General features: G+C 30.4%; 10 protein-coding genes, 2 long non-coding RNA genes and 1 pseudogene across 20 annotated transcripts; 5 read left to right on the forward strand and 8 right to left on the reverse strand.

Moving 5' to 3' along the window:
• Nucleotides 1-3,045: 3,045 nt before the first annotated feature.
• On the reverse strand, nt 3,046-6,117 carry LOC107621135 (denosine deaminases acting on tRNA). Its single transcript, XM_016323176.3, has 10 exons — nt 5,904-6,117; nt 5,675-5,795; nt 5,013-5,200; nt 4,837-4,917; nt 4,548-4,661; nt 4,134-4,303; nt 3,975-4,051; nt 3,767-3,886; nt 3,612-3,699; nt 3,046-3,289 (listed from the first exon to the last, which is right to left on the reverse strand). The coding sequence occupies exons 1-10, from the start codon at nt 6,100-6,102 to the stop codon at nt 3,173-3,175; spliced, it is 1,275 nt and encodes a 424-aa protein (XP_016178662.2). The 5' UTR covers nt 6,103-6,117; the 3' UTR covers nt 3,046-3,172.
• Nucleotides 6,118-7,896: 1,779 nt separating this feature from the next.
• Nucleotides 7,897-11,245, forward strand: LOC107621165 (remorin 1.4). The gene is made up of 5 exons (XM_016323205.3): nt 7,897-8,450; nt 9,792-9,833; nt 10,400-10,487; nt 10,571-10,652; nt 10,883-11,245. The coding sequence occupies exons 1-5, from the start codon at nt 8,279-8,281 to the stop codon at nt 11,075-11,077; spliced, it is 579 nt and encodes a 192-aa protein (XP_016178691.1). The 5' UTR covers nt 7,897-8,278; the 3' UTR covers nt 11,078-11,245.
• A 2,876-nt stretch (nt 11,246-14,121) lies between these two features.
• LOC107621146 (DEAD-box ATP-dependent RNA helicase 8) lies at nt 14,122-19,758 on the reverse strand. Its single transcript, XM_088504495.1, has 10 exons — nt 18,910-19,758; nt 17,779-17,839; nt 16,971-17,205; nt 16,447-16,685; nt 15,994-16,245; nt 15,724-15,904; nt 15,263-15,351; nt 15,103-15,176; nt 14,895-15,020; nt 14,122-14,543 (listed from the first exon to the last, which is right to left on the reverse strand). The coding sequence occupies exons 1-9, from the start codon at nt 19,245-19,247 to the stop codon at nt 14,942-14,944; spliced, it is 1,548 nt and encodes a 515-aa protein (XP_088360621.1). The 5' UTR covers nt 19,248-19,758; the 3' UTR covers nt 14,122-14,543; nt 14,895-14,941.
• A 4,750-nt stretch (nt 19,759-24,508) lies between these two features.
• Nucleotides 24,509-25,896, reverse strand: LOC107628095 (small ribosomal subunit protein mS33). Its single transcript, XM_016330903.3, has 2 exons — nt 25,594-25,896; nt 24,509-24,763 (listed from the first exon to the last, which is right to left on the reverse strand). Exons 1-2 carry the CDS (start codon nt 25,818-25,820, stop codon nt 24,673-24,675), a joined length of 318 nt encoding a protein of 105 aa, XP_016186389.1. The 5' UTR covers nt 25,821-25,896; the 3' UTR covers nt 24,509-24,672.
• Nucleotides 25,897-28,974: 3,078 nt separating this feature from the next.
• Nucleotides 28,975-37,516, forward strand: LOC107621186 (uncharacterized). Of its 2 annotated transcripts, none has more exons than XM_016323222.3 (5): nt 28,975-29,231; nt 35,501-36,039; nt 36,273-36,465; nt 36,566-36,630; nt 36,715-37,516. In XM_016323222.3, exons 1-5 carry the CDS (start codon nt 29,091-29,093, stop codon nt 37,280-37,282), a joined length of 1,506 nt encoding a protein of 501 aa, XP_016178708.1. In that variant the 5' UTR covers nt 28,975-29,090; the 3' UTR covers nt 37,283-37,516. The 2 variants fall into 2 exon arrangements, with proteins under 2 accessions (XP_016178708.1, XP_016178714.1); XM_016323228.3 differs by lacking the exon at nt 28,975-29,231 and adding an exon at nt 33,539-33,806.
• A 4,427-nt stretch (nt 37,517-41,943) lies between these two features.
• LOC107621201 (multiple C2 domain and transmembrane region protein 5) lies at nt 41,944-46,762 on the forward strand. The gene is made up of 2 exons (XM_016323239.3): nt 41,944-42,225; nt 43,492-46,762. The coding sequence occupies exon 2, from the start codon at nt 43,536-43,538 to the stop codon at nt 46,551-46,553; it is 3,018 nt and encodes a 1,005-aa protein (XP_016178725.1). The 5' UTR covers nt 41,944-42,225; nt 43,492-43,535; the 3' UTR covers nt 46,554-46,762.
• Nucleotides 46,763-54,963: 8,201 nt separating this feature from the next.
• Nucleotides 54,964-56,028, reverse strand: LOC148572776 (uncharacterized). The gene is made up of 2 exons (XR_015904731.1): nt 55,804-56,028; nt 54,964-55,258 (listed from the first exon to the last, which is right to left on the reverse strand). It is a non-coding gene; the product is annotated as an uncharacterized LOC148572776 (long non-coding RNA).
• Nucleotides 56,029-66,252: 10,224 nt separating this feature from the next.
• LOC107628096 (uncharacterized) lies at nt 66,253-70,286 on the forward strand. Of its 3 annotated transcripts, none has more exons than XR_002356516.2 (4): nt 66,253-66,863; nt 66,960-67,196; nt 67,306-67,393; nt 67,945-70,286. It is a non-coding gene; the product is annotated as an uncharacterized LOC107628096 (long non-coding RNA). The 3 variants fall into 3 exon arrangements; XR_001617595.3 differs by having other exon boundaries at nt 66,978-67,196; XR_001617596.3 differs by lacking the exon at nt 66,960-67,196.
• Nucleotides 70,287-71,109: 823 nt separating this feature from the next.
• Nucleotides 71,110-71,688, reverse strand: LOC148572777 (kiwellin-1 pseudogene; annotated as a pseudogene).
• A 1,071-nt stretch (nt 71,689-72,759) lies between these two features.
• Nucleotides 72,760-77,909, reverse strand: LOC107621213 (AT-hook motif nuclear-localized protein 11). Of its 3 annotated transcripts, none has more exons than XM_088505146.1 (6): nt 77,252-77,909; nt 75,893-76,391; nt 74,712-74,779; nt 74,060-74,191; nt 73,490-73,651; nt 72,760-73,333 (listed from the first exon to the last, which is right to left on the reverse strand). In XM_088505146.1, exons 2-6 carry the CDS (start codon nt 76,314-76,316, stop codon nt 73,109-73,111), a joined length of 1,011 nt encoding a protein of 336 aa, XP_088361272.1. In that variant the 5' UTR covers nt 76,317-76,391; nt 77,252-77,909; the 3' UTR covers nt 72,760-73,108. The 3 variants fall into 3 exon arrangements, with proteins under 3 accessions (XP_088361272.1, XP_088361273.1, XP_088361274.1); XM_088505147.1 differs by having other exon boundaries at nt 75,893-76,395; nt 77,261-77,645; XM_088505148.1 differs by having other exon boundaries at nt 75,893-76,455; nt 77,261-77,438.
• A 9,179-nt stretch (nt 77,910-87,088) lies between these two features.
• On the reverse strand, nt 87,089-88,249 carry LOC107621238 (uncharacterized). The gene is made up of 3 exons (XM_016323275.3): nt 88,062-88,249; nt 87,886-87,947; nt 87,089-87,450 (listed from the first exon to the last, which is right to left on the reverse strand). The coding sequence occupies exons 1-3, from the start codon at nt 88,117-88,119 to the stop codon at nt 87,331-87,333; spliced, it is 240 nt and encodes a 79-aa protein (XP_016178761.1). The 5' UTR covers nt 88,120-88,249; the 3' UTR covers nt 87,089-87,330.
• A 4,364-nt stretch (nt 88,250-92,613) lies between these two features.
• On the reverse strand, nt 92,614-98,594 carry LOC107621229 (uncharacterized). Of its 4 annotated transcripts, none has more exons than XM_088504499.1 (5): nt 97,998-98,594; nt 97,706-97,876; nt 97,479-97,610; nt 97,183-97,365; nt 92,614-93,078 (listed from the first exon to the last, which is right to left on the reverse strand). In XM_088504499.1, exons 2-5 carry the CDS (start codon nt 97,862-97,864, stop codon nt 93,070-93,072), a joined length of 483 nt encoding a protein of 160 aa, XP_088360625.1. In that variant the 5' UTR covers nt 97,865-97,876; nt 97,998-98,594; the 3' UTR covers nt 92,614-93,069. The 4 variants fall into 4 exon arrangements, with proteins under 4 accessions (XP_088360625.1, XP_088360622.1, XP_088360624.1 ...); XM_088504496.1 differs by lacking the exon at nt 92,614-93,078 and adding an exon at nt 96,484-96,712; XM_088504498.1 differs by lacking the exon at nt 92,614-93,078 and adding an exon at nt 96,484-96,716.
• On the forward strand, nt 92,779-93,388 carry LOC107621221 (uncharacterized). Its single transcript, XM_016323258.3, has 2 exons — nt 92,779-93,059; nt 93,156-93,388. The coding sequence occupies exons 1-2, from the start codon at nt 92,779-92,781 to the stop codon at nt 93,220-93,222; spliced, it is 348 nt and encodes a 115-aa protein (XP_016178744.1). The 3' UTR covers nt 93,223-93,388.
• Nucleotides 98,595-101,178: the final 2,584 nt, after the last annotated feature.

The following is a 101,178-nucleotide window of genomic DNA, read 5'->3' on the forward strand; positions in this document are numbered from 1 at the left end:
AGTATGCGGATCAGATCCGATCCGATAACCTTAAGGATCGGATCCATATCCGTAATTTTCGAATCGAATTTAGATAAATACAGCGAATATGCGAATCCGATTCAATCAATACCCGTGTAATATAAGGGGAAAAAAACTCTTATTTCGTCTCATTTTATTATTTTAGGTGATGAGTTATAAATTATAATATCTATCTGTAAACATAAAAATGATTCAATTATACATGTATGTGAACATTATTGTTGCCCGCGAATAATGTAGGTGTTGGTCACAATAAAAGTAGTATCTAAATCTGAATAAAAGTTTGCTTGCAATTTCAGACATTAGAATCTTGGAATTTTAACCTAACTATATATAAACACATACATTCTAACATTATGTGTAGATTTCTTGATAAAACAAGTTATTTGGATTGTGGACATATTGTTTAATTTGTTGCCTATTCTCAAGAAGGCAAAGTTATTAAAGACAAAAAAACTAGCTAGGGTGGTGTGAAAAGTAAACGATAGCTGCTACCACTACCTATGATCTTGATTATACACGAAGGGAGGCGAGGGACCAAATTAGATATATAATAAGCAATTCCAGTATAGTTTCTTGCAAACAAGTCAATTACTTCGATTTTGAACCAACTTTTTTAGGCAAAAAATTAAATTAATCACATTGTAATATTGTATATATAATATAATAATACCTAATTGTTAGGTTAAGATTCACTAATTCAGCTCTTCTTATTAGTTTCTCAATTGTTCCTCTATTTTTACTTCATTGAGTTTTTCAGTTCATCATGCTTGAAATTTCCCTTTTGTAATTTCCGTTAATTTTCAGCCATCAAAAGGATTCAAAATAAGAAAAATGTTGAAAAATATGATCTCGTTTTTTTATGTAATGTTTTGGAATTCATTTTATTAGTCATACAGTGTCAAGGTAAAAACATTATTCTCATGTAAGAATATGTGGGACTGTGGGGCATGATATAAAATTTACCTTAACAATAGTAGAATTTAAATAGCGATTGATATATCAGTGACCAATATTATTATTATTAAGTATATAACTACTAAAGGTGTCAAATGAAAGTGCTTTATTAACAAATGGAAGATATTAATATCTTTAACGCAACTAGCTGCTTTTCCTATAATTATTAGTTGGTATGAAATTAATATTTCGAATGAATGAATATCATGTAACTTTATATATCTCAGTCTCACCTACACTACACTTTTTCTCCTTTTATATTTCTATTGTTCTTAATTGCTAAATTGTACAACATTAATTGCTTTCTGAATAGTATTACTAGACTAGGGGAGTGGTTTATTGAAAAAAAAAAATAAAAGATAAAACCAGGCAAGGGTGGTGGTTTTGGTTTTGTTTTGTTGAGGAGTGGTTAAATTGTTTTTTGCTCGACTTTCATATGTAGTGATTTATTGATCAAGTGATGAATGATAAATTTTTAAATGAAATTTAGATTTGTGACAAATTAATTCTTAACCTGTTTAGTTGGGAGATATAATAGAAAATAAAAAATATATATTTCTTATTTATAAATATATTGTCACTCCAATTTAATTATTGCATATTTAACCATCTCTACAATAATGATTACCCCTATTGTTATTATTATTTTCCCATGACTTATTATTGCTACCCTATTACCCTTTTCAAAAAGAAATGAGCCCCATTTTTACTAAATTTTATAAATAACTAACAAATTAATGAGTATTAATAATATTGTTGGTACAAAAAATAGATTTTTCGATTGCTAATAATTTTGACTATAGAAGCAGTATTTTGATTACAGGAACAGAAATGGGCAAGATGAAGTCGAAAAAAAATGGTACAAAAAGCGTTAAAATCGAAATGTAGTTATTGTCTTAATCATCAATGCTTGCTACTCGACTTTCAAGTTGAGCGGAGAACTTGAGAACGAAATTTGAGAAGCAAGCTAAACAAGCATAGGACTTGAAGACTAAGGAAGACGTGAGTGTCAAAACTTAGGGATCAAGATTCTTTATAGTCAAGATAAGGTCATGACTGAAGAAAAAGAGGAAATAAGATAGTGGATAATATGCTTCATGACTTATTCATTTCCATGGCCTATAAATAGTAGAAACTTATAAGAGTTTCGGACTTCAATCAAGAACACTAAATCATCAAGTAAACTCATAAAGAACATAGAGTACAAGTACATCGAAGTCAACTTTTAAACTTTGCTTTCTTTTTGTTTATCTTTAGATTTTGTTACTATTCTACTTTGGTTAATATTTTTACACTTTCATAATCTTTTCTATTTAAATATTTGTTCCTTTGTTATTTATCGTAAGTTTATTACTAACAATTTCGACATAAATCGCTTTGACGTTGTAATTAAGTAATTTCCGGGTCAGACTCACTCTTTTTTAGATGAGTGATATCTGTTTTCCGATTTTTGAGATCATGATACAAACTCGTTTTGACACCATTTGTCGAAATCGACCAAAAAAACGAGTGAAACAAATATATATTTAAAAAAATATATTATTAAATTTTTCTTTCATTAATCTATGTCATACTAATATATCATTGATTACATAATCTAGTTATATATAAGTAGTGATCCAAAAAATAAACAAAATAATATAACAAATGAGGGAATTAAGGACTTACAAAAGTATCAGTGACTAAAATGAGGAAGGAAAAAAAAAACGTAAGTGTGTGGTAAGTGATCGACGGTAATTAATAAGAGTGCATACTGCATAACAAAAATGATTAGAGGAGACAGGAGCTTGAGAGAAATACGAAATATCCATGGAAGTAATCATTCATGATTTTTTTTTTTTTTCTTGGGTTATTAGTAGCGTATTTATCAAGGTTTTAAGTTGGGAATAAATCTAAGTCTAGTTCTCAATATTGTATATTGTATTAAATGTATTATAGTCTTTGCCAGCGGGAGTGTGAGTCAAGGGATCAAGAGACTAATTGGTTAAAAGATAACAATTTAGAATGAAGAGTCAATTATTTGAATTCTCAGGCACGATACGAAGAATGAAGCATTGGAACTGAGTCAGTCAAAGAAAAAGAATTCTCATATTATATTACCAAAAATAACAAAGATGCATTATCTAGCTTGCAACTCATGGCATATTTTCCTTCCAAAAGAAGGCAACCAATTATAGACTTTACATGAATCAAATCACTTATTTGGAAAAATGGAAAATGCCTCACAATCCGAGGGTTTCAAGAACCAATTGCTAAAAGCTGGTTTCCCTTTGAAATTTTTTGAGGCTGAGCAATATTCTTCAGCTCCCTCCTGCAAAGTAATTTATGATTGAATCATGTTAAGATATGGCATGTCATGAACAATCTTCTCCATCAGTGGCAAAGTCACCATCGATTAGACCCCCAATAGTGTCATTGGGTTTAAAGAAAGGAAACAAATTAAAGACAAAAACTTCAAAATTTAGAAGCAAATAGAGATAAAACTACTTACAAAACATAGCCTCAAGTAATTTATAGGCTAATTTATGAAAAGAAAGGACATAGGAAACATGTCTATTGTCTTTGTCCCTTTAGTCTCAAGACAGAAACCAAACACTACCATAGGGTTAAGACGTGAAGAACATGAAGAATACCTTGAGATTGCCATAAGTAACCTCATTAGCTGGAGAATTCCCAAAGCGTTTCTGGCTCAATGACAAGAAAGCCTCTAACAGTCTCTTTCTGTAAATGTCAAATCGTAGTCAGCACTTGACAAGCAAACTATCTAAAATGGCACATGACGGCTTACTTGCATAACAATGACTCAGTTGAAGGGTAGAGTGCTCCTTTTGCGGAGGTGCCTTGCTTTCTTCCAGTAGTTCCAAGGATGACTTCATGCAAGCCATACTTATTCCAGCATATAGAATATCTGCAAATTTAACTGTTCAGATAGATGCAAATATCGAGCCACAAAATTACACGAACAAAAGAACTTTGCTGAAATTTGATGCAAGTACCCGCATGTTAGAGTCTCTGCAGCGCTATCGGATTGTTGAAATTCCTTTGGTGGTAGTGGGGCAGCATGAAATAGCGGCTAGTAAATTGGAAAGCACGTTACAATCAGCAACGTACAACTCAACTTTCGATTTTACCACACTATAATATTTGACACTTACCTGGTTCACTCGAAATGGGGCTATTAGCTTATTTGACAAAGATAATATTCGATCTAACAAAGTGCTTTTCAAGTTATCTTCAATGTTGAAATTCTCTGGACTGTTAAGTGGTAGACCAACCGTAATTGAAGACACATAAACAGGTTGAAGAAAGTAGGAAAGCAAAGCTCCTGGAAAAGGAAACAATATTACCACACTTGAATTTTGCAAAGGAATAAGGTAATCAATCACTGTTCTATCAACATTAGCCAAATTATTCAAATGAACATTTTTCTGATCAGCATATAGCTTTGTTTCATGTTTGTAAACATGACTTTTTATGTTGCACTAGTGGCTACTATACCTAAATCCTCATATTTGTGTTCCAGAAAGATTCACAAACAGGCAAATAGTCCTGGTTTAAGCATGTCTAACCTTGAACACCGACAGTGTTCCAACGAGCTATCTTGTCGGAGCAACTAACTGATAGAGTAGTATCACCACGACCCGGCTTCCTTTGGACTGTCCCCTTTTGTTTTAACCCATTATCTGGAATTGAATGCAAAAGCAGTTCTTTAGACACAAATATCGCCCGTGTAAATATTCTAGTTCTTTATCATTCAAGAAATCGCATTAAGGTGAACACAATATCCATCATATTTTATAAGAATTATATTCACAGAAAACTTGCTAAAGAGATGTTAACATGGATATATTTATTTACCTAGAGGTGAAGATGAATCACTTTCGCCTGAGGGCACAATCTCCAAAGGCGAGTCAACCGAACTCAACGAAGAAGCTCCACCTAAACACAACCAACCCAACATGGTAAGTGGTAACAAATAAGGGAAGGATTTTGATGATTAGATATAGACAAGATAAAGTGAGAACTAAGTTTACATGGTAGCTGTGATATGTACATATGTAATTTCCAACCCCTCTTCATGTTATATTTTCTTTCACTAACGCACTCAGAATCCAGCTCAAACTGTAAGTTGCCATCATCGACTTTGAACCATTTGCATTCATTGCTAGGCATATGCTTACTACAACTTTCAGTAAGATGCTGAATCTGTGTATAGAAGAACCTGGTGTGAATAGAAACGAATGAAATAATATCTCCTCACATAACAACACATACAAAATTGAAAACTTACTATTCCACAATACATCTTAGAAATCATTTGAAATATCACCTACACAATCTAAGATCTTTCAAAACTACACATGAAAAAGCATAGAGAACAATTTCTACATTCAAATTGATACATTTGGAGGACATAGAACATGTTCAAACTAAAACAAGAATGGCGTTCAATCTGCATAAGTTTATGAATTTAATTTCTATACAGTAGCAGCATGATGTTTTAAACCGAGATAAGATAACGTGTTGCCAAATCAATGAAAGTAAATACTTTTCACACTCATTTCTTGAATACTCATCCAAAAACAAGAATTTGATTGGATTACACTGCTAATATATCAGAATTGAACTAGTTTATAGCATAGTAATGACACAAAATGCAGAAAGCTCAAGAAAATCATAGTAAAAGAAAAGAAACCTCATCAAAGCTCTTCGAGCTATAACTTCAGCATGGGAATCATGAACAACATCACCACAGGAACGTAAACGAGAGCGTCCAATACACTTTGTTCCTGTCCCCAATGCAACAACTTCCAAATCTGCAAATACTTAAACAATGAACAATAAGTGAACTCTTTCAGCTGAAATTTGAATTCTAGGTATAAATGTTCCAAAGAGGAGAAACAAAAGAAAGAGGAAGAAGAAACCATTGGTAGGAGAAGAGAGAAGAAAAGCGGCTAAAACGGTGACTTCACGGCCTTGAGGTTTTCCCTTTTTGGGAAGAGAATTATACAAACTAAGAACCTTTTCGCATACCCTTTCACCAAAACATTTTTCGTGTGAAGAAGACGTAGACATGGTTGAGGTTGAAGTTGAAGTTGAAACCGACGAGCTTGAGGAAGCCATTGATTCTGCACACTCACTCTGATAGAGATGACACAAACTGGGCTTTAGACTAGGCCCAACATGGGCCCAAATTCAAAATATCTCTATACTTTGGAAATGAGGCCTTTTTGTCCAAACCCTTTTTATAGGTCTGTTAAAAACCTTCTCCAAAAAAAAGTTAAAAAAAAAATTATAAAACATACATAACATATAAAATAAGTTAAAAAAAACATATAAAACATGAAATTTACTCTGTTTTTTATCTCTAAACAATCTCAATATGTATAAGAATAAATACTAATTACCACCATCCACTTTATTATTCTAATCTCATGAACTAAAAAGAGTGAATGAAACCATTTCCATAATTACATTCAATAAAAACTTTAGACATGCCATTAAGAGAGTGTATGTTTCTTAAATCTTAATAGATAAGTAAATGATTTTAAGAAGGAAAAAAATGTATATATACTAACTAAACACAACTAAGCATCTCACAATCAAAAAATTTCCAACGTGGTTTTGTTGTACCCCCAACCCCACTTATTTTTTTTGAAAGATCAAAACATTATTAATGTGATTTGTATGAGAAAAACTGAAGCAACTTGCTGTAGGGGAATAATGCCAGGAATGCCCCGCAACAAAAATAATAAAAGTTACAAATAAGAAATGACAATGTAGTAGAGATTAGAGGACTTAACATGGTTGCTCCAGCCTAAAAGATTGTTGGTAATACCTTTTCCAAATGAATGAGGTGTATACAGTTGGCACATTAATATTTCTTTTTTCTTCTAATACCACTATAGTTTGGTGCCAATAAAAGTTACAAGTGTATGAGAATCATCCACCTTTAGCCTGTATAAAAAAGCTACTCATCACAAATCAGAATTGGCCATTTTCCTTTCTCATTATGGATGCGTATAAACCAAGTTTAAACATGGACATTTTTCCTTTATATTTTTATGAACTCTAATTCAAGTCATGTGAAGTAAGAAGGATGAGAAAAGTGTAGGATACTGTTAGTCAAGTGAGAAGTAGTATAGGTTCCTAAAAGAAAAAGTTTAAAAAATCAGCAACTTTATTAAATTTTGGCCAGCATGTAATCAGTAAAAGAAAAGTGAGTAATTCCACATTATTAAATAAAATCTCACATCATCAAAAATATCATTGATGGTTCTTTCATGCTTACAAATCACAAAAATTGCCGATCATACCATTCTTCGTTGCTGAAATAATCAAAGACAAGTGAATCACACATTTGTAGAACACACGGCGGAGAGAGGGGAAAGTGCCTACACGAAATGTACATACACAAACGCCACCGTCCTATAATTACATCTTTAATTTTCCACTTCAATGTATTCATTTCTTTTCTTGGTAGAAAGATTAAGATTATGAAGAAGCAAACCAATGATATGACTACTAGCTAGTCAGTTGTTGACTTTTTGTCCACCCCTACAATCATGGTCCCATATGTAGCATACAAACAACAACAAAACGCAAAGCGCCGTCGTTTTAGTGTGTCAGAAATAATAATAAGCCTCCATGCATCATGCATATGCTTTTGCTGTCACACATTTGCATCCTCATCTCAATACTCACACGTGGCACATTCCCGCTACTATTACCTGTAATACCTGTCGGCACTCCACCTTCACCGTCGATCTTAATCAACGGCTCCAATTTTCCTCCACGCCTACAACACGCTCTGCTCCCAAAGATTCCACGTTACTATGCAATCTTTTTCCTTTGAAAACTACTTCCCGAATATTTCCATTTTCGATTTAAAAAATCTCAGTGAAATTAACAAAATCTATACCATGTATTTTTCCAATCAGAAAATATTTAAATCCAAAACAAATAACAATAAACTACCAGGTAACGGAAATAAGTGTATAATTTTTTACCCTAATGTTTATAAGGAACTACTATTTGGCAAAACAATTAACAAAGAAATAAGTAAGCAAATTTTCATGTGAGAAATTCATTAAGAATTGATATATCCACTTTTTTTCTTCTTTATTTATTTTTTAATTTTTCACATATATCTAGATGTATCTTGTTATGTCTCTACTTTAAATTGAAACCAACCCGACCTTATAGCTTGTAACAGAGTTCAAGAGGCAGAGACATTGTCTAACAGAACCTTAGCTACAAACCTTGTTTTCTTTCTTCTCTTTTAAACTCTCTCGAAGCTATGGCAGAACAACCAACCAAGGTGGAGACACCTCCTGCTCCGCTGGTAACTGACCCTCCTCTGGCCGAGGCACCGCCGCAGCTCCAAGATGCTGCTGAGAAGAAACCGCTGGCTCCGCCTCCGGCAGCCGCTGCAGAAGGGACCAAGGCTCTAGTTGTTGTTGAGAATGAGAGTGAGTTTTCTGTTTCTTCCAATTCTCAAACTTTTTGTTGCACAGAATTATGGGTTGGCTTCAAAATTTCAACTTTTTATTACTCGAAGCTTATAGGTCGCTTGCTATGTTATACGCATATCATATTAATTTAGTGCGTTGAGAAAGATTGAAACTTAGTTTGGGCATTCAAACTATGATATTTGTCCTTGCTTTTCCTTTGATTTCTGTTTTCCTTCTCTGATTTATCAAAGATTTCTGGTTTTTCATCAAAATTGCAGCTTGAATAGATTGGATTTTTGTCTGATATTGGTTGATATGGTTTCAGAATGATATTGGAGCCGACTCACTCTTCTCTGCTGGATTGAACTACTTTCTTCCTCTTGCAGCACATTAGGAACATTCATAACTACTCAATTCTTTTTTGTTTTTATACAATCCTTAAAATTTTAAATCAAATAAGTAGCTGTAATTTTTAAATATTCTCAATGACTATTAAGGAAGTATAAAGATTTATCTATCTAGCTAAGTGTAGTATTTTAGGTGTCAATTAAGCTGTGTATTGGACTAGACCCATAACATATATGAATTTTAATTACATCATTTCTTGCTCTATGCATCAATCATTAACATCTCCCCTGTGCCAACAAAAGAGAAACCACTGAGGTCCTCCTTGTTATCATAAAATAATAATTTTGTTTCCCATGTGCTGAGAAAGTTGTTTGTCCACACTAGCAAATAATTGAATTCTTTTTCTTTTTCCTTTTTTTTTTGGGTATAAAATTATGGGTTTGCTATAGGAAAGTTTAATTGTAATGAATACTTTTCAATGGTAAATTGGTATGTCCTATTGATTTTTTCCCCACTTTTTAATTATTCAAAAGAGGTAGTTGTGCCTCTTAATTATTGCATATATAACACGCAACCCAATTAGAATCCAATAACTGGATAAAGCATGCATTCTTAACATGCCTAAGTGGATTCCATATTTTTATTTTCTATTGTTAATATGGAAACAATGATTTCTTGCTAATTTAAGAATTTTTATCTGCATCTTCTATTTGGTATATGTATTGTTGCCTTGGCTATGATCACTCTAGCCTAAGTTCTAATTGACAATTAATTACTAAACTTCCATGAACCCAACTTCAATAAACACTTTTATCAAACACTTCTAGCCTACTAGATGCTGCTGTAGTTCCTAATTCTATATTACATACTTATATTTAGAGTCAAGTAATTGATCAAGTGCATGAGCTCTTCTAATTGGTTGGATTTAATCTAATAATATATATAAATACTTCTCCATTTGATGTAGTTAGAAAACCTTGACATCGTTATTTTTTGTCTTTCGGTCGACAGAAGCAGTGGAGCCAATTAAAAAGAAAACATCCCTTGATAGAGGTTAGTGTTGGCTTAATTCAACTTCACATTGTTCTTAACGAGTTAATATTTTATCACTATTGAAAGAGTGATGCTACTTATTAGATTTTTAATGCTCGAACAGGAGTGCCTTCAGAAGGAGGTATTGTGGTTTCGACTGAAATAAACTTACTAACATTTGATCTTTAATTGCGATTTTTTCACAACCACTTGAATGCATCAACTTGAGAGCGAACCTCTCCAGGTTCTCAGTGCCAAATAGTTTCTAGTCACATTGCGGATATATATATACAGAGATAGAGGGACAGAAAATATTGGAAACTTGTGTTCTAGGACACACTGTTTTGTACCTGTCTCCAACTATAAACATATTTTTTTTGTGTTTTTCTATCTCTGTAATTGTGCCTTGTCCCAAGTATCAAGTACAACCTTAGTGAGGTGAAATAAATATCTGCTTATTTTACCTAATGTTAGAAACCTCTCTTCAAATAATCATTCTTGTTGATGATAGCAATCATTTTTTTTTAATGAATTTGATGTATCTTCCAAGGGAAGTGATTTGTGTACGTGTATGCTATGTTCAACAGATATTGCTCTTGCAGAAGTGGAAAAGGAGAAAAAGTTGTCTTATGTGAAGGCATGGGAAGAAAGTGAAAAATCTAAAGCAGAGAATAAGTAAGACTTAAAAACTTAAAATACTATACTAAATACGTGCCATGTTAGTATTGTTAAGGTTTTATTATTGATTTGGTCCACAGAGCTCAGAAGCAGTTATCTGCTGTTGGTGCTTGGGAAAATAGCAAGAAAGCAGCTCTTGAAGCTAAGCTGAGAAAAATTGAGGTAATGACATTGACATCACCTTTCCATGTTGCCCTAACACACAAAGAAAACAAACCTTTTCTTATGGGTTAAACAACAATGCAATCTAGAGTTAAAGTATGGATAACCATAATATTCTTTTGTTAGTGTCACATGTAAAAAACATGACACTATGATTATTGCCATTACATGATACTAATAATTATTAAAGCACCCTTTTGAGTAACTCGTTTTTGTGTGTGAGAGAGCAGGAACAGTTGGAGAAAAAGAAAGCAGAATATGGCGAACAAATGAAGAACAAGATAGCATTGATTCACAAGCAAGCTGAGGAGAAGAGAGCAATGGTTGAAGCAAAGCGTGGTGAGGAATTTCTCAAGGCTGAGGAAACCGCCGCTAAATATCGTGCAACTGGGACCACTCCAAAGAAGCTCCTCGGATGCTTTTGAAATGTCAAAGTTCTTTTTTTGGTGGGGTCTGAATTTCATAGCGATAATTGTCAAATTTTTGTATTGTTTGTGTTTAAAAGGTTATGTTTACTATGTGTGTATGAAATTAATACCTAAAAAAAATGTTTATTATAAATATTACTTAGCTTGCTTTTTTAATTTTTATTAGATTAAAGTGTGGTATGCTGTTTGTTTATTTATTCTTTTGTTCACAACACTGTCACACACTAATAATTGAGTAATCGAGTTTCTCTCTCTCTCAATTATTAAAGTGTGGTCATTGTCCGAAAATGTTAATGGTGTATACTTATTTTGCAAAATTAATGATGAACAGAGAATTGTATATTATGTTTGATTAGATCATGCTTTGTGTAAACCCAGAGAGAAACAGAGAATAGTTGAAATGTAAAGGGTAAAAAGCACTTATAACATTACATTACAAACCCTTTGATATATTCAGCTTCATTAGTCTCATCTCTCATGCAATGAATCATGCTGCTTCATTTTTAGACAGTAAAAGCAGGGGGTTATTCACTTATTTGAAATATGATTAAAAAATAATTAAACATACATAACTTTAAAAGTGAAGTTATCAAACCAACAACGTTGTTGTTGCTATATGTGTGAAACAAAATCACATCAACTTGTGCTATAAAGAGAGAAAAAGTGATTGTACATGCATGTTTTATAGCAAGGAATGTTACAAGAAAAGCTGCCAACTTTGGAAGATCACGCCAACTTCCGTGGCCACCATTTTTGTTGATATAATTGACAAGAATCTCTCTCTCTCTCTCTCTCTCTCTCTCTCTAACACCAAGCACACAACAATAACAAACAGTAGTAAAGATCATTAAACAATCAAAAACAAATGTAGTACGAAAAAGTGAACTTTGTGGACAGTTCTTGCTCTGATTATTTGTACCACTAGAAAGAAACACAAAAGGAGAAACTTGAAGCCTCAAGAGATTCAAAAAGTGATGAATATATGTCTAGCATACATGGTGAAGGACTTTAAGCACAAATATATAGAAACAAAGATAAGAGGGGGAAAAAAAGGTTATATATATTATATCCATTGCAGTTTACGGGCACAGCACCAATTATGGCCGGCCACAATAAGCCATTTCTTCAACCCTTACCTTTCTACTGCATGCACCTCATCCACTTCACCCCGAATATGCGGATCGAATTTGATCCATGATTCCATGAACACCCCCTACCTACTTTTCTCCTCCTCTTAGTTAAGTTCGCAAGTTCTTTCTATAACAAACGATATTTGTATAACTTTTTGTATACATACAAATTTTTATTTTAATAAATAGTAAAATCCTTATCATTAATATGCAAATATAAGAACTCTTTTTCTTGACTTTTTGTTTTTTTTGACGAATTTAACTATTTTGTAATAAGTTTTAACACAATGTACAAATAGTATGGCTGCGCCGTTGTGTATAATACTTATTACCTTTTGAACAGAATATGAAAATAGTATTCATATAAACCATTGAATTGTAGAATGCTACTTGGAGAGTAAGTTCTAGTTTAATTTTATTTTAGGTCTCACAAAATGACATATAAGTATTTGTGAAATCATATATTATAAAAATTGATTTAAGACTCAATATAAAATTTATCATTCTAATGTTTAATCTCATTTTAATTTTAATTTTAAATTATTTTTAATTATTTCAAATAATTTTAATTAAATATTTTATCGTATTTAGAATGAAGAGTCATCTTTGAAAATTTGATCTTTGGTTTTTAGAGGACAGCTTATGATCAGATTATATATAGAGATTATGCTGTCCTTTATTTTAAGCACAGTACGTGCGTTTTGTGAAACTCACAAGGGACAAGCTATTATTCATAAACTAACAGAAGCTAATGGTATATAATCACGCCTCCAGTATGTATTCTTAGTTTCTTACAAAATAGGAGAGATATATGGAAAACAAATATGTATTTCCCTCTCTATATCTATCTATTTCAACTACTTTTTTTTTTTTTTGAACCTTTATTTCAACTACTTATAAACTCAGATAACTGCCATCAGTAACCATTTCAATCCATTTCATTTGACCTAAAAAAAAAAAAAAAAGCAAAACTGATTCTTTCTCCATAGTTAATGCCATCGCTTTTCACAAATGGCAACTGGAAGAAGAATCATTAACAGTTAATTGCCAGCTTGTGGATGCTAGAATCATAAATATGCTGGAAATTCAGAAATCCTATGGTATAGACAGTTGATGGGGTATGAAAATTGAACAAATGTATTATTATCGAAGAGTTGAATTTTTTGAAGATACTAGTTTTTTCTCCCAACTCCTAAGCATTGATAGCATTGGAACTAGGAATCCATTATGAGCATGCCTAAACAGGTCAATGTGTTCAAGAAAATTAACTATTAACTATACATTGTTACATGCTACTTCGGTGCACAAAATGCAATGTTCCAGTTTGATTAGAGAAGTGATTTTATAGAGCAAGCTTTACATAAAAGCAGTCTCAGTAATCAGTTTGTGGTATTAAAATTTAAGAAAAGCAAAATAGGTAGTATTTATCTCGCTAAAGGATACTAGATTGAGAAAATATTTTTTAACACTTTACTCATAAACCATCATAATATCCACTTTATCATCTTTAGATTTTGAGTTAATTCTCACTTTAACAAACTTATTTTTCTGCCTTAAGAGTTAGGGTTATAAACCAACTTTTAAATGCACAATCATCACAACTCTAATACTTATACAAGATCCCCAACATTACAAGTTATCGGACCAAAAAATTGCCAGTCATTGACTGACTTGAAAAATGGACAAAATGGCTAAGTAGTACCAATACAAACATGACATCAAGTATACACCTAACAAATTTTTATTCCACAAAATATAGTCAGTTAGTTAACATGAATTACACATCAAATTTCAAAAAATGTACGGCATTAATCTTGTGCAAATATCAGAGAGAGAGAGAGAGAGTTCCCCTAACCCACGGAGAGGTGTAACAAATTGAGGCTAGGGAATGTGCAATCTAACAAATTGTACCATCTTAGAATGCCAATGATCCATGTAACATCTAAACATAATATGAATAACAAATGTCTGAAAACTCCAAAAGAATCCGTAATGGTAACCACAAAGTAGAATACCATAGGGATCCCTTTATTCATAACAAGGTATAAGGTACACCCCCTAAACGTTCATCCACCGAAAATAAAAAACACAAAAAGAAAAAAAGAAACTACAGTACTAGTATTAGCAACAAACACATCTGAAAATGAAATTAAGGGAAACCCAAACTGGACCCAGCAAAATATCTGCCAGTTAAAAGGCTAATATTAAACTCTTTCTGAAGGTCCTAATAATGAAAAAGCATTCAAACTAAGGGTCCAAAAAAAACCCAATTTTCATACAGCATCCTGTCATACCAGAGAATATGTACCTACTTGGGTGACAGTCACTTCAACCTGTAAAAGGAAAATTCCACAATTATCAACAACAAAAGCAACTGCAACAACACAAGTTGAATCCTAGTGAAGGAAGTATTAAGAGTAATGAATGATTATTACTTTAAGCATGATGTGTGTCATAAAACTGTAAGTGTTCAAGGAAATAGCACTATTGGTTAGATATCCTACTATAAGAGTCAACCCTATTCAAGCATTTGAGATCCCACTTGTCTAAGGAAATAGCTTATGACTAGTTACATGTTCTTGAAACTAGGCATGTACTTGTTCCCTAGTGGCAGTTCATATTGTTTCCGTAGTGTACACTAAGTAAGCTGAACAAAAATATACCATATAATTCATATCACTTACCGTTGCTATTCTCCAGTTGTAAAAACGAGCCGAGTTGTCGTCACCAGTCACCGGCAATAAATTGCCTGGTCAATATGTGGTGGAATTTGCTTTATTTCAGTTCCAAGTTCTTGTTCAATCCTATATCTGCACAAAAGACAGAATGCATAATAAATCTATAGCATATACAGTTGAAATGCATTAACTTAACAGACTGTAAATTACATACAAATTAAAGCGATCCTCATAAGTGATCAAGTTAACTGCTAAACCAAGATGCCCAAACCTCCCTGAGCGACCGACCTGTATATCCATATAAGATCCGTTAGAACAAGAAATCGGTGTCAAGGCAAATAAATTAGGAAGGGAATGAGGAAAAATCAGTATACCCTGTGGAGATAAGTTTCTGAATTCTTGGGAAAATCAAAATTAATAACAACATTGACTGCTTGAATGTCTATTCCCCTAGTAAAAAGATCTGCAAAATTTTTGAAATATTTAAATGATTAAGATCATGCATATGCGTAAATATAAATATATAGATATAAACCATCAACGGATTCAATTAAGCTAATATATCAAAGTAAAGATCTCAAACAATTAACATACATCATCACTTAATATATCATCAGTAATCAATAAAATACACTAAACAAAAATAGATTAAGCTATCATTATTGAACTGATTCTTCAAATAAAACAAATTAAGATAGCATTGGAAAATAACAAACAGAACGCTAAGGCAATTACATATTATGAAATGCCATACTAGATCAAATAGGCATCATTCACAATCAGCTGAAAAGGACGCTGACTATGTTATAGGGGATGCTAGAGTGCAGAGACATACCAGTACAAACAAGATTACGGCATGCGCCATTGCGGAAGTCATGAAACACTCTATTACGATGATCTTGCAACATCTTTGCGTGAATATAGAAACACGAATATCCAAGCTCGGTGATTTTTTTTGCAAGGAGTTCAACACGATTCACCGAATTGCAAAAGATGATTGACTGGTTTATTTGCAACTGGAATAGAAGCCATCATCATTCAACATCATATTCACATCCAGCAAATAAGAACATCCACAGTATCTTGACAAAGCAAAAAATCAAACCTTAGAAAACAGTGTATTCAGGCAGTGAACCTTCTGTCTCTCTTCGACAAATGCATAATACTGTGTGATACCCTTCAAAGTTAGCTCATCCATAAGGTTAATGACATATGGCTTTTGAAGATACCTATCTTTGAAATCCTTTACAGTAACAGGAAATGTTGCTGAAAACATCAGAATTTGTCGGTGTGAAGGAAGAAAATGAATCAGCTGCTGTATAGAAGGCTGGAATTCTGGGGACAAAAGCTTATCGGCCTGAAACCAAACAAAAAGCAATGTAAACGAAGGGATTGGGAACCAACTCTTACTACTAAAAATGTCACAGAATGAACATACGAAGAGAATAGAAATGAAAATTTGTTTGTTCTCATTTAAAAGGATTGCAACTTTCCAAATAGTTTATGCATGTCAACCACTTTTATAAATGAGTAGAAGTTGAGGCAAAAAAGTATTTACCTCATCCATAACAAGCATTGCGCAATCTTTCAGAACGCAAACACCCTTCTTAGCGAGATCTAATATCCTTCCAGGAGTCCCAACTAGTAAATGAACTGGTTGATATAAGCGCATGATATCATCTTTCAGGCTAGTACCACCAGTTGTAACCATCACTTGAATTTTCAAGTGCTTTCCAAGTTCTTTGCATACTTGAGATGTTTGCAAAGCTAACTCCCTTGTTGGAACCAATATAACAACTGTATGATAAAAATTAGAAAGAAAACCATCAAAACATGATTAGTTCCCATCAGTTTGAATCATGGCAACAAAGCCAACATCAACACATATATAATCTACACTAGGACAAAATCCTAAAAACATGGGAAAAAAATATTATAGTAAAAATTTATGCCCATTGAAGCAAGCTTGTTCCCTGAGAAATTCATTCAAACTGGCCTTGAACTACAATAAATATGATAGTCCTCTCAATCGAACTCATGGGAATCTAATAAAAAGATAAAGGTAAGAGGAAGAAGTCAAACCTTGAATAACATTGTTATCCTGGTCAATTTTTTCCAATGCAGGAATGCAAAATGCAGCTGTTTTGCCTGTCCCATTTTTAGCCCTTGCAAGAATGTCACTACCAGTAAGAGCAATTGGAATGCTTTCTTCTTGGATAGGAGAAGGCCTTTCAAAACCCTTCTCATATATTCCCATGAGCAGCTCTCGCTTCAAAAAATAATCCTCAAATTCATTTCCTTTAGTTGCTGTCACATCCTGGAAAACAAAATTAAAGCAGATTCAATACCAACACTGGAACATATAACATAGAAGTTAACTGCAAATCTCATAACCACAGCACCTTAAGTGGCTTACCCATAAATGGTATCATTAATTATGCCTTTCAAGTGGATATTGGAAACGTGTAAATATGAAAAACTAAATCACACTGCAACAGGAAATCTAGCTCTTAAATTTTGTAAATGCCAATGATTGCACTGGTTAATTAAGATCAGTTTATCTCAATTTCTCAGCAATTTAAGTAAATTAATTAAAGCAGTTTGTATAGTGAAAACAGTGAACTGAATGCCTAATGGAGGGCAGGAATTAGGATATTAAAAATGACATCGGTAAATAAAAAAAGAAGCTAGTTAAATTCTATGACCAAAACTTCAAGAAGCATTTCATTAATGGATCACATAACAACTCCATAGTTGCAAAGCTACAGTAAAAGGGAAGAAATTACAAATAAAACAAGTTCTGGCCAAGGATGCTAAGCAAAATATGTTACTAAAATAAAATGAATAGTTAACTACTCAAAGAATAAGGTAAAGGTATTCATAATCATACCTCTGTCTTATAACGCGTATCAGGTGGTGGAACCTTTAGCCTTGCCTTCCAATCTTGAGAACTAATAATGGGAGACCAAAAGCAATTGACAATAATATTAGATAACACATTCTTTCGTTCAGACAAAACACCAAACACATGGAAAAAAAAGGGTCTGTTTCATTTGCATTCTCTTTTCAAGTGTTTTTTGCTTTCAGGATTTTGGGAAAGAAAATGATAAAATAGTGAAAACAATAAAATTCTATTTTCACTCTTTAGTTTTTACTTCGCAAAAGCTTGAAACAAAGAAAAAGAAAACAGCAAATAAAAATGCAGACCAAACCAAAACCAAACAAGTCCTTAAACAGGTTTATTCAATGGTAAATAATTGAAACTTACTTGGTGAAAATTTCTAAGCATATCACAAACATCACTTGATACAACAGCACATTTTCAAGGGCATATTAACCTAGATTGTTTACAACACTAACTATGCATTTGAGAGCCTAAACGCACAAGTTTTAAGGCAGAATAGGATCAGCAAATGAAGTGATTTATACATGAAATCATCAGAACCATGGTGATGAGAAACAAAGGGAAAAATGAAGAAAAATACAACCTTGTAAAAATTGCCTTCCTAGATATGCCGTCAAAATAAAGTGGGAATCAAATTTAAAAAAAAAAAATAAATTAAAGATGGTTTCGCAGATACGGAGATACCATAAGCAGATGCCAAGCATTATATACAAATCTATCCACTACAACGGCCTACTCTCTTGCGCATACCTACTTGCATATCTAGGTTAGCTTATTTTAGGTTCAGATGATATCTGATCTTCACACTACCAAGATATGGACTGTGGACATTTCATTGATATCATACCATAAACAATCACCAAGCAATTAAATTTAAAAATCTTCCAACCCAAATCGACCATAAGAGACAATCAATCCATACAAAATCTCCTTCTCACACAAACACAAGCGCATGTTACAATTAACCTATTCACTGCTTCAAAACACCTTCAAAGAACATTTACATGAACCAATTTGTTGCCACACCAACTGAAAACATCTCAAGCCAAACCTAACTAACATAATAGACATCTACAAAGAAAACACACAAAAAAATATAATAAAAGAAAAACTAACCTCGGGTCAATGGCTTCAGACTGCACGGTCTTCTCAACCTCATCCACGACGTTGGAGTCAGCAGCACCCATCTGCGCCCTTCTCAGCCATTGCTGTTGTTGTTGCTGCTGCTGCTGTTGTTGTTGTTGCTGCACCATCTGCCTCTGAACATATTGCTGATGCTGCTGTTGTAGTTGTTGGTGCTGTTGCTGGTGTTGCTGGTAATTAGGCCTTGGCTGAAACGGTGAGTTTTGATTGAAACCAGGGCCTCCTCCTCCTCCTCCTCGTCCAAGACCACCGCCACCGATCCCAGGTGGTGGGTACCTCGCTCTGTTGTAGTAGTTGTTGTTGTTGTTCATCCCAATTCCGAAAATTGAAAAAGTAAAACAAAAAGGGTAAACCTAACAATCTGCTCTAAATTCTAATCTAATAGAAGCGATACAATGTACAAAAATTCCTATGAAAATTATGAGTGAAAAAAGCTAAAATGTAAAAACCCTAAGAAAAGAGAGAGAATTTCTGAGGGTATGATACAGGGTTGCTACAATGAGTAGAAAAAAATGGGTAGGGTTTTGGGGTGAAATGTTTTCTGCGGATGGAAATTTATACAAAGATCTATCTAATTGAGGAGGGTTTTTGAAAAGGAAGAAAAAGAATAAAAGGAAAATGAGAGAGTGGCTTCTTCTGTTTTTTTCTCTCTCCCCCTCTCTGTGTGTTGCCGCTTTGGATTTTGATGTTTTCGTTTTTGTTGTTGTTTGGGTGAACGGAAGTGTGAATGGGAAGGAAAATAGAGGCTAAGCCTAAAATGGTTCTTCTTCTAGGGCGTACGACATCGTATTCTCAATACTAAATTGATAATTACAAATTTTTTTAGAATAATTTAGGATATTAGTCTAATTTTTTAGTAAGACAATTTTGTTCTTCACACTGTTTTTAGGATTATATTATATGGATATAAAAAATTCACTACTAATATGTCACCGATATAAAAATATATATAAAAGTACAAAATCATTTAAACACTTTTTTTTTTTAATTTTGATATTGGGACAAACATAGTATATAACCGGGTTATAAAAGTGCAGGGGACTTCACGAAGATGTGATGACTGTGATCAACAAATTGGACGGTCCGATTTGGAGTAGAATAATCGGACGGTCAATTAAAAATATTACAGGTACACAAATTAGACTGTTCGATTTACGCACCCCAGCCACGCATCAAACATGCATACATACACCCCTAGCTCCTGCTCTAAATTTATTGTAGATGATATATAAAAGTTATTGAATTAATTATTTTTATTATGAGTATAATATAGATATTTAATAAAGAATTAATGATTTATTATTGTGTGTTGTTAGAATAAAATAGAATAGTTACTTGAGAATGTTTGTTTATTATGTTGAAACTTGGAAGTGTAAATGTTAAAATTGTTTTAATATAATAATTGTTAAAAGTGACTTAATTAATTTTTTATTATTATTATTATTATATAAATAGAAAATAAGGAATAAGAATTATTATTATTATAAAATAATTTGGTTTTAGACATTAGAATATGTAACTTTAAAATTAACTAGATTTATATTTAAGATTTGATTAAGGCTTATTGATAATTATTAAAATGTAAAAAATGTGAATGTGAACTTTTTTGTAAAATAGATTTAGGATATTTTGAGTAGTTAATATGATTATGTTTTATTGGTTATGTGACAATGAAAATTTGATTCTGTTAAATTTAATTTGTTAATTAAACATGATTATATTTGTTTAATGTGATCTATGGCTATATTTTGTAAGGTTCATGGATGTTGCAATGTGACCACTTAATGCCGCCGGATCCGCACAATCAAATTGTGGATGAGCATTTACAGAAAATTGGCTTTTATCACGTTTTCCAGATTGAAGTTGTCCAATATCAGTCTGCATTAGTTAATGCTCTGATCGAGAGATGGCGCCTGAGACTCACACATTCCATTTTTCGGTTGGGGAGTGTGCTGTGACGTTGGAGGACGTGGTGATAATTCTTGGTCTTCCGACGAATAGTCTGTCAGTTACAGAACCGACACTCAGTAGTTATGAGGCCTTAGAGACTGAATGCATGGATTAGTTTGGTGTTGCACCTAGAAAGATAGACTGTAGAGAAAGCTTCAAAAAAGTTGACGTGGTTTTGAGGACTGGAAGATCGTTTAGTGTTAGCTGATGATATTCACATTCAGAGGTACGTGAAGTGCCACATAATGTTATTATTTGGGACCATTATGTTTGGAAATAATTCTGGGGCAGCAGTGCACTGGAAGTTTCTGCCGTTGTCTTTGCTGGGATCATACAATTTAGTTGGGGATCGACATGCCTGACACACCTGTATAAAGTGTTGTGTAGAGCAACTCGTGTCGATTGCAAGGAGATTGACGGTCCACTGACACTTTTGCTTACCTGGGCTTAGATCCGTCTACCATTTCTTGCGCCGATTCCTGGCAATCCTCGACTCTTTCCGGGTGCAAACAGGTAAATTTAATTACTATCTGCTTTGATAAAGTGTAACACGTTGTATTTTAAATTTGATTGATAAAAATTAATTAACGAATTGTCTGATGTCAAGTGGCGTAACTGGGAGCGTGCTGATCGGCCTTACAGATTTCGTAGTCTTACTCACTTTAGAAGAGTATTGGATGATCTGTAAGAAGGACAGGTATGTATTAATAAATAAGTACCTATTTTTGTTTAGCCGTATTATTATTTAGTGTGTAATCCTCCTTAACTTGCAATGTGTACAATTTGTTTGGGAGGCTTATGCGATTGGGCGCATTGATCCAGACGTAATTCCTTTTACCGTCAGCATTCGGTTATATGGAGTGCCACGGTACCGCACCGCTTATATCTTTCAAATGCGTTGAGTGGCATTCATCCGATAGACTGAGGAGACAATTTGGTTTGACTCAGGGCGTTCCTCATCAAGAGTGGGATCTAGGTAGAGCGCACAGCGAGATTCTGACAAGACCCAAGAATCAAGATTGGTATGGAACCCACTCGTTTTGGGTGATGCATTGGACGAATCAGTATAGTCATGTTCTTATTAAGCACCTGGTACCCTCACAGCATCCTTTGGAAATTTACATGCATTAGTACCGAGGTACATATGGTGACCACTTGCATATGTCGAATCCCGTATTGCAAGAGACTCGGGAGGGCAATTCTGTGCATAATCATGAGAATCAACAAGATCAACCACTGTCACTGCCACCGCCACAACCACCGTCACAGACACAAGCACAGCAAGAGCCTGAGCATTTCATACTATAAATTTCTGACACGCATTCTGTGGATTATTTTACATCATCAGTCCCATTACATCGACAGTATTGAAGTGTCCCGCAGCAAGAATCAGGGGATCAAGGTCCGTTTAGCCAACTGCTTGGATTCATGGCTCCTATGTCAGGTCTCTCACATCCAGGTAATTACAGAGACATTCCACCAAATACAGATATAGGATATCTGTACAAAATACACGACAGTCTCCTAGATATTTGAGAATTCATCTTCTCACAAATCACACCTTTTATTTCTTCAAATGACAGTGTGAATGAAATAATATTTAATAGATTTTCACACACAAAATTCACTCCTTCAGATATTTGTAATAAAATTTGTTCATGATAATATACTTTTAACATAATTTTATCATCCATAATGATATATTCACATTGCATACCCTCAACTTTGGTGTTAATTTTTTGGAAACACTTAAGAAGAAGAGAAGGAGCAGAGAGGAATTTCAGACGATTTGAAAATTGTGAAAAGAAGAAGATGAAGTGGAGAGCTCGGTGAGACCATTGTTATATATAAACGTTGAAATCGGACCGTCCGACCCCATTTTTGAACGTTTCAAATTTTTGGAGCACCTATCGGACATTTCGATTAGAGTTGCGTTGGGCCAAAAAGATTTGCATCCATAAAATCGATGGGTTCGATTTTCTTGTCCAAAAAATTGTTGTCCTGCTGGCTGAAAATCGGTAGATCCGATTTCTTTGTACAAAAATAAATTTGGTCCTACATGCATGAAATCAGTAGGTCCGATTTCTTAACAAAAAAATATTTGCCAGCACAAATTGGACGGTCCAATTTGTGCTCCTCTCTCTCTTCAACAAAATTGGAACGTCTGATTTCTTTTCCGTCAGTTAACCGCCATCATAACAGTATAAAATACTCCTAACGTCCATAATACTCCGTTACACACAAGTAGGTGTCATATCCAAAAAAATTAGCTATGTTTAAACTTGGAGGAGGTCTTTATGTAATTTGTGTGTGATATTTTTTTATTATTTAATTTGTATTATGATAGAAATATAAGATACTAAAACACAAATATATCTTAAAAAACAAACACAAAAGCAAACAAAATATAGTTATATTAAAATAAATTTTGTCCATTTCTATAAATACATTCGCATGAAGTTTTGTATATATTAATATTTTTTATTTTTAAATTTTTGCTAAACACAACCAATTCCAAATGATAATAAGTTTTGTTTATGCCATCGTTTTGTCCTCCACTACAAACTGTTTTGTCCTCCTACAAAAAGAATTGATAGGAACTAATTTAAATTTATTTATTTATTTATTTTACATTGAACTCATTTGAGGTCTGTTAACTTTTTTTTTTAAAGAAAGCTCAATACAATAAGTGGAGAGTAAGATGGCAACAAACAAGACCAACATAATACAAATAAAGGAAAAAACCACCTAACGCCGAAGAACTCTAATATCCCGTTGTCATTTTTAGCATTGTCATCAACAAAAACAACAAAAAAGATCTACACCTAATCCCTTTATATAGTTCATAAAAGACAAATGGATAATCTCGTTGACCCCTGTTGATCTTCCTTTCAAGTTAAATGTTTCAAATGATCGCATAAATCTATCTCTTGCGCTCTTCTTTGCTAGTTGATATCTCAGTCCAACTTAGAAAATGTTCCTTCAACGTCTTCGGGCACGACCATTGCCTTCCAACAAATGATAACCAAGCAAACCAAACTTGTCAAGAAAAATCACAACCAAAAAACAAGTAGTGACCATATTCAACACCTCTGTTACATAACACGCATACAGCATCTCTTTTGTTAATAACCCCAAATCGACTCAACCTCTCCTTTGTATTGAGCATGCCAGTTAATACAAACCAGACAAACAGTTCAACTCTTGGTGGAACTAGACCTTTTCAAATTGCCTTAGTAAAGCTGTAATTTGTTATATCCTTCAAAATTTTTCTGCCTGCAATACCTGTACAAAAGAATTAATAAAAAAGACTCTTTGTTTATCAAATTTCCACACAATTATATTCTTTCTGTCATAAGCAAGTTTGACCAGCTTTAATGCATCGTGGATGCATTGGATTGGATAGAGTTGTGTGAGTTTAAACTATTTTATTTATGTTTGTTTAATTGTTTATATCACTTGGTCTTTGAACTATAAATTTAGTCCGAATTCTAGTTTATAAATTATGTGATTCAACATAAGGGTAGCTCTTAGCACTATTGCATTCCAGGTTCCAACATCCAAGATAGATAAGCTGAATCAAAATGTGGATAGTTAATTAGCACAAAAAGAACAAATATGCAATAAACCAAATTATTAGGCTTAATGGCTTCCACTTTCTACCGATTTACATTGAGTACAAAAAGATAAGTTCTATAATTTTAAGAAATCAAATCTAGAGTTTAGACACAAAAAAGTAGTTGTCTCTTAACTCAAAACAGTAATCACTAATAAGTAAAGTGCAGTTTATTTGTTGCGTTTGGCAGCACGCCTGCCTTGGCCCTTCTTGGGTGGTCCTTTGCCGCGCCGCTTCAACATTTCAAGTTTCGATAAGCGCCTACAAAGAACAAGATAACTAAGTCATTAAATTGCTAGAGTGAGTGCAAATTAATTTGTTCTTTTTTATCTAGCACTACCACTTTATGGTACATCTTTGAATCAATGTCATTAAATTACTAGACATTCATAAATTTGCATCACAACAGTGCACTTGGTGCAAACCAACAAAGCCAACTTCAAAGGGGAAGCCCCTAAACCTCGCTAGATTAAACTAAAGTGTGTCATGAAGCTCAGGCATATATAGTTATACTATAATAGGAATAGCACAAATATATGAAAAATGTGACAATTGAAAAGATAACATTTTTTCTTTGAGGGATTAAAATCTCAAACAATCAAATGGTGACATTAAATTTTATTCATTTATTCACATTATCAATTTTCGTTTTGAATGTTAAGCAGCTGAGGCAGTATAAATATTATGCAGAAATAGTTGTCCACCACTATTGCACTCAACATCCAAAATTAATAGAGCTCATTCACCATACTTAAATAACCTCAAATGAATAAAACAAGGTACAAAAATGGTTGATCCATCTAATATTGACACTGATATATAGAGATACATGGAGGTTAAGTAGCAACTTCGACTAAAGAGTATCAAAAAAATTAACTTTTATAACACAATTCATTTCATTAATAAAAATAAGAACACCCCATTAATTTTCACACGCTGAAAAATCAGCATCAAACCCCAAAAACGAAAAATATAAAGAAACTCTCACAGAGACAAAATCACAAACACATAGCGGGCACTATGAAAATTGAGCTATAAAGCGCAGAACAAAATGTGATTGAAAGTGAATGGGAGAGAGAGAAGGTGCTTACTCCTGCTCTTGACGAGCCATGACGAGAGGGTCATCCTTTTTTATGTCGTAAGGGTACCATTGCGCTACCTTCTCACCGAAGAGCTTCTGACGGAGGATCTTGTGGGCCGATTTCTGGCCCATTGGGTTCAGCTGGTGGCCGAAGATCCGGGCCCGGGCTTCCATGACTCCTTGCCTGATGGCCGACCCTACCAACAGCTTCAAACCACCACCGCTACTACCAGCCATGAGAGAGAGTAGAACAGAGCACGGTGGGAAAAGCGGGTGGTTTATGGAATAAGAATTACTATGCGTTAATTTCAGTTTGGTCCCCCAAAAAAGTTTAATTTACAAGAGTGGCCCGGCCAAGTGGCCATACTATCTGTAGATTTATTTCATTTACTGTCCAAAGTCCAAACCACAAAAATCATGTCCTTCAAATAAGTCAAAATCCTACTTTGGAATATTTTATTTATATATTATCACGACTAAAAAAAATAAAAATATTATTCGTATACTAAAATCAGTCACTAATATATAATATATTTATATATTAATATATAAATATATATATAATTTAATTTATTTTTATTGTGTATTTATATTTTAGCATATATTTTATACTTGTGACTAATTTTAGTGACTAATTTTAATATACATGTAACATAATCTAAAAAAATATATTTATTATGATTTATTAAATTTAACATTTCATGACAAAAAAGAAACCAACATTTACACTTTCCAACGTCAAATTATTTAATTATGTGATAATAATTAAATACTAAATTATACTTTCACATTGAAACTTTATAATAAAATTGTAAAATTTTACAAAATTTTGTGATTTATGAGAGGCTATAAATGGGGCTAAAATTTTTACATATAAATAATTTTAGTGTAAAATACAAAAATATTTGATCATTTTAGTATTTTACACAATTGTAGTAGTAACACAAAATTTATAAAAAAAAAAATATTACTGACATTTTGTAATAAAAAAATTAATTATAAAAAAATAAAACGTCACTAACGTTTTGCAAAAATATTATTTTAACTGTAAAAACACAAAACGTCAATCACGTTTTATAAATGGCCATAGCAATGTTTAACACATAATTTAGTTCATCACTAAGAATTTCACACTTAATAATATAATATAAAAAAAATTCTATAAATGGATTTTTTTTTTAATTCAAAAACTATTCTGTCGGATTAAAATCTTTCTATATCAAAATGATCACTTGACTTTAATCATAAAATATGTCAAAGTCTTAACATGCATAGTATTCATATTATTAGTTTATCACTATATGAGTATGCAGAATACCAAGGATTATTAACGTGTTTCCCATGTTCTTGAATGCATTTTTTCCACTTTCGTCTCAACTCTTAAGAAACAAATGAAAAATTTCTGCCTCTTTGTTGATTAAATTTATTTCAGAGGCTGTTCCTCTTTAATTTATGATACTTGCTATGATTGCTTTACGTAAAGACTAAAGAAAACAGCTCATTATCAAGAATTCTCATGTTGCCTAATCTAGGTTTTAATTACATACCCTGCCGCTTAATTAGGAATTTAAATATCAACCCTCAATAAAATAATATCAAATTAAGTACATGCTTAAATCCTAAGTAAAGGGAGATGCGAAAATAATCTTGCATATGCATGGTCAAATTTTGTGTTCTTTATTAAAAAAAAAAAAAAAAGAAAGAAAAGTAACAAAATCAATAAGATACTATGAGTTCACCTGTATGATTTTTTACCAAATAAAGTTGGCAAATAGCACGTACGCTTGAATATTATTAGGATTCGAATTTAATTCTATCAATATGAGAGCTACTTTAATAACGGATAATAAAAATGTTTGGTAACAAAATAAAATTAGCCAAAATCAACTAGAATTGATCATATTTAATTTTTATTAATTATTGTAGTAATTAATGAATTATTAAATAAAATAAATTCTGACTATTTTTTTTTTCTATAGTATTACCGAACTGATTATATGTAAGTACTTGGGTGAGTAAGCTTAAACACACGTCTTAACTAGTATACTTCTTAGTCTAAGACCTACCTAAATAATTGGGCTAGCTAGATTATAGTATAATGTTAGTGAAGAAATATAAAAAAATACACAAAAACAGAAATGATGAGTTTGTAGGATGCCTTATTTCATTGCACTAAACCGGATCACATACATCTAATTAAATTTTGTGTGGCTTTAATAACTTCGATTATACTTAACTAAAGTGCATGCCTAATCAATTAGATTATATACATTAGTAATAAGCCAAATCAAAGTCCATATGTTATATTTAATTAGAGGAAGTATAGGAAGCCAATGGAATATCTATACAATGTGTATTTTAATTATAAACGTGTTATTTTAGTTTTGGTTTCTTTATTTTAATTTTTGTCCTGCTTTGGTTTCTTTATTTTAATTTTTGTCAAATCTAACGTTAACAAACAATAATAGTGAAATTGAAGGAAAAGGCATGTAACAATTTATATATTAGTTAACAAGTTCAAATTATTGGACCAACCATGGAAGCTCTGAACCATCGAAGAGACTTTGGAGAATAATCAAGCAAAAGAATATAAGATGAGAAAACACCACATCCAACTCAAAATCTTTAGGTGTCAAATTAATAGAGCTCTCATGTCACAAACTCCTCACTCTTCTTTGTTTTCTTTGATTTGAGACTAACTTCAACAATCAACGCTTCTCACACTTACAACACTAACACAAATCTGCACTAAAGTAGTTATTTTTTACTTTCTGTGAACAAAACCAAAACAACATCATTTTCCCATGATTATAAAACATCTCCACCTGAAAACCTTTTCTTCTTCTTTTTCAAATCGCTGTCAATGATAATATATGGTCTCGTATATACACATGTATATCACTATTCAGCACCTTCATTCTACTACAAATTAAACTATTCAAACTAAGAATATCGGATGTAACTTAATTTCATAAATTAGCTCATAAAATGAAAAATATTTCACATTTATAAATTTTCTAAAGACATTATCGTTAAAAATGTGAGACTTGTAATGCTTCTTTTACTACTAAGAAGTAAGAACAATAATAATCTACAACATAAAAATTTATAAATAAATAACTCAACTATATTAAATTAGCTAAACTCTAATACTATAATATCAATTGAATCATATTATATTATCCTAATAATCAAACGAGAATTTATCAAATTTAAGAACATTTATATATACATCAACAAATTAAATATATAAAATATTACAGTCCTGTATATATAAAATCAACTTTAAAGTTTTATAAAATGTTATTAAATTGATGTATATTCCTTCTGTGTCAACTTTCAGACCTACCTGATGATCTATTTATTATTATATTGGAAGAAATAAAACTTTGAACCTTGATTATATTAAATAAAACAACATCAAGATCCAAATCTTGGGGTATGAGTTAGAACATATAAATGTGTGAGCTTACCAATAATCAACACACACAATAAGTGTATAGCCATATGTCCATGGCAACTTATAATCGTCAAGGATCATTTAGCAAAGCCAAAAGATTGGGTTCAACATCAAGTTTTTTCTCCATCTTCTTCCTATTTGTTCTTGCTGCAAGCTCCACTTTCATCATCCATTATTGGATTGACTTTGTAAGTTTTATTTATTTATTTGTTATTTCTCTTAATTATTTTCCTAATTAATTATCTTCATGTTAATAAAATTCTATGCATATATATAGTTTGATATTTTTATGATATGCATGTTTTTTTTTTTTTATTTGTAGCTTAATCTTTTACTTCAATTTCCTTCTCTATATATATATCTCCCTTATATTTAGTTGTCATTTGTAATTAAACTCTTAAGAAGTGGTCTTCATATACTTTCTTATACGAACATAAATAAATTAAAGGAGAAGCTAAGCATGATATCCATAAAACAAAAAAGTTATATAGTTTAATTTACTTACAAAGCTACATGTATGTATGTGTATATAATTATATATACGAGACAATTAAGGGCTATTTTTTTTTTATCAATATTAGTTAATATTTTATTTTTATGATATTAGGATTTAAGATCTAGAATTTAGAATATAATATTTAAAATTTTAAAATTAGTTAAATATTAATTAAAAATAATAAATTGATATATTAAAAAAAGTGTTTACATATTTTATTAAATTTTTGTTAGTAAATTTATTATTTAAAAACTATGTAAATCTATAAATCTCATATTTTTATTGTATAAACTTTTTTACAAAACTAATATATTAAAAGTAAACTCTAACACTATACTGCAATATTAGATTTTAATTAATTAAAAGGAATAAAAGTCAACATAGCTTGTATATATTTTAGGTGACAGAAAAAGATAATTGACTATATTATTATTGCTGGTGATGAAAAACCATCTCATAACTTGTATAATTAAGATTAGAGAAGTTGATCTGTTTTCTAAAATAAATGTTATTCTAATGTATCTATTAGAGATATAACCATTAATGTTGCCTTTTTTTATCGGCTTAAATTTTTGGAATGAATTGTTTCATAATATGGTATCAGAGTTTTATGTCCGAAAGGACAAGAATTCGATCATTGGTAAACCCAAAAATAAAAAAAAATGTTGTGAATGCTGTACTATCTCCAAAATTTCTCATGGCACAATTTAATTTAATTTATATAGTTATGTATAAATATATATTATTTAATTTAATTTTAATATCAATATATATATAGCACATAGTTATTTGTTATATATGGAAAAAAACCTACCATATGATAGAGATCAAAGATGATCAAACGAGATAAGACGATACCGAGATTAAAGTCAAAACACGCAATTGCTATGGAATAAAATCAAAACTTGCCAACTTTTTCAGAATAAATAAATAGGATTTAATTAAAAGTTTTAATTAGTACAGAGACTTTATTACAACGGAGTAATTAAACCTGTTTAGATTAACAATTCCCTACTTTGATACACAAATAACATTATTGTATTTTCTAGCGTTATTGACTTACTATATTAATATATTTATTAAAATTAAATGATATGTAGCGGAATTCTTTTTTTTTTTAATATTATTTTTGGTTTTTTGGAGTATAAATTTTGCGGGAAGCGTGCAGGCCGCCGGAGTTGACAAAGTAAAGGAATGAAATATTAGAATTTAGAAGGGTCTCTAATTGTATTTTACCAAACTTAATATTATGGTGGAAATTTAGGTGCAATCGATTTCACGTAAAGCTGATAGGTGAGAGTTGTTAGATGATTTGACTGATTTGACTAAATTTTTATCTAATAATTCTTAACTATCAACTTCACGTGAAATCGACTGCACCGCACCTGAATTTTCACCTAATATTATACGAGGCAAAAACAAAGTAAACAACATTAGCGGGAAGAAGAAAAATTTCCGTGGTGCATTAAATATCTAACAAAGAACGAATTACAAAGACACCCAAAAAAAAGGGAAGGGATTACAAGAGGAAATTTAGAATACTATTAGATTAAGATTTAGTTTAGTGAAATTTTATTTTTAAAAATAATTTATAAAATTTAATTTTATAAAAATAGTATTTTAAAAATGATAACATCTATATTTAATAAATCAAATTAAAAATAACTTTAAATAAGCACAAATAACAATAATTATATTTGATAAAATATTTTAAATTTTAAACATATTATATTAAACATATTAAAAATCAATTGATTTATGAGGTTATATTAAATTTTTTAATTTTTATAAGTACAAATTATTTATAAAAAATTACTTTAGATATTTTTAAAAGTATTTATATATTTAAAAAATTATAAGCACAAATACATAACTTTTTTAATTTATAAAAAACAAAATTAAATAAAAATTTATACTTTTAAAAAACACAAATACTTTTTAAATTTTTTTTATCAAAATTAAGTTTAAGATTATGTCTCCCACTCTCTCTAATCTTAAGAACACAAATACTTTTTAAAAATTTTTTTTTATCAAATTATTAAGTTTAGGATTGATGTCTCCCACTCTCCCAAGTTTTGTTATATGTCCAAGCTATACTGGGTTAGTTATTATAAATTTATAATAAAAAAGTCAACCACAATGGGTACTTACTACTTAAGAGAGTGCGTCTTAGCTTGGGACGCTTAAAAATTTAATGTATTATTTTAACCTTTTTATTTGTAATTATTTTTTAAAATAATCGATTATGTAATAATTAATTTATGTTCAGATACTTTAGTTGAAAAGTGAATTTAAGTAATTATTTATTGTGTCTAGAATATATAAATGAGTAAAAGCTATTTTTAGTGGAAATAATTATAAAAACAGGTATGAAATAATAATTATTTATATTATTTAATATCTAATAGTTGAGATCAAATTAGTAAAATAATTAATATTAGAAAGAATATATAAAAAAATAAGCTTCGCTTTTAAAAATATCGTTTGCTTTCACTTATGATTTTTTTTTTTAATATTAGCTTCAAATTATCAGTAGTTGGGATATAAGTAGTAATGGAAAGTATAAATTAATTCAAACAGATCACTCGTTTAATTTAATCCAAACCAAGTAAGATTATAATAACTTGAACTGAATTGATTCTATATTAACAAATCATGTATGAATCGGATTAGAGTTTAAATAGAATTGAATTTTAAATATACTTTTAAGAATAATATTATACATCTAAGTTTTTTTATTAATCAAGTTAAATCAAGTTAGTCTAACACGATAAAATTAGTTATAGTTAACATTATTTTAAATTTTATTATTTAATTTAGTTAAATTTAATTTATAAAAAGACCTAAATAGATAGTATTACTCTCTATTTTTAAAACCAATCCAATAGCTAAACTAACCTTTTTTTTTATGATACTATATAACTAAATCATTTTATCAACCAAATTTAATCAAGTTAGTTTACTAGCTTTAAGGATGAATAACAAAAATTGGCCAATGAGTTATAACTCAAATGATATAGTCTCTCCATATTTAATTAAAAGATTGCGGGTTCAAATCTTCTATCTTTGGTAAAAAAAAAAAATGAATAACAAAAATTGTAGTTAAAAAAAAAAGGAAGAAAATATAAGATGAGACATAAAAAGAATAAAAAAAAGACTTAGTTAAACTATTCATTACAAAAGTAACTTGTTTACTTATATTCATCCTAATTTTTTGCTAATAAGAAATAGAATCATGGCGAGATATGGAGAGATATTTTTGGAACATTTTTGTCATTTTAAGAATACAAAAAAATTAATCATTTGTGTTGACAATGAATAATGCATACCCTAGAATCCTAGATAACACCAAAATGAGCTCTTTATTATTTTTCCTTACAAAATAAATTAAAAATTAACCACTTCTTTTTCTTTAAAATTACAAAAAAAAAAAAAATCCCTTTTACAAAGGCAGTCATAAGTAGTCAACTATAAACCAACAATTGTTGTATAAACAAAACCATGTGTATCAATATCAATATCATTATACATTTCAATGAAAAAGCAGAGAAGATGATAATAATAATAATAATAGTTTAATTACTCTATTAGTCCTATAGTTTCGTAAAATTTTCAATTAAGTCTTTATACTTTTTTTTTTATTGGGTCCCTGCACCAATTTTTTTTTTCAATTAGGTCCTTCTTAATAGTAATTGACTTAATTGTATAGGAACCAAATTAAAAAAAAAATTATGCAGAAACTAAAATAAAAGGAAAAAAAAAATATAGGGACTCAATTGAAGAAAAAAATTGGTGCAGAGATCTAATTAAAAGGAAAAAAAGTATAAGGACCTAATTGAAAATTTCGCAAAACTATAGGAACCAACAGAGTAATTAAACCAATAATAATAATAATAATAATATAATTAAGGTTATTATGATAATAAATGAAAGAGATTCTATATTTAGTGTGAAATTGAAAATTGTGAGTATATATATAATGATATATGAAGGGCCAATAAAGAGTAGAAGAGTTGCATGATGCAATTGGAAATTTGGCAGATACACGCCATCCATAGTTTTATTTATAGTCAACAAAACCTTCTTTCTTAGCTTTGTAGAAGTTCATGCCTTACCTCTCATCCCAAATTCATTATTCATGGTGGACAAGGCTCATAATACTAATGGCTGCTCTCACTCATTTCTTCCCATCATGACAAGATGGCTCTTCCTTTTTGCTTTCCTCTTTCTCTTTCTTACAAGCCACTATTTTCTGGAAACTGACCTTGTAAGTCTCACAATTTCAACTCTTTGTGATTCATGATACATAATATATTAGGTCTTAGCTAGGGTATGCATGCTTTCTTTAAAAATTTATTAAGGATATAATTCTATACACATGCTTCTTCTTTTATTTAATATAATTCTATAATTTGCAAGTTTTGAAAGGCATGCAAAACACAGAAGAAACATATATTATGTTGATAGATAAATTCAAATTATATTATTTACATAGTGTTTTTGAGTCTTCTCCAAGTTAGTGTTTTTGCTTTAAATCTCTAATGCTCCTACAATTAATGATCCAAAAAACATGTTCCTCTGGGTTCAAGGTTGAAGACTAGTCTTTTTTTTTTTTTTTTTTTTAAAGGAGATGAGATAGGGAAATAAAAGCAGGCATATTAAAAGGAAAAATAAAAAGAAAGTTGGTAAAAGAACGAAAAAAGTGGAGTTATTTTTTCATCTTTATTAAGGAGAAAAATGTGATAAATAAAATACTAATAATGGAAGATTGTATAGTTCACAATCATGGTACGGTGGTGGTTAATTAAGAAAGAAATAAAAGGAAAATCTCGTGGGATGTTACTTTCCAAAAACTTGTATGATTTAGTGCATGATGCCTAATAATAATAATAATAATAATAATAATCAGATGATGATGATGATGATGATGATGATGAGAATAATAATTATCCTATACATGTGGTAATGGGATTTGTATGCATTGTAATAAAAAAAATACAATGCCATATTAATTATATTATTTTCCGTTATACATACATATGATTTCTTTCTAAGTTTTTCTTTTTTATTTCTATCTTGGTCGTCCTTTTGACAATTCAATATCCAAGCTCACGTTGTGCTGTGTGTTTGATTCTAATAACATATATATAGATAGATTGACCAAAGAGAAAAACAAAGATTATAATAACATACATGGATCCCTTGTACCTACCATTTGTGCATGAAAAATTGAAGAATGATGTGTTATTGAAGTAAACTACACTATTTTTCTTTAATTTTATTTATTTATTTATGTTTGTTGTGGGACCATTATGTCCAAATGTGCGTACACGATAATCGATCAATAATAATATTCATCCCTTCAACTTTACAAATATATATTAAAAATAAATTAAATAATATATATTTATATAAAATATATAATATTTAATTTAGTAATTTATGTTTAATATATACACAATATTTTTTATTATTTATAAATCTACTTATATTGTTTTAGTAAATAAATTTGGATAATAGTTATTAGTATACACCTTATATTTCAATTATTTTTATTTGTACTTATGTGGTCATATAATTGATGTGACTTAAATCAATAAAATCAGAAGAAATTCAAATTTAGATAGGTGTTTTTAAGTTTTATTTTGTTGGCCTTATGTCCTTGTCTCTATTTATATTCTCAAGTTTATATTATTCCATAAATGTCACTGTATATTATCAATTTATAATTTTTTGTGGACTAAAATCCGTATATTTAATACATTTTCTAAAATATTTACCATCAACTAATTTTGATTTATAAGCTAAGGAGCTATAGTTCAAATAGTATAATCTCTCTATACTTATCTAGAAGTCGCATATTTGAGTAGAAAATAGAAAAAAAAAACTAATTTTGATTTATAATGTTTAAAGTTATATTAAAAAAATTGAATGGATTTAACACTATTTTCTTTTTCTCAGAGCAAATTTACAAGCTCTACAATCCTGAAGACAATTACAATCTTCAATGGGAAACCCGAACCGCCATTGCATTGCAGCAATGAAAGCTCAAGCATATGCAATTCTAACTACCCAGATAAATTTGAACCGAATGATAGAACATCAACATCATGCCCAGAATACTTCAGATGGATCCATGAAGATCTGAAGCCATGGGAGAAAACAGGGATCACAAGAGACATGGTTGACAGGGGACAAAACGTGTCACACTTTAGGCTTGTGATTGTGAATGGAAAAGCTTACATTGAAAAATACAAGAAATCGTTTCAAACCAGGGATGTTTTTACAATATGGGGAATCTTACAACTTCTAAGGTTGTATCCTGGGCAAGTACCTGATTTGGAGCTCATGTTTCAATGTGGAGATAAGACTGTGGTGGAAAAGGGTCTATATTATGCAGGTGGACCACTTGCTAATGTTTCACCTCCTCCTATTTTTCACTATTGTGGAAATAATGATTCATTTGACATTGTCTTCCCTGATTGGACCTTCTGGGGTTGGTAAAGCTTCTATATTCCCTTAATTAGTTCTTATTAGTTATTTCTATTGTATACAAATAAATCTCTCTGCATATAAATATTGTTTTTTTAATTATTGAAAATATGTTGTCCTAGAAGTAAATATTTTATTTTCATTCCTCTGTTTTTCATTGTTTCACTTGATGAAGGTGTAATCTTATTTCATTTCATTTATTTGATAAAACATTAAACAAAAATTACATTTTTTTCAATAGGGCTGAACTCCACATAAGTCCATGGGAATCAACACTGCAAAGTATACAAGAAGGAAACAAAAGGGTGAAATGGAAGGATAGGGTACCCTATGCTTTTTGGAAGGGTAACCCTACTGTCTCTCTTCTTAGGAAAAACCTTTGTAAGTGCAATGTCACAGATAAAAAAGATTGGAATGCCAGAATATATAGTGTGGTAAGCATATAACTTTTAAGCCTTGCTAACTCTATGTGTTTAAGTAGTTAATTGCATTGTTTTAAGACACAATAATTAATTTTTGATTTTCGTTTTTTAGCAATGGCTTGATGAGAGAGAGAAAAATTTTCAAGACACAAAACTGGGAGATCAATGTACCTACAGGTAAGTAAAACTTGTCAAATTTAGAGAAATGTAGATTGTGAACATATTAGTGACTAAATTTGTTGATGTTATTACAAATTAAAGGTACAAGATATATGCAGAAGGTGCTACTTGGTCAGTGAGTGAAAAATACATAATAGCATGTGACTCAATGACAATGTTCATAGAGCCTCAATACTTTGACTTCTTCACAAGAAACATGGTACCTCTGCAACATTATTGGCCTATCAGCACCACCAACATGTGTGAGGACATCAAGTTCGCCGTTGACTGGGGCAATTCTCACCAAGACAAGGCACAGCAGATTGGAAAAAGAGGATCAGATTACATCATTGACAATCTCAAAATGAAGTATGTGTATGATTACATGTTGCACTTACTAAAAGAATATGCTAAGCTCCAAAGGTTCAAACCCAGAATACCTGAAAGAGCGAAAGAGATGTGTCCTGAGAGAATGGCATGTTCTCTGCGCAATGGACCAAGAAAGAGATACATGTATGAATCCATTGTTAAGTCACCAAGTTCCACACTTCCATGTTCCATGCCTCCTCCTTATGAACCTCAAGCTCTTCAACATTTACTTCATCAAAAGGATAATTTAATTGACAAAGTCAGGTTAAGGTCTCTTAATGATGCTGCTAAAAAGCAATGAATTGGATTATTATATACCATGTCATGTTATGCTAAAAATTCAAAGGAGTTTCCCTTCAATCCCTGCATGTTTTGTTACTAATAGTTACTTCTAGTCTAACGAATTAAGCATTTCAAAGAATTCTAGTTTACTAAAACAGTTTTAAAGCCCAAACAAAGAGATCATCATAAAGTTTCATTTACTTAACTTTGTAAACAAAAACCAGCACTAAGAATGCAATTTAGTTTCCACTGATATTCCCATGGTACTGTTATTGCTTCAGGAAATGTTTGGACTTAGTTATTAATTAGTATTAGATGTTGACGTGTTAAGTGTTATGCCGACATTAAAAGAGTAATTAAAAGAGCCAGATTCAGAGGCTACAATATAAAAAGGGTGAATTCTATTCTACCCTTTCTAAAATAGAGGGTAAATTACCCCTTGTGATATATACAGTGATTATTCATAAATTATTCTTCTACCAGAATTTTAAGATTCACGTTATCTTCTCTTTTCTTTTCAATTGACGCGATGTTTCTCTTGAAACTTGATAGTAGTGTTATTTTTATAATCCGCACTAAATACACCTCTTCTTCAATTTTAAAACCATAATTCCTCTCAAATCCAATCACCATTTTCAATCAATTAGATTAGGATTTTAAACTTGTTCATATGCTTTCAATCTCTCATTTCAACGAGCACATCTATTAATTTTTCATCTATCTTCTTTCTAAGATTTTCTTCCTAGTATTTTTCTTAAAATTCATTCGGATCAACAATGATACTCCTCTTCAAATAACCAACCCTCATAGCCTTGTATAACTATATAACAAAAACAAACCAAAATATTAGTTAGTCATAAAAACAATGAGTCAATAATTATCATCTTAGGATTTTTATTATCTGAATAATGATTGAAAAATAATTTAAGAACAATTAAAGATTAAAAAAAATACCTTGATATTTCTTTTCACGCACCAATTACCATCATTTTTAAATAATATATCAGAAATTTCTATCAGTTTTTTTAGCTCGCTCGTTTTTAGAATTTTCTAGCGATCGTATTAGAGATAGCAATTAGATTTGACGATCTCATTCGAACTTTGAAACTCTGATTGAAACATAATTTATCAATAATCATTGTATATGGCACAAGGGATAATTTACCATTTATTTTAGAGAGAACATGGTAGAGTTCACCTATAAAAAATGACTTGATTTCAAAGTTTATAATATTCTAATAACCATTGATGCAACAAGAGGCAGGATAACAATGACTTGTCACATTGTCGCCACTAAAAACGTGTTACCAATCTTAATTTTCTGAATTTTCTATTTCAAAAGAATAATATTCTAGCCACACGTACGTGGTAGTTAGAGGATACTTCTTTTTTCTTATATTTTTTATCAATAAAAAAAAGGTTTAAATATTAGAAATAGAACTTGCGTGAATTGAAGTTCTTCCGTTAATTTCCAACTAGGTTTTACACACTCTCTCTCTCTTATTTTGATTCCTAGCATTCTTCTTCATTCTTTTTTTGTTTCCCACCTCTTCAACATATAAATTGTATATAATAAAACAAATGTTCTGATAAAATTACATAGAAACTATATATATATACACGATCCATGTTATAGCTTTAGCAAGATGGCATGCATGAAGAAGAAGACTAAGAAGTTGGAAAAGAAGAAGAGGAAGAAAAAGAATTTAGATTAAGATCTATTCTCACAAACACTGACTAATTAATAGTAATATATTTTTGTTGTAATAATAAATATTTCAAACACTGGCTAATATAATGGCGAAAACTTAAATACACTTAAAATATATGGAGGATGTTTTCATAAAGACGCAAAACATTTTTTTGTAAATACACTTATATGTGTCGCATTATTATTGGACGTATTAATGAACTGGTTATTTTTGAATTTTTTAATAAATTATAATAAAATGGATTTTTTTATAACAATAACAATAAACCTAATTGTTATTAGATTCGGTCGAACCGACCAATTTACATAACTTATTGGATCATAGTTTTTTTTTTTAAAATCAGGGATATAATTGTTTTTTTATAAAAAAATTGAAACATGATTCGGTTAAATTGTGTAAATCAATCGGATCAAATCGGATTTAATAATTATAATGCGGACAATTAGATTTATTATTTGTTGTTATAATAAACCAATTTTATTATAATTTACTAAAAAATAAATTATTAATCGATTTAATAAAAATATCTAATAATATCATGACACATGTAAATATCTTAAAAAAAAATATTTTTAGTATCTTTGTCGAAGTGCTCTCCAAAATATATTATATGTACTAGTATTTAAACCCTCTTTTAAGTCTTCTTAGTAAAAAACTGAAGTGAAAAGAGAAAGTTACGGTTGAAACTTAGAATGGGCAGAAACAACAAAAATAATGTGTCCTATATTATTTTTTACTTATCATTTATTTAAAACATGGAAATAAAGTGGGCCAGACTGTAATATAATAGTTAATAATATAAGAAAAGAAGCAAAATGTCTGAAAATAGACATTTCTTATTCCATAAAAAATATTTTTTTATTAAATTTAAAAAGAAAAAGTAGATAAATAATGTGCAAAAAGAATTGAATTAAATTCATAAAAAGAAATAAAATTAAAATCCAGGTTCTGAAAATTCAAGCGAAAATAGAGAAAATTGTAAAAACGAAGTTGTAGTAGAAAGGTGGAGGTGTGGGCCTGTGGGGCACAGGCACCCAATAAGTAATAACATGTGTTGTGTGTTGTTCAGAGTTTTTCTCATAAATCATAATGGTTGCTGCCGCATTACCCTGTTACAACTACCGGACAAATCCAATACATCATACATCCTCGTCACACACCCCACACACTATTTTTTCCCTTCTTTTTAAGTTATCGTTTTTTTTTCCTTCTAAAATTAGCAGTAAAATTCAAATTCGTAATTTTTAATGAATATTAAAAAAATTATGTTATTTAAATTATAATTTGTTGGTTTTTTTTAAGTTATTTTATTTTTAAGCTGAAAACTCAATTACATCTAATTTTATAAAAAGTTGATAACTACGAATTATTACATTATAATTTAATTAAATTTATTAAATTATTTAATAATTTTTAACTATTAATTTTACATAAAATTAATTATAACTGAATATTAACCTATTTTTAATTAAATTAATAATAATAATAATAATAATAATAATAATAATAATAATAATAATACCATATATTGCTTCATATGGTAGATATGATACCTACTTTTTTCATAAAATTCTCATCGATTAAAATTTAGATGATAATAATTCTATTAGATAAATAATAATAACATTAATAATTATTTTGTGATAAAATAAAATGATAAATTATCTAATTGATAATGCTATTTTTTCTATATGGTATTTCTAAATTATTGTTATAATAAAAAATATCTCCTATCATTGTAGAAAATAAAATAATAAAAATAAATGATAATTAAAAAAAATTAAACAAGAGTAGAAAAATAATATCAAATTTAGAAGTTATAATTATCATCTTTTTTTAAGAATTATGTATAATATAAATTTTTTTGGTGTACTATATATAATAAGATAACATAAAAAAATTAGTGAAATTAGAAAAGAAAAGAAAAAATAATACACATAAAAAATGCACACATTTTTTATTCTTATGTGTTGTCATGACACATGTCTCATGTCTAGATATAATAAGTACTTGACTCCTTTTCAATAATTTTTTTTTTCTCTCACTCTCTACTTTCTTATAAAGCCGTCAGAGAAAAGAAAGTTATTAGAAAGGAGTCAAGTATTTATTATATCTTGACATGAGACATGTGTCATGGCAACACATAAAAATAAAAAATGTGTACATTTTTTTTGTGTACTTTTAATAATATCAAATTTAGAAGTTATAATTATCATCTTTTTTTAAGAACTATGTATAATATAAGTTTTTTTGGTGTACTATATATAATAAGATAACATAAAAAAATTAGTAAAATTAGAAAAGAAAAGAATAATATCAAATTTAGAAGTTATGATTATCATCTTTCTTTAAGAACTATATATAATATAAATTTTTTTGATGTTCTATATATAATAAGATAACATAAAAAAATTAGTGAAATTAGAAAAGAAAAGAAAAAAGAATACACATAAAAAATGCACACATTTTTTATTCTTGTGTGTTGTCATGACACGTCTCATGTCAAGATATAATAAATGCTTGACTCCTTTCTAATAACTTTCTTTTCTCCCACAGCTTTATAAGAAAGTAGAGAGTGAGAGAAAAGAAAATTATTGAAAAAAAGTCAAATACTTATTATATTTAGACATGAGACATGTGTCATGGCAACACACAAAAATACACATTTTTTTGTGTATTTTTAATAATATCAAATTTAAAAGTTATAATTATCATCTTTCTTTAAGAACTATGTATAATATAAGTTTTTTTGGTGTACTATATATAATAAGATAACATAAAAAAATAGTAAAACTAGAAAAAAAAGAATAATATCAAATTTAGAAGTTATGATTATCATCTTTCTTTAAAAACTATATATAATATAAATTTTTTTGGTGTACTATATATAATAAAATAACATAAAAAAAATTAGTAAAACTAGAAAAGAAAAAAAAAAAGAGTACACAGAATAAATGCACACATTTTTCATTTTTGTGTGTTGCCATGGCACATATCTCATGTCAAGATATAATAAGTGCTTGACTCCTTTCCAATAACTTTCCTTTCTCTGACTCTCTACTTTCCCAGAAAGCCAATTCTTATTCATCTTTTTCTTCATTCTCTCTCTCTCCTCTTTATTATTTATAAATTATAACCCTCTTTCTGCTGTTACTAAACCTTCAAGCTCCAAAAGAAAAAGAGAAGAAAAAAAAGAAAATATATTTTTGCCATTTTGTTCTGTTCTTCTTCAGCTTAATCAGAAGCTCAGGTACGTTTTCAGAATCACCATTTTCTTGTTCGTCATCTTTGATTTTGGTCTATTTGCAAGCTTTGTATGATTTTCTTATCTGGGTCTGTGGATTATTTTTCTGATATTCTGTTTTGGGTTTTGTTCAAGTTTTGATAAAACCTTTCTGTGTCTTAAAAGTTACAAGCTTAAACTTTTTTACTCAAATCTGCTATTTTCATTGGAATTTTGGCCATGCAGATACTATTTTCCTTCTGGGCTTCTCATAAATGAGCAAATAAATTCTCCCTTTTTTTTGTATGGGAACTTTTAGGTGAAGTTTATCAAAGGAAAAGGCTTATGTTAGTTTGTGTATAAATTTTAGAAGAAGTTTTGTATAACTAATTCAGCTGGGAGTACTTAACAATAATATGAACCTTTGGAACTCAGATCCTAGAATAACATAGAATAGTGACCCTTGGGGATACGAAGATCGTGACTTTCACCCAAAAAAAAAATATATGTTGGTATACATCAGCCTCTACTATGATTAAGTGTTCTTTTTTAGCAGAATTTAGGGAATACTTTTATCATCTGTTTGTAGAGTTGAAAGTATCTAGTATGTTCCCTTTTGATTCTTGTATTGCCTTTTTTTTGTTCATGAAGGGAAAAGGACAAATTTGTGGGACTAGTAGGTTAAGGTTTGATGCTTTTGGAATCTACCTCTTTCTTGCTTGAACTTTAAGAATTACTCTCTCTCTCTCTCTCTCTCTCTCTCTCTCTCTGATAATATCAACCTCCTGGGTTCCCTTTCATGCTTCCCTTTGTCTATGATAGGTAGGTAGGAACCAACTGAATCATAATTGTTGACTTATATAGCTTTACTTCACACTGACAAAATACTTACACTCACATGAATTCTTATGCTTTTAGCAAGATTTTAGTTTATATTTACATATCTGAAGCAAAACCTCTTATTATTCAAGGACTTGTTTCTTCCATTGGAAGTGTAAAAAGAGTTTGATATTGATACTCTAATTTAAACAATTGTTTACTTCCCCTGGATGATAATTGTGAATTCTTCTGCCCCTTAGCTAGCTATACATTAATCCGATTCCTTAAGCCAACTAGAACAATCAAAGTCTTACAGTTGCTATGGACGCTTGCTATTTCATTACTCATTAAACACATTGCTAGTGGCAGATAGTTGAGAATGTTGTGCAAATACATATATATGTAATATTAGGGTAATAAATTTATATACGAGACTATAGACTTTTCAACCCCATCTGTTTATTTCATTTTTAGGTATATAAGGTTGTCATAATTTTAGTGGAAGCTGCTAATTGGAGATGAGCAATCTCAAGCTTGGGGTGGAGGTTACAGGTGCTCATGACCTTATGCCAAAAGATGGGCAAGGTTCATGTAGTTCCTTTGTGGAACTTCACTTTGATGGTCAGAAATTTCGAACAACAACTAAGGATAAAGATCTGAGTCCAGTTTGGAATGAGAAATTTTACTTCAACATAACTGATCCGAGCAGATTGCCAAACCTCACTCTTGCCGCCTGCGTCTACCACTATAACAAAACCACCGGTTCCAAAGTGTTCCTTGGCAAGGTCCACCTCACCGCAACATCATTTGTCCCATATGCAGATGCTGCTGTTCTTCACTACCCTTTGGAAAAGAAAGCTGTTTTTTCCCGCGTAAAAGGAGAGCTTGGCTTGAAAGTATTTGTTACTGATGACCCTTCAATAAAGTCCTCAAGTCCTCTTCCTGATTTAGAACCAGTTACTAATACAGATCAACACACTGTTCAAGATCAAACACCATCATTCACAAGTTCAATACTGAATGTGTTTTCTCGAAAGAAAAATGACTCAAGGCACACATTTCATACGGTTGCCAAACCAAATGAAGAAAAACAGCATCAATCTTCTTCTTCAGCAGCTGCCAAGCCGAGTTCAAACTATATGACACATGAGATGAAATCTGGAATGCCGCCTCCTTCTAAATTCGTGTATGCAGGTTCATCTTCTCCTTTTGATTATGCATTGAAAGAGACAAGCCCTTATCTTGGAGGGGGCCAAGTTGTTGGTGGGAGAGTTATACGTGGGAACATGCGCCCCAGCACCTATGACCTTGTTGAACCAATGAGGTACCTTTTTGTAAGAGTTGTGAGAGCTCGCGACCTTCCGTCGAAGGATGTGACCGGAGGCCTTGATCCGTATGTGGAGGTAAAGATTGGAAATTTCAAAGGAAGAACCAAGCACTATGAGAAAACTCAAGACCCGGAGTGGAATCAGGTATTTGCCTTTTCAAGGGAGAATCTGCAGTCAAATGTTCTTGAAGTTGTGGTCAAAGACAAGGATATGCTGCTGGATAAAAATGTTGGAACTGTGAGGTTTGATCTCCATGATATTCCTACACGTGTTCCCCCAGACAGTCCATTGGCTCCCGAATGGTACCGATTCGAGAAGGGGGACAAGAAGAAAGGGGAGTTGATGCTTGCTGTATGGTTTGGCACACAAGCCGATGAGGCTTTTCCCGATGCTTGGCATTCTGATGCACTCTCTGTTGATGGAAGCTCCCCATTTGCTTATGCTCAGATTCGATCCAAAGTTTACCAGTCTCCAAGGTTATGGTATGTGCGGGTTAAAGTGATTGAGGCACAGGACTTGCTGGTGGAGAATTCTAGAATTCCAGATACCTATGTTAAGGTGCAGCTTGGTAACCAGATCTTGAAGACTAGGCCAGTTCAGTCAAGCACCAAGACCCCTCGTTGGGATCAGGAGCTCATGTTTGTTGCTGCTGAACCTTTTGAGGAACCTTTGCTCCTTTCGATTGAGGACCGTGTTGGTCCCAACAAGGATGAAACTATTGGGAATGTTGTTATCCATCTGACCAAGGTTGAGAGGCGTGCCGACGATAGACCTATCCGCACTAGGTGGTATGACCTTGAAAAATCCATGTCTTCTGCAATGGACAGTGAAGAAGGGAAAAAGAAGGAGAAGGATAAGTTTCATAGCCGAATCCACATGTGTGTGTGTCTTGATGGTGGTTACCATGTTTTCGATGAGTCAACTTATTATAGTAGTGATCTTAGACCCTCATTGAAGCAACTGTGGAAGAAGCCAATGGGAGTTTTAGAACTTGGCATCATAAGTGTTGATGGACTTCATCCAATTAAAACCAGAGAGGGAAGGGGGACATCGGATACATACTGTGTGGCAAAATACGGCCACAAATGGATTCGTACCCGAACCATTTGCGATAGTCTAAGCCCCAAATACAATGAGCAGTACACTTGGGAAGTTTTTGATCCGGCTACTGTTCTCACTGTTGGGGTCTTTGATAACGGCCAGCTCAACAGTTCAGACAGTAATAGAGATTTGAAAATCGGTAAAGTCAGGATCCGTATCTCAACCTTGGAATCTGGACGCGTTTACACTCACTCTTACCCGCTACTAATGCTGCATCCTTCGGGTGTGAAGAAGATGGGTGAAGTCCACTTGGCAATAAGATTCTCATGTTACTCAACACTTGACATGATGCATGCATACTTTAAGCCGCACTTGCCAAAAATGCACTACAAAAGGCCACTCAACATAATGGAACAGGAGAAGCTCCGGCACCAGGCTGTCAGTGTGGTCGCTGCTCGGCTTAGCCGGGCAGAACCTCCACTTAGAAAGGAGGTAGTTGAGTACATGTCCGATACAGACTCTCATCTCTGGAGCATGAGGCGTAGCAAGGCGAACTTCTACCGTCTAATGACGGTGTTTTCGGGGATGCTGTCGGCAGCAAAATGGTTGGGGGAAGTTTCCACGTGGAGGAATCCTGTGACAACAGTGCTGGTGCACATCCTGTTTCTGATGCTTGTGTGTTTCCCGGAACTCATCCTCCCAACTGTCTTCCTCTACATGTTTGTAATTGGGATGTGGAATTGGCGGTTCCGGCCTAGATACCCTCCTCACATGAACACTAGACTCTCCTATGCAGATGCAGTCACCCCGGATGAGCTGGACGAAGAGTTTGACCCCTTTCCAAGCACAAAGAGCCCCGATGTGGTCCGGTTCAGGTACGACCGATTAAGAAGTGTTGCCGGCAGGATTCAGACCGTGGTTGGTGACATTGCTACTCAAGGTGAAAGGTTCCAAGCACTGGTAAGCTGGCGAGATCCTCGAGCCACAACAATGTTCATGGTGTTCTGCTTTGTGGCTGCCATTGTGTTGTATGTGACACCATTCCAAGTTCCAATCCTCTTAACTGGATTCTACCTTATGAGGCATCCAAAGCTTAGGAATAAGACACCAGCTGCACCGGTTAACTTCTTCAGAAGGTTACCAGCTCTTACAGATAGCATGCTGTAGAATGCACTCCCCTTTTCATTTTTTTGGTCATGGATTCTGGTATCAAATTTTTGGCAGTGCATGTAAACTCTAATGCCTATGTGTATTGTGTTATGACCAGTGACTTATATATATTAGCCTTTAGTTTTCTGTAATTGGATCTGATTAGATGGCTGTAAAATTGGAACTGAATCAGCAATGAAACCAATTTCACCGCCCTGTTCTTTGAATACTTTTATACGTTGTGTCTATATTATATAGAGATTATGCTGTCCTTCATTTTAAGCACAATGCAAATGTAACTTGCATTTTGTGAAACTCATAAGTAACCAAAGGGACAATGCTATGATTAATAAACGGAAAAGTATATGGAACCAAAAGGTGATCAGCCAAAAAATAAACAAAACCGTTTAATTAGAATCACTTTTTGAATAATATGTTTGAAAACTGCTTCTGAAATCACGGAGCACAAACCAAAACTTGATTTTTTATGGAGCCCAAACATATTTTGGCTGGTTTTTGGCTGATATGCTTTTGGTTTCTTAGTTGTTCTCTAAATAAACCAAGAGAAGCTAATGGTATAGATGTCAACATAACAAGACTCATTTGTAAAAAATATTCGTAATTTATATATAATTTAATATAATTATTTAAAAACAAAAAATAAAAAAAAATTACAACAAAAATCTTATAAAATTGATCTCTTTTTTAAATATTAACTTAAGTATGTTTTTTAATATTTTTATATAATAAAATTTTTTTTATATACTTTATCATAAAATATAATAAATTTTAAGAACTTAGATTTCTTTTTATTTATTTGTATGAAAATATTTTTTATAAACGAATTATTCGAATTTTGAGAAATAAACTATATTTGTTTGTTGATATTTTTGAGTAGATGGTGTTATATAGTAAAATTTTTAAAGTTTTTTTTCAGTGTATTTGGAGATATTTTTTTTTAAAAATAATTGAGAATTAGAATACAAAAAAATATAATACAATATTATAAATATATTTTATTAATTATGATATATTAGAATATATGTATAATAAACAAATATTAATGTGTCATTATACACTTTAAATATTTATAACTAAATTTTTATATTATAGTTTTAATGTAGATATTAATTATATTTAACTGTTACTTTTTAATTCAATTAAATAATAATAAATATTAAATTTAATATTTTTGTATCATTATTATGTAGATATTTATTATTTTTATTTTACAAAATTATAAAAATTATTATCAATACAAAATTGCTGACGTGACACAATCACATAAACCAATATATCATAAGCTCATTTTATAATAGATTTATATCAACTACTTTTAAGTCTATGCTACTATTAATTATGTTAGTGCGTCAATGAGTAATAGCTCAAATGGCATAGTCTCTCCATACTTAATTAAGAGGTTGTGGGTTCGAGTCTCCTATCTTTAGTAAAAAAAAAAAAATTAATTATGTTAGTGCATTTGGATAATGTGCTAGGATCTTTATTGTTATTCCTTTTTCGGTTTATTCTCCATGTGTATCTTCAGCAAATTAGTAATTTAGCTCCTGTATTGGATGATAAATTGTTTTTTAAATTCTTATATATTGTAATTAAATTTAACTTTTATGAAATTACATATAATAATAATAATAATAATAATAATAATAATAATAATAATAATAATAATAATATAAAGTTTGAACGTTTTACATTGTAATTTTTCTGAAAACATTTTAACCTTCTGGAATTGTTATGGTATAAGTAGAGAATTAGGAAGAATTTATTTTAGTTATATTGTTTTTTATATAGAATTGGTATATGCATAAACATGAAAAATTAGAATCAATTTCAATTTCAAACCTCAAACAGAACGTAATAAACATTTTTTTGGTTGGTACAGTTAAAAAATACAAGGTGAAAAGAAATGTTTCACAATTAAATTTATAATTAATAACATGTTCTGTCAAAAACACAAACTGGCATGAGCAAAGACAAAGAGTAATACAATGGATAATGCTTTTATTTTATTATAAGACAATTTTTACAATTCCTCATGTGAGCTTAATCCTTATTAATAAGTGAGTACTTATTAGATTAACTTGAAGAATTTCGAATTATTCATACACTTGCTGCTTGCACTGTTTGCAAAGAAAGACTTTAACTGTTAAGCAAACTGGTAAGTTTTTAGTATTACTTTTAGTGTTACTTTTTTACCATATATATCCGTTTCTTTTCCGTCATCCCTTGCCTTAAAGTTCGTTTTTTCTTTTCCTCAGGGCACCCCTTGCCTTGAGTTCGTTTCTTCTTTTCCTAAGTTTTTAGTGTTTTTTTAGTGTTCTTAAAAAAAAATATCATGTCCTAAACTGTTCAAAATGTGATGTTGATAGTTTGATGCATTAGAAAAGATTAATAGAGAGAAATAAGTTATTTTCATTGTTGAAAAGAATGAAAAAGTTAGAATTATGTAAATTTAACAATTCTAACTTGGAAACATTTGCAAAAAATCCACGAAGAAAGATAACCAACTAGCTTCACAAGTGGCAACAACAAAAGACCTATATTCAGCTTCTGCAGAGGACTTGGCAACAGTGGTTTGCTTCTTACTCTTCCAGTTAACAAGAGAGTTCCCAAGCATGAAGCAATAACCGGAAACGGAGCGACGAGTATCAGCGCAGGTAGCCCAGTCAGCGTCGGCAAATCCAGTAAGATGCAGATTAGAAGTAAAGGAGAAGAATAGACCAGTTGCAGGTCAGCCTTTTAAATATCGGAGTACGCGAAAAGCAACCTATAGGTGAGAAGTGGTTGCACAGTCCAAAAATTGGTTCAAACGTCCCACAGCATAAGAGATATCGGATCTAGTGTTTGTGAGGTAAAGGAGTCGGCCGATGAGCTGTCCGTAAATAGTGTTGTCTGTTTAAAATGGTACCTGATTCCTTTGAGAGTTTCTAACTATAATCAAATAGGGTAGAGAGAGGCTTGCAATCTAGATAACCAAAATCCTTGAGAAGGTCCATGACGTACTTCCGCTGATAAATGTGAATTCTAGATTTAGAGCGTGCTACTTCCATTCCCAAGAAGTATTTGAGATCATCAAGATCCTTTATTTTAAATTTGTCATCCAAATTTTGCCTGATGGAATTGATTTCGTCAATGTCATTCCCGGTTAAAACCAAGTCATCAACATATACTAGAATGGCAGTGAAGCTTTCAGATTGTTTCTTGATGAAGAGTAAATGATCATAAAAAAACTGCTTATAACCAGCATCCACAAGAGTCTAAGTGAGCTTAATGTTCCATTGCCTGCTTGCTTGCTTAATCCCATATAGAGTCTTTTGCAATTTACAAACCAAACCTGGTTGTGACACAGCAAAACCGGGTGGTATATTCATATAAACTTCCTTGTCCAAATCTCCGTGAAGAAAGGTAGTATTGACGTCCAGCTGTTTCAAATGCGATTTCTTTGTCACTGCTAATGCTAACATTACTCGTAGGATAGTCATTTTGACAACTGGACTAAAAGTATTACCATAATCTACTTCTTGCACTTGAGTGAATCCTTTTGCAACTAGCCTCGCTTTGTGTCTCTCTATGGTACCATCGGGATTGAATTTTACCCGAAAAATCTATTTACAATCCACAACCTTCTTGCCTTTTGGGAGTTCAGTGAGACACCAAGCTCTGTTATGATCTAGAGCTGTCAATTCATCTTGTATTGCCTTTCTCCAATATTCATATGCAGCCACTTCCTCATAAGTGCTAGATTCTGGATTTGAGGTAATGGCTAGAGAAAGTGACTTATATTTTGGGGTTAGTTTATCATATGACAAGTGTTGTGAGATAGGATATAAAGAGCTAGAGTTGGCAAAGTTGCTAAAGTGAGCTGTGTGGGTTATCATACAATGATAGTCCTTCAAATAAACAGGCGGTTTCTTGACTCTTCCATATTTTCTCGTGATGCAGTCATGTGTGATGTCAAAATGTTGTGATGTAGGTGCATTGTTAGTGTGTGGTGTGGTAATGGGTGCAATGGTGTGTGAAAAAATTGGTGAGTACAGTGAACTTGAGAAATGTTCATCTGAATCTGTGAGTGTGGTATGTGTGGGTGATTGCAAATGATGTGTGGATAGTATATCCTATTGAAAAAGATCAATGCATTGTGGAGTACGAGTGGGTACTGATAAAGAGGATTATGTCGATTCAGAATTTCTCAAAATAAGAATCACTTCGTTGATAGCAAAGTCCAAACCGACAATCTATCCTCTCAATCAAAGTTTAAATTCCAAATACAAATATAATCGAGAGTAATTCAACCTCAGGTCGTTCTCCCTAGAAATGTAATTGAAGTGTCACGCTTTCAGTTATGAGGAAAAAGGATTTTGAAATCAAAGAATGAAAGATTAAAGGAACTAAGGAATAAAAGAACTAAGATATGATTAAAAAAGGGAATTGATGCAAGTAAAAGGAATATAAGATCAAAACTTAGTGAAAATGCTATAAATGCATAAAGAACCTTAACTCGGGAATGAGAATTAAGGAATCCTATCATCGTCATAACCACAACTATGGCAACTATGATGAGTCAATCTCGCTTCGTCTATCCATAACACCGAGGAGTAAGTCAAGCAAGCATAATTGACCTCAATCCATAAGTCCTAGCTAACTTACCAAATTAATTGGTGAAAAGCTAGCGTCAATGGAAACAAGAGTCAACTAACTACCCAAGAATTGCCACTAAATGTCGGACATTATGACTCTAGTATCCTAGGAACTCAAATTCCAAACCAAGGTGTGAAAATCTACTCAAAACTCATAATTGGCATTTTCACAAACACCTTGTGGTATAAAACCAAAACATGTAAAATTACAAAGGAAAAAGGAAAAAGGAAAACTATAGCCAAACTATTCACAATATCAACAATAAACATGCAATCAAGCAAACATAAATCATAAAAGACAAAATTCATCAATCAAAACTTCAAGAAACCCAAAATTGCATATATTAACAAAGTAATTTGAACCAAAAGAAAATGAGAGTAAAGATGATGTAATTAAAGAGAAATTTAAGAGTACTTACAAAAGAGTTGATCAACCCAAGATGAAAACTTGATACTATAAAATGCTACAATGGAAATTGACAAAACCATAGGAGAGAAATTGCTATCTACACTACTCCTACTCCTAATTATGTTCCAAGACTATCTAAGTGAGCTCCCTTGATGTATGATCACTTCCCTTTGATATAGCATCACAAAAGGCTTCAACAACTCCAAAAATTGGGCCAAAAGAGCCCCAAAATCGCGAGCCACGTGCTTCATTAATGAATCCACGTGCAGGGACCTGTGCGTACGCATACCTCTGATTTCTGTACTTGTGCGCATGCACGGGAGGTTGTGCGCACGCACACATCAGTGTGTGCTTCTTCTTTGTTTTCTTCATGTGTTCTCCATTTTTGCATGCTTCCTTCCACTTCGTGTGTTTAACGCGTGCATTTAAGAAGCTAAAACGTGTGAGTATCATCTCAACTTATGTTCTCTCGCTTGATTCCTCCCCGAAGTCTCTTCGGTGGTCGAAAGCTCCCCACAGTTGGCCAACAAGTGGTATCAGAGCCGATGGTTAATCGGTCTCGCTTGATTCCTCAAACTCCCCACGGTTGGCCCAACAAGTAGTACCAGAGCCGATGGTTAATCGGTCTAGTTGTTTTAAGGGGTATCCAAGGTCGAAAGCTCCCCACGGGTGGCCCAACAAGTGGTATCAGATTCGATGGTTAATCGGTCTGGTATCATCTCATCTAAATTTACGTTTATATAATTTTTTTTCTCTATTTTTACAATGCTAATTTTATTCTATATAAATTTTTGTATTTTTTATCTAATTTTTTTCTGTATTTTTACAATGTAGGATTCTATATATAAGGGTTTTATAAAAGAAGATCGTTATCACACAGTTTTAGTAGTGGGGCGTGTTACTAGAAAAATTGGAAGAAAAATGAGGGAATACTATATAATTAAAAACTCATGGGGAACAAAGTGAGGAAAGAATGGTTTTGGAAAAATCAATCGTAAAGTATTTATAAGTTAATGTTACAAGTGTGAGGTGTATGAAAAATTAAAACTCTTAATCTTAATGTTGTTAGTGTTACCATGGTACAAAGAGTATAGGAAAGAAACCAAGAATTATTTAAAAGAGTATTATTTTTATTATTCATATTTTTTCTGTGATTACAAAGTTCTTACCAATATATAAACAAGAGTACGCTAAGAGTACGCTCGTTATAGAATAATATCCTAATAAATTACATTGATTTTTTTAAGGAACTGCCGGTAGAAACTGATTTGTTAAATTTAAATTGCTGTTGGTTATAACAGTGGCAACTGCCATAGAAATTAGGTACAATATAATTGACAAATTTAATGGTGGTGAAAATATTATTATTTCACCATAAGATTTGTTGGACAATTATTTGAGGAATGACCAAATAGACAAATTAAAGAAGGATGAAAAATACCTGCGAAGAATAGGAGTTGGTCGACTCGATGACCAGGATTGTTATACAGCAATACCTTATAATGTTTTAAGATGGATGATTACAAATGGGTGCGTAGAAGAGAGCATGTGCAAGTTTATAGCACAAAGACAATGTAACACAATCAACAGAAAGGTATCCATTTAATTAAATATTGTTAGAAGTTTAATAATTTTTATTTATTACAATAAAGTAATATTTTTTTTACATATAAAATAATATGTTATAACATAACTTAACTTATATGTTCTTATATATATTTATGCAAGCTGAGTTTAAGGTGGAAAATTGTGAAGAAACCAAAAATTATTTAAAAGAGTATTATTTTTATTATTTATATTTTGTCTATGATTACAAGATTTTTACCAATATATAGACCAAGAGTACGCTAAGAGTACGCTCGTTATAGAATAATATCCTAATAAATTACATTTATTTTTTGAGAAACTGCCGTAGAAACTGATTTTCTAAATTTAAATTGCTTTTGGGCTACTTTTTGTAAGAGCTGTGAGAGCTCGCGACCTTCCGTCGAAGGATGTCAAAGGACGTAAAAAATATTCTAAATTTAAAAGTATTGTTTAAAAAATATTAAATTTAAAGTCTTATTTGTAATATCAAAAGAAAGACTTGATCTTCACCGTACAAAGTATATTTTTTTTTGCCTTTTTTGAGCAGGCAAGCTTGTAGTCTTACTGTTAGTTAGTGTTCTTTTTAGTGCAACTCTATATTAGTGTTCGTTATCACACAGTTTTAGTAGTAGGGCGTGTTACTAGAAAAATTAGAAAAAAAATGAGAGAATATTATATAATTAGAGATTCCTGGAGAACAAAATGAGGAAAGAATGACTTCGAAAAAATCAATCGTAAGGTATTTATAAGTTAATGTTGCAAGTGTGAGGTGTATGAAAAATTAAAACTTTTAATCTTAATGTTGTTAGTGTTACCATGGTACAAAGAGTTTAGGAAAGAAACGAATAATTATCTAGAAGAATATTATTTTTGTTAGTCATATTTGGTTCTTACCAATATATAGACAAGAGTACGCTAAGAGTACGCTCGTTATAGAATAATATCCTAATAAATTACATTGATTTTTTTAAGGAACTGCCGGTAGAAACTGATTTGTTAAATTTAAATTGCTGTTGGGCTATAACAGTGGCAACTGCCATAAAAATTAGGTACAATATAATTGACAAATTTAATGGTGGTGAAAATATTATTATTTCACCACAAGATTTGTTGGACAATTATTTGAGGAATGACCAAATAGAGAAATTAAAGAAGGATGAAAAATACCTGCGAAGAATAGGAGTTGGTCGACTCGATGACCAGGATTGGTATACAGCAATACCTTATAATGTTTTAAGATGGATGATTACAAATGGGTGCGTAGAAGAGAGCATGTGCAAGTTTATAGCACAAAGACAATGTAACACAATCAACAGAAAGGTATCCATTTAATTAAATATTGTTAGAAGTTTAATAATTTTTATTTATTACAATAAAATAATATTTTTTTTACATATAAAATATGTTATAACATAACTTAACTTATATGTTCTTATATATATTTATGCAAGCTGAGTTTAAGGTGGAAAATTGTGAAGAAACCAAAAATTATTTAAAAGAGTATTATTTTTATTACTTATATTTTGTCTATGATTACAAGATTTTTACTAATATATAGACCAAGAGTACGCTAAGAGTAGGGGTGTTCGCGGTGCGGTTTGGTTCGGTTTTTGAAGGAAAAGCCATCCGATCCGATCGTTTAATTAAGATGCGGTTCGGTTTGGTTCGGTTTTTTTTTCAAGGTCATCCGAACCAAACCAAACCAATTAAAATCGGTTTGGTTTGGTTCGGTTTGTTCGGTTTTTTCAATCAAATAAAAAAAAATTCTACCATACTATTATGCAATGTCATAAGATTGAAATCAACAAGCCAAAATACACAATAGCTAACAAAGTCTTGATCTAATAAAATATAACGACAATAAATTCAAATACGACAATTAAAGAAGTTTAATATCTCAACACAACTGAAGTTTAATTCCCTCGGCCTCTACTAGCAAGCTTCCTTGTGTTTCGTTGAGGAGCTGGCACAGGAGGCAAAGCAGTCGGAGATCTGATGCTTGTTGATTCATTCGGAATAGGAATTGGAAGCAATCCAGTGTCGCCCATATTCTCACTTGAACTAACCTCAAACTACATAAACAAGCAATAACCATTAACCAGCAATAAACAAGCAATAAACAAAACAGAACAAAACTTGATAATGCAAACAAGCAATGAACAAGCAATAAACAAATTAAACCAGCAAGGCAGCAAACAAATTGAACTTGATAATGTGAACCAGAATTAAACCAAACAGAATTGGCACTTGATAATGTGAACAAGCAATGAACAAATTAAACCAGCAAGACAGCAATAAACACTAAACAGAATTTGCAAATTGAACTTGGCAATGAACAAATTGAACTTGCCAAATTAAACACTAAACAGAACAAAACTTGATAATCTCAAAATTAAACCAGCAATACCAAGCAGCAAGCAGCAATACCAAGCAAGCAATACCAAGCAGCAAGCAGCAATACCAAGCACCAAGCAGCATTGCAGCAATACCAAGCAGCAATACTTATAAACTATTTTTCAGGTTAAAATTAAAACTGAACATTGAACAATAACCATTAACCAGCAAGCACCAAGCAGCAATACCAACAACAAGGCAAGAATGAATCAGTAAAGTTTACCTGAATAGATGGCTCGGGCTCCATATGCACTTGAATCGGTGGCTGGGTGGGAGGCTTTCTGGGCGGAGGCCGCGAGGTCGGAGGTGGTGAGGGGACCCTACAGAACCCAAAAACGCTGCTGGGTGGAGGCTTTCTGGGTGGAGGCGGTGACGTCGGAGGTGGTGACTGGTGAGGTCGGAGGTCCTGTGGGTGGGTGAGCCGGGGAGGGGAGGGACTCGCGCAGCAGTAACGCGTTTGGGGGATGGGGGTGGGGGTTAGGTTTCCTTATATATATTTATGCAAGCTGAGTTTAAGGTGGAAAATTGTGAAGAAACCAAAAATTATTTAAAAGAGTATTATTTTTATTATTCATATTTTTTCTATGATTACAAGATTTTTACCAATATATAGAACAAGAGTACGCTAAGAGTACGCTCGTTATAGAATAATATCCTAATAAATTACATTTATTTTTTGAGAAACTGCCGTAGAAACTGATTTTCTAAATTTAAATTGCTTTTGTCTACTTTTTGTAAGAGCTGTGAGAGCTCGCGACCTTCCATCGAAGGATGTCAAAGGACGTAAAAAATATTCTAAATTTAAAAGTATTGTTTAAAAAATATTAAATTTAAAGTCTTATTTGTAATATCAAAAGAAAGACTTGATCTTCACCGTACAAAGTATATTTTTTTGCCTTTTTTGAGCAGGCAAGCTTGTAGTCTTACTGTTAGTTAGTGTTCTTTTTAGTGCAACTCTCTATTAGTGTTCGTTATCACACAGTTTTAGTAGTAGAACGTGTTACTAGAAAAATTAGAAAAAAAAAATGAGAGAATACTATATAATTAAAGATTCCTGGGGAATAAAGTGAGGAAAGAATGACTTCGAAAAAATCAATCGTAAGGTATTTACAAGTTAATGTTGCAAGTGTGAGGTGTATGAAAAATTAAAACTTTTAATTTTAATGTTGTTAGTGTTACCATGGTACAAAGAGTTTAGGAAAGAAACGAAGAATTATTTAGAAGAATATTATTTTTGTTATTCATATTTGGTTCTTACCAATATATAGACAAAGAGTACGCTAAGAGTACGCTCGTTGTAGAATAATATCCTAATAAATTACATTGATTTTTTTGAGGAACTCCCGTAGAAACTGATTTTTTAATTTTAAATTGCTGTTGGACTATAACAGTGACAACTGCCATAAAAACTAGTTACAATATAATTGACAAATTTAATAGTGGTGAAAATATTATTATTTCATCATAATATTTGTTAGACAACTATTTGAGAAATGATACAGCAATACCTTATAATATTTTAAGATGGATGATTACAAATGAGTGCGTAGAAGAGAGCATGTGCAAGTTTATAGCACAAAGACCATGTAACACAATCAATAGAAAGGTATCCAGTTTAATAATTTTTATTTATTACAATAAAATAATATTTTTTTACATATAAAATAATATGTTATAACATAACTTAACTTATATATCCTTTTATATATATATATATATATATATATATATATGCAGACTGAGTTTAAGGTAGAAAATTGTGAAGAAGTATCTGATATATGGAAAACTGTTGAAAAATAACCGTGATTGCAAACATTTTATTAACGAGTGCATTTAAGAAGCTAAAACGTGTGAGTAACATCTCAACTTATGTTCTCTCGCTTGATTCCTCCCGAAGTTTTTTCGGTGGTCAAAAGTCCCCACGGTTGGCCAACAAGTGGCGATGGTTAATCGGTCTGGTAGTTTTAAGGGGTATTAAGGTCGAAAGCTTTCCATGGGTGGCCCAACAAGTGGTATCAGAGTCGATGGTTAATCGGTCTCGTTTGAGTCCTCAAGCTCCCCACGGTTGGCCCAACAAGTGGTATCAGAGCCGATGGTTAATCGGTCTGGTAGTTTTAAGGGGTATTCAAGGTCGAAAGCTCCCACGGATGGCCTAACAAGTTGTATCAGAATTGATGGTTAATCGGTCTGGTGTCATCTCATCTAAATTTACATTTATATCAGAGTATTTTTTTTACAATGCTAATTTTATTCTATAAAAATTTCAGTATTTTTACAATATCTATATATAAGGGTTCCATTGCAGAAGAAGAGATAAAAGAAGATCGTTATCACACAGTTTTAATAGTGGGACGTGTTACTAGAAAAATTGAAAGAAAAGTGAGGGAATACTATATAATTAAAAGCTCCTGGAGAATAAAGTGGGGAAAAGAATGACTCTGGAAAAATCAATCGTAAAACATTTACATGTTAATGTTGCAAGTGTAGGGTGTATGAAAATTAGTCCACATTGAAGAAAGCAAGCAAGGAAGAGTGAGGAGTTTATAAGATGAGAGACTCATTAACTTACTACCTTATGGTTTTGAGTTGGATGTGGTGTCATCTCATCTTATGTTCTCTTGCTTGTTTCGATAAAATACCCAAAAATTGAACATCGATTCGTTCAGTATATAAATAATTCTTATTTGAATTGTGATTTTTCAATTATTTGTAATTTAAGTTGGAGATGAAAAAAATTGGTGCCAAAAATTTTTTTAATCAATATGTTCTGTGATACATTGTCAATTATTTTTATTACAATTGAAGATGTTTATTTTGTTTGTTCTTCGTGTCCTTGACAAGATTTTTTTTATACAAAAGTCACAATTCTACTCATAGTTTATTACCTCAAGAATTTTAAATGTTATAAAAACTAAATACTTATAAGAATGCTTTATTTTGAATTAAAACAAAATATTTATAAAAATTACTTAGATTTTGTTGAAATTTTTAGAAGACCATTTCTAGTTTGAGGATTTAAAATAATCTTAAAAAGTAAAATTTTCTCTTTAAATATTCATCTAATAATGATTTAGTATTTGCTAATTTTGTGAAGTATTTTAAATTTAGATCAATAAATCTTTTCACTCTATCATAATTTACATCCAAAAACATTAAATTGTTGTACCGGTCCTACAATAGTTTAACATGAGAAAGGATATTAATAAACGTATTTGTTATGTTTAATCAATTTTTTTGCTTGAGAGATTAACTGTGTGGCCAACAACAAATATTTCACCGACATTTTTTTTACTAACTCATTTTTGTCTTCAAAAAATTTTGAACCAGTCATATTGAGATTCTCTCAATTTATTTATATAGGAAGTTAGAGATAATTTAAAGGAAAGATAATGTAAGACTAGCGTTTTGGTGATGAAAGTCTGAAAAGTGACCATGTGAGGAGATATTTGATTTGTTCAATCAAAATTTTGAAGTTTCAACTAACTCAAATTGGACTAGCCAATAATATTGAGCTAATTCATACGTATCAATTTCATCCATTTTAAAGAAGTGTATATGAAAAAATAATTCATGAACGTACGTGATAATTGGACTCGAATATAAATATTAAATATTATAAAAAAGGTTAATGCAGTTAATTTTTTGTCTAGAAAATTCAATAGATTAACTTAATCTTATTTTTTATTCGTCAGAAATTTACTAATATAACTTATTGAACGCCTGAAAATTAATCATATAACTTAATGGATATTTAAATTTGGGTTGAATTAAACTGGTTAAGCAAAATTTACAAAATCATAAAATTGATAATTTGAAATAATGGATCGAACAAGTCTAGGAATCTCACAAAACATGCATTATCAATTCGTGCATATGTATACAATTGCTTCGATCTAAAAGAAAATTAATTTATGAGTAAAAAAATGAGTTTGTCTATCTTATGTTCTAACTTCTAAGAACACATGCTAGAATTTATTAAAGAACGATCATAAATGTACATAACCATTAGACTCCTATATAAATATTTAATATATTCATCTTTGTAATTTTTCTTCTTTTTTCCCCTACTTTTACATTTTTCTTCTATATTCATGTTTGTATTAGAGCCAAATTTAAAATTGAGAACGTTATTTTTTTGAAATACAGAAAGGTTAAAAAAGTGCAACAGGTCCAAAATTACCACAGCAAAAAAGAGTAGCAAGAAACCACACATTCTTGGTTTGATTCCCTTTATTATGGAACAAGATTCTAAAAATATAAGTTAACGGTTGATAAATACAATTCATACTGTTCAAAAGAATGTTGTAAAAAAAATTTTGTAAAACAAATAAACATTTTTTCTGTGAAAAAAATTATATGAAGTAATTATTAAACACAACTTACACGGCTCATATGGCTCATAGGCATTAGATATGGAACAAATGATTTTAAATTGAGGTTCACAAGAATACCCATAGAAGCAAAAGATAAGAAAATATAAAAAAGATAGCACATCATACAGCAGTACAATTAACTAAGATATTAAGAAAAAGTGTAGATTGAATTATGAATACCCCTTCTAGCTTTTTCACTTGTGTAAAATGGTGACCAAATGACATATAGCGGTTACCACACAGAACAGGTGCTAGATATACTTTCAGCTTGTCCTGCAAAAATTTCAGTCAATATGGTTAACATAGCTAAATCCGATAATATCCAGTACAATAGAGAAGTGGATATAGGTGTTTTATATATGAAAACCATGTTATACACTAGCTTATGGAAGATAATTAAATATGTACAGAGACAATGGATGAAACATGCTAAAAGAAGTTAGAATAACATGCTATGAAATATACTAGAAGATAGAACTGAGCATTTAAACACCCAGAACACATGTCTACAAAAAATTATTTAAAAATTGTCAACTACTTTCTACTTATATATCTGGTTAAGAACATCAAGGTCACAAACAGCTTCTGCATCACGAATGTTGCACCCATTCTCTAGCATCTTTAAAGCTGTTTGAACAGCCTGAATACACACAAGACATAACATAATCTTAAAATAAGATCCACATGACACCACATTGCACAAATAATATATAGCTATGTACCTTAACAGAGCACTCCAACTTCCTAAGTGTAGTCTTTTTTATAAATTTTTCAATGAGTGAGAATGAGTGCAAGCAAATTTATGTTTTTTTATAACTTTCTTAAAAGTAATTGATGACGTAGCTTCATTAAACAAATCCAACAGTCTAAATCACAAGAAAAAAATATTAAAAATAACATATCATAAATAACTACATAAGATCAAGACATTGTATAAGTTTTAAAAAGAATTCGGCGAAGATAACTAGTTTACAAAAAAAAATCAAGGCACAGGGATAAAAAGTTCGGTGGCTTGTGGTGGTGTACAGCAATTTGCTCATAGCTCTAAGCAATGAAGAGCAAAATTGAAAGTAAACAATTAATAAAAAAAAGGAGATTTAGTGCTTATAATTTTTGTGGTAAGTAGAATTGAGTACATTAGAAAACAAGAGTAAGTGTAGAAATTTAAAAGAAGTTCTTACTGTCCCTTCACACAACACACACCTTCAAACCACCAAATGATATCCTATATTCAAGCAATCATGGTTAAAAATGGAGATATGGTGGTCTAACAAGTGGTATCAGAGCCGATTCGGTGGTCGAGAACTCCATAAGATGTCCCAACAAGTGGTATCAGAGCCGTTTTGGTGGTCAAAAACTCTCTAGGGTGACCATACAAGTGGTATCAGAGCCGCACGGTGGCCCAACAAGTGGTATTAGAGGCGATTCGATGGTCAAAAACTTCCTACGGTACCCGAACAAGTTGTATTAGAGCCCAACAAGTGGTATCCGATCCGATTTGGTGGTAGAAAGCTCCCTACAGTAGCTCGATATTTAAAGATTGTAACTTTTTGGTCCATGCATAAGATTGATTATTGGTCCACTCCTCCGGAGACTAACGAAAATAAACATTTTAACTGAAAATATTAAATTCAAAATACTACTCACCAGCTGCCATCTTGATAGATATTGAACAAAAACAACTTTAAAACATTCCCACAATATACAAAGTAAAAAGAATAATTAGAGAACAAGAAAAGTTTAAGCACAACAACATTATAAATAAATGAACAAAGAAAGATGCATACCGTAAAAAGTCATAGAAGAGGAAGAAGAAGAAGAAGGCAAATGAAGAAATGGTGTGATAGTTTGAGTGAGAGGGATATAATTGAACACCTCTATTATATAACCGTGCTATCCGATAAAAGAGAGCAAGCTCATCACAAAAGCAACAACAGTTTGTTGGTGAGACTTGAGAGAGAAGCGTTAAATACAAATGACCAACCCCATTTACCTAATGTTTAATGCCTGACCCTTATTAGGTTTTAACTTTTCATAGAAATGAAAAAAAAATTGCTGAAAATTTAAAAGGACGAAGATGTGGGATTTGTTGGTTTAAAATAAAGATATCCTGAGTTTAACTCGTTAGTGTAAGTAGTAAGGTAGATGGGAAGTTATGAAGCACCTTTATTAGTAGAATCCAAATTAGTTTGGACGTAAAAATGGAAAAAACAATTTTAAAAGTGAGCAAGGCTTTTTAAAATGGCTAAAGTATTTTGGAATACTTAGTAAGAATGAAGAAGGCAGTAGGCTTGTTTGTTTAGATGAGATTTTAAAATATATATATATATATATATTTTTAATTTTTTTAAAATGATCTTATAAAAAAATAAAAGTAATTTTTTTTGGATATCTGATATAAAAAAATTTATTTTATTAATTAATTATATTTAGTTACAACAATATAAAATTATTATTTTTTATTTATTACACATCAAAAACATTTTTTTAAGAAAAAAATTTAAAAAATATAAATTAGATATTTTTTATTTTGTTAATATTTTTATTTTTATTATTAAAATTTTGTTAAAAACACTAACAAATAAAAAAAATAAAAAAATATTTTTTTAATGAAACCCAAATAAACATAATGTAGCTTTTGTATTTAAATCTTCTAAAGTAAAAAAAATTAATAAAGTGATAAAATAAAGAGTTAATCACTATTAATTTTATAATTTTTATAATATATATATATATATCACTATCTTAATTAATTTAAAAATATTAACTACTCATTTTATTATTTTACTAACTTTTTCATTTTAAATGATCTTGATCTACAACCGTTAATGTGAGTAATTAGTAAAGATTAATGTTACTAATATTTTAATCAAAATTTGGTTATGTTGTGAAAGCATATGTATTTTTAGAATAATTATTACAATAATAATCTATGAAAAGTTATCTAATTTAGGGTCATTTTTGACAAAAGTTTAAATAAAAAACAGCCTCAGACACATATATAAATTTATTTTTCTGTATATTATTGTCTCCGTAATATTTAAAAATAAAATTTAAACTTCTTTCTAATATTTAAAATTCAAATACAAAAATTTATCAGATTGTTTAATATTAAATTCAAAAAATCAAAATTATAATCTAAACAAATCTGAAATTATGTAAACAACATCATAATCAAATTAAAAAAAAATCCAAAACTCTAAACCTTAAATTATAATTCCTAAATCATAAACAATAAAATTCTAAATTCCAAATGATAAAATCCTAAATTATAAACACTAAAATTCAAAATCCTAAATGCGTGTTTGGACGCTATTATTTTGATAAAAAAAATATTTTTTCAATAAAAAATATTTTTTTTTATTTTTTAGCGTATTTGGCAAATTTCTAGTAGTAAAAGTAAAAGTACTAAAAAAATAAAAAAAAAACATTTTTTTTTGAGAAACTGTCATTTATATTTTTTTAAAAAGATTTTTTTCTTTAAAAAAATATGTTTTTCATATAATAAATAAACAAAAAAGTACTTTTATATTGTTATACCCAAACATAATTAATAAATAAAAAGATTTTTTTGCATAAGATACCCGATCCAAACATAAAATTATTTTTACTTTTCCATAAAATCTTTTAAAAAAAATAACTAAAAAAAAAAGATATTTTCTTAAAAATTCACTAAAACAAACCATAAATTTTAAACAAGAAAATTCTAAAACGCAAATAATAAAACTAATCTTAAATTCTAAATCCTAAAATTCCTATTAGTTGAGATATTTCAAGATTTAAATTTGTATGTTGAATCTAAGTGCGAGTAATTTTCTTATAAAATAGATGACTAAATTTTAAAATAAGATAGTCATAAATTAAATTATACTTACCTAAAAAAAAAGGCGACTTAATAAAAAATTCATTTAATTATATTATTAGATTAAAAACTGAGTGATGGTTGAAGATAAATTAATTATTCGTACTATATATATGTTCTACTTGTTCAACAAGTTGGATAGATGAGAATGAAAAACTTTGATAAATTAAAAAATAATTGAGAGTCAGAATTTTAACTTATATTCCTAATTATTCTCATAACTTTTATATAAAAAAACTTTGATTTTATTTTAATATTTTGATATTTTTAGAAGATAATATATATAATTAAATTTTTATTTTTTAAATATTAAGAAAATAATTAGAGAATAAATTTTGATTTAAGATTATTAGTGTACTCATATTATATATATGGAATTAGTTTAAGAGGCGGCATAAAGTTGTTGAGATTTATTATATATTATATATTGTATAGTTATATATTTTCTTCAGATTATTCTTTTTTTTATTTGATAGATATTTTCTTTACACTATTGAGAAGGCCCAAGACGGCCGAACTATACCTCATCATTTTTTAATGTTTTTTTATTTTTTTTATTTTTGGTGTTGTTTTAGTATTCATTAATATATGCATTGGATTTTACACAACATTTGATTCAATATACAGTTTCATTTTTTATTTATACATCACGAAAAATTAGCTTCGTCCCAAAAAAAAAAAATCATAATTCTCGAATCAAATGTCAAACAAATTGTTCCCAATGTCCCTGGGCCTGGAGAATGTTTTTTTACATATTATCAAGGGACACGTTCGGGTCCTTTTATGTTAAAGTTAATTTATAAGAGCCCAACATATAAGCCCAATAAACAACACTTACCTCCATCAATTCAAGGTGGCGTGTCTAGTCCAAGGCTAATAGCCAAGTTGTTGCTGGCCTTATGTATTACATTATTAATTTTACTGCACATTCTCGGGATAATGCGTCTCAAATTTTTTGCTGCAAAGTATGGAGAAAAATAATTAATGAATAAGGGAATAGAAGTCAAGTTTTGTGAGATGGCAACTGATTAAGCAAGTACCATCATGATTTATCTGATTTTTATGGTGTATCTTGGCATATTGTTTGTTTTAGTTATGATTTTATTGTTTGTGTGTGGATGTATCTTTTACTTTGATAATGTTGTTTTACTTTATGATTACTTTATCATAAGGTTTGTGTACATTGTGACTCAAATAACTATTTGTGATTGTTAAGTTATTTGCATGAGTAATCATGGTTAGTGCCTATTATAAAATAATCAATACATAAGTAATATTGCTCTTATCTTTTACTTTATCAAGATATCTCATTTGATTTTAGCGTGATCTTTTTGTATATATTGATAATTATTAACAAATAAAAATTAAAAGATGCCATGGCTTCAAGTATTTTGTAGCTTTGATTAAATATTGTATTTAAATATTTTTCTCTTATTTTTCATGTGATTTGTCTATTTTTCTGCATTGATTATTTACTTTGGAGCTAATGTTAACAAATTGAGATTCTATTTTAATTTATTTATACGAAAAGTTGGTACATATCAGATGGTGCATATTAGGTGTAAGTTGCAGACAAGTCTAGGTCCTATCCTAGTTGTATTCTATGGGTTATTCCTAAGTTATTATATAATTTGGTGAGTTCTATGGTACCTTTATTATGGTGTCCGTGGATCGGATCGGATCGGATATGGCAAAAAATTCGATCCGATCCGCATTAAAATTATCGGATTGGATCGGATCGGATATCGGATATATCCGCAAAACACAAAAATATTTTTAAAAGCTTATTTTTATTAAAAAAATATTAATAAAATTTATTTTTTCTATTCTTTTAAATATGTTTACTCAATTAAGAGGTTGCGGGTTCGAGTCTCCTATCTTTGGTAAAAAAAATGTTTACTCTTAAAATAATATTAGCATACTTTTCTTAAATAATAAATTAAAATAATATAACATATATGACAATTATTAATTGAAATAAAACATAAAAAAAATATTTACTTATTTATTTCTTTAATTTTGCGGATACACGGATATGCGGATATCAACACAAAATCCGCAATCCGAACCAATTAGTGTGCGGATCCGATCCGATCCGATTCAAAAGCCTTGCGGATCGGATCCATATCCGCAATTTTCGAATCAGATTCGGATAAACACCGCGAATATGCGGATAGGATCCGATCTATGGACACCCCTAGGTGTCTAAATTATCTAACTTCCCTTTTAAAGTAAAAAATAATTATAGTAAAAGAAGATGTTACAGCAATCCAAATTAATTTTTCCGCCCAAATTTAATTTTAAAGGAAGAAGTTGTACATCTGATTGGGCGGGAATTTTACCGCTCAAATTTGGCCCTAAGAAATCAAATTTTCTAATTCATCTATATACTCATGCTCCCCCATTTACTCTCATAACTACCCTCTTTTCTTCGAACCCTTTACCCTTCTCCTGAAATTCTAAAATTCTCTCATTCTCATCCTCTGAAATCTTTTCTCATCTAAAATCTTGAGTGGGAAAACAGGAGATTCGTTCCCAGCAAGAAGAAGGTGTGTTGCCGGCAATTCTCCCTCTTTCGTCGTTGCCGGAATGTCTTAGACGGCGTCGATCCCCTGTGACAACACCTCCACAGATGTACCAAAAACACCCAAGCGTCGTCGTATGGGGTGGCCGCTGCTACTACAACGGTGAGGATCTTCATGGTGTTTTACTCAATGTATGGACACGTGGAAGGCCTAGCAAGGAGGTTGAAGAAGGGCGTGGACAGCGTTGAGGGAGTGGAAATGGTTCTCTACAGGGTGCCAGAGATGCTCTCAGCAGAGATTCTACAACAGACGAGGGTGTCGTCCAAAGACGATGGAATACCTGTGGTAACGGCAGAAGACCTGGCGGTGGCGGACGTGGTGCTGTTTGGGTTTCTAATGAGGTATAGGAGCATGGTTGGCCGGGGCGCAGATGAAGACTTTCTTTGACTCCACTGGTCAGCCGTGAAAAAAAAGTAACAGTTGTTGCAGCAATTGACGAACTCAGAAAACTTGGAAATTCAGAGTATGTATACTATTTGTTTGTTTGTTTTTTTCATTAAAAGTTGAAATCAAAGATGATGAAATTGTTTGATTGTTTATAACCTTTTTTACCTACTAGATGCGTTTGTCAATTCAGAAATTTTCTTCCATTTTCTGCTGCTGCTGGAAATTATTTTAATGATTCCCTACAAAAGAAGATTTGCCATTAGTCCAGCTTAGTTCATGACTTCATTCTCCATATGCCAATGAAATGGAGTAATTTGTCACTGTTGAATTGTTTAATGAGTGTGTGATAATCCATCCTTCACTAAACCCATTCAAGAAGATGAAGTTCGTGTTGCTGCTGAAACCTGAGGTTATTTTGTTGAAGTTTTTTTTTTTTTTGGTGATGTTGTGTATTCATTGTGTCATCTTTGCTTACCATTTACCTGCAATTTAATGATACCTGCTTGCTTTATGATCAGCTAGCGAGAATGAAGAGGAGGTTGATGGATGGAAGTGGTCGAGGACTAACATAAGCACTGAAGACATAAAAGATTTAAACAAAACAAGGTATATCTTAAACAAAACTATATTTTATTTTTTAAAAATTATTTTATTCAAGACACTTTTCTTATGGGTGTTAATCATAGGCTAAAGTGGATTGAGTTGAATTTGTCATTTTCCTGTAAATGATATGGCTTGAGTTTTACTAATATTTTGAGCAAAATTTATGTAAAATTTTGTAGGTTGCAGATTATAATCTGGTTAAAAAAATATATACATGTGCTTTTACTAAAACTTGGCCCAAATTTAGTTCTGTTTATGAGTGTTAATTTTCTTTTCAAGGTGTTTTATACACTTCCATGTACTGATTAGTTATCCATATTATATCCAATATATACTCATAATTTGTGGACATTTCTGAACTATTTAATACTGTTTTCTTTTCACTTGGATTTTTGGTTAGCAGAAAATGCTAAAAGATCATAGGAGCAAGGTGGTATAAATGATCATAATTATTATGATTATTTAAGTTAATAGTGTAAGATTATGTAGATTTATTTTAATAAAAATTGTTTTGTCAAAGTCTAAACTCTACTCCTCAATTGTTACATCTATAGGTGGAAGCCATCAAAAGAAGTGCTGTGGATGTTGTTCAACTGAAAGAGTTGGAAAATGACATGGGAAGAATTTATACATTAAAAGAGAATTTCGGCATATTACGGTAACATGGGAAGAATTTATACATTAAAAGAGAATCTCGGCATATTACGGTAACTCTAATGCTAATAATCAAGAAAAAAAAAATAGCCTAGCTACATAAAATATAGGGAAGAAATATTTAAATACAATTTTTAATCAAAACTATGAAATACTTTATGCAAATTATTATCAATATATATAGTAAGCAAAATGAGAGTAAAATTAAATGAGAGATATCTTGACCAGACAAAAAATAAAAGCAATATTATTAATAATTTTGATGATTTATGATAGATAGTAGTTTATTCATAATAAAAAGAACAAATTAAAATATCAAGATATATTTAAAATATGAATAAATGATGATTCATGCTCTTCTAAATAGATATTGTCTTCCATTTTCTATCTTTGTTTTTTCTTGTATGTAAATGACTTATAAATGATTTTTTTATAGCCATTTTGTTCCATTTTTAGCTTCTTAGAAGCATGCGTTAAAATATTTGCAATCACTGGTTGTTTTTCAACCGTTTTCTATATATCGGACACATGTTTGCAATTTTTCACTTTAAACTCGACCTACAGAAAATTTATATAAGGATATATAAGTTAAGTTTTGTTATAAGATATTATTTTATATGTAAAAAAATATTATTGTAATAAATAAAAATTATTAAATTAAAAACATTATTTAATTAAATAGATATCTTTCTGTTAATTGTGTTACATTGACTTGTGCTGTAAAGTTGCACATGTTCTCTTTTACGTACCCATTTGTAGTTACCCATTTTAAAATATTATAAGGTACTGTTCTATAACAATCATGGTCATAGTTGACCAATTCCTATTCTTCGCAGTTTTTTTCGTCCTTCCTTAGTTGTTCTACTTGGTCATTCTTCAAACAATTGTCCAACAAATCTTGTGGTGAAATAATATTTTCACCACCATTGGATTTGTTAATTATATTGTATCTACTTTCTATGGTGGTGAAATAGTATTTCAATGTTGCCATAGAAACTAGGTACAACATAATTGACAAATCCAATGGTAGTGAAAATATTATTTCACTACAAGATTTGTTGGACAACTGTTTGAAGAATGACCAAATAGAAAAACTAAGGAAGGACGAAAAAAGCTTGCGAAAAATAGCAGTTGGTGGATTGGATGGCCAGGATTGTTATACAAAAATATCTTATAATGTTATAAGATAGGTGATTACAAATGAGTGTTTATAAGAAAGCATGTGCAAATTTATAGTACAAAGACAATATAACATAATCAATAGAAAGATATCAATTTAATTAAATATTGTTACTAGTTTAACCATTTTCATTTATTACAATAAAATAATATTTTTATTGCATATAAAATTATATGTTATAACTTAATTTATATGTCCTTATATATATATTTGTGCAGATTGAGTTTAAAGTAAAAAATTGTAAAAAAGTATCTGATATATAAGAAACTGTTAAAAAACAACCAATAATTACAAATATTTTATTAACATGTGCATTTAAGAAGCTAAATTTTTTAATCAATTTTTACAATGTTAACTTTATTCTATATGTATTTTTACAATGTAAAATTCTAAATATAAGGGTTCTATTACAGAAAGATAAAAGAAAATCCTTATCACACATTTTAGTAGTGGGCGTGTTACCAGAAAAATTGAAAGAGAAGTGATTAAACGCTTGGAGAACAAAGTGGGAAAAGAAAAAGATAGAAAATGGAAGACTATTGAGCTTTTAACAGAAGGATTAATTTCTATTAATGTTTCTATGTTAGAAGAGCAAGTATCATCATCATTTATTCATATTTTGGGTGTATCTTGATATTTTAATTATGAGTAAGCTACTGCTTATCATAAATCATATTACTTCTATTTTTTTTTTCTGGTCAAGATATTTCATTTGATTTTAACCTCATGTTGCTTACTACATACATATTAATAATTGGCATGGTATTTCATAGTTTTGATTAAAAATTATATTTAAATATTTTTTTCTTATATTTCATGTGGTTAGTCTATTTTTTTTTTTCTTGATTATTTATATTAGTATTAATGTAACATGCTGAGATTCTCTTTTAATATATTTATCTAGCAATCTGGTAAACTGGTACATCCAGGAAGCTAGTACATCTCAGGCGTAAGTTGTGGAATCTTGATTTTAGGTTTATGTTCTTTTGTGCGTTTGTGGTCTTTTCACGAAGAAAAATTCTGATGCTGCTATATAATTTTAATACTCATGAAATAGTACAATGTGTATTATTACAATGATAGACATAACTGATGCTGTTATATAATTATATGTACAATTTCGAACCTCAAACAGATTCTAATAAACATTTTTTTGGTTGGTACCATTAAAAAATACAAGGTGAAAAGAAATGTATCACAATTAAATTTATAATTAATTACATGATCTGTCACAAACACAAACTGGCATGAGCAATGAGTAATACAATGGATGGTGCTCTTATTTTATTATAAGAATTTTTACAATTCATCCGGCGGTGAGCTTAATCCCTATTAATAAGTGAGTATTTATTAGATTAACTTGGAGAATTTCGAATTATTAATATATACACTTGCTGCTTGCACATATATCCTCAAACTTAAAACAATAAATGATGGAAATTTCACACTTAAAACACCTCTTCTTCCATCATTTCTTCACACATTTCCTGCATACTTGGCAAAAGAAAATTAAGAATCATCAATCATATGTAAAGCAATTATACAATTTTTTTTTCCATCTCTCTTTTATCTCATAAGTTCAATTTATATACATGTACTGATACATTTACCTTTATCTTAAAACATGTCAAAAGGTAAATAATGTTAAAGAAAAAGACAGAATAATAATAGTATTGTAAATTTAGTTACACTATTTTTTGGATTCACGTGCAAAGTTATTTGGTGAAAATTCACTTGTAGATGTCTTTATGTGAAGTTGATATTTAAAAATTGTTAGATAATTTGACAACTTTAATTAAATAATTATCTAACGATTTTCAACTATTAACTTTACGTAAAGACAATTGTACGCGAGTTATAGATTATTACCAAGTTTTAGTATAAATCAAGCATTAGTCCAAAAAACTTGCATTCCACCCCAATCCTTCTTTGGAACACCCAAGGCCTTCCAAACAGCTCTGGAGGCATCAACAACATTGTTAGGGCAAGGAGGCTGGAAATCATGCTCAGAATCACACCCCATTGTAGAGTCACACTCATCAACCACCATTGCATTAATCTTTCTTCCATTCCCAAATATGCTAATCTTGTTCACGCACCTCTTCTTTTTGTTGAACCACCCCGACGACAGTGCCACGATTGGAACGTCGTCTGAGTGGTACTTGTCGCACTCAGACGGCGCTCCTCCGTCCTTACCCTTCTCAAATCCGTTCAGTGTTAAGATCGCCTTCGTTCGGTTCGTGATCTTGGGCGAACAGTCGTACGTTGTATAAACCTTGCCATGTTTGCAACACTTAGATAAATTGTCTCTCTTGCATTTTCCTTTTGGCGGTTTTTTGCCCCTTAACTTGCCACTAGGCTTACATGTGTGATCATCATAATCATGTTTATGAGCTTGGGCTAGTGCACTTAGAAAGCTTATTATGAGAAGAACCAAGATTACACAAGCTTTTGAGATCTTCATGTTTAAATAGATGCTTTCTAATCCAGGTATGATGGGAGCTATTTATAGTTTATATTCGGGTTATACATACAACGCATATTTCCTTGATTACATAAAACAAGGCATCTTTTTATTTTTAATATTTATAACCAATTCTAGTCTCAAATAACATTTATCTTCCATAGACATATAAAGAAAAATAAGTACAAGTAAATATTTTTGGAATATCAATTTAATTATTTAAATGTTTTAAGATTGTTAAGAGAGAGAGTTTGAGTAGCATTTATTATGAAAAAAATTGTAGAATCGCCTCTCAAGTGGTTCGGACATGTGAGAAGAAGACCGACAGAACACTCGGTCAAGAGGGTGGATGAGATGGAAGACGGACAAAGGGTAAAAGACAGAGGAAGACCTAAAAAGACCATTCATGATGTGGTCAAACGAGATCTACATGTAAACGATCTTTCTATAGACATGATACATGATAGAGCTCGATGGTGTCGTTTGATTCATGTAGCTGACTCCACCTAATGGGACAAGACTTTGTTGTTATTGTAAACGTTTTAAGATCGTACAAACATTTCTTTTTTTATTATTTTTTTAAATCATTGTTCTGGAAGAGTGTGATTAAAAAATCAAGAAGAAAAAATTCACATTTAAAAAAAGGGGGGGTTCAACTTTTTAATAAAATGAATGTCATAAAAATTAACCACTTTTCTTGTTTTAGCTCCTTAGTTAGAGTGAAACTAATGCTTGCTTATAATAGACTACTAATAATAATATACTGATGGTTAACAAAACCTTTTGTTTATTTAGTTTTCATGGTGTGGACGAAAGGAACCAAATATGAATTAGTTAAAACTCCCCAAGCATAAATAGGAATGTTGATTGTATCACCACGGATGAGTAATGCAACAAGTTAAAAAACCGCCTAGTAATTTGAATAATAACTTGCTCAAAGTTGATGATTCTGTGGGCAAGTTGTTGTCCTTGGAATCTTATTCTGCTTTGTTGGCAGAATTTGTCCACATAGTAGAATCTTACCCACATTTGATGTATATTGAGATTCTGAAGTTGCTAGAATAAGATCAATTAGAGTTTAATAACCTCCATATATAAGTGGTATAGACAAAGAAAGAAGGAGAAATTCCATTAGGCACAACATTAGCAACCAAATCTTCATACCAACATTCGCCCTGGCTTAAATCTATGCCTAAACCAACAAATAAACAAGTACAAGTATTCAATCAAGGTACATGAAATCTTCCAAATTAAATACTCCTCACAGCTAAAGCCAAAGTCAATCATGGGTTTGGGTTCCAAATTAAAAAGTCACCTAAATTCTCTACTCTCATCTCTTCTTGCTACAAGAAAATTAGATTTGTGACCAATAATCTGAATATATATACCAAGTACTAGTTTATATCTGCTAAACAAGGTTTCACCCGCGCATTAAATCGATGTCAATATGCGAATGGCGCATATCCATTGGACGCGAACTAGGCCACGGACTTAGAGACGAGGTTGGAGTAAGATTTTGATTCGGGGAAATGTTATGAACCGTCTGATGATCCGGCTCCATAGCAACTTCTGCTCCTTCGGAAGAACCTTCTTTTTTCTGTTTCTTCGCCTTCGATCCGCCCCAAATAAAGCTCCCAACTACAACCTGCAACCACAAACTTCATCAAATCTAGCAACTACAGGTTTAAGGATGGATGCACAAGAATATAACTCTTTCAAGTTCCATAAGTTGCACATTTTGATGTGAGAACTAAGATTTTCGAGATATATAATGCTGCGACAACAAAAAAGGTGTAGTTACCTGAACTGTAGATGCTGCAACAAGTACTCCGCCAACTCCTCCGCCGATAACACGGCCATCGGGACTAGCAAGGGAAACACTTAGTCCCCCAGATCGATTGCGAGATCCACCACTATCGGTAAGTAAGTAAGAGCCTGATAGGCACAATATCTCAAAACGGCCCTATTGATTAACCAATAATCATGGGTGAGTTTAACCATAGATAATATTGCCATAATAGATTTATGAATGATTGGGGGAAAGGAGAAAATAAAAAAGCTTCTGACCTACTTAGGATTACACTATTTTTCCGAATTAAATTAAGAGTGTTATTGAAAAAAAATTATCATGATATTAAAAAATGACAATAATTTTGATACTTTACTTTTCAGAATGTCAGATATAGTAAAAAGGAGGAAGTATATAACTGCAAGAAACTGATCATCAATGACCATGATTAGGTAGGGTGGCAACTAGAGCTATTTATAATTCAGCATCGGTTTGAATATTCGGTGCATCTAAGAGTCTATGAGAATATGGAAGTGTATAATTAATTATGAACATGAACGTGTTACTAAGAAAGTTCCAAACCTCATATGTTACAGTGCCGCCGGAAGTTGAAGGTTGTCGAAGTGTCACGGTAGAGACAGCACCAGTGGCTGCCATAATACAAATTGCTCTAGGCCCTTGCTGAGAAAACGCCATAACTTTGGTTGCGATGTCCTAAAAGAAGAAATAACAAAATGTTCTAAAGAGTACTTGTAAAATATTTGTCAGAAATGGCCTAACATATAGCACAAAACTCAGAGAATCATCTCTTGTAATCATTAACAGAGATGTACAAGATTTGTGGCAACATTGTATATCTGATATGAAATCGACATCAAGGTAACTTACCATATGATTTTATCTTTCCATGATAAACAATCAAGTTTGACACATTTAGTTTGATGCATTCACACACCATTATCTTCTTTATTATCATTTCACAATGCTTGCTTTTGGCTTTACTGAGTCAATAAAATAGTAAATCCAAGCATCTATCTTGGATTTAATACTATCAGCTTTATCATTAAATTCAAGAAACCATTTCAACACAGATAATATAAACACTGAAAAATATAAATAACAACTTCATCTAGAGATTATAAATACTGAAAAATATTCTATAAGTTGAAATATTTAACGAAACTAATAAGAGAACATAAAGGTTGATACAAATTCCAAAAGAAATGTAACATACTTCTCCAACAGCAACGGTGATGATATGAGGAGTGAAACCCATCCCAGCCGTACCAGACATCAATTCACCTGGCAATAAGAATAGAGGATGGCATACACATCAATAAAAATATTTAAACAAAATTTAATATGAATCCAAGCTGATCTTATTGTAACAAGTTTACAAAATATTTATCCATTTTTTTTCACAATTTTACACAGCATTACAGGTCTAAATTGTTATTTTTTTATATTTTTTTCAGTGCATAGGATCAACTTAAGACTAAGAGCATAACCCCATTTGGGCTATACAGATACCCGAGCATTTTATATGAAGAAAAACAACACTAAAGAAAAATACATATTGCTATGTCTACAACTTTAAGGTCTGTTTGATCTCTGTTTTCATTTTCCTATTTTCGCTTTTCTTTTCATTTTCTAATAGTGAAATTAATGTATGATAGAACTACTCAACCAAAATCTCAGATCAAGAATGAATCATTTCAACCTGTAAACAATTTTCATAATAAAAAGTTTGCATTAAATATTGTCACTCTCAATAGTTGTAACTTTTAACACTCAGAAAGCAAAACTTCAAAATAATATCAAATCTAGCGTTTTCACAGTAAAAATACCATTAACTTTATAGTATTGCATATGAACACTAGATTGTTTTCTAATAAGTCTCACTATTAATTACAAGTTACATGATAAATGACAATTCACACCCCTGCTGTGAACTCAGCATATAATTTTTTCTTTACCAATATGTCTGTTTTAATAAGATTTTGCCTTATTAAGATTCGCGTATTAAGACAAAACCGTATCTTGGGTTCAGTCTAAAGTTTATATTCATGAGATCCGTTTAGAGGTATAAATTGAAATTTATTATCTAATACACAAACTAATGGACAATGACTCAATGAGAAATTGAGGATTACTCAACACTCAAGTGCAAACACCTTATTTTTATATTTAATTACGAAAGGTAGGTTAATCAGAAGAAAAAAGCTAAATACATATATATTTGGATAAGACAAGCATTTCTATAATTGATAGTTAAGCTGCAAAAGCTATGAACAATTTGGATTTTTACATAAATCTCAATAAGTATTTTCAAACAAGAACAGTAACAATTCAACATCAAATTATAATAACTTCAATTCATCACAAGACATCATAAAAGTTGAAACAGATATTTACCAAGAGAAGCCAGCTGCTGTTTCTTCCCAGACCCTGGGGGGCGACCTCTACCCCGTTTCTGGCCTTGTTGTGTCATGGTTCCTGGATGAGTAGCTGGCGTTGGAGTCAATGCCAGTGAAACGGTTCCATCCGGCCCATACTTCCTAGGCCTACCCCTCTTCCTTTTGACCGGTTCTCCGGAAGGAGCTCCAGCAGGGGCACCAACATTGACACATTGAGACGACATCCCCGAAGATTCCAATGGCATCGTGGATCCAATGGTACTACCCCCAATGGTTTGCTGAAATGGGAGGTTAGGATTCGACAATGGACGCATACTAGGCGAATTGTGCAAGTCAGGTTGCTGTGTTCCAGAACCAGGCATTCCTCTCTGCATATAATAAGATGCAGAACCAGACAACGCCATTTGGTCCCCACGATCCATGCATTTACTCTTCAAGCTCCTCTAATCTCAAGAAAATTTCACAACAAGATTCCAACCCCACAATGTTCAATACACCTAACTGTTCTCATAAGCAGTCAACAACAAATTTTAACAGGGGGAAATGCACAAAACCAGAATACTGCATATGAAAATCAATAAAACTCAATGTCCAAAGTTCTTAAATTATAAGATTAGTAACTGCAGTTTGAGAAGAACAACAGAAGTCCTTCAAATCAGAAACTAAAGCCTATAGATATATATACATGTTTGAAGGCCTAAATAACTATATGTTCAAAAGGAAGAGAAAAGGACTTCAAGATTTAAAGGCACACACACACATGCAAAAGACAACCATAAAGTAGAAGATAAAAATTGAAAGCATAACTAACCCTATGAAATAAAGGCAGAAAAATTCCACAATAGTTCCAATCAACCAAAACAGCAAAGACAAAAAGAGAAGCTGGTTTCACACAGCTTACCAAACTTTATAGAAAACAACTAAAAGGCTTCACATTAAAGATAAAAGACCAGCATGAACTGCAACATGTCCACTCACACACCAACCCATTATAAAACCTTAAACACCAAGCAAAATTCCAAGCCAAACACCCCAAACAACATAAATCAAGCTCACCCAAAAAAAAAAGAATATTTTTTTTTTCAAAATAATAATTTAAAGGGCCAGTTAATTACTTCAAGTCAGTGTCATGGAATAATTGACAAACCCCAGTTCCAAAATTAAAGCAAACAGCAGAAAATGCCACTCAGAGAAAACATAACAGCTCAGAGAATCACAGAGAAAGTTACAAACTTTGGTGAATTAACACACACCCAAGATACTGAAAACAAAATAAAACAAAGAAGCAATGCTATGAATGCATCAGGAATTACACTTGAAAAAGGAATTGAAGTGGGGAAATAAAAGAAAAGGAAACATTACTGACATTTATGTAGAGATTGAGGATCAAAACTGAAAAGGGTCACAAGACAGAGGGTTATGAGTGATTGTATGAAGAAGAGCAAGCTTAGTGTTGCAACGGTTTCATGGAGCAGAATTAAAGAGCGGTGACAGAAGCAGCAGAGAGGAGAGAGTGTGTGAAAGTGAAGTGAGTGAGTGGAAACAGAGAAACAGAGAAACAAAGACATTAACTACATAAGAAGATGAGTGAGAAGAAATGCAAAATTCAGAAACATATAATAATATTATTATTTATTATGAAGTCATGATGAAAGTGTTGGATGAATAGTGAGTGTGTGAGGCGCATAAGTGAAGTCCTTATCTGAATGCATATATTTCTAGGTCAGAGTGCTGAGGATCCAGATTTGATTAATGAGTATTGAGTACTCATCAACCATTAACGACCAACCTATGACTTGGATTTACCTTATGCTACTATTTACCATCATCATCATCATCATCATCATCATCATCATGAGATCTTCTATAACCATATAATCCTAGCTTGTAAGGTAAATAATTAAGTTAATCAAATAAACATATTAATGATTTTTTTTCTATTTTAATTATATCTTTATCTTGAATATTGTTTTAAAACTAACCAATTACAATCTTAGATAATATCTGATACCACCTATTAGTCTTTTAATTAACAATATAGATATGAAGACATTGACAACATAAACTTATTTTAAAATAAGACAAAAATATTTTGTCAACTGGTCATTCTTTTTTCTTTATAAAATATGTTCAGAATCTTTATATAATTCATATCCATTCTAATTGACTACTTATGAAACCATTTTTTGTTGCAAATTGATTTATATAAAAGTCCTATAAATTAAAACTTTTTTATAATAATATTTCCTAATTTATGGTATATATATAGTATTGAAAAAATTTTAAATGTATCAAAAATATTGATGTTCTTAATTCAGATCAACAGTTAAAATAATTAGAACAACCAGAATTTTTAGTATAGTTGAAATTCTTCCTATAGTATTATATATGTTGATTAAGTATGAATTTAAGAAAGTGTTACAACTGTGATTATCTAAAAATTACTCTCTACTCAAACTTCGGATTTCACAAACAAAAAGGATAAACATGAAAGCACTTCTTGTTTGGAACTGGATAACATTGAATAATGGATTTTTCTTATTTTTCGTTTTTTTATTATTATTTTACTTTACTTTTCTTGTGTCTTTGCTGAACAATTAGTTGGAGTAACTTTTGCATATTATTATTTTTTAATAAATTTTTGTAAATTATTAATATAAAATATTTTATACTGTCAATAAATTATATCATCTACACATAAAAATAACCGTAGTTAATATTTAGATAATTATTAAAAACTTAAGTATTTTTAAAATATAGAATAATTTAAAAGTAAATTGAACGAATTGCTTTTTACTCTAATTTTTTCAACAAATGATTTTTTCAGTAGAAATTTAGCGTCTATTGAATCCTGATTTATCTAACTATAATGAGTGATGAGACACCTTGATGTATTGTCTTCCAAAATATTGTTATGAAATTAAAAAATTTAAATCCCAGAAAAAGAAATAATTTTTAAATTTAGAGATGTTTATTGCATCTCCAATGGTGGTAACCTTTTTTTTTTATTGAAATTCATATTATTCAAATATTAAATAATTTACATAAAAAGTATAATACAATTTCACAAATTTTCTACTTAGTAATACAAATTTTGGAAAGATAATATAATAAGAATTTAATTTAATATATTGTTACTATTAAAATTTAGATGAATATCTAATTATACATTAATACATTACACATAGAGTTTACTTAATTATTTAGTATTGAAAAATATTTAAAAGTATAATACATTAAAATAATAATCAGAGTTGCCAAGTTTGATGAAGCGCCAGTTTGACAAAATTTAGGTCTAAATCCAGATGCAGGATTGTCTTTTACCTCAATATTATCGAAATATCTCTTGAAGAACTAAAAAGTAATTTTAAAATATTCAATTAGTTTAATAAAATAAACGTGATTTATATATCAGTATTTAAATATTCATTTTGATCTATATTATTACTCACTTTCTAAGAGAGTAAGAGATCCTTTATCCTGTTAATTATGTGTGATTATTAAACTTTTCATTTGATAACAATTATTTGCTGCTTCTTTTTTAATAGCTTCTCACTTTTTATAAATTGTCAAAACTTATAAATCAAAATTACTTTTGAAAACGGAATTAATAGGACAAACATATGATACAAATATTAATGCTATTGAGATTTATTCTTTTACCTTTTAAATAATGGAATATAGTAAGATAAGGGAGTGAAAGTCAAAGACCATATTTTAAACTGAAATAGAGAATTAAAATACAAGACTAAAAAAAATAATTTTGCTAACAAGAAAGAACAAACATAAACAAAATAAATAAATAAATAAAAATGTTGAGAAAGAAGCAGGTCGAATAGTCAGTTTACTCGTTTATTTAAACAAATATTCGAGATTTGAATTATATTTTATACGGATTAATAGTTAAATTAGTCCCTAAAAGATAAGGCATTCTTTAAATTTATCTCTGAAAGATTTTTCAATCAAATTGGTCATTCAAAGATTACAAATTAATCATATTTGTCCTTCAGTTACTCCACTCACAATTTTTATCAACGATTGATAATGTGCAATGTTAACTAATAGCATACACGACACATAATATGTTCAATTAGACGTTGACTAAATATGTTTACGAAAATATATCAATTTAGTCACTAGGTCATATTAGGAATAGGATTTTTATAATTGGAAAAAATGACTAAATTAATAAATTTTTATAAACATATTTAGTCAATATTCAATTAGACACATTAGGTATTATATATGTTATTAATTAACATTTTACAACATCAATCTTTGAAAAAAAATTTTAATCGAGTAACTGAAGGATAAATATGACTAATTCGTAATTTTTGAAGGACGAATTTAATTAAAAAAAATTTTAAAAATAAATTTAAAAAATATCTTATCTTTTAAAACTAATTTAACTATTAATCCTATTTTATATATATAATAATTTATTAACTAACCATAAACTTTTAAATAAAGTTAAGCTTGCTAGGAAAATATCGCCGATAACCCAAAAAAAAATGAATGATGGAAGGCATAAGCACTTACGGGATTGCTGCAGAGAACAGTGAGACATGAACGCGCCACGTGAGCGCGTGAGTTATAAACGAGAAGGCTCGTGAGTCTGACTGAGAAACGGGTTTGCCACTTGGAACCTCACTTTCTTTGCACGTGACTTCTCTTCACTTTTCTCGATTCTTTTCTCTGCTTTTTACTTTTTACTTTTCACTTTTTACACACCACTACAATAATTGAGCTCTTCTCTTATTTATACGTTAACAAAAACAAAAATCTAAAGGGTTAAGATTGCTCAGTTAAATTTATTAGTCATCTTTTATCTATAATTACTTAAATACAGTCTTCATGACTTGTTTTTGCTTCTGATTCTCTCTCTCCGTATTATATTATGAGAAAATTTTTAAATGTACTAATATAATAATTAAAAATTATTAAAATATCAGTATTAGTACATTTAAAAATTTTTATTATGCCAATGAGTTATAGTTCAAATGGCATAGACTCTCCATATTCAATTAAAAAGTCGCGAGTTCGAGTCACATATCTTTTCAAATTGCCAATGAGTAATAGCTCAAATGGCATAATCTCCTTATACTCATCTAAGAGGTTGCAGGTTCGAGTCTTCATATTTTTGATAAAAAAAAAAAATGGGAGTGGCCCCATCGCCCATACTCAACAAAATATCTTTGGAAAGTTTGCATTTGGATAGCTTCAATTGGATCCTTCACTCCCTTTCCCTCTTTCTTTCTCTCTTTAAACTCTCCATTCCACAATGAAAGGGGTTTGTATAATGACTTAATAGTATTGATAAATTTATAATTAAGGTTAAAACTCTGTTTTCATTAATAATCTTAACAAGTGTGTCATTAACAAAATCAAATTTTAAGTTAGTTGTATTCTACTTGCATTTATATCCAGTGAAAAAATCCAAATCAATTTTAGTTTGTCAATGTGTTAAAAACAAATGATGATAATCTTAATTGTTAAATAATATAGTGAAATTATGGATCAAGTTGCAAGTATTTAGCTACAAGTATCATATTGTAATATAGTTGAAAATTTTATTAATTCTTATATTATGACAAATAATATACAACTTGTTTACAAGTTATATGATTAAATTTTTTTTGCCTTTACAAAATTAATATAAAGAGTTTAATTTATACGATTTATACAGTTAGTGCAATCATATCTATTTTTTTGGATAACTATTCATGCGATTAATGTGAATGGTAGTTATTTTTACTTATATGATATTACATAATTGGATGCACGTGTAAAACTACTTTGTAGTCTATATTAACGATAGTGCATCAAAATTAAATTCTAATATAAATAGATAGTTTGATCTCAAGTTTATGTATAGTATTTTTCTTAAGAATTATAAGTCATAGTTAGTGAGTACTAAAGAGAAAATTATTAACAATCTAATTCTCTCTCTTTCTCTTTCAAAATAAAGATTAGATGATTGTTTAATTTACTTGCAATAATGAACTGTTTTATTGCTGTTAGAAAAGAAATTAAGATGTGAATGGAGTTCCTAACAAATAACAAGTAGGGTTTCTTAGTCAATGAAACACTCATAATTCCTTAGAAGACTTTATATGTACCAAAAGACACCACTTATGTTGACTCTAATGAAATAGAGAGGTTGAGGTATGCTTCATCCCACACATATAAATCTCTTTGCTTTTTGAATTCCTACCTCATATTTTGCTTTCCTCATAAGTGTTGTTTCCCACTACCAAAATTGATGGAGAAGGCTACTTATATATATATATCATTGAATTGAAATATTTTCTTAGGGTTATATGTAATTGTATGTTAGTGTGATTAATTAGATTGTTGTTTTATTATTTCCAATACATGGTTCATATGATGTTATTATTTTTACTATTATTTATAAAATTCTAAAAATAAAAATATTAAAAATAAAAGTAGAAAATGTTCTTTTAAACCAAATCATTAATTAGTCACAAAAGAAAAAACAAATAATTAATTTCTCTTAATTATACTACTTTATATAAAATATTACTACCACTCATCATTGTAAATGATTAAAACCATATGGATCTGAGTAACTACACTTCTGTCTTTAATATAAAATAAGATTTCATGATTGTACTTCATGAATTCGGACAGAATTAGTTAGCTAATCAAACCATTATAAACTTTAAATGTTAAATTAGGACAATAATTAAGTGTGATCATTATCTTTTTCTTTTTTTTTATAAATAGAAGCTCAACACATAAAGTGAGGTATAGAAAACACGAACAGATAAAATAAAACAAATAAAAAAAAGACAAATAGAACAAACAAACAGAATTATATATTCTCTTATTATCTCTAAAATTACTATCAACAACAAAAGGTTCGCACCTAAAATTGTTAACTCTTTAAAATAAATTGATGTATATTTCTTCCTTAAATAAAATGGTCGCTAAATACAAATGACCAAATGAAATTACTAGCATTAATACGAACACCTCTCTCAATTAAAATCGAGGCTCAAATTGGAAGAGATTAATCCTTTCCCATTCTTAATATTGATTCTTAAACTAATGCCTGTACGAAAAAAAAAAGGGTGAAAAAATGCTTAAATAATGATAAAATCAGAAGTGTTGGCTCAAAAAGAGTGTTATTATATGTTTCCAAGCAATGATTAGATCCTTGCTTATTTTGATAACTTGTTACACATATAAGATCTCATCTCACTATGGGTCACTTTCAATCTTTAAACTATTTTTTAACAGACATATGATATGTTCTTCGCGCGCATCGATATAAAAATAGATCAATATTAATATGTCAGCTCAAAATAATATTATTAACCCTACTAAACTCCAGAAAAGAGTAGGGGTGAACACGGGTATCGGGTACCCGATTACCTGTCTGAACCTGAACTGAACCAATTAAATTGGTTCTGGAATCAACAGGTAATTGGGTCTAACCCGAACCAAACCAATAACCTTTGTTAGTAATTGGTTTGAGTATCGGTTTTGGGGGTGCGGAACTCAAACTAACCCGTGAATTCGATCATATATTAATTAAATAAAAAAATAAAAAATAAATATGATTTTTAGTGGCTTTTAGTGAGATTATTCACTATTAATATGTTTAAATTTTAATGAGTTTAATTTTTAATGTATTTGGTATTCAATATGTTTAGATCATTTATATTGAAGTTACATGTTTATTGTATTTGTTGAATTTTTAAGATAAAATTTGGTTTTTTTATGAATTTTAAAGTCATTGGGTACCCAATTACCCGAATTGAACCAATTCATTCTTAATCGGTTTGGTTTGGTTCGGATACATACACAAAAAAATACAAATCCAAATTAAATTGAACCAATTATATTTTGATCGGTTCGGTCTTAATTTTATCTTAAATCTAAACCAAACCGATCCGTGCTCACCCCTAAAAAAGAGAGAGGAAAAAATGTAGTTGGCTTGACATGTATGTATATATATATTGACGATTAGTGCCATGTATTATCGAGTAATGCCTAAAGTACAGAAGTCGTAATTAAAAACAAAATTCCTTGATTTGGCCCACAGGGGAATCATGAATAAATAATGAATTAGATTCCTCTATTTCTACAAAATTTAATATATATTAATATTGCATTTGACTGGTTGATGTCAACATATATGCTAATACCGCTATGTCCTTTAATATATATATAATTTACCAGTAATATTAGATAGAGAAAAAAATAATTAAATTTATTTTATTTAACATTCATTATTTTTAATTTTAGTTAATTTTTTTTATTATCAAATATTTTCGTAATTTAATTTGATTGCTTAAGTAGAAAAATGGCTAAACACAGAGTGGTGAGCCAACTAATTAATATCGCGTTGTTTTTAACATCCAATCAAAACAGATGTGCCGTCGTTTTCATAATTATAAGCATCATGTAGGGATAGAATTAGATAAAATATTATAGAAAAACAAAAAATATTTATATAATAAAATAAAATTAAAATAATATTTTAAAGAGATTAAACTAAAATTTACATGTAAAAGTTTAAAATTAGAGAATGTCATTTTTTCCTTTTTCACTATGTGAGTGATCAATCTTAATGTAGAGTCCACTATGTGAGTGATCAATCTCAATGTAGACCCTCTGGATGTTTAGGATTTAGGGTTTTTTTTTTTTTTTTTTTTTTTTTTTATAATGTGTGGGGTGATAGAAGGGAATGAAGGAAATTGTGGTATACATAGATGAAGAAGGAAAATGTTTTGAGCAGATGGAGAAAATGACCAAACACACCACTCAAAATCATGATCCAAAGATTATATCTTTCAAAAAGCCAAATTAAAAATTGAGACAACTAAATTTTTAAAGATTATATTAATTTATTAATAAAACTTTTAAGATCTTATCTTATTAACAAAATTATTTTAAATTTAACTCGTTGAAAAATGAATAAAACAATCAACACATTACTCATATTTGATTACAACAAAGTAATGAATGCTTTGTGAAGTACTAGTAAAATAGGTAGATTACTATGATATATCATATATCTATATGATTATATGCAGTCCACAAAACTCTTAACCAAACTATTCTTTATAGTTTTGGAAACATTTCAAGTGCATTAGAAGTATCGGTGTTCCAGTTATTTTAACCGTTGATCTGAATTATAAAAAATATATATATTATATATTAATTAAAATTAACAGTTAAAACAAATGGTGCACCGGTACTCTTCGACTTGAAATGTTTCCTATAGTAAAGTCCGAAAGCCTGAAAGACTGAAACTGACAAATAATGAGTTAAATTCGTAATAATAATAATAAAAAAAAAAAACTCGGATGCAATAGTTTCAAGTCACGATAAAATAATAATTAAAAAAAAAGTCCAATCTAGGAATGACAACCCTATTAGCTAGCAGTTAGCAGTACAATAGAAATGCATGCACACACGACACACCGAAATTCCAAAACCAAAACTTAGTACGAATACATGCATCATTGAGCTTGTGGCCGAGGTTTTGTTCAACGAAAGGTTGGGCCCTACTATTAACGTATGCAATCATTGGTACTCCTTTTCCTTTTTCTTTTTTAAAAAAAAAAATCAGTGATTTTATATTTAAGCTCTAGGTTTTCAGGTTTTCTTAGGAATTAGGACACTTATTTATTTATTTTCCCATTTTAAATTCAAGATTTTAACTACCAAAACGAATTTGGACTTTTACTGACAAATGTTACAAGAATATTCTTTAAGGATCCAAAAAAGAGCATTATTGACATGTTAAAAATTAAAATTTCAATAGCATTAGATACATAACTAAACTTAAAATTGTTCCAATTTTAAATTCTTAAAAGTCATCTTTTTTGCCACTAATTATAGAACTCTTAAAGCTTTTAATATAAAGATTAGGTTGAAGAAACAATTTTCAAACTAAATGTACCACTGTATTTGACTTTAGACATTAAATCATAATTACTGTAATCTCCTTTTCATGTTAACTAAAAGAGTGACCAAATGTTAAAAAAAGGGTTTATAGATAAATTATGGTCCCACACTATTTTCGTACTAGAGGGATTTAAAGTAATCTCGAATACTATTTCGAATATAAATATAATTTCCCATCTACTAAAGTCAAATGAATCTTTATAAAGCAAGGTACCAAAAGAAAAATTTCCACAAGAAAGGGTAATACTCTTTTTTCCTTTTCGTTTTTTGAGATCAGCAGGTAAAGAGTAAAATCCTTTCTAATTTCTTCTCTTTTTTTTTTGTGGGCCGGGGTGGGGGGGGGGTGTTTCAGAAACATTCTTTCTAAGTTCTTTTTGTTTTGGTATTGAATTCTTTCTAATTTCTATTATGTTACCTTACCCCTTTTTTTTTTAATTTGGTGAGAGCTTTGCTAGTTGGGCCACCTATACTATACAATTTTGGGCTTATTTCTTCCAATCACACGGCATTTCGCCCCCTCCCCATCTCAAAGGTCTCGGATTCGAGTCCTACCAGCTGCAACCGAGAAGAAAAAATGGGTAAATATGTGAGGAGTGTGTGGGTGTGTACTGTGTACCTAGGATTGGGGGTTGTCCAATCCACCGACCCAAAAAAAAAAAAAAGGATGTGAAGAAATATTTTTACACAAAAACAGGATGTGAAAAACACTGCAATTTTCGGTTTTCTACCATTCTTAAGGATTTCAAACATTACTCACAAGCATTAGTCTCCCAAAATCTTTCTGAGATTCAGCATTACTCACAAGTCACTACCAATCATTTTTAACAGCACTTACATCAACAAACTCATTACCATTCTTAAGACATCGGAATCAAGGACAAGATGCAAATATTTGATGCTCAAGATGCACATATGCAGACTTAGATGGCATAGAAGGACATTAATAAATCAATTACACCTCACAAGATCCTATAATAATGAACTTCACTCAGTGCTAGTACTAAGTATATACCGCATCAAGTAAACAAAAAGCTTAGCTTTCTTCCTATCAACAACTAATTTATCCAACAAACACTATATAGGCTGCGTGTGACGACACGAGTGTAAATTGTCTTTTATCAATAATAAGATAAGATGAAAAGATAGATCTGTAAATTGTATAAAGTTCATAGATGATCAGAGGCAAAGTTACAGAGGAGAGACAACTACCACAACAAAGTTGAATATACGAGCATAATTTGTTATCAATGAATAGTAATATGTAAATGGAAATTCTTAGATTGTATTATAAAGTTCATAGATGGTGATTAGAGACAAAATTGTAGAAGAGAGACAACTATTACAATGAAATCAGTCTGCCTAATATACAGAGCTTGCAAGTCACAACCTTATGTGGAAAGCAGAAAAAAAAAGAAAGGATTATCGAACGTCAACAACTCTGTGATCCATCAAGGTTAAATACATCACCTAAAATCACAAAAATGAAGTCAAACCTCATTTATCAAGCTCCATTGCCTGTGTAGCTTTAGCTTTAGCTACTGCTGTCAACTTGGTCTTCAGCTTTCTCTTCCCCACTTGAAATCCACTTCCACCCTTCTTCTTGCCACCATCAACCTATAAATATTTCCCAACAGAATACCATTAATCCTTAATAGTTAACACACACACACCACAATAAATAGCCACACATGAGTTTAATTGCTATGCAATCACAATGTAAGAGAGTTTTATAAGCCAATTAGATGTTTGTGTTTGCATTAGTTATGAGATCATGGTAGTTGAGTCGAACACCTTTGCTAATGCAACAGTGGAATCACATAAAGAAAGCAAATTTGATGCAGTATCCTCACTTAACAAAACTTCATATCATAGTGGTAAGTAGGATAACCACTTTTCCACACTCACCAAAAAGAGAAAGAACCTTTTATATCAAATTATCAAAGTTGGAATCTATAAAGGTATAGTAAGCTCAAAACAAACATTCCTAACTTTCTTACACAAAAAATAGAAAATAAAAAAGGAATTGAGAAATTGAAAGGGGAAACTTACTTTCATCTTGTTTTTCTTTGCGTTGAGCTTCTGTTCTTTCTTCAGCTTCTCCTGCTTCTCTCCTGAAAGTGAATTTACCGCAACAACAGAACAATTAGAACACGAAAGCTTGAATTTTCAAAATTGGCAAAAAAGAATTGGGAAATTTTTGCAGAGGAGAGAGTGGCAGACAGTACTTTGGAGATCGAATTCGTACTGCTTCTTTCTCTTAGCGAGGTTGTTCTTCTTCGACATTTTCAATTGCTGATTGATGAACTCACAAATACAGAAGATTTGGGGAAAATTTTCGAGCCTCTAGGGTTAGGTATTTGATTACAGTGTGCGCTGAATCAGTTCGAGTTAAACCCTAATCCCACAGAAATCCTCAACTATATTATTAGAAGCCTTTTATTTTTCAGTTAATTACTTAATTTACATTTGGTCCTCTCAGTTTGCTCATTTCACATTTTCCTCCCCAAATTTGTTAATTATCATTTTCAGAGGCGCCGCAAAAAAGTATTTATCTGTTTATTAATTATTCTATTTTAATTTTGTAAGTTTATAAAATTATAACATTCTTTAATTTAAACTAAAACATAAAAATTAGATTTATATTTTTATTAATTTTAGATATTTATATTTTAAATTTATTAATTTACAATCATGAAAATGAAATGTCAATGTAATAAGTTATTCATATTTCACTAATTAAATATTTGTATGTATTTTACTGAATTAATAATGTACAAGCTCATGAAATATTTCGTATTTTTGAATAAAAAATAAAATAATAATTTTTTATATTTTAAAAGTTTGATTTTCATCCAATTTAAATTTAGTATAATTGTGATCTGAAAATATTTAAATTTCATTAAATTTAAGGATTAAATTAAAGTCTAAAAAATAAAACTAATGTATATTAAAATTAAGTCTAAGTTGAGACAAATCCAATTTTATTCGTACATTCCTAATAAGTTGATTAGTTGCTCAAGCAAGATGAGATTCCCGTCGTCACTACCCACTAAGATATATGAATTTTATTTATTTGATCAAAAGCCAAGGATATACTGGTCCTTGAGCAGTCCAAACAATAAATATAGAAACTAGACATGATTAAATAATTAATCGCCAGCTAATCCCTTCAGATTTCATAACAACAATTCGGCAAAGAAAAATGAAATAAAAAAGGAGGAATAAAAAAAATACTTCCGAATATTTTCAATGAGCTTATTAATTATTATTTTTTTTAAATAATAGAGTTCAATATAATAAGTGAAGCAAGAGTAACAATAAACAAACAAAAAAGTTTCAAAAAAAATTACAAAAAGACTCATTAATTATTTTTTGTGCTCTTCCTTTTTATAGTGTATTTCTAATTTTGTACTTATAGAAACATTTTCAACCACTCCACTCTTATTAAAACTCTGTCAAATCTATTGTAAGATCGCTAAGTATAAGTCCTCCAATAGGAGTGCACATGGCCCGGTCCGGCTCGAAGACCCGGCCCGGCCCCGAACACTTTAGGGGCTAATTTGGTGTGATTTCATTGGGTTTAGGGCCAGATAATGGTCTCAAAAATAGACCCAGTTATTATTTTGGGTCAGGTCCGGGTCATAGCTCGGGTCACCCGAAGTCAGCCCGGTGGCCCGGTCATCATACACAATTAATATTTTGTATTATTAGTGATGGATCATGGCTATTCTTATGTGAAATTTAAGTATTGTAAATCTTAATATTTTGTGTTATTAGTCATTATAAGACTATAAGTTAATGTTTTATGTTTAGAATGCATAAGACTTTAGACTAATGCATAATATTGTGTTATTTGTATTAATTTAAATATTTGGTGTTATTAGACAATATTAGTATTGATTGTAGTTATGCTTTAGTATTGATTGTGGTTATGCTTTAATTTTGAAGAAGGGTTGGTTCTTGTTATATTTTTCTAAGTGAATTTTACCATGTCAAATAATGGTTGGAGTCTTGGAAATTTGGATATTTTTACATGCTAGCTTATAAGAAGGTATCAACGTAATGTAATGTTAACGATCCGGTTTTCACCCGGTATAATTGTGGCCCGAAATTGTATTGGTTTTATCGGATTTAGGTCGGGTTCGGGTCTAATAAATAGACCCGGTGTATATTTTCGGGTCGGGTCTGGGTCACATCAAACCCGGCTTCACCCGACCCATGTGCACCCCTATCCTCCAGTTGCATATATTGTTGTATCAAATTCTTACTTAAACTCTGTTAATCTGAGAATATATTTTCTCCTCTTCACCAGCACAATCTCGTTGAAGTCTCCCATAGAGACGGACATAATCCTGCAATATAACTCAATTTGTCCCACTCAGCAAATTTCTCTTCTCTTGTATGAGCCCCATACACCAAAAAAACATTATTGAAATTATTTTTAATAAGACCCTTTCAACACATAACTAAAGCTTCCCTTTATGACAGCGACTCATTTTAAACATTATTTCATCCCAAATTAACACTAAACCACTTGAGGCACCATCCGATTCAACATATTTTCATCCCGCAATATCATTCCCCAAATTCTTATTACATCAAACTTCGTTACTTCTTGCCACTTAGTACTAAACAAGTCTAACATATTCATTATAATTTTTTTTTTGAGATTTATTATTATTATTAAGATTTAACTCATACATATCTTTAGAATATATATTAAGATAATTAATTAAAATACATTTTATAAAAAGTAAATATTTTTTATTTGTTTAATATGTTTGTTGTATATTTTGTTGAGTCAAGATTTAAATATTAATTCTTGTGATGATAAATATAATTAATGTTTCTTATTATGTGCATAACAATTATCAGATTGCTTTATGATAGAAAAGTTGCTACACATTGTAATCAAGTCAAAAAAGGAAGTTATTTTCAATTAAAGTTAATGGCTATCTCCTTAGTGAGTGCAACGAACGACTACTACAACAATTAGGGAAATGATTTATACATTAAAGGAAATTATCAACAAGCTCTATATATGATGATTTGTTCAAAGAAAAAGGCAATCAATTTGAACTGAACTAGATTCAATTCACAACCTTTGCTGATATAGTTTTCTTCTTTGATATTTAGTGTGTTTCCATTTTTATGTTGTCTATATTAAATTCTGATTGGGAGATATAGAAGATAAAAAAATATTCACTTAAGAGTTATTTTTATTTTTGTTTAAATGTTTGTCACGAGAATTGTTTTTTTTTTAGTTGGCACTTAGAGATTACTAAGTTTGGGATAATTTAAATGAGCGATAAAAATGTGAATAAAGGCAAACCAAGATATATTGTAAAAAAAAAATTAAAATTTTAGATATAAATATGGAAAATCTAATGATATAATATAATCGTAGCATCTTTTAGATTCGATTAAGTACATGTTTGGGCGCCATTATTTTGTTAAAAAAAGATCTTTTTTCAATGAAAAAAGATCTTTTTTTATTTTTTAACGTGTTTGGCAAATTTCTAGTAGTAAAAGTAAAAGCACTAGTAAAATCAAAAAAAGATCTTTTTTGAGAAGCTGTAATTTACATCTTTTTTTAAAAGATCTTTTTTCTTTAAAAAAAAAGATGTTTTTCATGTAATAAATAAACAAAAAAGTACTTTTATATTGTTATATCCAAACATAATTGATTGATAAAAAGACCTTTTTACATGAGATATCCAAACATAAAATTACTTTTACTTCTCTATAAGATCTTTTAAAAAAAGATAACTCGAAAAAAGATCTTTTTTTAAAAGCTCACCCAAACAAGCCCTAAGTCAATTAGAATCTTACTAAATCAATTATATATATAAAAAAATTGATTATTTTAAGTTAGAAATGAATGGATAGAGTTAATTTGTTGAATGGATAAGTAATAAAATTAATTGATTAATTCATTAGAAGAAAACCAAACTTTTGTCTCTTCATAAAATAACCGATTGTTTTAAAAGAAAAACTGTTTTCATTCACAAATCAATTGATTATTTGTAGGGTCGTTAAATGGGCTAGCCTAACCTATTTAGATTCGACCGTTTAAGTTCGCTTCAATTACGGGCTATAAATTTTTAGTTTGGACTGTTTATAGTCAGTTCAATGGGTTAAACGGATTCGCCTATTTATCTTTTTATTTTATTTTTTAAAAAATATTTGTGATACAAAATATTATTTTTATGTCAAAAACTTTAATCAAACAGTATTTTTTTAGTTGATGGGGCGTATTTTCGAGTCGAGTCAGGAGAAATATTGTCTAAAAGTGTTATTTAAAAAAATATATAAAAAAATTAAATGAGCCACCTGTTAAACTTGTAATTTTTTTCGAGTTAATCGAATTCAGCCCGTTTAGTCCGAAATTTAAATAGACTTAATTTTAAAGATAAAATCTACCCGTTAAACGGATAAATATACTGACATGATGGGTTTAGTCTATTTCAACAGGCCTAATTATTTGAATAATAATTTTTTTTTTGTGTAAATGGTGATTTCTCCAACTTCAAAAAAAACTCACACTTAACAATTAATATAACATAATTAGAGTCATTGCAACAAATTAATAAACACAGTAAAAAGAGATTTATAAACTATTACAATTATAAAAATTAAATAATTAAAAAAAATTAATGATAAATTATAAAATTATTAATATTAGGATTGAAAAGAAAAAGTTAAGATCCGAAACTAAAAATATTAATGTTAAAATTATAAAATAAAATAAATGATAAAATAATAATTCAAATAAATTAAAGATAAATTTTAAAATTAAGTGACTAGTTAATAAATAAAATTGAAAAACATGGTTTGTTACTTAAAAATAAAAGAGTTGTGCTAGTAACTAGGAGTGGAGCTATACAAGAGGAGATCGAGATTCGAGATTCGAGATTCGAGAGATCGTTGTTTGTTGCAGAGATGGAATCATCGTCACCACCAGAGAGCCGTAAGATCTATATGGAACTGTTGCAGAAGCTCCAATCTGAGCCATCTGAGGATGTTCCTCCTTCTCTCGAGTATTCCATGATTATGGATGAGTTGAGGAGAATAGATCGATACATGGAGGGGCAATTCAGATCCATTATCCGGGAACAAGCTCGCCAAAGGGATGCCATAGTTCGTGAGAAACCCCAATTTGAGCCATCTGATGAGTATGTTCCCAAGAGGCCCAAGTATGAACACTCAGCGGAGCCATCTGAGTGAGTTGCCCTAATTTACCTATCAATTGAATTCAATTTTCATAAAAGAATTATTTACAGTTATTTACAACTGATCATGGCTCTTTCCAATGATAGCACATTGAAAGCTCAAGAAGAAGCAGTTCAACCTCCACCTCCAGAGGATTCCATCATTCTACGTTGATATAATGCCATTTAATTAAACTCTTCTTTTGATTTACGTTGTTGCTTCCTTGTTTTTATAAATTGCTATATGTATAAGCACATTGTCACAATAAAACTGACTTCTTTAGGTCACCCTTGTGCCAGCAAATTGAAAGCATGTTAAACATTTCTGTTCAATTTTTTGCTACTGTTCTTGACAAAACGGAAACTAAGTTTGAAAATGGATCTTCATCCTCAACTTGGAACTTCTTGGGGTTCCAACTGGGATGATGGTGGTGTTGTGGACAAAGAGGAAAGACTATGATGAAGGTGATGTCATGGAAGAGACATGCAAAATGGAGGCAAAATTTGTGGAAGGCTCAGAGGAGGTGAGGAAGCAACTTCATTATTATTGCTATGTGTGTAACAAATAATCTTAAAGGTGGAATTGTTCCCATGGCATATCCTATATCTAAGAAGATATATTTCAAACATTCAAGGGCAATCTTGCAAATTTCATAAATAGATAATATCTATGGTGTGTGTTCACTGCCAAAGGGATTTGCCCAGCAATTTTGCTACATGTTTTAATCAATGTTTTGAAAATGACATGAATAACATTAAGCTTGAAAAGGAACAATTTGTTGCTTGTGTAAAGGAATTGGAGACTGAAGTGTCTCTGAGGCTTTTGGTTAAGGGTTCTACCGAGCAATTTCTCTTTGTTTTAATAATGCAAAAAGGGGAAAAAGAATTTAATTAAGGATTTTTTTCATGCTTTGATATATCACAATTAGATTTCTTTAATATAAAAAATAGTTGTTTTGAAAAATTGAGAGAATAAACATAAACATGGATATAAACATAATATGTTTTCTTAGATAAAGGAGGAACTAAGTATTAATTATCCTGTTATCATGTTAAGTTGCTTTTGCATTTGATATTGATTTTGTGATTGAAAAATCTGTTTTTCATATGCGCTTTTTCATTTAACAACACAAGTTAGATTAACTTTTATATATTGTAACATGTATGATGAAGATGATAAACTAATAAATCATAAATCATAAATGAATTATCATGGTTTATCATATATAAGTGAAAAATGAAAAGTGAAAACGGGTGATCAATATTTGATTCAATTATACTAGTAGTATATTACAGTGTTAAAAACTATAATGTTAACTTAGATTTTGGTACTTTATCTTTCCAGTAAAATTGATTCTTAATGTCAAGAGATACTCTTATATGAGTGGTTTTGTTTTTGTGAATATCGCATTAAAAAAAGTATAAAAAAGAATTTAATCTCATAATTAGCTAATTTTATTTCAGTTGGATAAATTAGAATATAAAAGAATTTAAAAATTAATAGTTTAAACTTAAAAAATTCCATTTAGTTTATATAAATATATATAATAACTTATTTTTGTTCCATCAATAATTTAGCATCATAAGAAACTCGTTAAAAGATGTATGTAGTAATTTGTTTATGTATATATACACCACTAATAAACTTTTTTTTTTTCTTTTGAAAGAAATATTAGGAAGACAGCTGTATAGATCCACGATTTTCAGCATATGTCCTTGAATCTTGTTGATTATCATACCAAAGGACACTATCAATGAAAATTATTTTCTCTAAAACTTGATTAGAATATTATCATTATTTGGAACCATAATAATCCTTGGGATTAATGCAATTCCTCCTATTTTAATCTCTGTAAGTATTTTGCATTCAACTAAGTGATTTTTAAATCTCCTAACCTATAGTCGTGTACCATTATATAAGTCATCTGACTGGTTTATGTTCCTAAATAACGTCACCAAAACACTAATATAAATTACAAAATAATATATTATATAAAATTTATAGTTATGTATGTATGGCTAAAAATATTATAAAAAAGAAATAAATACTTATAGTCAAAACTCTTAAGCTCTCTAAATTTTAATATAATAATAGATTGTCTATTTGAGTGATTTTGCATGTACTCAATGAATTATTTTGTAAATTTTTCTCCCAATGTGCATTTCAATTTAGGTACACTCTTATATCACATGAAGACAAAATAGTTAAAAACATAATAATGGTTAGAAATCTAAAAAACAAACTTAATAAAACTATCACAATTGTTTTAGTTTATCCCATCTCATCAAGTTCTAACACAAAACAAAAAAAAAAAAAAAACTTATAAATTTATTAAAAATCTCTAAATTTTAGTATAAATTAATGAAATCTCTATAAAATTCAATTATTAGATCACACATCATACACAAATCACAAAATACTAAAACATAAATTATACCCTAATCTAACCTTATTATTTATTCTAGTGGTAACTAACTCTATCCACTAAATTCCATTTTTTTCAAATCAACCTAATTGTTGTATGATTTAGTTACCACTAGACATACGTCATGTTTTACCATTGTTGTGATTTATGTATGATATGTGAACTAATCGAATTTAGTAGAGATTACATTAGTTTATGCAATAAAAAATATTATACTTAGTGAAAAAAATGTAGGTGAAATATTGTGTATTTATAAATAAGTTTTTTTTGTCGTTTTAGCCTTTCAAGCAAAAAATTTGATTAAACATAACAAATACATTTAATAATATCATGTCTCATGTTAAACTATTATAGGACCAGTACAACAATTTAATGTAAATTGTGATAGGATGAAAAGATTTACTGGTTTAAATTTAAAATACTTCACAAAATTAACAAATAATAAATAAATAATTTTTATAAATATTTTATTTTAATTCAAAATAATGCATTTTTGTAAGTAATTAATTTTTATACCATTTAAAATTTTTGAGGAAATAAACTCCATTCATGATAAAATTATAATAAAATTACTCTCATTTATAGAATAGAATGGTGACTTTTGTACAAAAAAAATCTTGTCCAAACAAAATAATCATCTTCAATTGCAATGAAAATAATTGACAATACATCACAAGACATATTGATTACCAATTTTTTCCATCTCCAACTTGAATTACAAATAGCAGAAGTAGAACAAATAATTAGAAATTCACAATTCAAATAAGAATCATTTATATATTGACCGAATGATCAATATATAATATTTATAGACCATGAAGAAGCTCAAAATTTTCAAAGTTGACAATTCGCAGCTAGTAAAACTTGTTGATGTTCAATTTTAGGGTCATTTATTTTATTGAAACAACATAGAACATTGTCAATTGATATTCTGAAAGAAAATTTTGAAGCACTTCTAAAACCACCATTCACAAATCGAAAATTATATTAATGGAGCTAAGTTAATGATAGAAGCTAGAACACTAACAAATTCCATAATATCTGTAAACAGTGCTCATCAGATGTCAGTTATATCTATCATTGTACTAATACACACTGCACTATTTCATGAGTATTGAAATTATATAACATCAGAGTTTTCCTTTGTGAAGAAACTATAAACACACAAATATAACATGAATCCAAACTCAGATTCCACAACTTAAGCCTGAGAAGTACCAACATCCTGAGATGTACCAACTTCCTAAGTAAATACATTAAAAGAGAATCTACATTAACTCCAATGCAAATAATCAATGAAAAAAATAGACTACCGCAACCACATGAAATATAAGGAGAAATGTTTAAATACAATACTCAATCAAAACTATGAAATACTTGAAGCCAATTATCAATATATATACAAGGAACATGAAGCTAAAATCAAATGAAATATCTTCATCTTGACAAGAAAAAAATAGATACAATATCATTAATAGTTTTGATGATTTATGATAGGCAGTAGCTATGATTACTCATGCAAGGAACTTAACAATCATAGATAATTATGAGTCACAGTATAAGCAAACCTTATGATAAAGTAATCACAAAGCAAAACCATACTATCAAAGTAAAAATGTATCCAAACACACAAACAACAAAGTCATAATTAGAATAAACAAATTAAAATGCCAAGATACACCCAAAATATGGATAAATGATGATGGTACCTGCGCATCACCAATCGCACAGAACTGGACTTTGAGTTTATCATTGATTGTTTGCCATACTCTGCTGTAAAAGGTTTGAGGTGCATCATCACCAGAGCGTGCATTGAAAATAATGTAAAACAGAAGGCCAGCAACAGCACAATCAATAACGCTGACAAGCTTATCAAACTCAAAATTCAACTTCTACATAGTAATAACAAGAATAAAAATAATCATTAGTGAATGAGATTATAGACATAAATAAGATTATGGACATAAATAAAACACAATAAAGCAAAAACAATCATAGACACAACATTTTGGCGATTGTAGATTCGCAAGCTTTTCTGAATCATATCCTTCACAAGTTTCTGACTATACTTATCAGTCATCGGATAGGGTCCAACTCCGCAACACATTCTACCTCCATCGTCAGGAGGAACGAATCTCTGTAAACAACATAAAGATAAAAAAACCCTAAAGAGTTAAATTATGAGATTATCAAAAAAAAAAAAAAAAAAGCGTGTGGTGAATTTAAAAGAACCTGAATGTTGAAGAACTGTCTAAAACATTCATGAATTTGTTCATCAGTGAGTATCTCTTTAGCCGGACGGTGTACAATAGAAGTTCCTTTCACCGTTTTCTTCGGTTTACCATCCCCATCATCCCTACCTCTTTTAGGTCCGACAGGAGCAGGAGCCATATCTCTCTCTAACTGTCAATTTCAGAATCAATCAATAAATAACAACGAAACAGGATAGAAGCACACGGAGTTTCAATTCAATGATGCACAAAATCAAACGTGTGAATCGGAGAAGAGAAGGCGGAGTACTTACGACAATCACCGGAGCGTATGATATGAACAAAGAGGTCGACGATTCTGATTCTGGTGAATTGGGGTTAGGGTTTTTATTAATTTTTTCCTGGTGCCTTCAACGTTGAATTCACGGAGGTAAGTGGTTTATTGGGCTTATACGTTGGCCTTTTTATTGGGCTGCTTGTTGGGTTTATTTTCATGATTTTTACTACTAGGTAGATCTTCTTGTAGGTTTATAATTGGTTCCGTTGTCCGGCGGCGCAGGAAGAGAGGGAACAAATCACTTCGTTCAGGCCGGGCGATAAGCGCGAAGCTTCATTGAAACTCGACGCGAAGTTTCAATGTCGGCAGGTTCGGACTTCAAGCGACAACGGTGATGCAGGATACGACGGCGTGGTGTACGAAAACAGAGGCGCAGGCGACGGCGGCAGGGAAGGCAAGTACCACGACACAGGGGTGGGCGAGGTTGCGGTCGACGACAGTGACGCAGGCGACGACAACGTGGCAGGCGAAGGCAATGAAATGGACGACGGTGGGGATACGGGCAGTAGCGCTTCACAAAGAGAAGAAGATCGCACCTTGAATCGCATGCTTCATACTTCATAGACAAATCCGTGTGTTTTAGAATCCGGGTCGAGTTGGATTTGGAGCTTCGCTCTCTTTGGATCTGGGCCGGCTTGGCGGTCCGGGTCTTGACAAAAAAAAATTGGTTCCGTTTCATTTTATTTAATATTTATAGCATCAACAAAAATTTGGTATATTCTTATATTAATGTATCTTTGATATATATAGTATTTAATTTTAACTGTAATAGTTAAAAGAAAAATAGTAATATACATATAGATTTAGTTAACATGTCTTCAGATTACGTACCAAAAAAATTGTATAAAAATATAAATTTCTAAAAAATGATTAAAAGATGTTGAGCCTTCTTAATAATGTGAATAAAATATACATAAGTATATATTATATAACAAATCATTATTACTTTGTGCTTGCTCTTAAACTAATTGCATATATACACAATATAAATAATAATTGTGAATCTTAGTTCATCTTCAAATTTTCTCTTAATATTTAAAAGAATAAAAATTTAAATACATGTTATTTTTTTAACATAATATACTGGTCTAACGAAAAATAAAACGATGTAATAATAAGAGAGGAAAAAAAAGAGACAAAGATAAATTTAAATACATATGTTAAAAAAAGGTTGCGATTATATATTTATTAGAAAAATAGACAATAAAAAATAAATTTATAAATTATTATATAGAATTATTTATTTTATAATAAGTGCTAAGTCTTGCGTTACCTTTCCCTCAAGTTATCCCTGGCTTCCTATATAAATAAACTAGCAAAAAGTCCGTGTTTATGAGACAATTTTTTTTTTTATAAATTTATTGATCTCAAATTATAATTATATTATTAATAATAGATGTTTACGTATTATTGATTTGTATGAAAATATCTGATGTAAAAATTTTAAAATTACCTATTTAAATTTTAAAGTAATAAAATAGGTGATATATAACAAAAAAATATAGAAATTGAATAATAATATATTTGTCATATATATATTGAGTTTGGAAAGATGATTATAATAATAATTTAATTTGTTTATAAAAAATTAATATATAAGATTTAAAATGGTTAATGCCTTTAATAACAGTTAATATATTTACAATTAATAATTTTAGTTAATAACTTTTAAATTATATTTTAATTAAATTTATAAATACAAATAAATATATGGATTTATTGTTATATAAAGGTGAAATTAACTATCTTATATGTATTTTAATTGAAAAGAGTAATGATACATAACTAATAAAAAAAAAGAAAAAAGACAGATAGGTCCTTTACTTTTTAAATTTTTTATAAATACATCCCTGACAAAATTTAAATACAAAAAAGTCCCTAACTTTAACAAACGGAGGACAATTTAGTCCTTTCGTCTATTTGCCTCTCATATACCAAATGGAACTGGCTGACGTGGCTGAAACGGTGTCCAAGTGTCCATTACGGTGTCACGTTGGAAGGACAATAAAGTTTGAAGGACAAATAAGTCCTTGAGGTCATTTTGCAAATAAAGTTCGAAGGATAAATACGTCTTTGAGAATTTAGTTTATTATACTTCTATATGTATCATATATTACTATTTAGTTGAAATATACCTATATTATGTATCATATATTACTATCTAATTTAATAATCAAATGTGTCACATGACACTCTTATTAAAATTGAGAGAAAATATTTTTTTTTCAAAATTAATAAACTCCTTTCCTAAATTCTCTCATCTACCTCTCTCCATTTTTCTATTTCTCTCTACTATTTTTACTCTATATATAATTATATTTTATATATTTTATATTAGTAATTTGACAAATCAAAATATGTCATCCGATATTTTTTTACAATTAAAATATTTTAAATGTAAAAGTATACACATTAAATTATTTTAAATTTTAGATAATGAATGTGAAAATTAATTATTAATAAAAAATTAGACTTTTTCATATAAAAATAATAACTAAAAATCTTATTATTTAATTTTTTATCTACAGATATCTTGGTCTTCTTAGCCAGAGACTTTTGTCAACTTACGACTTTTTTGTAAAAGTAGTTTGATTTTATAAATCTTTTGTGTCATGCATAATTTATACTGTTAGAACAAAGTGAACTATAATTTAAAAAAAATTATTCTCGTAATATTATTATGGATAAAAATACTAGTTCTAATATAATACACAAATGCACTAATGCTAACTTAATACATGAATTATGCACAAATGAACTAATGCTAACTTAATGCATAAATGAACTGATGCTAACTAATGCTACTGGTATGATGAAAACTGAATTAATGCAATTTAACAAATTCTAATATAATACACAAATGCACTACAACTGAACTAATGCAATTTAAGAAAATAAGTAGAAACAGAACAAGCCCAATTTTCGCAATTTTAATACAAATAATTTAAATTGCAGAATACAACAAGTTAACTAGATTTCAAAATACAAGCATAATTTTATAAACTAAATTCTCATAATAGAAGCATAATAGAAATATAATGAACTAAATTCTCCATAACCTATTTGTCCTTCGAACTTTATTTGCAAAATAACGTTAAGGATTTATTTGTCCTTCGAACTTTATTCCCCTTCCAGCGTGGCACCGTAATGGACACCTG

The sequence above is a fragment of the Arachis ipaensis genome, chromosome B2, assembly GCF_059453495.1.
Source record: "Arachis ipaensis isolate K30076 ecotype BB chromosome B2, ASM5945349v1, whole genome shotgun sequence".
NCBI lineage: Eukaryota > Viridiplantae > Streptophyta > Magnoliopsida > Fabales > Fabaceae > Arachis > Arachis ipaensis.

Excerpts from the sequence above, each read along its gene's own strand:
- LOC107621238 (XM_016323275.3), bottom strand. The coding sequence starts at position 88,119 with ATGTCGAAGAAGAACAACCTCGCTAAGAGAAAGAAGCAGTACGAATTC. Across the intron at positions 87,948-88,061 it reads GTACGAATTCGATCTCCAAA|GAGAGAAGCAGGAGAAGCTG; the intron begins GTACTGTCTGCC and ends ATTCACTTTCAG. Across the intron at positions 87,451-87,885 it reads CAAAGAAAAACAAGATGAAA|GTTGATGGTGGCAAGAAGAA; the intron begins GTAAGTTTCCCC and ends AAATATTTATAG.
- LOC107621229 (XM_088504496.1), bottom strand. The coding sequence starts at position 97,864 with ATGGCTCCTGCTCCTGTCGGACCTAAAAGAGGTAGGGATGATGGGGAT. Across the intron at positions 97,366-97,478 it reads GAATCTACAATCGCCAAAAT|AAGTTGAATTTTGAGTTTGA; the intron begins GTTGTGTCTATG and ends ATTACTATGTAG. Across the intron at positions 96,713-97,182 it reads GTGCGATTGGTGATGCGCAG|TTGGTACATCTCAGGATGTT; the intron begins GTACCATCATCA and ends TTACTTAGGAAG.
- LOC107621165 (XM_016323205.3), top strand. The coding sequence starts at position 8,279 with ATGGCAGAACAACCAACCAAGGTGGAGACACCTCCTGCTCCGCTGGTA. Across the intron at positions 8,451-9,791 it reads AGTTGTTGTTGAGAATGAGA|AAGCAGTGGAGCCAATTAAA; the intron begins GTGAGTTTTCTG and ends TTCGGTCGACAG. Across the intron at positions 10,653-10,882 it reads CTAAGCTGAGAAAAATTGAG|GAACAGTTGGAGAAAAAGAA; the intron begins GTAATGACATTG and ends GTGAGAGAGCAG.
- LOC107621221 (XM_016323258.3), top strand. The coding sequence starts at position 92,779 with ATGGAATCATCGTCACCACCAGAGAGCCGTAAGATCTATATGGAACTG. Across the intron at positions 93,060-93,155 it reads CACTCAGCGGAGCCATCTGA|CACATTGAAAGCTCAAGAAG; the intron begins GTGAGTTGCCCT and ends TTCCAATGATAG.
- LOC107621201 (XM_016323239.3), top strand. The coding sequence starts at position 43,536 with ATGAGCAATCTCAAGCTTGGGGTGGAGGTTACAGGTGCTCATGACCTT.
- LOC107628095 (XM_016330903.3), bottom strand. The coding sequence starts at position 25,820 with ATGGCTGGTAGTAGCGGTGGTGGTTTGAAGCTGTTGGTAGGGTCGGCC. Across the intron at positions 24,764-25,593 it reads ATGGCTCGTCAAGAGCAGGA|GCGCTTATCGAAACTTGAAA; the intron begins GTAAGCACCTTC and ends TGTTCTTTGTAG.
- LOC107621186 (XM_016323222.3), top strand. The coding sequence starts at position 29,091 with ATGTCCATGGCAACTTATAATCGTCAAGGATCATTTAGCAAAGCCAAA. Across the intron at positions 36,040-36,272 it reads GATTGGACCTTCTGGGGTTG|GGCTGAACTCCACATAAGTC; the intron begins GTAAAGCTTCTA and ends TTTTTTCAATAG. Across the intron at positions 36,466-36,565 it reads ATGCCAGAATATATAGTGTG|CAATGGCTTGATGAGAGAGA; the intron begins GTAAGCATATAA and ends TTCGTTTTTTAG.
- LOC107621135 (XM_016323176.3), bottom strand. The coding sequence starts at position 6,102 with ATGGCTTCCTCAAGCTCGTCGGTTTCAACTTCAACTTCAACCTCAACC. Across the intron at positions 5,796-5,903 it reads TCTCTCTTCTCCTACCAATG|ATTTGGAAGTTGTTGCATTG; the intron begins GTTTCTTCTTCC and ends AAGTATTTGCAG. Across the intron at positions 4,304-4,547 it reads GAACACTGTCGGTGTTCAAG|GAGCTTTGCTTTCCTACTTT; the intron begins GTTAGACATGCT and ends TTCCTTTTCCAG.
- LOC107621146 (XM_088504495.1), bottom strand. The coding sequence starts at position 19,247 with ATGAACAACAACAACAACTACTACAACAGAGCGAGGTACCCACCACCT. Across the intron at positions 17,206-17,778 it reads ATACGCGTTATAAGACAGAG|GATGTGACAGCAACTAAAGG; the intron begins GTATGATTATGA and ends TTTGTTTTCCAG. Across the intron at positions 15,905-15,993 it reads TGAATACACTGTTTTCTAAG|TTGCAAATAAACCAGTCAAT; the intron begins GTTTGATTTTTT and ends CTTCTATTCCAG.
- LOC107621213 (XM_088505146.1), bottom strand. The coding sequence starts at position 76,316 with ATGGATCGTGGGGACCAAATGGCGTTGTCTGGTTCTGCATCTTATTAT. Across the intron at positions 74,780-75,892 it reads ACAGCAGCTGGCTTCTCTTG|GTGAATTGATGTCTGGTACG; the intron begins GTAAATATCTGT and ends TCTTATTGCCAG. Across the intron at positions 73,652-74,059 it reads GCGGCACTGTAACATATGAG|GGCCGTTTTGAGATATTGTG; the intron begins GTTTGGAACTTT and ends GTTAATCAATAG.